This window comes from Gastrolobium bilobum, unplaced genomic scaffold (assembly GCF_033153095.1).
Source record: "Gastrolobium bilobum isolate Gb01-03AN ecotype WA unplaced genomic scaffold, APGP_CSIRO_Gbil_v1 utg1578, whole genome shotgun sequence".
In the NCBI taxonomy this organism is placed as follows: Eukaryota; Viridiplantae; Streptophyta; class Magnoliopsida; order Fabales; family Fabaceae; genus Gastrolobium; species Gastrolobium bilobum.
In genome coordinates, this window is record NW_026899219.1 from 1 (window position 1) to 101,947 (window position 101,947).

At 34.0% G+C, this 101,947-nt stretch overlaps 11 protein-coding genes and 1 pseudogene across 14 annotated transcripts; 4 read left to right on the plus strand and 8 right to left on the minus strand.

Annotated features, from left to right (window-relative positions):
* Positions 1–9,063: 9,063 nt before the first annotated feature.
* LOC133288413 (uncharacterized) lies at positions 9,064–11,438 on the minus strand. Its single transcript, XM_061486167.1, has 2 exons — positions 9,733–11,438; positions 9,064–9,382 (listed from the first exon to the last, which is right to left on the minus strand). Exons 1-2 carry the CDS (start codon positions 11,436–11,438, stop codon positions 9,064–9,066), a joined length of 2,025 nt encoding a protein of 674 aa, XP_061342151.1.
* Positions 11,439–12,223: 785 nt separating this feature from the next.
* Positions 12,224–15,062, plus strand: LOC133288425 (uncharacterized). 2 transcript variants are annotated; one of them, XM_061486177.1, is made up of 4 exons: positions 12,224–12,419; positions 12,559–12,975; positions 14,361–14,441; positions 14,531–15,062. In XM_061486177.1, the coding sequence occupies exons 2-4, from the start codon at positions 12,582–12,584 to the stop codon at positions 14,998–15,000; spliced, it is 945 nt and encodes a 314-aa protein (XP_061342161.1). In that variant the 5' UTR covers positions 12,224–12,419; positions 12,559–12,581; the 3' UTR covers positions 15,001–15,062. The 2 variants fall into 2 exon arrangements, 1 of the variants encoding a protein (XP_061342161.1); XR_009748362.1 differs by having other exon boundaries at positions 14,074–15,062.
* A 1,674-nt stretch (positions 15,063–16,736) lies between these two features.
* LOC133288414 (anamorsin homolog) lies at positions 16,737–26,439 on the minus strand (annotated as a pseudogene).
* A 2,338-nt stretch (positions 26,440–28,777) lies between these two features.
* LOC133288434 (chaperone protein dnaJ 11, chloroplastic-like) lies at positions 28,778–29,375 on the minus strand. The gene has a single exon (XM_061486189.1). The coding sequence runs from the start codon at positions 29,314–29,316 to the stop codon at positions 28,861–28,863; it is 456 nt and encodes a 151-aa protein (XP_061342173.1). The 5' UTR covers positions 29,317–29,375; the 3' UTR covers positions 28,778–28,860.
* A 10,768-nt stretch (positions 29,376–40,143) lies between these two features.
* LOC133288429 (uncharacterized) lies at positions 40,144–41,395 on the minus strand. Its single transcript, XM_061486183.1, has one exon. It carries the CDS (start codon positions 41,307–41,309, stop codon positions 40,356–40,358), a length of 954 nt encoding a protein of 317 aa, XP_061342167.1. The 5' UTR covers positions 41,310–41,395; the 3' UTR covers positions 40,144–40,355.
* Positions 41,396–42,901: 1,506 nt separating this feature from the next.
* On the minus strand, positions 42,902–45,761 carry LOC133288412 (pentatricopeptide repeat-containing protein At2g21090). Its single transcript, XM_061486166.1, has one exon. The coding sequence runs from the start codon at positions 45,480–45,482 to the stop codon at positions 43,662–43,664; it is 1,821 nt and encodes a 606-aa protein (XP_061342150.1). The 5' UTR covers positions 45,483–45,761; the 3' UTR covers positions 42,902–43,661.
* Positions 45,762–49,218: 3,457 nt separating this feature from the next.
* Positions 49,219–49,794, minus strand: LOC133288436 (dirigent protein 23). Its single transcript, XM_061486193.1, has one exon. It carries the CDS (start codon positions 49,792–49,794, stop codon positions 49,219–49,221), a length of 576 nt encoding a protein of 191 aa, XP_061342177.1.
* Positions 49,795–53,594: 3,800 nt separating this feature from the next.
* LOC133288438 (endo-1,4-beta-xylanase 5-like) lies at positions 53,595–59,507 on the plus strand. The gene is made up of 7 exons (XM_061486195.1): positions 53,595–53,634; positions 55,702–55,748; positions 56,140–56,359; positions 56,507–56,670; positions 56,978–57,076; positions 57,878–58,669; positions 59,151–59,507. Exons 1-7 carry the CDS (start codon positions 53,595–53,597, stop codon positions 59,505–59,507), a joined length of 1,719 nt encoding a protein of 572 aa, XP_061342179.1.
* A 5,009-nt stretch (positions 59,508–64,516) lies between these two features.
* LOC133288416 (probable amidase At4g34880) lies at positions 64,517–68,452 on the plus strand. The gene is made up of 5 exons (XM_061486168.1): positions 64,517–65,050; positions 66,455–66,669; positions 66,796–67,038; positions 67,185–67,383; positions 68,099–68,452. Exons 1-5 carry the CDS (start codon positions 64,517–64,519, stop codon positions 68,450–68,452), a joined length of 1,545 nt encoding a protein of 514 aa, XP_061342152.1.
* A 1,414-nt stretch (positions 68,453–69,866) lies between these two features.
* On the minus strand, positions 69,867–72,300 carry LOC133288381 (eukaryotic translation initiation factor 4B3). Its single transcript, XM_061486117.1, has 2 exons — positions 71,168–72,300; positions 69,867–70,191 (listed from the first exon to the last, which is right to left on the minus strand). The coding sequence occupies exons 1-2, from the start codon at positions 72,253–72,255 to the stop codon at positions 70,152–70,154; spliced, it is 1,128 nt and encodes a 375-aa protein (XP_061342101.1). The 5' UTR covers positions 72,256–72,300; the 3' UTR covers positions 69,867–70,151.
* Positions 72,301–73,365: 1,065 nt separating this feature from the next.
* LOC133288369 (probable magnesium transporter NIPA6) lies at positions 73,366–79,283 on the minus strand. 2 transcript variants are annotated; one of them, XR_009748359.1, is made up of 10 exons: positions 79,074–79,283; positions 78,762–78,818; positions 78,328–78,418; positions 78,076–78,236; positions 77,850–77,977; positions 77,606–77,743; positions 75,968–76,060; positions 75,732–75,849; positions 73,728–73,878; positions 73,366–73,609 (listed from the first exon to the last, which is right to left on the minus strand). XR_009748359.1 is itself a non-coding variant. In XM_061486102.1 (9 exons), exons 1-9 carry the CDS (start codon positions 79,195–79,197, stop codon positions 73,784–73,786), a joined length of 1,005 nt encoding a protein of 334 aa, XP_061342086.1. In that variant the 5' UTR covers positions 79,198–79,283; the 3' UTR covers positions 73,366–73,783. The 2 variants fall into 2 exon arrangements, 1 of the variants encoding a protein (XP_061342086.1); XM_061486102.1 differs by having other exon boundaries at positions 73,366–73,878.
* A 9,810-nt stretch (positions 79,284–89,093) lies between these two features.
* LOC133288411 (inactive leucine-rich repeat receptor-like serine/threonine-protein kinase At1g60630) lies at positions 89,094–97,469 on the plus strand. 2 transcript variants are annotated; one of them, XM_061486165.1, is made up of 3 exons: positions 89,094–89,121; positions 92,625–93,932; positions 96,645–97,469. In XM_061486165.1, the coding sequence occupies exons 1-3, from the start codon at positions 89,094–89,096 to the stop codon at positions 97,301–97,303; spliced, it is 1,995 nt and encodes a 664-aa protein (XP_061342149.1). In that variant the 3' UTR covers positions 97,304–97,469. The 2 variants fall into 2 exon arrangements, with proteins under 2 accessions (XP_061342149.1, XP_061342148.1); XM_061486164.1 differs by lacking the exon at positions 89,094–89,121 and having other exon boundaries at positions 92,477–93,932.
* The last annotated feature ends 4,478 nt before the right edge of the window (positions 97,470–101,947 follow it).

The window sequence follows — 101,947 nt, forward strand, 5'->3', positions numbered from 1 at the left end:
GCTTCAACAGTCAGTATTGCTACAGCTGTACTCAAACTTGATCCCCTGGAGAAGTAAAAACAGTCAGATTTTTTTATTCTTGGGCATATAAGTAAAAGAAAACCACAAAAACTATCCATAAAGCGATGATAAATCATCGAATTCACAAGAAACAAAACTAATCCGAAGGATGGCTGTCATTATGTCAAGGAGACTGATAAGTAATAACCATAAAGAAGTCTTGATGAAACGAGACTATCCTCACCTTAATTAAGGTTCTACCAAAACTTTCCTCCTCCTCTTCAATTATGTTCCTAATGTGGACTTCCTGTTGTTTTAGCTCGGTGAAAACATCACCCATCACATTCACCACAACACTTACAAGCCTGGATTCAGAAAAAAATGAGGGGAAAAAATTACAAACAGAATGTATATTCATTAATTTATATATACCAGAAATTGCCTATCAGATGACTCATAATAATGTGAAATTTTTTTAAACAAGTAAATCAACTTTGAAATAACAGGCAAATAATAAAAATATAAAAGTCAAAAGCCTTAATAAATGGGTTAAGGGGTGCAGCCACCAACAGGGTACAACCCTGTCTCTGAAGAACAGGCCTCCCTCGATACATGGGGAAAAAAGACAGCAAACTATGACACTAGAAGTTGAGATTTGTAAATTGTAAAGGGAAAAAAATGTGAATAAATATATTTCCTACAATATCCTACCAGGACGAGACCCATCAGCAATTGCAAATGACAGGGTTCTGATGTGATCTGCAACAACCCTGTATGCCATGTCAACTTTATCTACATCATCTGGTCCGACTTCCCAGAATATGGCCGAGCACCTGTTGCCTGCAAATGGGTTACAGGAAAACAAATTAATTATCAATATAATTATCAAGCAGTTCATAGTCACGAACATTAAATCAGAGTGCTGAACCAAAAAAAAATTTAAAAAAAAAATACAGCAAAACATTATTTCTCAACAAGAGCTCAAACATCCAATCACAGGATTTGAAAAAAGCACGTAGAAATCCACACCATGGCTCATGAAGAGTGTTACACCATGGCTCATGAAGAGTGTTGTACGTCAACTGCATATATAGACAGCTAACAACTCTGAAAGAACAAGTATTCAACAATAGCAAGTAGAATTCATAATTTACTTTATGGAGATTCTCTTAAGGGCCGAAAAAATATACTTAAAGTTAAGGAGTTGTCAAAAGGTATAAAGATATCAGAAGAGGCAACTCGAGGGAATACAAAAGTTAGTTTGTCCAACAGACCTAGATTTAACAAGGTGCACAAACAGGAAAAAAAAAGGAATTTAATCTGGTTCGACCTACAGCGAACTATATGTTTATATTCATGGGAAAAAGCCAGAAAACAGGGGAAAAAAGCACTATGACCAATGAAGATTACACTAGTAACAGCTCCACACTCTACCCAAATTCCAGTCAACATGAAATTCCTCGTTTATTTCAATTTTAATGAACTTGCAAGAGTTATATGTTTAAGCATGTCACTTAAACTTCTTTATGTGAAAAGGTAATTGCTGGTGCGGACAAATTTGAAAATCCTCTCTCCTCTCCCTACCATATGTACAGGCACTCCCTTATAGAAGAGTGATGAGTGACACTATATTACAAGAATTTCAATTCAAATATAAAAAATTCAGGACTAAATATTATTACTGTTCCAAGAACATACAGGAAATATAATTAAACCTAATAATGCCTTTACCAACATACCAGCTGAATAGCATCAAAGATAGGCAAGAAGACATCAGTGTCATAATTGCTCATTTTGTTCTGCAGTATAGAGGTCAATCGTTCCAAACCCAAGCCTGTATCAACATGCTTTGCAGGCAAAGGTTTAAGAGAGCCATCAGCTTCCCTATTGAACTGTTATGAGATAAAGAAACAGAAACATATTAGATACAGATTTCATTGGGATATAAAAAGTTGGCAAGCTGGCTGGATTCTCATACCAATTTATCAAGTACATGAATGGGGAAAAAAAGAAGGGCAGTAAGATACTCAGTAAATCATTGTAATACCTGAATAAAGACAAGGTTCCATATCTCAGTGCAGGTAGGATCATCATTATTAACCAGTGATGCAGCTTCACGGTTACCAATTCTGTCAAAATGTATTTCAGTGCAAGGTCCACAAGGACCAGTATCACCCATCTCCCAGAAATTGTCCTATCCAAAGATATACAGCTAGTTAGAAATAAAGATCAAGTCCAGACAAAATTTACAGTATACTATTAAATACATTTTGCATGTCCTATGATTCTCATAATTAAAAACATTCCATTTGCATTTTTTAAGTGTTTTTTTTTAAGAACAATGAAATGATCCCAGCACTAGCAGCTTAAAAAGACTGTAAATTGACACCACAATTTCATTTATCAATCATTCATAACTACCAGCAGTCACATCCTTATCACAGTATGCAATAAATATGGCATCGAATTGCACAAGTGAACAGCTAAAATGGCTTATATTATTTCCTTATAGGGTAACTAAAATGCCCGTTAAGAATGAAAAATAATTTATTACTAGATAACCAGAACAGAAACAAGCTTTTTGTGCAATAACATTCATCTAGGTATATTTAGGGTCTAGTATCAGTATAAAATGCAACCATCTTTAATACAAATTAAAACAAAGACAGTACACATGGCTTGTAGTTACAATAATCTTGCTGAACATAGAAATTACAAAGTATATTATCAAAATATTACATATACAGTGTGCTATAATATTGGATATATTTTGCAAGTCTAATCAAAATATTCCATTCTACATTTTTAAGAGAAAATATAGAAGCATACTTTACAACCAAAAGGAAGCACACGTCCAGGAGGCAAAAACTTTAGCCATATATCTCTAGCCTCATTATCAGGGGCAAGACCAGACTTCTCATCACCACCAAAATATGTGGCATAAATGCGATCCGATGGTAATTTAAAAACCTGCAGCACAATAAAGAAGTAAATAATGTAAATTTACAAGAGATATAATCATGACTTATATAACTTGAGGAATGAAATAACCATCAACTTCTCACAAGATTTTAGCTGGGGGATCCAAATTGAATTGAACATTCTAATCAATTTTTTCTTTGGATGAAATTATTAATTTATTCACAATTAGCAAGTGAACATGACAATCAATTGGGATTCACAATGTGAAGACTGCTAATGATGATTGACCACTAACAAACTCCCATATCATATTTAGTTACATAAGATTGTTCTTCCTCAAACAAAACCAAATGCAGTTATGGAAGGAATGGAGCAGTTGATGGAGTGGAAATGGTGGTATTAGTGACAGTGATGGTGCAATTACTAAATAAAAAATGTTACTCTTAATGAGGTCTGAACACCAGAAGGGCAACTTGCCACAATATGCCAGATGCCAGTTAAGCACCACAAAAACCTAGTAGCATAGAAGAACCAACCTATATAGCCCAGGAGGGGTAGCTTCAGTCACTTACTAGCTACCTGCTAGTGCTAAGATATCATTCTCTAGCACAAAGCACTTTGCAACGTGATTTAACCAAACTATACCTATGTCCATAACAAAAGGGCTCATAATTCAAGAAGCAAGATAAGAAAATCCAACTGAAAAAAACATACTTTCGTTAGAAGTTCCCATGCCCAGCTAATGGCTTCTTCTTTAAAGTAATCACCAAACGACCAATTACCCAGCATTTCGAAGAAGGTGTGATGGTAGGTATCTTTTCCTACGTCATCAAGATCATTGTGTTTACCACCAGCTCGAATGCACTTTTGGGTATTGCAAGCACGAGATAGTTTGCTCAAGGCAGTGCTAGGATCCGCAGTTCCCAAGAAGATTGGCTTGTACTGGTTCATCCCTGTCACATCACAATGAAACCTTAACAGTGAACGCCACATATGTATTTTCAAATACAAAAACTAAATAACAATATAATATTATTATTACCAATACAAAATATCTATAACAATTTAACTATCCGTCAGTGTTCAGATTCACTTCTCAACTTAAAAAAAACAAAAAACAAATTACACATCTCAAACAAAAACCTATTTCAATTTACACAAATGAAACAGAAATGAAAAATAATTTCAAAAAAAAATTCGTATATTCCATTCATTCAGTGACAAAACAGAGAGGGAATTAAGGATATGAGAAGCATACCAGCGTTAGCAAAGAGAAGGGTTGGATCATTGAAGGGCACGACAGGACTAGACTTCCAGTAAACATGATTCTTATCTTCGAAGAACTTAATGAAAGTGTCTCTGACGCGCTTTGCCGGCCACTCCAAATCGCGTGAGCCATCACCAGGCATGGCGGCGGCGGCGGCGGCGGAGGGTGGAGAGAAGAGAGATATGCGAAGAGGATTTTGAAGCTTAGTAATTGAGAGGTTGCGGCGCCAAGACAGGAGGGTTACAGTTACGAAGAGAAATGAGCAGAGCTCTAACACCTTTCGCACAGAATAGGAAGTCAAAAAGTTAATGATTTTAATGTTTATACTTTATACGCGCGTGAATGTAGATAAAGTTCCTAAAATGATATTAATTTTGGTTGAAAAATTAAAAAATTATAACGAAAAAAGTATTATAATCCTGAAATAAATTATGATTATAAAAATATCTTACTTCCACCTCAAAATGATATCGTTTTGAGCTCAATGTAAATAAATTATTTACGTTCACCGTAGAAAAAGCGAATCCAAAGTTAATAAATTTAAAATAAAGGAAAAAATATTTGTCATTTTAAATAACACAAATTATATCATTTCACTCTCACAAAGAGGTGAGACCCACATTTTTAAATTTTTGTTCACTCTCTCCTTCTTTATCTAACTCTTTCTCTCACTTAAAATGACATAACTTTGAACCTGTTTGGATACTCTTATTTTTAAGTTAAAAAAAAAGAGCTTTAAAAAAGAAGCTAAAAGCTGTTTGGAAATTATATAAAAATTTTAGCTTAAAAATTACTTAAAAACACATATTTCAAGAAAATTATTTCTCTATATTTTTATCTCTCTTCATATTAAAAAAAACACATGATTCAAGAAAAACAGATAAGAGTTTAAAAAAAAACTCCTCCTAAGAGCTTTTAGTTTTCAGTTTTTTTTTTTCATTACAAAAAAAGAATTTTTCGTTATAAGAATTTTTCTCAAAATCTGTTTGGCTTAACTTATACTTATTTATAAGTATTTTGTAGCTAAAAAGAGAGAGAATACAAACATGCACTTTTTTTTTTTGAAAAGCAAACAGGAAACAGAAAAACAAAAAAAGAAACTAGGAACACCTCCTAGACCAAACTACTCCTACATAGTCCCTTTCAAGTTTGTCACGACAACCAGAAGGAGGCGAGTCAAACTCTTGTAAAGACCAATCAAAGGAGTAAGCAAAAGAGGCCATCCAATCGGCAACCCCATTCCCTTCCCTGTGAATATAGGAAATTCTAACCCTCCAATTCCAATCCAGCATATTCCTTATGCGCAAGACCAAGTTAGAGGCTGGATGATGAGAGCTGCACCCTTCTCTTATGAAAAACTGGGCTACTAAGGAATCACCTTCAAGCCAGACAAAACGGAAACCTTTCCTCCATGCAATCTCAAGCCCAAGGAGACAACCCCAAAGTTCTGCTAACAAAACATTACCACAGCCAAGATTTTTACAAAAGCCAACAAGCCACCTTCCACTAGCATTCCTAAATACACCCCCACAAGCAGAAGCTTCTCCATTATTCATACTTGACCCATCCACATTGAGCTTAACCCAAGGGTCCGAAGGAAAAACCCAAGAAACTAATTTCTCTTTATTCGAGTTAGTCTCAAGACCAGCAACTCGAAGCGTGTTTTCTGACCAAGAAAAATCTTCACCATAGACCATAGCAGCTCTAAAAGTGCCATAAGCAGGAACAGAAGATCCCTGAAAAATTTTCTTATTCCTAGCTTGCCAAATGAAACAGGAAATGATACCAAACAGAAGAGGCCATGATGGCAAATTGGACCAATTACGATCCTCAGAGATATTGGACAACACCCATTGCTGAAGATTAAGAGAGAAAAAATCCTCCCAAGCCTCTCGCTTAACTGCAATCTCCCACACTTTTTTTGCTGCAATACAATCTCTAACCGCATGTAAGGAAGTTTCCGTAAAACAATTGCACAGATGACATATATCTGAACCCGCCATGTGCCGTCTGCAACGCCTTTCATTTGTCAAAATTTTATCTCCTAACAACAGCCAAAGGAACGTACGAATCCGTTCAGGTCCATGCCACTGCCAAACGCGATTCCAAGGTAAATTGGTAGATTCCTCGTCACCCCTGGATATGGCCATATAAGCGGACTTCAGCGAAAAACTCCCATCAGATGTCCTTGTCCACAAAATTCGGTCATGACCATTAACATCCGAAGGAGGAAGGATGTTATTAATACGAGCATTGACGTGATCGGGAAGACTATGTTGGAAAGCCCCCCACATCCAACTTCCGGAGGATGAGACAAGATCAGAGACCATTAGCTGATGATTTATCTGAGAGGGATCAGAAATAGCAGCATAGGATGAGAGTGCACCACAACCCGGAACCCACGGGTCATCCCAAAAATGAGTAGAATTTCCATTACCTAGCAAAATTATGGAATGCTGTAATATCACAGGCCAAGACGAAACAATTGCTTTCCAAAGAGAGGAGCTATTCCGAGTAGCAGAAATATTAGGAACCAAATCAGACTGAACTTTATACTTGCTCTTTAAAACTCTAGCCCAAAGCGCGTCTGGATTAGAAAGGATCCCATAACCAATTTTCGTAATAAAAGCCCTGTTAACTTCCTTCATTTTCTTCAGACCCAGCCCTCCATGATCTTTATCCATGCACAACTGATCTCACGCAACCAGATGAGGACGAGTATATGCTCTATTAGAACCCCACAAAAACCTCCTAATATGTTTCTCAATATCATTGCAGATTCCGAGAGGAACAACAGAAACTTGCATTGTGTAGGCTGGAATAGCTGAGAGAACAACTTTCGAAAGTGTAATTCTTCCTGCTAGAGAAAGACTGGTGTGGTTCCAGGCATTAATCCTAGATTGAACTCGATCGAGGATATGACTGAAAGCCGCCCTCCCAACTCTGCGATGATGAAGAGGAATACCCAAATACTTTCCAAGATCCACCGTCCTTGAGAAGCCCAACTCACCACTAAGTTCCTCTGCCAAAATATGATTCACATTGTGGGAGAAGAGAATTTTTGTTTTTTCATGGTTAACCTTTTGCCCAGAAGAAAGACAAAAATCATCTAGCACCTTGGAAATGGTTTGGGCCTGATCAAAGGATGCATCCGCACAAAGAATAAGATCATCCGCAAAAAAGAGGTGAGAAATGGGAGGAGCATTTCTCCTCAACATGATCGGCTTCCAGCACTTTTGCCTAACTGCATGGGAAATGAGATGACCAAGTCGCTCCATACAAAGAATAAATAAATATGGGGACAAAGGGTCACCCTGTCTAAGCCCGCTGGATGGGAAAAACTCCTGAGTTGTAGAACCATTCCAAAGAACATTCATCGAACAAGAAGAAACACACCACATAACAAGATTAATGAGATTTGGGGGGAGTCCCACATCCTGAAGAGTATCTCGGAGAAAGTCCCAGCTAATTCTGTCATAAGCTTTCTCCAGATCCACCTTAATCATCATCCAACCTTTGGCGCCTTTCTTTGACCTCATAGAGTGAATAATTTCCTGAGCAATAATTACATTATCTGTCCCTTGCCTTCCTTTGATGAAACTACACTGGTTAGGCATAACAATTTTATCCATCTGCAATTTCAAACGGTTAGCAATAAGCTTAGTAATAGTCTTATAAATAACATTACAAAGGCTAATAGGCCGGAAATCTTTAAGGGATTGAGGTGAAGTTATCTTCGGGATCAGGCAAATAAGAGTTTGATTAATATCCCGAACTTTTTGGGGATTATTAAACACATCTTTCACCAGATCACAAACAGAGCTTCCTACAGTATCCCATTGAGATTGGAAAAATAGACTATGAGGACCGTCCACCCCTGGAGCTTTGTGAGGTCCCATGGAAAAAACTGTACTCCTAATCTCCTCATTCGAAGGAATGCTACCAATATGAATGTTGTGCTCTTGCACAAGGTGAGGAAAATAGCCTCTAATTGGAAGCCCAGGTCTAGCAGTATTATCCTCTTTAAACAAATTACGATAATACTCCACCGTCATATTCATCAGAATAGAGGGATCACCAATCCAATCACCAGCATCATTTTTCAGAGCATCAATACGATTTCTCCTCCTCCTAGCAGCTGTAGTAGAATGGAAGAATTTCGTATTCCGGTCACCATATTTCAACCAGCTAGCCCTAGACCGCTGAAACCAAGTAAGATCCTCCCGAATATAAATGAGATTCAACTGACGCCAAAGATCTTTCTGCAGAATTTCTAGAGCATGGCAAGGATGGTGACTAAGACTACGGTCAATACCCCTTAGTCTCGCCTGAAGATTATTCTTAAGCTTGGCATCTTCCCTAAAGCACTCCCTATGCCAGTGAGAAGCATTCGATCGAAAAGTTTCACTAGTTGTGCCCCAACCTGTACTCCCATTCCAACACTCCTGCACTAGGCCAGGGAAATCCTCATGAGTGAGCCAGGCTGCCAGAAATCTAAATGGACGGCTCCCTCCAGGATGGTGAGGAGAAGGACCCTCCCAGAGAAGAAGAGGTCTATGATCCGAGCAGTAGCAGGGAAGATGAGTCACAACCCTGTCAGGAAAGGACAATTGCCACTGCTCATTCGCACAAACTCTATCAAGACGTTCCTTCAATCTGCCTCTATGCCAAGTGAAAGTAGGCCCCTGATGACCCAAGTCTTCCAGATTGCAGTTCATAATACAATTTTGGAAATCATAAATACTCCTCCAATCAGGCGGGCCACCTCCCTCCTTTTCTGCTGCATGCAAATAAGAATTGAAATCTCCCAAAATGCACCAAGCCTCCGAGGATTACTGTTGTAACCTTCCTAGAGCATCCCACAGAGACACCCTCTAAAGACGCCGCAGACTGGCATAAACAAAAGTAACAGCTTCCTCCTTCCTCCTATTACGCCAAAAAATTTTTAAATGGATAAACTGACGATGAGACTCTAAAATCCGAATCTGAGCTTCATTATCATTCCATAACACCCACAGGCCACCAGAAAAACCTTGAGGATGAGCCATAACATGCTTTTGAAAGCCAAAGCCTTTCACCACCTTCTGAGCACGGTCAGCTCCGATACGAGTTTCAAGCAAAGCCATAACTTGAATATTAAAACGACGAGACAAGTCCCTAATAAGGGGAGAAAAACCCTTTTTTCCAGCCCCCCTGCAATTCCAAACACACACTCATCAAAAAACCACAAAAAATAATGAGAAAGGATGAAAAACACCCTGTCATTAGACTTTGGGGAGATCAAAACTATCCCGCATCACCGAGGGTACATCAGCAGGTCTCAAACTAGCATTCGAAGCCTCAACATCCTTCGAGCTGGAAAGAGTAACCGGACTCTTGTTGTCATGCGTTATTATGGAAATATCAACCCCATCCTCCCTTTTACCGGAATCTGAGGGAGTTACCACATGTGGAGGAGATGATGTAGAAGAGAGAACAAGAGACTTTCTGCCATTAATGTCCATTGCTGAAATTTTTTTTTTGCCGAGCTCGAAGCAATGAACGGCTTAGCCCTTTGCTTAAAACTCTTTGGGACAATAGATAAGGCAACTGCCTTTTTATTCCTGTTAATTTCATCACGTAACTCTTTCTTTTTTTTTCCATTTTGCGACAAAGTAGAAGACTTGGAAACGGTAGCCTCTTGTGGTCGAGACAAAATCCTTTCTTCTACCTGAGGAATAACAGTACCTTTTTGAACAACTGGCATAAGCTCAGGGCCACTTAGATTTTGATTTGGCATAGAGGGTCCCACCAAATTTGTAACTGTATTTGAGCTAGGGAGAATAGCTGCTGAAAGATGACGTTTATCACGAGGAAAATTCGAAATCTTATTATTTAAACCCTTTTTCAAATCAGCACTAGCGGTTACCTTAGAGGGGCCATGCTTATCATTAATGATTTGAATATTCTCATAATTAACATCATGATTATCATTAACTTCGTCAGAAATAACTGAAAATCTTGATCCAGCCGTTAAAGACTCCACCTTTGAAGCTCCAGAACCGTTATTTTTTGCATTAATCATTGTAGCCGATTTAATTCCCACATGATTATCGGGTTTCTGCTGCTTGATTTTAGCTGGACGTGAAACAGAATGATTTATTCCTTGAGCATTAATTCTCCTTTGGCCAGTTGTAACGGATGACCCCTGATTCCCGGCTGCATTGATTGCGGTAGCATTGATTGCGGCAGCATTGATTGCGGCAGTCTCCATGGTAGCTTTTGCCTTCCTTCCCCGTTGACTCCTTTGGACAATCATCCAAGAACCAAAAGCTTCACCTTCTGCCATCTCACGCCTGACACCATTGTTAACAACCTCTGCACGAACATCCTTTTGGTGAGAATGACTATCGGTTGACACCGAAACCGAAGAACAAGTGTCACGCCTATGCCCATACTTACCACATGCAAAGCAGATCATGTGAAGGCCTTCATACCCTACCGTATAAACCTTATTAATGAGATTGAATTTAGACAAGAAGCCTTTACTGAGATCTACTTCTACGCAAATACGCGCAAACTTGGCCCTTTCCGTAACAACCCCATCACCAGCATCACTTTTACGTATAGAGTTCCTATCAATCTTCAGTGTTTTCCCAAATAGATCACCTATGTTCCGCAAATGTTGGGAGGTATAGAACTCCATAGGTAACCCCGGAATACGGATCCAAACAGCTAATTTTTTAAGGTTGTCCTCGTAAGGATCAAATAATGGCCGCCACCGTTGAACAGAAACATAATGGTCTGCCACAATCCAAGGCCCTTCCTCCAAAACAAAGTTGTAGACATTCAAATCCGCAAAACGAAACAACATATCAATGAACTCATGTGTCCCCGACAGATTCCACATCTTCAAGAGTCTGTTCAGCAGAAACTTTACACCAACCTTTTTTCCCAAGAGCTTGATAATCACAGCTTGCTTCCAAGGCCTGCAACTCTCCTTATATAGCTCTTTTGAAAATCTGTATGTAGGACAGAAAGGATCATCTTGGTCATTTGATTGAACATCCTCCTCCATACCATGAACATCCAACTCCTCAAACCAATCCCTTTCCTCGACGTCATCCGTAACTTTCAGCCCATTCAACTGTAAGAGTGTATCCTTATAAGATATCGGTTTCTTCCCTAACACTTCTTTAGCTTTGTCAGTACTACGCTTCAAGAGATCAACCTCCTCAGCGGATGGTTCACCAATCCCCGAGATCTCCATTTCTACACTACAAAGGCCTGTTTGGTGTGATGTATAAGGCCTGATTGGTGTGATGTATAAGGCCGAATAATATAAGCTTATATTATACGTTATGACTTTTTCAGTTGTTTGGTGTGACCATCGTATAGTATAAACTTATACAGCAGGACCCCTTTATACATCAAAATGATGTATAACTTAATCCGGCCTAGGAGTGGTGGATTAGGCCTAATAAGGGGTTGATGTATTAATATTGCTTACAAGTACAATTCCCAAGAACTAATATATCATTTCAACATTTATATATTAAAATAAATTTTTTTAATATATTAATTTTTAAAATATGGGAAGATATTATCTTATACAATATCATACCAAACGCTGGATAGTATTAAAATTTAATCAGGTCTTATACAATCAGGTCTTATACTATCAGGTCTTATACTATCAGGCCTTATGCTATACGATGCACCAAACATGCCCTTAAATAAAATAAAATGTAAATATGCATAGTAGTTACTCACTTTAAATTAAAAACTTAATTAAAGGAATTTTATCGAAATAAAAAAAGGAAAACAATTTCTGCATCGGTTAACTGAACTAGTTCATTTTACTGAGACCACTAGGGTTAGCCTAGTGGTTGGGTGTGTGTAGTGTAGTGTAGTGGTGTGTGTTTAATTCCGCAAAAAAAAAAAAAAAAAAGTTCATTTTACTGGAAAAAAAAAAAAAAAAAAACTAAACTAAACTAGTTCAGTTTGGAATAATGGATCCGAAACAATGAGTATATAATTTGTAGCCGTCACAAAGCACCGTCGCGAAGCTGAGCAGTTCACGGAGCTGCAACTGAAAGAGTTAACAATGAAGGCCCCTATCCCTCCGTCGAGAGTGGTTGCAATAGCAATAGCAATAGCATCCTTATCTATCGTTCCCTCTTCTTCGTGCCAATTGGCAGATCTCAAATCGGACTCCATCAACACGTGTTACTTCTCGTCACCATTCCCTGTAACACTTTTTTTTTTTTTAACTTATGCTTTTGATTTGGAGAATTTATTTTCACATTCAAGATTCTGTGCTATGCTTTGTTATGCTAGGGACATGATGTTGTGGTTCTAATGTGTTTGATTTCAATTTTGAACCGTAGGGTCTGGCGAGCCTCGCTCTCTTATGAAGCATGTTTCACTCGTGGTTGCTGATAAGCCTCACGAGTTTGGCAATTTAAAACTCATGTTTATTCATAGAAACACAGAGAAGATGCTAGCTGATTCCATAGGTGCTACTGCTACTGATGAAATAACAGTAATTTATTTCCATTATTCTGTATCTTACAAGTACAGAGGAAGACTTAGAGCAAATAATATATTGTCTTCATTGTATCATTATATGTCCCTTGCGCCTGAGGAGTTTCCCCTCAAAGCCCTCAACACTCCTCAAGATTTCACAACATTCCTTGATTCAACTGATGAGGCTCTAGTTCTTGTTGACTTTTGTGGATGGACTCCAAAGTTGCTTGCCGAAAATAAGATGAAAAATGGAACGGTTAATGGTTTCAGCATGCACGGTGAGTCTAAATGTTGCTGCTGGCTTCTGTAAGTGTAGCCTCAATGAATTTGATGTTTACCTACCTTGATCTTATTTAACATTTGCTTATTTCAGAAATAATTTGTATGATATTAGTAATAGTATATGGTATAATGGTAATGTACTAAAAATTTTCACTTTATTATTAGTTAGATATATTTGTAGAGTAGACTTGCCACAATAGTTACTCTTGTCGCCATGTGACTCCCGGATATCACATGTTGACACAGGCGGATTTTATCCCCCCCCTAAAAAAAAATTTGAAGGAATTTTTTTTTTTAAAGAGGGGGTGGGGCGGGCTGGTGTATTTTGGCATGCCACTTGCGGTTGGGAACTTGGGATTCAACATTTACTTGCGTTTGGTACGCGGGATTCTTCGGGATTCCTGGTAAACTGAATTTTTTTAAATTTTGGATATTATCATAAACTGAATGTAAAAATTATATTTTTGAAAATTGAAATTCCCGGACAAATAAAAATTTCTCCTGTACCAAACGCCAGACCGGCTGTTGTATTTTGGCATGCCACTTACTTTTGGAAAACTACAGAAGAAAGCCATCTATTCTTGCTTTCTCATTAGCAGGTGGTATTTGCTGCATAATATGTGCTATAATAGGCAATAGGCTCCAAGGAGTTAAGGTGGTGCTGGCAATGACATCATTTTTTGGTGCTTGACATCTTTTTTATTCTGTATTTTTCATCCCCTGGGTCCTCTGGCAATGTGAAAGCAAAAGCCCCCCCCCCCCCTCTTTACCAATTAATTTTATCAAATTTTATCAATTTGTTGATCTGATTAAATGTTTGCTTATTCCATAAAAAAATGGCTGCTAGATTAATTGGAACTTTGTAGCTAGAATTGCATAGTTAAATGTGTTTCTATTGTCTATTATACATGGCAAATGAGAGTTTGTAAGAGTGGCTGCACGGTCCAAAGAAATTTACGAAGTATATATGTTCGATATAACATTTTTTGTTTTTTAATGTATTTAAAACTTTTTTTAAAAATTCTTTTTGGGAGTCTTGCCCCCTAACCCCATCACTAAATGTGACGCATAAATAATATTTTCTGGATCCGCAGCCCCCCAATAGAAATTCCTGGTTCCGCCATTGCATGTTGAATCAATGAGACAATGGATCTGAGCCTTGTGTGGGTATATAGTAAGCAGCCTTACTTTGGAGCTGATTATATGATTTGAGCCGGTCACCTACAGGTCATGTGGCGACAACACCAACCATTGTGCCGAGGCTTCCTTTCTCTTTTTGTATACTTATGTTATGCGTATATATATTTTTTGGAATGTATTAATTGTCGTAACCCTCAGCAGAAGGTGAGTCACTGTAGGTATGTGGATTTTTTCCTTGTAGGGGATCACCTTGGAATGGGCTTTAGTGGAGGTAATTATAGAATATCAGTATCAAGGGAGAAGACTAACCAGAAGGTGGCTGGTATTATCTAAGTGCATGACAATATGAAATTTTTGACCTTAAATAATAAATTCATCATTTCACCCTTTTCTGTTTCCCCAAATCATCAGAGGATGACATGTGCAAGACTGAACTCAGCTTTGAGAAAGGGTTTTGTGAAGCTCCTTGGCTTGGGGAGTTTACCTCAGTAAAAGGTGGTCCTTTGGAAGGCTCCAAGGACAGGAATCATCATGTTCTTAATTCCTGTTCATTTGAAGAATTTGAGCGTTTCCATTCTTTCTACTTGAAATTCATGACTGCTGCGAAAGAATTCTTTCTGCCTCCGGAACGACATAGATTTGGACTGGTTTCAGATAGGTCCATGCTTTCATCCTTAGGTGTTGGTGATTCTGGTTCATGGTTTGCTGTTCACTACCTTGCTGGATGCTCAAGTTGTTCAAAAATTCTTAAAGAAGAGGATGACTTGAAGTATGTTTCGCAGATGAATAATTATATTGTCAAAGAGGTGAATAAAACCTTTCTAAATTTTGTTTCATGTTCTGCAGTTTATGCCATAATGTTATATTTCTATATGGTATAATGTTCATGTAACATGATACACATATTTCTCATCTTTTATTATTTATTTTTTTGTAAAGTTAACTGAACTCGTTTTTTTTTTTCACACTACTTAAAGTAGCCAAAAGTAATGTACTAAAGTAACTAAGAGTCTCAACGCAAATGATATTAAATTCTTTTAAAGATTTTTTATCTTACAATTGATTACCTGCACTTTAATACATACAGGAAATCTTAAAGATAAAGTGCCTTTTATCGTTTCTCTATTTTGAAATATTATAATTCTCTCTTAAAAAAAATGCATGACTCTCTAATGTATTTAATGTAAATATTATTTAAGACGAATCAGGTGTCCACATCGGAAATAAATCACCTCATATTAAAAAAAATGATATGATTATATGAAAAAATCATAATCACTTCAAGGTGAATCAACGGTTATGATTTTGTAACTACCTATTTTAATATTTTTATTTCTCTTGATTCACCCTTATATGGTTATAATTTCTCACGTGATAATATCATTTTTTTTAACATGAAAGGATTCATATCCAAGATACTTTCTATGATTCGATAAAATAATATCTTCATCATCTTTATTATTCAATCCAAGTTGATATTAACAGTTGGAACTTGGAATGAAGTTGACAATTGCATGAAAAAACATTTGCCCTTAAATATTCATTTACAAAAAAATAATTAAAAAAAATATTCATTTACATTGAAATGACTAAAGTGTAATACATATTAATTTATTTCTTTATTGGTTTATTAATTATTAAACTAATTCGATTAAACCAGCAAAACTACAAGAATGAAAAAAAATTCTTTTATTGAATTTTAAACACAACTGTATATTTAGAAAGCAACCATTAAATTCCCTCCACATACTTAATGATAAGGAGAATATAATATTTCAAAATAAATAATAGAGTAAAGTGATTACCGCATCTCTTAAAAGAGAAATAGTGTAATTAACAAGCTTATATCTCCCCTAAAGATATAAAATTAGTATTATTATTATCTTTATGACAATTGAATTATGATGGCTACACCAGATGGCCTAGTATCTGTAATTCAACTCAATCTATTTAAATTGTAACTGCTCTACATATGTTGATATTAACTCTATCTTAGATTAGTTGAAATTTTTTTAACTACTTCAATGAGAGTTAAATAGTGTGGAAAACTTTTTTTGTGTGTCTATATTAATCATCACAATTAAACACAAGAAATTCGGACAAAATTGTAAACGGTTTAAACATAAGTTTTGAAATTTGAAACCGGTCTATTTGAAATTTAAATTTTAATTAATCAAAACTTATACTGCTATTACATTATTAGGAATCACGATTTCTAATAATCATCACAAGCTCTAGTTTAAGACTTTCTACCCATCATACACAGGCTGCGAGGCATTGTTCCTTTTCCTCCAGAAATAGTTAAGGATTAGCTTAATATTCGAGTACACCATTATTGAAAGCTTGGTTGGATTTGAAATTTATATGTCGGATGACAACAACACTTTGTCTACAAGCTTAAGAAATAGAGAAATGAGGATTTTTTTATCAAAAAATTGAGAGAAAGGCAAAGGTATTACAGCTCCTGAGTAACTTGGATATCTCATCAAGCTTTTCTTAAAATTGCATCAAACAACTAGGACGAATGGTTATGCCAGCATTAACATACTAATAAACATCTCATACTATCTAAACATTCCATTATACCATTCCCATCAACGTATTGCAACTTTATCCATTATATGTCTGCATCAAGGAAGTTACTGGACAGTGCTACCTGCATTAAAATAATGAATGATTTATTTAACAAATGCGAAAGGCCATACCAAAGAAATGACACCAAACATCACAAGAGAGGGAAGGAGAGAAAGTACCTTCTCGCCCAATTTGAAGGGGGGAAGTCCCTTGTAGGGGCAGGTACTGCATCTGAAAGCATCCCCCCTAGTCCACACTGTAGAACAAAAGCAACATAAGCAATATTAGAAATTCTTGTTCCATCCATGATGAATTACTGTTGAAAATTAATGTTCAATATATCTTTGACAATATAACTAAATACAGTAAGATAAAGTAACTTAATTTTTTAAAGGGCAAGATATGAAGATACAATAAAGTTGTGTCTATTACCTAGCAGGAGGATTTCAATAACAACAAAAGTCTTTTTCCCACTAGGTGGGGTTTGGTACCTGGATCTAGAGAACTCATTTAAAAAATAGAAGTTCAGCCTAGCTTCCAAAGCTAAATTGACAGAAATGGCGCTAGTAGGAAATTAGCATTTCTTCCATCCACAAGTTACGCGTAACAAAAAGGGGAAGGATTTCTGTTACAGCACTAGCTTTTTCATCTCATGAAATTTAATTTATCTGAAATTAACTGGAGGAGTGGTTATTTTAATTATCCCATGCTTCTATAACTCATCTGAACTAAAAAAAGGCTATATAACCAAACAATTGTCAAGCTATTAAACTGTGTATACAAATCTAAATTATTAATTATTTTAGAAGTTTGAACTTTCTATCTTAAAATACACAGAAAGCAAAATGATTTTTATTGAACAGCACAGCCAGAGAAAGCATAAACAAACTGGTACATTGCAAAAGCCACAAGCTGATTGAGGATTATCAATCTGCTCAGCTGTCAATCCTAACTTCAATACTTTTTCCTCTTCTTCAGCCCTCCCACAAGTGCAATTTTTGCAGGCTTTTCTCGTGCTTCCTATTTCACAATCACTTACAGCATAAACAAGTTAGCTAATAGCCTGATATCACACAGATTACTAATTGATGACAAACTATAAAAGTACTCTTTACCAGGTGGCAGCTGGGGTTTCTTTAAATCTTCTTCAGTCAAAAGACTATCTTCATCAATCAGATCTGAATCGACATCAATTTGCACTTTAGGAGAACTCTTCACCACCTTCTTTATTGCAAAAGATGAACCAATTTTCCATGAAGGATTTTTAGCTTTGATCTATATGCAACACAAAACATATACATTATTAGAACTTGTAAGATGGTTATAACTAAGTTAATTAAGTGAATAAGAAAAGAATAACTTTAGGTGACTCAAGGCCCATAACTCAGTCATCAGGAAGACAAATTTGCCCGAAGGTAGTGAAGCAAGAAGAAAAGAAGAAAAATCTAGCTGAAATTAATGATCGTGCTAGAAATGAAAAACAATTAACCCGAGAATTGTCAAATACCACTAGAATGGGTATTAAAACTCATGTCAGCCTACTATTCAACTCATCACATGTTTTTTATTGTATTATAAACATGAGAAAATAAAAACTCATCTATGAAATGTTTCTATTGTATTCTATTTTATAATAAACCAAACACGAAAAAACAATTTTAAAAAAATGATTGGAAGAAAATGATGAATAAAAGATGGCAGAGGCAAATACCAGATAATGAAACTCACCCCAGAAGATTTGCCTTCTAAAACTTGTGTTTCGGAAAACCCTACCAATAATAACTTGCTCTCAAGATCAGATATCACCTGCAAGGACAATGAGGAAAAAATCACATCATGTACAACAATATAAATTCACTGAGGCACAATCTAGGTTGTAATTACCTTATCACCTGAGCTCACAGCAGACTGAGATGACTTGTGAATAAAAGTTATCCCACCTACTTTTAACACTGAGAATTTCTCGAATCAGTTGATCCATAAAACAATCAAGAGATTGCCAGATTAAAATGACAAAATCCACCGAAGAAGATTCCACTAGCAACTTACCTAAATGTTACAAGAATATGTGGTAAAAATTGGTTTCTTTGACTACAATAAAATAAAATATCATATACGCACAAAATGGAAAATCATGTGTTTGTAATGGAAATTGAATCTTCAGTCCATGTTCTTCCAACAAACATAAATTTTAAGGTTGACAAATGTTTAAAGGAATGATAGAACTGGATCAGAATGTAAAAAGAAAAAACAGTGTTTGATGACAGAAAATATATGTCTGGATCTGTATCATTGAAATACAAGATCAGATATGAGAGAATGAACATGGTTTTATAAATATTATATTCATAATGACGCAACGAAGATAAACTTTCATGACTATACAACATCTAACAAGTAAAAACAATGCATAACAGCGATCTATATAGTCTCTCTTACCAATATTCCCATATTTTCTAAAGTAAAATAAGGAAAAAAATAAAACATAAATAGTAAAAATATAAGCAAAATTTGATCTTTCAATGCATAATAGAAGCGCCAATCTATACATTTTTCTGAAAAAGACTGGATTATTATATTGGAAGATTCCAAAAATGGCATGCTAAATTTGGAATTTTCCTCAACAGATGAAACATGTTTAAGCTTCGTTTTCCTACTTGAATGAAATACCCATCACAGGCCCACTAAGTATTAAAAATTAGTATCATAAATTATTATGCATGATCATCGATTGGCATTTTACTTTATACAATAATGTTGGACACAAACTCCACGAAAAAGGCAGTTGTGCTGAAAGCATTAATTAAAGCTAAAAATAACATGTATAGGCTATAGAAGCCTAACTTGTATATTAACTCAATTGAATGCAACTTTTGTGAATTACCCGACAACAGCAGCTGATAAAAAGATCCCTCAAGAAGAGAATAATTAAGCATCATTTGCAATAAACATCTTTTTCTTGTGGTAAGTAGAAATTTGAGCAAGAGCAAGATGTAAGCAATAGAAAAATAAAACAATGGTCTTTGCTAGAAATTCATTCTATTTAAAAAAGCAAAGTAACCCTCTAAGACATGTTCTATAGGCAAAACCAGTATAGATTATTAAAAAAATACAAAAAAAATGCAATCAAAGGAGCGGTCGAATTACTTCATGATGATGCAGATTTAATAACCATAGGATGGTATTGTTCAACCCATTCTTTCCCAAGTTCTCTAATTGCATCAAACAATTGACTGACAGGAAGAACTGCTTCATCTGTACATGCCAACACAGTACCATGCGCCTTTGCAGCATCCTACAATATTCAAATATTGTTTAAATTTTTTTGCAAATTATACATCTCCATGGAGGAAAACTTTTAGGATATAAGTGAGAAAGAGGAAAAAGTTGAAAAAACGGAATAATCTGACTCGCAGTTAGAAAATATCAAGTATCCCAAAAACATATAAATTTCAAAGCTGAACAGGAAAACGTCTTCAAAATTATCCATCCAACACGTAAATGATAAAATTATTTTTTTTACAAAAAAATGACCATTCAAACTGATTTCATGTAAATAAATTAGAAATAAAGGCTTTGTGGGAGGGAATAACTGAATAAAATATAGAACTAGGAATCACAGAAGACAAAGGAACCTAAAATTCGAATAATCGTGATCAAGCCCGAAATCTTAAAAAGAATTGAAGCATTGGATTGATTAACAAAAACAAAGAAGAAAAATGTAAAAGGGGAGAAGAATAGGGCACGAACCATTACTATGAGATCTTTAAGTTCAAGCAAAGCCAAAAGCGTAGAATAGAAGCTTCAAGATAGAGCTTTTCAAAGTTGCAGACTCAACACGATGAAACAATTTGAGAATTGAGATACGAAGTTGAAGGATTTAAATAGGGGAAGGGAAATAACACAACACATGCCTAGAGCCACACACGTGCATATCACCCAACAACAACAGCTGATGAAAAGATCCCTCAAGAAGAGAATAATTAAGCATCATTTGCAATAAACATCTTTTTCTTGTGGTAAGTAGAAATTTGAGCAAGAGCAAGATGTAAGCAATAGAAAAATAAAACAATGGTTTTTGTTAGAAATTCATTCTATTTAAAAAGCAAAGTAACCCTGTAAGACATGCTCTATAGGCAAAACCAGTATAGATTATTAAAAAAATACAAAAAAATGCAATCAAAGGAGCGGTAGAATTACTTCGTGGTGATGCAGATGTAATAACCATAGGATCGTATTGTTCAACCCCTTCCTTCCCAAGTTCTCTAATTGCATCAAACACTTGACTGACAGGAAGAACTGCTTCATCTGTACATGCCAACACAGTACCATGCGCCTTTGCAGCATCCTACAATATTCAAATATTGTTTAGAAAATTTTGCAAATTATACATCTCCATGGAGGAAAAATTTTAGCTTATGAGTGAGAAAGAGGAAAAAGTTGAAAAAACGGGATAATTTGACTCGCAGTCAGAAAATATCAAGTATCCCAAAAACATATAAATTTCAAAGTTGAACAGTAAAACGTCTTCAAAATTATCCATCCAACACGTTAATGACAAAATTATTATTTATTTTTTTAAATGAACATTCAATCTTATTTCATGAAAAGCGCAAGTTATAAATAAATTAAAAATAAGGGCTTTGTGGGAGGGAAGAACTGAATAAAATATAGAACTAGGAATCACAGAAGACAAAGGAACCTAAAATTCGAATAATCGTGATCAAGCCCGAAATCTTAAAAAGAATTGAAGCAGTGGATTGATTAACAAAAACAAAGAAGAAAAATGTAAAAAGGGAGAAGAAGAGGGCACGAACCATTAATATGGGATCTTCAAGTTCAAGCAAAGCGAAAAGCGTAGAATAGAAGCTTCGAGATAGAGCTTTTCAAAGTTACAGACTCAACATGATGAAACAATTTGAGAATTGAGATACGAAGTTGAAGGTTTTATATAGGGGAAGGGAAATGACATAGCGCATGCCTAGTGCCACACAAGTGCATATCACCCAACAACAGCAGCTGATAAAAAGATCCCTCAAGAAGAGAATAATTAAACATCATTTGCAATAAACATCTTTCTCTTGTGGTAAGTAGAAATTTGAGCAAGAGCAAGATGTAAGAAATAGAAAAATAAAACAATAGTTTTTGCTAGAAATTCATTCTATTTAAAAAGCAAAGTAACCCTGTAAGACATGTTCTATAGGAAAAACCATTATAAATTATTAAAAAAATACAAAAAAAATGCAATCAAAGGAGCGGTAGAATTACTTCGTGATGATGCAGATGTAATTACCATAGGATCGTATTGTTCAACCCCTTCCTTCCCAAGTTCTCTAATTGCATCAAACACTTGACTGACAGGAAGAAATGCTTCATCTGTACATGCCAACACAGTACCATGCGCCTTTGCAGCAAACACTTGACTGACAGGAAGAACTGTTTCATCTGTACATGCCAACACAGTACCATGCGCCTTTGCAGCATCCTACAATATTCAAATATTTTTTAGAAAATTTTGCAAATTATACATCTCCATGAAGGAAAACTTTTAGCATATGAGTGAGAAAGAGGAAAAAGTTTAAAAAACGGAATAATCTGACACGCAGTCAGAAAATATCAAGTATCCCAAAAACATATAAATTTCAAAGCTGAACAGTAAAACGTCTTCAAAATTATCCATCCAACACGTAAATGACAAAATTATTATTATTTTTTAAAAAATGAACATTCAATCTGATTTCATGTAAAGCTCAAGTTATAAATAAATTAGAAATAAAGGCTTTGTGGGAGGGAAGAACTGAATAAAATATAGAACTAGGAATCACAGAAGACAAAGGAACCTAAAATTCGAATAATCGTGATCAAGCCCGAAATCTTAAAAAGAAATGAAGCAGTGGATTGATTAAAACAACAAAGAAGAAAAATGTAAAAGGGGAGAAGAAGAGGGCACGAACCATTACTATGAGATCTTCAAGTTCAAGCAAAGCCAAAAGCGTAGAATAGAAGCTTCGAGATAGAGCTTTTCAAAGTTGCAGACTCAACACGATGAAACAATTTGAGAATTGATATACGAAGTTGAAGGTTTTAAATAGGGGGAGGGAAATGACACAACACATGCCTAGAGCCACACACATGCATATCTCCCAACAACAGCAGCTGATAAAAAGATCCCTCAAGAAGAGAATAATTAAGCATCATTTGTAATAAACATCTTTTTCTTGTGGTAAGTAGAAATTTGAGCAAGAGCAAGATGTAAGCAATAGAAAAATAAAATAATGGTTTTTGCTAGAAATTCATTCTATTTAAAAAGCAAAGTAACCCTGTAAGACATGTTCTATAGGCAAAACCAGTATAGATTATTAAAAAAATACAAAAAAAAATGCAATCAAAGGAGCGGTAGAATTACTTCGTGATGATGCAGATGTTATAACCATAGGATCGTATTGTTCAACCCCTTCCTTCCCAAGTTCTCTAATTGCATTAAACACTTGACTGACAGGAAGAACTGCTTCATCTGTACATGCCAACACAGTACCATGCGTCTTTGCAACATCCTACAATATTCAAATATTGTTTAGAAAATTTTGCAAATTATACATCTCCATGGAGGAAAACTTTTAGCATAAGTGAGAAAGAGGAAAAAGTTGAAAAAACGGAATAACTTGACTCGCAGTCAGAAAATATCAAGTATCCTAAAAACATATAAATTTCAAAGCTGAACAGTAAAACGTCTTCAAAATTATCCATCCAACACGTAAATGACAAAATTATTTTTTTAAAAAAAAATGAACATTCAATCTGATTTCATGTAAAGCTCAAGTTATTTTTTTTATGCAGCATTGATATGGTTAACAATTACCCATGTAGAAAGTAATGGTATAATAAATGAGTTGTCTGCCACCAATAATTGTCCAAATGTTTTCCCACCACTACAAAGTTTAAAATTCAAAATTCAAATTTAAATGGAATTCGAAATTTAAAATAAATATTTCATTAAGCAATGAGTTATTATTAATTTTAAAATTTCAATGTAGAAAGCAGTGAGATATTAAATGAGTTGTCTGCCACAAAAAATTGTTCACATAATTTTCCATTTTATTTATTTACAAATTTCGATTTTTATTTTGTATTTATTTAATTTAAACTTTTACTAAAGAAGGAAAGTTTTCAAATGACTTGTAGTGTGGACACAAATGTGAGACTTAAGGAGAGAGTGACACATCATCAGACATTCCAACAAATGGGTTTCCCTTTTATATATATAGATAGATAGATTATCTTATTGTTTTTACAAATAGATTATTTATTATTATTTTAATTTTCTTTAACTTTAAAAATCGACGTAACAATGACTTGTTTTTTCATTTGGTAGACAACAATGACTTTAATTGCATATGTTGAAGGCTTACTTTTTCTTTAGTTTTTTTTTTATTTTTATTTTATTTAAACGAAATCATTTTAATAAAAGAAATTTTATTTTTAAAACCTACTTGTTTAAGTGGAATATTATTATTACTATTATTAATGAGCTTAACAATTACCAATGCAAAAAGTAATAGATATTATTATGATTGTTTGCCACTAAAAGATTCTGAACTTTTTTCCCACCTATAAAATTCAAAATTTAAAATTCAAAAATTCTTCAGCTTCCACTAAGCTTCAATACAAAAGAACTTTTTCATTCTTCAATGAGGTTCAATAAATTTTCGCAGAACAATTATCAATGTAGAAAGTAATGGTATAATAAATGAGTTGTCTGCCACCAATAATTGTCCAAATGTTTTTCCACCACTACAAAGTTTAAAATTCAAAATTCAAATTTAAACGAAATTCGAAATTTAAAATAAATATTTCATTAAGCAATGAGTTATTATTAATTTGAAAATTTCAATGTAGAAAGCAGTGGGATATTAAATGAGTTGTCTGCCACAAAAAATTGTTCACATAATTTTTCATTTTATTTATTTACAAATTTTGATTTTATTTAATATTTATTTAATTTAAACTTTTACTAAAGAAGGAAAGTTTTCAAATGACTTGTAGTGTGAACACAAATGTGAGACTTAAGGAGAGTGAGACACATCATCAGACTTTTCAACAAATGGTTTACTTTATATATATGCAAAGAACCTTGGGATTCACCACCCCAAAAGCTAGCTCAAAGGGTGGGAGTGCCCAAGGCCTTATAAAGACCACATTAGTTGCCCACACAATCAATGTGGGACTATATATCTAAACACGCTCCCTCACGCAAGAGCCCTTTGGGCTTGAAGCGTGAAAATTGCACATGCCCAATTTTTTGTTTAACTTTTGTGTTTTTTTTTTAATTCCACTTTAAAGCGGGAGGCAGTGAGGATCGAACTTGTGACCTTGTAGTCACTCAAGCTCTGATACCATGTAAAGAACTTTGGGATACACCACCCCAAAAGCTAACTCAAAGGGTGGGAGTGCCCAAGGCCTTATAAAGGCCACATTAGTTGCCCACACAATCAATGTGAGACTATATATCTCAACAATATATAATAGATAGATATATTATCTTATTATTTTTACAAATGAATTATTTATTATTATCTTAATTTTCTTTAACTTTAAAAATCGACGTAACAATGACTTGTTTTTTCATTTGGTAGAACACAATGACTTTAATTGCATATGTTGAAGGCTGACTTTTTCTTTAGTTTTTTTATTTTTATTTTATTTAAAAGAAATTATTTTAATAAAAGAAATTTTATTTTTAAAACCTATTTGTTTAAGTAAATCAGTTTAATAAAAGAAATTTTATTTTTAAAACCTACTTGTTTAAGTGGAATATTATTATTACTATTATTAATGAGTTTAACAATTACCAATGCAAAAAATAGTAGATATTATTATGATTGTTTGCCACTAAAAGATTCTGAACTTTTTTCCCACTTATAAAATTCAAAATTCAAAAACTCTTCAGCTTCCACTAAGTTTCAATACAAAAGAACTTTTCCATTCTCCAATGAGGTTCAATAAATTTTCGCAGCTTTTAATTTCTGTAACTACCAATAAGGAGATAGTGGGAAATTAATTGTGTTTGCTAAAATTTAATTTTTTAGTCGAGTTTTAATTTAATTTTTAAATTTTAAGGTAATTTTTTTAAAAAAAAATTACTATAACAGGAAACATTTCAAATTCCTTTAGGTGTGAACACAAAGCTGAACAAAGGATACATCATAAAAGTCATACAAAAAATAAAAAAAAATCATTAATTTTTTTGGATATACCAAGGATATTAGTAATTATGTTCGGTGGAGAAAAAAACTAAAAACTAAAAAATAGATAAGAAAATGAAAGAATCTATTATAATATATCCTTTTGGTTATTATGAAGCCACAATTGCATGGTGCATATACAAATAAAAAAAATGGGAAGCTACAAAATCGAAAAACCAAAAGAGGGTAACTCATATCTTCATCTTCCACCTAATATACGCACAAACTGTTCTTCTTCTTCTCAACCCTAATTTCACTGATGATATTGGTTTCATGGTAGATTGATTGTTTTCACCGTTATAAAGCCTTGATATTTTCCTTTTCCACCATTATGCATTTTTTGCTTTTTTCACTGATACACCTGAAACATAAACATAAACATAAAATGAGAAAGAACTATAAAAATCCTATTTCCACATTTTGAGGAGATTGATTATATGCTAAGAAAGTTTGTACTTGATCTACATACCACTCCCACAAAGCACACTTAGGCTTGTGACCCATAGATTCTAACTTTCGAGCAAGGTTAGACCCTTTAGACTGTTTCTTATAAATTCTTCCAAGATGCTAGTCGCTAACCACCTACAACCAATCTATAACGTGAACCATTAAAGGTAGCTCTTTTAGGACTAACAAAACAGCGGGTCAATGAAAATGGATGAAAAAAAGAAGCAAGGAAAGCAAGCCATGCAAAGGGAAATTAAAAATGAGATAGATGCAGTAAATAATGAAGAAGAGGGACCTTGGTTCTCAAAGGGTGTTGTTGAAGCTGTTTCAAGTAATTTTTCAGTCCGATCCCTTCTTTGCTAAAGACCCCATCTTGCTTCCTCTTTGGCTAGAAAGAGGTAACCGGCTCTGTGACTAATGTTCAAGAAAATGAGAAATAGAATGAGAGTGGATGTAGGGAAAGGAAAGAATGGGGTTTGGGTGAAGAGTCAGAGCTGAGAAAGGCGCTGGGAAAAATAAAGATGCCATTTTGGAATTTGGTATTTAAAAGAGTAATTGAGAGAGAGGAGGAACTGAAAAGTTTTTTTTTAGGTAGTATAATTTCAAATATCATTAATAGACTTTTCATCTTCCAATGCAATTTTTAGAAACCTTTCATTTCTCAATACAACAATCAATGATGGTGGGTCATTAATCATCCATTTCGATTTTCATTTTTTATAAAATGTCATTATGACAAATTTTTCTTTTATTTTTTTTTAATATTAAAGCAAGTGTGTGTGAACACACAGTGTAAACACACAATGTGAACACACAGTTTAAGATGAATCAAAATTTGACACGTCAGCGTTTTGGAGGGTTTCAAGTATGAACACAAAGGGGGTTTGCTTTGGTTTTCCTTTATATATATAATAGATAATAGATGGGTTTTATTAATCTCATATTAAAGGAGATAGTTATCTCATGTCATAGAGACAAACTAGTGGGCTCCGCCACCTGAAAAAATAAAAGAAAAGAAAAGAAAAAAGTGACATAGTTATCGAAGGGTGTGTACGAGAGAGAACTTATGTCATGTGACATAAGAATAGTTTTTCCCATAATAGATTACAGTGCGCCATATATTTCTAGTTCATTTCAGCTATTGTTGGGTAAAATCTATTGTACTTGATAATCTAGGTGTAGAGTTTATGAATTAATCATTGCTCTCAACATTCAAATTTTTTTATTTCGATTAAATAAAATTTTAATTCTTATAGTCTTACTCATTTAAGATTTGATCCTTATATTTTTTTAATTTTATTTCTTGAAAAGTAATCTCTTAATTAATAATTATAAGAATTAAATCTTTTATGAAAAAATAAAAATTAATATTTTAAGGAATAGCATTATAAAAATTAAAATTTAAATAAATAAAAAACATGAAAATTAATATTTTAAAAGTAAAATTAAAAAATGAATATCAATAAAAAAGAACAAAATCCCGGAACATAAAGTTTCTCAACTTGCAAAATAGAGAAGATTGATTATACACAATTTTATCTTTATATTTTTATGAAAAAATTATTTTCTAAACTCAAACTCATGACATGACTATTCTATTATTAGAAGTATTTTAGGAAATGGATTGAAATTATTTATCAAAAAAATAAAAATGGATTGAAACTAAAAAAAACATAGAGGCTGGTTTTTAGTGTTACTTAACTAGGCCGCACCCGAATCATTAAAGGTGTCAATAGGTTGGATTGGGCTAGATTTTAGCTTAAATAAGTCAAGTCTGTATAAAATATTTTAGGTTTGGCATAATCTGTTAACATGTGTAAGTCCAAATTATAAGTATGATATGACTTATATTTAAAAAACAAAACCCTAGGCCTAAGCCTGTTTAAGTCTATTAGGCATTCAATAATAAAAAAAAATAAAATAATATTATTTTATTATTCAAATCATTAAAATAATATAGGCTGATTTGTGAACTTATAAGCCCGTCAAAAAAAAAACTATGACATGCTTTTTGAATAGTCTTTTAAGAGGTTCGAGTTTATTCTATTTGACTATTTGTAATAGATCGAGTCGTAGGGCTCTTAAGCTGATTGACCCATTTACACCCCTACAAACCATCACTCCACATGAATTTATATATTTCTAAATTTATAAAATTACTCGTTACACTTATAATTGTCAAATGAATTTTAATAAAAAAAAAAAATTTGTCTCTACTTTTTTTTTTTTTTGTATATTACTTTTTCTCTTTTTAGTATCAGCGAAGATGAATAATTTGAGTAAGATGTGACTATTAATTTAATATTTTGTTATGGAAGGTGAGGAAGTAGTTGTTAGTAATGAAATCAGGTCACATATTTAGAGCCAAAAGGAGCTTCATGAAGTTCCATCTCCATAAGAGGGAAAATAATATGGCTATATTATACAAAAAAAAGGAACAGAAAAGAAAAGAACATGGTTAATATTTTACACGATCAACTACCAACATTGATCCGTTTCCCATTTCCTTCCGGCATGGGAATATGTCCGATATCTTCCTGACATGGAAGTTACAGTAGCTGGTCTTCTGTGTTCATAGATTTCTCTATCATATCGAGCACGCTTATCTGGGTCAGACAAAGTTGAGTATGCTAAATGGATCATCATAAACTGGTTACTTGAGCTTTCCTTCTGATTCATTGCTACAACATCAGGGTGACATGTTCTTGCCAGCTTTCTATAAGCAGACTTAATTTCGATGCAGCTTGCACCCATTGAAATTCCAAGCACCTCATAGAGGGAACTCATCTTTGTTGCACAAGAACAGGGTCCTCTGTTTTCAACTGTGGTATGAATGGCAACAATTTTTCTTGAAAGATAGGAACTTTTTCTACTATTGGAGGATTTGATATTACTGGATAAGAATAAGGGGTTGATTAAGGAGACAGAAAACATATGGTACTTTTTGGGTAGGGAAATTGAAAGTGGATAAGGCTTGGGGTGCAAGAGACTGGTGTGACTGTCTTTATATAGAACAGAAGAGAAGCAGTGTGTACCCAAGTTGTTGTAAAATTGGGTTAATTGTGTGAATGGCAAAATGTGGATGAGGTTTGTAGCTGTCCATGTTGTGAGATGTTGTTTATCCATTTCATTTGATGATGTTCAGTGCTGACTCAGCTTACTATTCAAATGGATAGGCTTGCCATTTTCATTGGGTGGGGTCCTTATTTTCTTTATTCCCACTTCCTGAATGTAGGGGTGAAAAAGGGTAAATTAGTTGCATTTTTTTGAGACATTGAGGTTCTAGGTTCAACCATTTTTTAATTGAAAGATTGAATCTGTAATTTATTGGGGGTCATTCTTTGCTTATCAATATCAACTACCAGTCTTCTTTTCTTTGATGATAAAGTGAGGCGACGACACATTTCAACCGAGAGAGGAAAAGAAAGACATCCATATGAAAATACTTTCGGTTATGGACGCGTACATGTAGCTCATTGAACGACAGGTTCAATAACGCGCAGTTCAAGATCTGAATCAATTATAATTACGGATATTATCTATTAAAGATACTGATCCTAATACGACAGCATAGCGAACAAGCTTGGAATCCTTATCAGAGACACCAAAGGCCCACATCATACTACCTACATATAACCTCTATATACAAGGTAAACCCTAAAGGTATGTTATGCTCTCTCTTACTGTTTTGCTGTCACTGTTCGCACACACCCAATTGGCTAACGCTGTTATTAGTTCATTGTGCACAGTGATCTGCTTGATTCAAAAGTATCTCTTTCATAGATATCTTTAGAGAGGATACTAGATCCAAGATAAACATACCAGTCCATTGAGCTGAACATCTCTGTCCCAATATCATTTTATCTGTCATTTTATTTATTACTTGAACTAATAGTTGTTAAATATTAGATACAGATAATATGATTTTTCTGGTTTCTAAAAATATTATTTTAAAAATATATGCCTTGTATGATTATTGGCTTACAAAGACTTGACCGATAGAGAGAAAAATTAAATCCTTTTCTTAATATTCGAATCGGAGCATTTTCCGGACTCATATTAAAACTATGGGTAATACTTCTCTTATGTTGTATAAGAGAAGTACTATCTCATGCTCAAACAAAAAGTAGGAGAGAGAAAAAAGTTAAAGGTGAGAGAAAAAAAATTTGTGGGACCCATTTGAGAAATGTGAATGTAGGAGATAATATTTTGTTTATGTAACATGAGAAAAGTAATTCCCTAAAACTATTCTCTCAAATCTCAATATTATTTTTTCCATTTTCAGAATTTCAATTCAAAAATTCTAATTAAAAGGAACAAAATTTTTACCACTTGAATCAACAGTAATTGATAAACTTTTTAGGGAGCGTTTGGTTTTATGCTTTTTGAGATCTTTCTAGGTAAATTAAGTTTGATTTTTAGAAAATTAATGTTTGGTTCAACAGCTTTTGATCAAAACTCATCTATGTGAAATGCATGACTTTTTGAGAAAGATAATAATTTGCACTGTTTAGAAACCCGATTTGAAGGTGGTTTTTTGAGAAAACCCGGGTAAAGTACTGTTGACACACTTTTTGTCATATATTTCCCTGATAATATTTTGTCAAACCAAACTACTTTTTTTTAACTTCTCCATCTATTCAACTTTCCCTATGAATACATAATAATTATATTTCTTTAGTATTCTTAAAATTTATCTTCAACCAAACGCAACCTTAATTCTTATCCCATTGATATATCTAATACGATACAATCACATTCAACATCGCCATCAAGCTTGTTTTTCCCTCTCGTCTTATCACATAATGTGGGAAGATTCGTGCCTGAGTAGCATCTTAACTTTGGTTCATTTTGAAAGAAAGGCCATAATAATCAAATCTAATTAAAGTGGGAGATAATAGTGCCAGCACATGCATCGTACGATTTTTACCAACAAGGGGAATCAACAAAAATAAAAATAAAAATAAAAAATGAAAAGTACCCATCGCTTTTATTCTGCTGGGGACCTCTGCGCATGTTCACGGTTCTTAAATGTTGGTAATCTTTTTATACCAAACAAAATGCAATTATTTCTTCCAAGGATGACAACTTGTCATTTTTCTTAGTACATTTTTGGGGTAAAAAAAAACTTTATTTTTATTATGTTACATAACATAAAATCATCTTCCTACACACATAAATTTTATATAGGATCCACTTTAATTTCTTTTTCTTTTTCCTATTCTCTCTCCTCTATCTTCCTTTTGTGAGAGTAGAAAGTTTGTTTTTATATTATGTTATATAACAAAAACATTTCCCAAAAAAAAAAACAAGTTTGCCACCTCTTGCAAAAGTATTTCCAATAAAAGTAATTTTTTTTTCTTTTCACAATCAAGTCCCGTTCACGTTATCAGTGGGGTTATTATTATGGCTCTTTAATCAGATAAGGCTCATTGACATTTAAATATATCAATTTGATATTTAATTGTGATATATTATCATTTAAAGTCTTTCGGGGAACGTTTAGCAGAGGATATATTTTTGTTTTTATTGAAAAAAAAAATGTTTTCAAAAATATGGTGGGAAATTTGTTTTCTGGGATAAGTTACGAAAAGTTATTTGGTAGATTTAAAATTTTTCCGAGAATGTTGGGTTAATTATGTTAATACATGGAAAAATAAAAATAGCATCTATTAGATGGTATTTTCGTTTGGGATTCTGTAAAAAAAAAAAAATTGAAACGATGGAAAAAAAAAATATCATACCAAACGTTGAAATTTTTTTTGCCCCATCCCACTTTCCCAGTATTTCTAAAAAAATCTTCATATCAATAGCCCCTTAGTGCCACGACCTCCCCTAGGAAACTCACTTTTTTTTTCCAGGTGAATGTCGCGACCCTCTCTAGGAAACTCACACGGGTGTGTCAAGTGGCATAATCTCAGTCTTTCACTCATTCCCCGTTCATTAAAATAATAAACACTACTCATTTGGAAGGCCATAACTTTCGACTCGAGTATCCAAATCAGACAAAAAAAATTGTATTTCACATAATTTTTCAAGATTTACACAATGACACCACTTTTGACATATTTCACAATCACAAGAACATTTAACCCCAGAAGCTCCTAAGTTCTTTTTGAACCAACACTATGAGCTGCAAGACGTGTCATCGATCTCTTGGCCTAGTTTTTCCACGGTTTGCCTCTAAGCCAACGATTTTTTCAGCAACAAGATCAGTACTTTAGGGTTTTTCGTAAGAAGAAACGTTGTTATCTGTTGCTGCCTGTTCTCGTTGATGGCCTAGTTTTCAAATCAGTTTTGTTAAGATTTTAATTAATTGAATTTCTGTCTGTTAGAGTTGCAGCAACACTTGTGTGAGACAATAATTAATTCAAAAATTATTTTTGTGAAGAAAAGAAAACGAAGAAAAAGTGGGAGAAAAATGGAGAACCCTAGCAGTAGGGAAAGAAGAAACATAACAAGGATAGACGATAATATGTTGCTCATGCTGGGATTATGCCACTTGGCACAACAATGTGAGTTCCCAAAGGAGGAAACTCGGGAGCTTTTGGATTTAAATGTTGTTGTAATTGTGGTACCATTGTTACAAATTTGAACTATGTTTGTGGGAGATAAAATATGCCAAATGAGGTATTATTGCATAAATCTCAAAAAGTTATGTGAAATAAAAAAATTATCTGATTTGGATATCCAAGTCAAAAGTTATGACATTCCAAATGAGTAATGTTTAGTATTTTAATCAACGGGGAACGAGGAATGAGTGAAAGGCTGGGATTATGCCACTTGGCATATCCGTGTGAGTTTCCCATGGGGTCGCAACACTCACCTGAAAAAAAGAAGTGAGTTCCCCATGGGGGGTCACGACACTAAAAGACTCCATTGATAAATACTGAAAATCGGATACCAAATTGGTACATTAAAATGTCAAAGATCCCCCTTTGATCAAAGACCCTTATTATTATTATTATTATTATTTGTCATGTGAATTGGTAAGGCAGACCTTTAAGCATAACTCACTTGCATGATTAGTCGTACTCGTGCGTAATGCCATTGATTCTACGCCTCAACTTATATAAATATTTTCTCATTAAGAAATATTTTCTCACTACGAAATATTTTCTCACCTTTACGTAACTCCTTCATCCATTGAAGGGGCATTTTGCATACATTGCATTTATGAGTTGTTTTTATGCCAAAATATAGAGTCACTGTGCCCATTACATATTCTTCCTCTCTCGGCCATCTTTGACATGTACATGGTAACTCCCTCAAGAGTTTTGGTCCATATCACTACCTCTAAGAGCATCGCCATAACGATATATTTCACCCTTCAAAGATACAAACCTAAGCTCACCAAACTAACAGATATCACCTTATTTTTAATTTTTTTTCTTTCTAATGCAGGGGGATTTGAAATTGGGATTGGAGTAAAGTGCATGTACATCTCTTGTGCTAGAGTTTTGTAGCATTAGGTATGTTGTTTTGGGTGATGGTCATGTTGGATGTTTGTATTTTTTTTAACACATGTAAATATTTAAATTTATAGTTAATGTTCAATCCAAGAAGGATCATATTTGATGTAGAATCTAATAATTGGGGATATTTATTGTGGAGATAGCCAGGAAGGGTGGTAAAATATTGGGTACAAAAAAATAGGCTAAAAGCCAAAGGGTATGGTATATGCATAGTGACAATGAAAACTAGGATTTCAGAAATGTGTACATGTGGGGTTTAACTCTTTATTTATAACATGGTTTCCTTGGAGATTGGAGAGTTTGAGTATGATTTAAACAATCTAATCAATGAGGCCTATTATCTATGATTAGTATTTCAAATCAAGGTTGGCTTGTGTTGTTAACTTCTTGAGTCTATGAGACCTATTTTGTGATTCCAGAATGATTAGTTTGGTATACTTTAAAATTAGGGGTAAAAAAATAGTGAATCAAATTTATACATAAAATCATATTAAACTTACATCCAATAAATTTGCACCCTAATTTTAAAGATATATCAAACTGACCTGAATATAAGATTTTCTATAATTGCTGTATTATTGCATTATAAAAAGAGGTTTCACTTTAGTCTCATCTAAATGGGTGGGGACACCCCATGGAAACAAACAAAAGAAGAGGTTTCACATTGCTTGATATTACTTTATCCTCATTCTCAAACTAAATATCAATCTGTCAATCTTCTCAAAATTTATATCAATTTGTCATATTTGGCCAATGCTTAACCGACACTTTTTCAAATAAATAGAAAGATTGACCAAACAAAAAATAAATTGATATATAATTTTAAAAATAACATATTGATATATAATTTAGGAGGAAGACAAGGTGGTAAACTAATTTTAAAAGGGGACTTAAGTCTCACTCGTGTTAGTTTCGTTCCAATGCATCATATTGACCCGATTGATGTCAAATATATCAAGTTTTTACTTTGCTTTCTTTTAAGGATAAACATCGTGGCTATTCTTGTTATGAAATATTTAGTTGATCGTTTACTCTTTGATTAATCCAACAACTATTGGGCTAGGCTAGATTACACATAATTGATGTAGAGGATGTTGATGAAGAAAATGCCTACCGAGATAACAAGTTGTTGGCGAGACGGTCTAACAGCCTTGGCGAGATAACTAGGCTGGTACTCCCACGTCTAAACAATTGGAGGAGACTGGGAGGTGTACCTGCAAGGCACTATGACGCTCAAGTCGATTTAATATTCAATATAGTTCTAGTATTCAAGGATAAATGTTTTACTTGGACTGAATGACTCTGTATTTATAATGGGGGATGCCTTGCTTATGTCGCCTTAATATGGCAGTGTTCATTTTCATTGGTGAAGAGTGGTGGCTTTTCACAGGCTATATGATAGGCAACATGCTTAAGGTGGGCTATCCTTTATAGGCTTTGCGGCGAGCTGGTATTGTCATTTAGTCATTGGTTTCATGTGGTGGTCAAGTGGTTATGAGCTACTGATCTCACGGGTCCTATTTGCCTGTGCAGCTGGGCTACTGGTTGTCAGTTTTATTTGGCTAGATATCCACGGTTTCTACACGAGATTTATGCATTTACTTTAAAGCTAAGTCATGATTTTTAGGCCTTTTGGGCCTTTCTTTGGACTGGGCTTTTATCTCGCATGTACAAGGTCAACATCACTCTTATTCTCTCTAAATAGTAAATACATATATGTTTAATTGCCTACAAACACTCCGCAATGGAGCGTATTATGTGGTAGCTTTTGTTTTCCAACTAATGGCAGTACTTTTGCATATTAGCTTTTTAGAGTCTCCAACGTCGAAACATGGTCTTACTTGTGTTTCAAGCTGAGCCCTACTTCTCTTCTCACGGTTTATCTCGTACTTTGAGTGCTTCCTCCTTCGTAACGAAAGACTAGTTAATATCTTTCAGAATCTGAATTAATTTCCATGTGATTTCTACTAAAAATTGTCTTTGTTTTGTACTACGGACAAATATATCTAGTCAAAAAATTAGTAAATTACTCTTGGATCAAATTGCTCTCTCAAATATCTATGAATTAGATATCTTAGAATATGACAGATCACCGTGCACGAATAGTAATGACTTTTGCCAAAAGAGTAATGTGTGTGCACATTGACAACATAATAATAGAAAGGGAAAACATGTCATACCTATATGCTTTACCTCTTATTTATAGGATTTACATGTAGGTATTGGAATGTTGAACCTTTAGTGCCTCCTTTAGAGAGCCTAAGCCTAAGTTTAATGCTGTCGTATCTAGATTAACATTTTAGATTGATATTCTTCTTCTTCTTTTTTGGAGATATTCGAATCGGTTCATCACTTCATGACTAGTCCGATTTGGGGCGGGTCCCGAGATTAAAACTCCAAATTCCTCCCAAAACATTCTTCTTCTTTAATTATATCAGATTCCTTTTTCTATTGTCCATTATTGGACTTTATATTATATGGACCTCTTATACAATTCCATAACAGTCTCATTTTAATATGTTTCATGATCACAAGATCAGTGTGATTCAATCTCGAAAAATGAGTTCCACTTAATTAATAGAGCTACAGATTCTGAGCCAGTGAGTGAGATATTGAATGGATCAAGTTAATTATTTGATATATTATACTTTTGTATATCAGCCCCCTATCAGTTTGTTCTTCTACAAAGCTTTTCAAACCATCCTATTCTTATAGTGTTCTAGTGTGGTTCTCTTCCAGCAATACATAAATGCTCCCAAGTCCCGAGCGTGTACGTTGTTCTTTTTCCTTTATTGTTTTTGGATCCACAATTCCATTTTTTTTCCCCAATGATTAAATTTGCCTTTTTTCAAACATTTTTTCCCCATGGGTATTGATTTCTGAGGTGTTATCATACTCGTTTGTCTTTTGTGCATAAAATCATAGTGTCATACGCAACTCCTTGGCGAGATAATTCGCTCTACGGAATTCATCGAGTATACGTTTTGTCGCACGATTCCAATTTATACTTTTAAAGCATTATTGGCGACAAATCATATCGGTATGAACCTTCTTGGATTGGGACGAAATGTAGTCAATTGCATTATGAGAAGTGAGAACATTATGGATGATAAAGATGATGGGCTGGAAAAAAAATTAATTTATTACTTTTTTTAATAAAAAATTATGAATAAGTAGTCGTTTTGCAAAATATTACTAATCTATATCACCCAAACACGTCCATATAGGACGTGTTCTGATGGAGAGAGACATGCCCATGTGGGGCGTGAGCTACTGAAGGGGACACGCTCAATGTAGGGCGTGAGTGGCATGAAAGAGACACGCCTCTTATGAGGCGTGAGCTGTGATGGTAGACACGCCCAACATAGGCGTGACTAAACTGCAGTCTATTTAAACACTCACCCCCTACACACTCTTCACAACTCTCTCATTGTTATGCTTTTAAACTCTCTGATAGTTTGCACTTGTTTACTGATATTTTGTTTTATCTTTTTAAATTTTGATTTTAAAAATGAGTGTGAATTCTGATACTATGTTGGGCGTGTCTTCCATCACAGCTCACGTCCCATAAGAGGTGTGTCTCTTTCCTGTCACTGACGCCCTACATTGGGCGTGTCCCCTTCAGTAGCTCACGCCCCACATGAGCGTGTCTCTCTCCATCAGAACACGCCCCATGTGGGCGTGTTTGGGTGCTATAGATTCGTAATATTTTACAAAACGACTACTTATTCGTAATTTTTTATTAAAAAAATTTTAAATTAATTTTTTTGCCATGATAGGCTTGCTTTTTAAAATTTTTTGAAAATGTTACCGATGATTAAGAAGGAAATATAAAAAGTTTTAATTATTAAAAAAGTTCAAAGATTGAAATTGTTATATTTTACTTAATAGATAAAATTATTATTAAGAAAATGAGACATAATAATTACTCACAATAAGCAAAAATTTATTCACAAATTTCTTTGTCACTTTATAATTTATACGCGGACATATAAAATTTTATTTATTGGTTTTAAATATTCAATAATAATAAACAACCACTCAATATAAAACGACATTAATTGTTAGCTATTTGAAAGGAGTAAACAAAAAATATCAGTAAAAAATATTAGCCTTTTAGAATTTATTAATGATTGGTCGTAAATTTTTCGTAAGCGTGTGTTTCTAAAGATTTTTTCCTCTAAATAAACTGTGTACGCTCCTTAACAATTTAAGTTTTTTAACTTCCGGTTACCCAAAAAAAACAAAGTTTTTTAACTTCCATAAAATTAAAATTTTCAATATTCCTTACTGTTAATTTCCCTTTTCATTAATTTATATTTTCTTTAGGACTAATGATTGCTTTACGTCTCTTTTCTATATTGAAAATAAATAAATAAAAATTAATTTATGGTGTTGTAACTTGTAAGTTCTTTAGGCCTGTCAATTATTGTATGTTAACAGTTGTAAGAGTATCATTCCCTTTCTCTAATGGCATAACATGACAGCAACGCCATGATCTACCAATTAAGAGCCAAATATATACGATAAAGATTGTTTGTGCATAGGCTGTTTTTGTTGTTTTTTGGGTCTGACTTTTTTATTTTTTTAATACTTACTTATTTGGATGAAACTAATCCTATAAAATATAGTGTCAAGGTTTTTATCACTAACCCCTAATTATTTCATCTAAGAATTACATCAGAGACTTTTTAATCTCATCCCTTGGACAAGTCCTATTAACCAACTATTGGATCTGACTTTTCTGGTAATATAATAAACTTAAATCGCAAGTAAACCCGAAAGACTATAGTTTAATTAATGTGCTACGGTTGTCACTTCTAAAATATAAATAATAACTAAGAAGGTGATTGGACTTGAACTTTGTGATTACTAACTAGTGTCTCCAAGCGATTGGATTGCCTGGATATCTAATGAACATTAACGGTTTGCTTAACTGAGTTGAGTGGGTGAAAATAAAAAAAGGCAGAAAATAGAGGTGGGTAGTGATAAAGTTTTTCTTATATTTTATTTTTAATATTGGAGTTTTTTGGTTGAGAATTTTGGTATGTTTTTGTTATAACAAGCAAGTGTATGCAAAAATCATCTTTTAAAAACCTAACGATCTATAGCTCATCTGAGATTTTATAATTTAGAACTGTGGCAGCTGAATTCGTGTTCTTGAACGTTCATTGTTGTGAATATTCAACCAAAATTAACCAAAGAAGACCTTGATGTGGCGAAAGTATTTGAGCACACTTCTATACGTTTTGCAAGAATTTTGGGAAACATATGTAGTTCCTTTCTGTCTGGTAATTATTATTCTTTGCGTTGTAACTGTAATTTCCTCTTGTGTCATCCTAGTTCTTCCAACGTTCTTGTAAAGAACTAATTCAACCCCAAAACTTAAAGTTTTGAGTTGAAATGGTTCTTTACATGGTATCAGAGTTTCAGTGATCATGAGATCACGAGTTCGATCCTCATCGCCCCCCACTTTCAGGTGAAATTAAGAAAAGCACAAGGCAAACCAAAAAATGAGACCAATAATGGACTTGTGTCATATCCACGCTTCACGCCTAAGGGCTCTTGCGTGAGGGAGTGTGTTAGAGAATATAATATAAATCATTAAAAAGACCCTCACTCAACACCTTAAGGTTGTTTTGAGTTGAGGTGGTTCTTTACAGTTTTAAACAAGGCAGGCATGAACCATGAAAACGAAATGAATGCAAGGATAAATTTAAAACAATTGAATATTCACAAATATGATTATTAGCACACAAAATAAATTCCACAAATGTATAAAACATCGTTACATTCTGCTCTTAAGTTTTGACATATATCACAAACAAAACAAAAAAGAGAGGAAGGATCCTCCTACTTCCACTAATCAGTGAATATAACTTTTCCTGTATTGGTATGGCTCATATATATAGTTATATAAAATTATTAACTTAGCTTCATTCAAGTTGTTAGGTTGAATTGATTTTTTACATAATATATATCAGAACCTCATATCACTGGTTCGATTCTTACCATCTCTCATTTAATTAATAATTAATTCAATATTGTGGAGTTTCTTAGCACGGATAGGTGGGGGATATGCATTGTCCACCCTTCAAACCTAATAGGCTCTTGTGTGTGAAGGGCCGTCTATTAATGTAACCTCATCCAACAATTTGAATTTTTTTGGGTTTAATTGATTCTTTGATGTTGTATTCATAGCCAAGTCATCATTTAACAATGAACTAAAACATAATATACTTTTTACTAAAAAAAAAAACATAATATACAATTTCACTAGTATAGATCAGAAATCTCAGCAGCTGCATCAAGAATGACAATACAACACAAACCATTGTTTATTTCCATATCAGAATTTTCAATCAAATCTATAGCAACAAAAAACAAATCTAGGAGCTGAAACCATCAACCGTGATCCAGATTAACAAAACAGACATAAACCGTCAACAAGAAGAAAAAGAAAAACCGAATTGAGCTATGAACATATTAGAGAATTTTTCAGGCTTGACCCTGAACCCTTGCATGGGTGAGTCCAACGCATGCATCAACGAAATCCTGGTCTATAAAATCCGTAGAAAAAACCTGAAGTCTATCAGCGAACCCTTTGGAGAAGCACTGATTAATGAAGAGCCTCGCATAGCCATGAATGCGTTCCGTTACAGGTTTAACACACAGAACTGGGTTATCAGGCACAGGAGTAACGGTGTTTTCAACCCTGTAGAAGTATTTTCTTGACGTAACAGGTTGTTGCTCGCTCAGAAACTTCATATTGCTATCAAACTTGGTTGATGGCAAATCTGTGTTGATCCAATTATCCTTCAGATACCCTCCACTCCATAAAGGGCTTCCTGCATTAGGCTGTGGTGATTTGCTTGGTTTCCAAACGCATATAACTCTCTTTGGTAGAACCTCTGCAATGGTCTTTTCAAAAACACCATCATCTTGTGGAACAAGGTATTCACCTAGTTGATCCTCTAGGTACTTGTCGAATTCAGGTGGGTCATCGTGTCCAAACTCAGTTCTAACCTCAAGGATAATGATCTCAGAGTCAGTTTCTGACAAGAACTTCTTAACATCTTTGATGACAACGTCCATGCTATATGTTAGGAGAATTCCATGGCATACCCTACGATCCTCCTGCACACGAATGTCAATCACACGTGTGCCACTCACAAGTTGATTATATATAGATAAGGATTGGCATTGAGCAAATGGACGAGTTATGAATGGGATGCCAATCTTGTTGGTTGCAGAATCATGGGTTCCAGGCCAAACAATGTTATTGATCTTAACACTCTCTGGGTTGAGTTCAGACATCCAGTTTTTCCTGTCTTGGGGATGGTAATCAGAGCCAGGGTAGGTTACCCCAGTGCTTTTAAGATCAGAGAGAGTTTTCTCCTGTGTAAGGAGTGTCTTTCTTTTCTCAACCTGTGTTGAGACCACAGAACCCATCTTCTTCACCTTCAAAGATGAGGAGAGGGACAACAAGAAGAAGAAGAAGAAGGATTCCTAGTTCTTCTTCCTCTTCTTTGACTCTGCCTTTTCTTGTTGCAGCTGGAGTTAGGTGTTGCAGATAATGGCTTTGTTGATGGGATTTAATACAGGGAAATATAAGAATCATGTTGCAGGAATGACACTGTTCATTCCTGCAACAAGGATACAGCTTCGTATCCTAAGGATACGGCGTCATATCCTGACTTTGGTCTGACTTTTTTTTTTAAGCGTGGGACCTACACTTAATTTGTGTGTAGGAAAGTGCTCTTATCATGTCAAATGACAAAAAGGGAACCCTTTAATATAATAAAACATGGTATTGTCAAAATTGTTTTTTTTTTAAAAAAAAAAATTGATTGGAGTAGACGTGCTGAATTTGACAAAGGATGAGAAATATGAAATGATTCTTGTGTTTTCTTCACTTAAGTTTGTTTTTGGTTTTCTTGAAGGATTTTGGTTTAAGATTAGGATTAGGATTAGGAAGGACTCCTCTATTAGCCTGTTGTCTTGTACGTCTTGGGAACCTTCGCTCTAATTATTGGTTAGGAGTTATAATCGAGGTATGTCATTGGTTGGCCCACTTGTATGGCTGTCCAAGCCTTCCTCACTCTCTTTTTTTGTTTTTGTTTAGTCGCTTAGCTTTCTTGTTAGTTGTGAACTTGTTATTATAATCACCGTATTTTAAATGATCGCGTGTCAATCTAACATAAAATCCTAAAGTATCAAAATATTTCTGTCAACTTCTTTGTGTTCTTCTTTATTTTTAAAATAAACGTATGACCATTTCCATCTTTTGATTTGTTATTAATATATCTCCTTGACACTTTGACAGCCGGATTCATATGTGATTGTGAGAAGATAATAAGGAACAAATGAATTAGACCTTATTCAATTACACACATGGAAGGTAATAGATAATAAAATAATGCGTAAAGAACTTGATGCTTTTTCTTTGATTATGTTGAATATTATTGCAGAAAAATGTTAGCTCACAAGAAAAATTTATTAAGTTACTCAATGAAGAAAATATTTCTCTCTATTGACATGATACGAGGATTCATGATCCACATGTTATATAATATATAGATATATAGATATATAGATTTGATGCTAGTGAGCTCTTATTCCTATCAAGGGGAAATTTTTTCTTTATTAGGGAATCAAATTCTCAGAATATGATGAGTAAAGATAAGTTACAAAAAGGTATTTTTGGTAGTCAAAAAATTTACTTAAAAAATTAAATTATTTTTACTAATGTTATGTTTGGTTGATATGAAATATTAATGGAAATGTGTTATGAAATTACGAAATAACTCATATATAATGTTAAAATATTGAAACACAGTCAGCAAATATCTTAGCACTCCATTAAGTTAGAATATTGAATTTCGTGAAATATTGTCCACAGTCAGAAAACGTAAATAACAAATGTTAAAATATTGTCCACAATTTTTTTTTCCATTGCCCAGTTCAAAACGAAATACATGCCAAAAATAATGTACCGGTATTTTTTAACTTAAAAGACATATCAAACATGATAAACATATTTCACCTATCCCACTCTCCCAACATTCCTATCAGATTCTCCGTGCCAAACACCTCCTAACGGATTCCAATTCAAATACCAGAGCCTTGCATAAACCATCAAACTGTCAAAACTATGGTACCAGTTTGCTAGCATAGATCGGTTCACCGTTCCCTAACTGATACAACATGAAGCACTTTGGAGAATGAGTAGTGAGTGAGATCCCAAACAAGGATGATTCTGTGTGATCTAGAACAACATGATCATGTCCATTAGGAATCCCTGCAGTCATTTGCATCCCAACGTCCTGCAATATCCACCTATCACTGTATCCGTGATCATGTCCATTAGGAACTCGGTTTTTGTAATTCGCAAATAGCATTTCCATTTTCCATCGTCAAGACCCTACGGCCAACATTCCAAGTCATAGTAAGGAAAGAGAAGTGCTTCCAAAAAATATGAAGAGAGATCATTGATACGGGAAAATTTTTCTTATTTTATTCCGTTGGTGAAATATACAAACAAAATAATGGGTATAAAAAAAAAGGAAGCAAGAAATCTTTCAGGAAAATCAATTGTCTGTTCTTCCCCGAATCCCACTTCTAATTCCTCCTCAGTTTTTCTGGAGGTAACATCTTATAAATATACCAGCGTGGAAGTTCAACTCTGCAGAATCTATATCAATAAAAAGAAAGCAAAAAAGAAAGATAAAAATAACTCCGAAAATGAAATATATTCCTGCTCTCTACAAAAAATGATCTACTGGAAAAATATTTCTCTAACTTTCACATTTCAGAGTTGGGTAATGGGACATTGTCCTCCATCTGGTTACTTAAGTGCCCCAGAGCTGAGTACATTGTTTTCTTCGGAAGGTGTGACCCATCTGATACAGTGAAAGCATGAACCTTATTTTCAATTTCAATCCAACTAATGGCTCGATCTTGACTCCCACGCCTTTCATCCATAATATGTCTTACTTTCTCAACCAATCCCCATTTCCCAAGTGCGGCATATATACTTGAAAGTAATACATAGGCAGCAGAGGATTGAGGCTGTAATTTAATAAGGAAAGCAGCTACTTCTCTTCCAAGTTCTATATTTCCATGCTTTCTACATACACCAAGCGAAGAATTCCAAACATGGTCACCTGGTTTACAAGTCGTCAGCTGCAGATCCTTCACTGATTCAATACAACATGCAACTTGACCCAAAAGATCAAATAAGCATGCATAGTGTTCTTGGTCTGGGACAACACCATGTTTGCTAGTCATGGAATTGAAAAACTGAAGTCCTTCCTGCACAAGCCCTGAATGACTACAAGCATTTAGAATGACAACAAAAGTGGCCCTATTTGGTTTCACTCCTGATTTTATCATATCATTTAGCATCATAGTTGCTTCTATACCATTGCCATATTGAGCCAGTGCCGATACCATGGTGTTCCACAACACTACATCTTGCTTATTTCCACTGAAATTAAAGACTCGCCATGCCATTTCCATGCTTCCACATTTTGAATACATGTCAACAATAGCACTAACAACAATAGTGTTAGGTCTGATATTATTTCGCACCAAAAAAGAATGTATTTGTTTACCATGCTTCAATGAAGCAATAGTGGCACAAGCAGAGAGACAACTACTGAATGTAAATTGATCAGGTCTAACTTGATACTTGATCATCTTTCTAAACACTCCAAGTGCTTCATGACCCAGACCATTTCTAGCATAACCACAAATCAAAGATGTCCATGAATAGGAATTTTTTTGAGGCATCTGACTAAAGACTTCAGCAGCTAATTCCATGTTCCCCCATATGGCATAACCCGAAACTAATGCCGTCCACGCAGGAATATCCTTCAAGGACATGTCATCAAAAAATCTCCTTGCATCTTCCATCTTTCCACACTTTGCATAAGCATCAACAATTGAGGTGGATATAACCACATTGGATGAAAATCCTACAACTAAAACCTGCGCATGTATCTGCCTACAAAGTTCAAAATCTCTTAATTTTACACAAACAATCAAGACACTGGAAAAGCTAAACTCATTATATCCTATAGACAATCTCCTCAACTGTCCATAAAACCACAAAGCCTGACCAAACCTCCCACTGTGTGCATAGCCAACAACCATCGTATTCCACGATACGTAATCCTTGTCAGGCATTTGAGAGAACAATCTCCTAGCTTGCTTCATCATCCCCAATTTAACATACCCAGAAAGCATATTGTTCCAAGAGTACAAATTTCTAACCTCCATTTTGTCGAACACCTTGCGTGCCTGAACGTAATCGCCGCACCTGAAGTACATACAAATCAAATGGTTGGCTAGAAAAGTGGTGGGTCGTTTGAAACCGGTGAGCTTCAAATGGAGGTGAACCAACTTGCCCTCTTTGTAAGACCTTGTGTTCGAGCACTGGCGCAAGAGAGAAGCGAGAACACGTGAGGGTAAGCGAATGCCCTTGGGGTGCAACAGGTCCAGAGAAGAAACGGTTTCGGAGAGGCTGTCATGGGAAGAGAGGACGAACTTAACGATGCACAGTTTGGTGGATTTGAAACGCTTGAGGATTCGGAATGAGAGAGATGGCATTGACATTGGCATTGCAGAGAAAGACCAAGTGAATGTGAAGTGTGTAACTGTAATCTGAACTTCATCATCTATGTCTGTGATGGTGAATTGGAATTGGTCGGAAACTGGAATGGGGGATTCGTTAAGGCAGCTCCGACCACCATGGACGGTGGATCTTGGCGGAAAAGAAAAGTCAAAACCACTCACTGCGCCATAGGCATCTGAAACTTAAACCCATATGGGCCTGTTTTCCACCGCGTTTGCCTTTCTTTTTTAGTTTTTTTTAGTATTGCAAAGGGGCAAAAGCCCAAAGGAAAAGATTACAGGGGATGAGGATCCGAATCAAGAATCGGACCCAGCTCAAACGGAGCTTCAGGAAGCAAAACAAATTCTTCAGCAGAGGCAATAGCAAAACAAAGGACCCACCGCTTTTGCCCTTTGCTTGATTAAATTATAAAATGTTCCTCTGCTTATTAAAATAAATAAATAAATAAATAAAATATTTCTATACAATAAAATTGTCTTTAAAAGAAGTGTGTAAGAAAAATTTTACTGTATTAAAAGTATGACGTACTTTGAATTAATGTTAAATATCTTATTTGTTATTATAAAATTATTTTGGATGAATCTTATCAAAGTTTAGCTTTGTACAATTGCATGAATAATATAAAGGTCTATTGATGCAATGAAATTAAATAACAAATAAAATAAATTACGTAAATATAGTTGGGTTTTAAGTTTGAGGAGGGATATTCTTACTACCAAATTTTTTTACTACCAACTCACTACCTATCTAATCACTATTGGATCAACATTTTCTCTTTTTTCAAAAATTTTTTAGCATTCTCTCTCTTTGATTCAATGATGATTAGATAGGTAGTAAGTTAGTAGTAGAAAATTTTGGTAGTAAGAATATCCCCCCTCTTTAAGTTTTATCCATATATAAATTGATTAAAGTTTCTGTTACCGAGTCGTATGAGAGGCTCGTATTCTAGAAGGTCAAAGAAAAGATAATAAAAAGATAAAGTTATACAAACAAAAGGAAAGAATCCTTGATTGATGCCAATCCTAATACGACAACTATGAATCTGGACATGGGCCTCCAGAAGAGCCCTCCAAGGTCTAGAACTCCAACACCCACATGTAAATTTTATAAATAAAAGGTAAAGCCTACAAGTATAGACATTCTCTCTGATATTGTTATGTTGTCATTGTGCACACACATCACCCCTCTGGCACACGCCATTATTATTAGTGCACAGTAATCTGCTATCCTTAAATCTATGTAATTAATAGATACCTGAGAGAGTCCTTAGATCAAAGATAAATTCACCAGTCATTGATTAGACATCTCTGTTCAAGAAACAGAACATTAGCGTCGTCTGTGGAAAAGGTAAACTCCTACCCCCACGACCAACATGGTGAACACAAGAAGCAACAACTACCAATAATTACCACTGTTGCCTATGTCGCCTTTGGCAATCCAATCCTGATGGAGCAGCCACGGGACAAACCGGAGTTCGGCAATGAACTTGGATTTGATCACAATCATGTCCACGTCAGCGATGCTGTCTCCGACACTGCCTCCATGCTAACACCCTACTCACCGGCACAGGTGGCAGTTCAGCCACCTCCAACGACAGACGTAGATACCCGGATTAATCAGACCGCTCTCAACACGACCCTATAGGGGATAGAGGAGATGGGAAATCACAACAAGCTCCAGAGGTAGTTGGACGCTCAGAGAATCCGAGATCTAGAAGAACTCTAACTCCATAGGGGTAACCTGGAACCAATAGCTGACTGGATCCGAGGTGACCCCAACAGAAGAAGAAATGGAGTTCGAAATGAGGATCACGGTAGGAACAGAGATACTAGGGGAAGAATTGAAAATTAAGAATGTAACAAAAGTCGTGGCGGAAATGTCGACCGAGGTAAAGAGGACAGCATAATAAGGAATAATGACGAAAATCGGGATGAAACTGATCTTACCCGCGGTATAGCTGAGCGCAATCGAGATGCTCAAAATCACTGCCGTGGTGAAGGAGGATACAAAAGGAAATACAATAGGGGCAATACAATAACAGCCCATTCACGGACAAAATTATGAATGCCCCATTATAATCAGAAGACTGGAACTTGGCACACCTGCCGAAGTACGATGGGAGTCAGGATCCTCATGTCTACATTGATGATTTTGACAAGGATATGTGTACAAAAGGAATTGATGAGCCAGTCATCTCCCACAAATTCGCTACAAATTTAGCGGTAGCCACGCTGACATGGTTCTCGAGCCTCCCTCCGAACTCAATTTGATCGTTTGAAGAGTTTGGAAATAAATTCCTTCTAAACTTTGCTACAAGCAAAAAGTATCCCAAGTCGGAATTCACTTTGGGCACAATCAAGCAGCAGCCTGGAGAAATACTACAAAAATATTTAAACCATTTTAAAGATGCATCCTAATAAGTTCCTGAACTGCAAGAGAATGTACACGTACACTTGGTGGTAGCTGGGCTGGATGGCTCATCCAGACTAGCAAAATCTATTTACAAGGACCCAATCAGAACACTAGAAGAATTTAGAGCCAGTCAAAGAAATACTTGGAGCTGGAGCAGATAGAGCTAGCTAATGCTACAATAAGAGAAGCAAGAGGTTGGAGTCTGCGAAGAAGGAGCCCGGCCAGGAGGGAAAGAGATCGACCAGGAAATAGAAAACAGACCAAGTAAAAGCTCAGATGACCAACCTCGAAGGGGAAGATACTAGAATTATACCCCACTGAATGTATCACGGTCGTAAGTTTGGAGGGAAGTAGCACTTACTGAGATGAAAAAAATAGAAAGATCGAGATGAAGCTTTAATAGTGCTAAGGTGGACCGTTCTCGATACTATGCGTTCCACGACGGTCCAGGTCACACGTTTGATGTGTGTTAGGACCTCCGAGATACGATAGAGAAGCACATTAGTGAAGGAAAGTTGCGCCAGTACCTGATCAAGACCCAAGGATGGAAGAACGGAAAGAGAAAACAAAGGGGCCGTGGTAAGAGTCAAAGCCTGACAAAAGATAAGAATAAGAAAGATGACGAAGGCAAGAAAATAGAATCCAATAGTGATGAGATATCTTATGTTTATTTACAAAATTGATGGATATTATAATTTTAGCTTTATTTTTTTTGTTAAATTATTGAATATTAAATATAATATATATTACATAAATTAAAAATATTATGTAATATCAAAACATATCCTAACGTGTCAAAATTTAGTATATTTTAGAATTAACGTGTCGAAGTATCGTATCGTGTTGTATCTCGTGTCTCATGTCAGTTTTGGATAAACGACAATATACATAACAATATGCGTGTTTTGTTAATTTGCTAAATATTTTGCTCCTCCTCCTCCTCCACTTTTGATCATTTTCACACTGACCAAGCACACATTTATATTATATTTATTTGACGAGACAAAAAAAAATTACATAAAAGAGGCCACGAGATAACATTATAACAATAGTCCATGCGTAATAAAGGTTGGAAAAGAAGAAAAGAGAAAAAAAATTACCTAACAAGAAAAAAGTAATAAGGGATTTATTGATGGATCAAACCGAATGTGCTAGTGCAAAAAGAAAACCTAACAATATCACAAGAAGGTGCTACAGCGATAACTACATATGCATATATAATAAGAAATATTGAACAAATATAATTTGTTTAAATTTTTATAATCTTATTAAATGATTTATTAGAAAGAAAAGTAAGAGAGTAACGTAAATTTAATGAACGAGGGTGACGTTGTAGCCAACAATAGCATCACCGGTGGTGGGATCGAACCAATAAGTCTTGGCGATGGCATAGCCACGTGCCATGCGGAAGAGGCCAGTACCACCCACAATGGGCATCTCACGGACCGGGTTCATTGCGGAGTTCTTTCCGACAATAACAAAGGAGCTTCCATTGTATGGGCCGTCTGTGAAGGAGTAGCTCATGGACATGAGAAGCCCAACCTCCTGCTGACAGGCCGACCCATACATCCCCTGGGCCCGGCCCACTATCTTCGACTTCGGGTCATGAGTCTCTGTCAACGGGTCATCCGCCATCATGATTGCCCCGAATAAGGTGGGAAATGACTTGTTTTTGTCGACGGGTTGAGCCACCCGAACAGCACTTGGGTTTTGCCCACTCAGCGTGTCATGGAAATAGAACTGCAGGTTCGTCACCGTCTCCTTATTCTCTGCTTTAACACTTGAACCCCAATTCTCTGCTTTGAATTTGATGCTTTGAGTTAATGGCATAGCAGCACCCATTACACTTATTGTAAGTATCATCACCACCACATTTTGCTTAGACATCTTCAATCTTTGTCTGATGATCTCTTTCTTTCTCAGAAGATCAGGGTTGTGGTTTTGCATTTGCAATGTAATACTTGTTTATATATAATTAGGTTACTTCTTATAAGATGTTTGGTATAAGCACATGGAGATTTTGTTACCCCAACAAAAATTCAAAGGTCGTTTAACAACATTACACAAACAATGATTTATTTTTTTTGTTTTTTTCAATGTCGATGGGGTCCACTCGTGCATGTTAGCTTGATTTCTTTCATTAGAGGGGGGTATCTATGGTCGGTTAGCTGCTCTAGCGACCAGACAAAAGTAGATTAAAAAGGTCGTTTTCAATGTTGTCCTGGTACAGCTACAAGAATTTCTCCATCTTGCCGAAAGCGGAATAAGTTATTCCGGGAAAATCTAACACTTTTTTTTTTTTTTTTTTTTGAAATATTTCAATTGTTTCGCAACTAATCCGATTCGTACCGGATTCAGATTAAGGTTTTAAATCATTTTCAAAAGATGATACCGGAAAGATTCGAACACATACTCTCACTCCACCTGCTTAGTTTTCATGCGCCAACTGAGTTACCACCATTTGGTATTTTTTTTTTTCTTTCTTTGTAAGTCATTTCACATAAGGGCATGTGTTTCATTTATTAATTTGGAAGCACCTAGTTACCTTTCTCTAGAAATAATGTCGGTGCCAATGTGCTGACAAAGAAATCATTTGGTTAGCCATGCTATTTGTTTAGAAAATTCCCCGACTAAGAATCAGGTGTTCATTGAATCGTTGCCAATAAACCATGCCAATTACTTCATTAGCTTATGGATCGGGATCTAAAATCTCAATGATTGTTGTTGAACGCACTGGGCATAAAAATGTTACGAACCTTGAGAGGGTGTTTATCTGAAATATTAATTTATAAAATAAGAGCTCAAAGTCCATATGAATCACGCATCCCGCATTATAATTTTATATTTTTCAATAGAGACTTCAACTCTTGTACCTTACAATTCCATCATTACACAATCCCTCTATAGCTGATTTAATACTTCAGAATGTAAACCAAGCACCACTCCAGTAGTATTAGTATTGATATTACTGTTGGTGTTTATTTTTGGTCGTCTATACTATGGTGCTAGTCCTTGCTATCACAAAATCATCTCATAAGATACAATGCACAGATATTTTGAAATATTACCAGTAATGTTTTGTATTTTTTTTGGTAATCAGTAATGTTTTGTATTTATATTTTAAACTTAAACATATTGAAATATAATTGATAAGGAAACTGTGATCTATTACGCATATTCCACGGAATTTCAAATATGTTAGTAGTTTGAGGTAATCAGGAACCATGAAGGATGTTGATAGAGGAGAAATTTTTTTTTATCTAAAAATCACAATTACTGAAAATATGATAGAAAAATAAGATTTATGAGAATGTGATTAAAAAGTTATTTCATAGGTCAAAATTTTACTTGAAATATTGGGTGAAATTTACCGAGTCTATATTTGATTGATTATAAATATTACTGAGAATTTAGTGCGATATTATAAATATATCTCTACTTTGATATTTTCTTGAACCACTTTGGTAGGGTTATTTTTGTCACATTTTTAAAAAATGCAATGTCTTATCACCTTTTTTCTTCAACCACTTTCCTAGCAATCCAACAATATCACTGGGTGATATTTAAATAGTAACTTTTTTTATACATAAAATGAATTACCAACTATTTCACTTTAGTGAATAAATTTTTTGAAAAATAATACCAAATATGTTCATCTTAAAAATCCATCCTCACTTTCTTGGTATCCAAAAACAAAACTCCTACCAAACACTCTTTAGGGGGTGTTTGGTAGAGGAGAATTTTTTTTACTAGTTAATTGAATTACTGGAAAAATTGTAAAAAAGTGAGTTTGCTGGTAAAGTTGGAAAAAAGTTATTTGGTTGGACAAAATATTACCGGATAAATTAATTAAAGTTTCGTAAATCTATATTGTTTTTTATCCATTTCCCATTCATCTAAGAATACCACATTAGAAGTGACATTTTTCCTTTGTATTTGTCACCAATTTTTGCTCACAATTGATAAATGATGGACATTCAAGTTTGCTTGCTAAATTTTTAAAAAACTTCAATCAAACGTGAAGAAGACAAAATGCTATTTACAATTGCATAAGTATTTCAAGAGAATCCTTGAACCAAACACTCCCTTAAAGGATTCCAAATGGCATGCATTTTGTGGCTGTGATATGATATGGATGTTGCAGGATGGCTTTTAACAGCCTCCAAAGAGTAACATGATATGAAAGTCATAATACATAAAATATATATAATTTAATAAAAATTAAAATTAAAATACATAATTAAAAATATAAAAATTTTAAAAGCTAAAACAAATAATTAATAACATAATAAAATATTATTATTTATATAATTTTTCCTAATATTTCCATGTGCATCGATGGAACAGTTAAAATGAAGAAAATAAAAAAATGAAATGCTGCTAGAAAAATTAAAAGTATCCGTAAATAAGTGTCATATATATATATATATATATATATATATATATATATATATATATATATATCCTTTTAAAGGATGACTATTTTAGTTAAAATTAGTATTTTTTATTTAAAATTTAAATAAAAAAATTCATTTTCTTCCAAATAATTTTCATTTTGAATCTATTTTTTTTATTTAAAAGAATACAATTCTATATCTTTTAAAAAGACAGAGACGAAACACTGTCTATGTATATTTTAGTAATTTGAAATAGCCATATTTCCTAATTGGGTTGCAAATATCAATGAACCACTCCAGCAAACAATTATGCAGAGAGAAACAAAGAGAAAATGATAAAGGTATAATTAAGGAGAATCCAACACCTAGCTAGCCAAATGATTTATGCCCTATTTTGGGTAACAAATTGTTTAAGCAAATCGCTGTTGATGATGTTATATGATCGTCATCAGTAGCCTGTATATTTTAACAGATCAATTTTAGCTGCTCATATAAGATGAAGATACTATAATGCCAGTAATGAAAATTAGAAAAAGAAAAGAAAAGAAAAAGAATTGTTGACCAATCGTAATGGGCATGCAAAGGCAAAGAAATAGGGAATCCAGTCAATAAAGTGGGGAAGCTAACGGTGTGAGCATGGCCTCATTCAGTTGAAAGGCACCTTGTGATCATGTGCTTATGCACGGGGAAGATTTTCTACTAATTTAACTTGGTCCATGATAATCAAGCTTATCTATATATATATTCCTGAATCCTCAACAATTAAGGACAGGGAGCTCATTAGCTTAGTTTTTCCATTTGAATTTCATCAAAAAAAGGAAGAACAAAGTTTAATGTTATTTCGGTATTATTGTCAGCGATTTTAAGAGGTTTAGTTAATGCAAATAGTGGTTAATAATTTGTAAGAAGTCATAGGTACTTTCCAAACTTTATTTTTTTCAAATAAAAAATTATTATGTTTGCCAAAAATTATGATGCGTTTTATAGTATGAGATATAAATTATAGTAGTCATGAAATTGAATAGTTTATATTGCCAATTAAAGGCAGCAATTTATGCCTTAATTATCTCACACATATTTTATGCTTATAAAAACGATGGTTTGCTTAGATTTATCATGAGATCACTCCTCTCTAGTGTCATCCTCGAGAGCAACCAATCCCCTAGCAAGTAAAGATCTCCCTCCCATATTTTTAGGTTCTCTTCTTCTCCCTGAATCAACAACTGAGACAAGTATATATCAAGAGAACTAGTTGACACAGCTTTGCAACTTGAAAACTAGAAAATAAAAATGCGTCTCGTCCTTCTGTTATGTGTCATCATTTTCGCAGGTTTGTTTTCTTGTCTATGTACATGTCTCCTATATATTGACAGTTTTACCATGGATTATCATTTCTCAGTATATATACGCCAACAAAATACTTGTTAGCTAGACGATATATTTCCATTTTGTATGCATTCATTCTTGGTTTTTCTTTTCTTTCAAGCACAACAACATTTTTTGTATTTGAAATGAATTCGTCAAGCTAGCTTCAATTTTATTATTTTAATGCTCTCATGTGACAAGAAGTTATATGAGATTATCTTAATGCTTCAAATACAAAATAAGGTTCTCCTATCATTATTAATTTATATTTAAATAACTGAAGTTTCAGGGGGGAGGGAATGAAACTCTCTTGCATTACTTCATGTCACGTAAGACTTGGCAGAAACACCAATTGCCACGATCGTATTATTTTATTATTATTTCTTGCATTGATTTCAGTTCCTTAAAATTGTTATCCAGATAAATGTATATAAATTTATATTCTATACTCAAAATTCTTTCATAATAACTTCAATTTTTATGTTGTCTAGCAAAATTCATATTTATCCAAAATTATATCGAGCAACAAATGTGTGAACTAGTTAGTGAAACAAGGTATTGGCATGGAAGAGGATATCGTCATCTTCAACAAGTCTCCTCCTCAAATGGTCAGTTTATTGGATGAACATTTACTTGATTTTCATGACTATAGAACCCTTATCTTTGTAATTTATTTTTTCGGGCTTAGGACCTCCCTAATTCTGAAAAAAATATCCATAGGGTCATTATTAGAAAATAAAATTAATATCTTTTCAAATTTCAAATTAGCTATTTCTCCTTATCTTTTATGCTTTCAAATTTCAATCCAACTTACTTAACACTTTCACTTTTCATTTCAATTTCACCATTCTTAAGTTTAAATGTGTTTTTTTTTATGACTGATATGTGTATATGTGACTTGTTCAAAAAGAAAATGGTGCACTACAACTTAGAGATTTTGCATTTGGTTGTTCTTAAAAATTATGTCGTTTCGCTTTAATTTTTTTTTTTAAAAATATGTATGATCCTATCGGGTTAACAAAAATCAAACAAGTTTTGTCAAAAAATCGACCAAGTCAAACTAATTCTTTTTTTTTGGAGGTTACAAGGAATTGAACACAACACCCTACACTACACACACTCCTAACACACACACCCCACACCACTAGGCTAACCCTAATGGTGCCAAGTCAAACTAATTCTCACTGAGTCAGTTGCATAGTCAAACCATTGACTAACTCAAACCAATTAAGTCATCATTCATTGATTTTCGGGTCAACCGGAGTTTAATAAAACTACCTATAATAGAATGAGTACATATCTTTTAACATTGAATCCTACTTAATTGCAATAAATTGCGATAAAGATGGTTTGCTTTTCTAGCAGGCATTGTTGTTGGGCTGGCTATAACTCTCTCTATATATATATATATGTGTGTGAAAAATAATTCTTCAACCACCCCCTTATAACTATATACTCTAGAGAGTATATAATTATAATAGTGAAGTTATTTTTTCTCTCTTTCCACCTAAGCCAACAAGTTTCTGGATAGAAAAAAGAAAAATAACTTCAATATTGCATAACTATAAAAGGTGGCTGAAGATAAGCTTATTTCAAATGGCTACAAAAATATTATTCCATCTATATATATGTATATATTGGCAATAAATGTGTACATTGATTGACATATGTATAAAAAAGAAAAAGAAAAAAAATACCATTAATCATTCAATTTTATTACTCTAAAAGTTCAGCAAAAATAAGTTAACAATTTATGGGAAAGCGATTGAGGAGGGGAAGAAGTGATTGCGCATGTGATACGGAAAAACATTATATATTTTTATGAGAAAACAGGTTGAGAATAAATATTTGACAATACATAAAATATAAAGGCGTTTTATGAACATTAAAAAAAATTCAATTTCACGCAATTACCAAAGCCTTACAACATTATATCTGGTTTCATCTTGTAGTTTTATTGTTTTAGTTTCTTACGATGTTATTGATGAATGTCAGAATATACAGAACTAATATATCTCATTTGGCACCACAGGTTTTGAAGCTGAAGCATTATCCTATGATTACACTGCAAGCATTGAAGTAAGCTCTCCCTGAGAGATTTATTTTTTAAATGGTTATATATATATATATATATATATATATATATATATATATATATATATATATAGGTAAGATCCTTTAACATCAGTGTCAAATTTAAAGTTTGTCACCTCATCTGAGAGCCGTTGGATAAAAAAAGATCAACGACTCTCTAATTTGTAAGCATGTGACACCATTGATCTTTTTTGATCTAACGGCTCTCAGACAAGGTGTCAAACTTTAAATTTGACACTTGTGTCAAATGATCCTACCTCATATTTATATATATATATATATATATATATATATATATATATATATATATATATTAGTATTTAATATTACTGAAAATTTCACTCTAATCTTTGGTGTTGCATGTTTTCAAACTCAGTGTTTGGAATACCCACAGAAGCCTCAGTACAATGGAGGAATCATCCAAAACCCAGAACTTAATAATGATCTAAAAGGGTGGACTCCATATGGGGGTGCAATAATAGAGTATAGAGAATCATTAGGCAACAAATATGTTGTAGCTCATAGCAGAAATCAAGCAAATGATAGTGTCTCCCAGAAGATTTTCCTGCAAAAGGATGAGCATTATACTTTATCAGGTAATTTTTGTACTCAACTATATATCATAATTTCTGCATAGTTCTTCTCACCTAGGGTTATTATTACATTATATATGCAGAAGAAATATCAATAACTCTTCTGCTTTGTTCTTCATATATATATGGTCATGGGTTGAAATTATGCAGCTTGGATACAAGTGAGTGAGGGAAATGTTCAAGTAAATGCAATTGTCAAAACAACTAAAGGATTAAAACTTGCTGGTGCCATTGTTGCTGAGTCTAATTGCTGGTCTATGCTTAAAGGAGGTCTCACAGCAGATACATCAGGAGCAGCTGAGCTCTATTTTGAGGTACAACATATTGTATTTATGTATTAGGGAAATCATTGTCTCATCTTACATAAAATAACTATCTCATGTTGTTCTCACATCAAAAGTTGTGCTATCATTTTTGATTTTTTGTTTTTTTTTAATAGATAATGAACTTCACCATATCATGTGTCTATAGTAGGAGATAACTATCTCCTACAACATGAGAAAATAAAATTCCTATCTACTATTGATCAAATAGGAAGAAAGTGAGATCTTTACTGAATGAAAGTTATTCTTTATTAATTTCCCAATTGTTCTAATCTCTTCAAAATGTTGAACTCTGTAGAGCAATAACACTTCTGTAGATATTTGGATCGACAGTATTTCCTTACAACCATTCACAGAAAAGCAATGGAGATCTCATCAAGATCAAAGCATTGAGAAGGTAAACATTAGTATAGTTTTCCACTACATATCAGTGTTATTAAAATCGGTTGGCCCGAAAACCGGGATGATTCAAGCAATAGATTGGATAAATCATTGATCTAGTATTAATGCGGTAGCGGTTGGGACTCAAAATTGTGTCATGAGAAAGACAAATATAACAACTTACCATTAGACTACATTTAGTCATTTGGTTAATATGTACTATTTAATATATTTATTTAGATGTTGATTAATATGCATCATTTAATATAATTTTCATATAATTATGTCAAAAGTTTTCATATAATTATGTCAAAAGTTGCAATTAGTGGGGATCGAATCCTTGCCATGGAGATATAAATCATAGTACTTAGCAATAGGTTATATTGGGTTGTTGGTTAAATTGCACCATTTAAAATATTTATTATATAATTGAGTATAAAATATAAATTTATATACATTTATTCAGGTCATGCAGTTCAATTAGTGACCCACTGACTCAGTACCCTGACCGAGTCAACGACCAGTTTAAATTTAATAACATTGCTACATACATTGACCTTCAAGCAATCGTCAAATAATTTAATGACGGCAAAGGTGGAAGGCATGGCATCATGAATCTCACTGACATTGGGAACTTTCGTAGAGATGTGTGTTCAGCTTGACAAATTTTTGAATTTAAGAAAATTCCCAAATTTTCTACAAAATCTATAAAATTGAATATTTGCTAAGTATATTTTATTTTTGAACGTTTGTAATATGATGTATGAAAAAAAAAAAAAAGGTTAAATGTATAACATGTTTATTTCTGACTTGGCAGGCACGGAAGAGGAAGGTGTTAGTTCAAGTAGTTGATGATGAAGGAAATCCTTTACCAAATGCAAGTATATCTATTATACACAAGAAGTCAAGCTTTCCATTTGGAAGTGCCATCAACCATTACATCCTGAACAACAGTGCATATCAAAATTGGTTCACCTCAAGGTTCACAGTCACCACATTTGAAAATGAAATGAAGTGGTACAGCACCGAATATATGCAAGGCAAGGAGAACTACTCGGTTGCCGATGCCATGCTACAGTTTGCAAAGCAACACAACATTGCTGTTCGAGGTCACAATGTATTTTGGGATGATCCTAGTTACCAACAAAGTTGGGTTACTTCACTCTCACTAGACCAGCTCAAATCAGCAGTCCAAAGGAGGGTGAATTCCATTGTGTCAAGATACAAGGGTCAACTTATTGCTTGGGATGTTGTTAATGAAAATCTGCACTTTTCATTCTTCGAAAGTAAACTTGGACAAAAATTTTCAGCCAGGATGTTAAAAAAGGTTCACAATATTGATAGGAAAACCACTTTATTCTTGAATGATTATAATACCATTGAGGATAGCACAGACGGTTTATCATCCCCAGCAAAGTACATCCAGAAACTCAGAGAGATACAAAGCTATGCTGGGCATCGAAGATTGCCAATTGGAATTGGGGTTGAGTCCCATTTCCCTAATTCTCCTCCTAATCTGCCTTACATGAGAGCTTCCATTGATACCCTTGCAGCTACTGGTTTACCAATTTGGATTACAGAACTTGATGTTGAATCCCAGCCTAATCAGGTAAAGTTCAATAACAACAAAACCAAGTTATTTTAATTTTCAAAATTCTTATTTCTCATGCAACAATTTGAGGTTGCTGGAAGAACATATGCTACTTTGTTGATAAGGTTCTTATTGCTTATGCTGAGGTCTGCCTTGGGCTGTAAACTTCAGCTGGCTTTACTAGCTGAACTTAAACACGGAGATTGTTATATTTATAAATTTTTTATTTATAAACTCTTACAAACTACACACTGTGTACTCCTGGGAGAACACTAGGTTACACTATGTTTTCTTGGTAATTTATAAGAGTTTGTAAAAAAAATTTGTAACCAGAACCTTCCCCCTTAAATATAGAGATTTTCTTTTACGCAAAAAAAAAAAAGATATCTCCAATACTAAAAAAAAAAGAAGAAAAATATCTCTGCATCAAATTGTGATTTCAATATTTTACTCATTTATGCATTTAATTTGTTAAAGTTTTGCGATCATGTTTGTGCAGGCAGAGTACTTGGAGCAGGTTCTTAGGGAAGCATACTCACACCCGCACGTTCAGGGCATTGTACTGTGGACAGCATGGTCACCACAAGGTTGCTATAGGATGTGCTTAGTGGATAACAATTTCAAGAACTTGCCTACAGGGGATGTTGTGGACAAGCTGCTTAGTGAATGGGGGTTAAAAAAATTATTAGGGACGACAGACCAAAATGGGTTCCTTGAGGCCTCCCTTTTTCATGGCCACTACGAAATGGAAATCAGTCACCCTTTCAAGAAGAACTATACTTTCACTCAGAACCTACAAGTGATTCTAACGGATGAGTTCAACAAAACAAATCAATTTATACAACTTTCTTTATAGTTATTGCTCCTGCATATTAGGCTTAAGGTTTATAATAAAAACTTTTTGGCGGGCCATTGCATATTGATCTTTCTATCGTTGCTTGTTTGTTGTCTTAGAGTGTTCGCGATCTACAATGAATCAATTTTGAAGCAAAAATTATTAAATTCAATCCGTTTGGCTTGATCATTTGATCGTCCCTTTAATTTGGATTTTTTTTTTTTTAAATCTGATCCAATCCATTCCAATTTTATTCGGCTTGGATTGGATTTTTTTTTTTTTTTTTTTGTAATGCCTAAAATTTCAATCATACAAATCACTAGCTATATCAAAATAAAGTCATTCAAAGTTACAAGCCACTTGAAAATTCAAGTCTTAAAAATAAAATAAGTCTTAAAACTCATGAAGAGTTAAAATAGATCAATAGACAAAAAAAATATTAAAATAACAAGATTAAAAAATAACATCCAAGATTCCAAGTATATAAAATAACAAGATTTCAAGTCACCATCTTTCTCTTCCATATGTTGTAGTCTTCAAAACAACTAGCAAGACAACAACTTTCACTAAAATAAGAGATTAACATAGGGTTCAAACAACAACAAATTTAAAATAAATACACGAACAATTGAAATTAAAAAATAGCAACTTACATCATCAACTTTTAATCAGAATCTGCATCAGAATCATCATCAACTTCTGTATTTGAAGAAATATCTAAAATAATTATAATAAAATAGTTAGTAAAGTCATTAGCGAAATTTCGAAAATAATAAATACATAATACATTGGATATGTTTGGATTGGATCGGTTTTCACCAACCAAATAAAAAATTAATCCAATCCAATTAAAATATGTGAGGTTTTTTTTTTCGATTATCGATTTTTTGGTTCGGTTGTCGTTGTTTGAATCGACTTGGATCGGTTGATGAATACCCCTAACTCTTATTACCTATAGCTTCGTGTTGTTTACTGCAATCAGTTCAATTATTGCTCTCTATGTTCATACATTTTGATTAACAATCTCAATCAATATTGTAAAACCCGGCCCAGTCATTGACTCAGTCGAGAGGTCATGAGTCATTGAGACAACATTATTGGTCCTCTCACCTAACCTCGAGACAACATTACAGTCTTGAGAAAAATAAACAAAAAAACTTGAAAGCCTCCACCTTGCTGCAGCCTAGCGAGCTTCCAAGGAAAGGGAGGGTTCAGGGAGAAAGCGTTTCTCAGAAGCAACCAAGAGGTAGCCGTGTGGATTACTGTTAGAGGGAGTCATCCACTTTGACACCTTCAAGTGAAAAAGGTATAAATTTTAAACCCTACATGTTTAACGGGCAGATCCTAAAACATGAGGCGCATAGATTGTCTATGCTTCCGCATCAAAGACCATTTTTTTTGTTTTTACCCTCATGTAGGCGCATCAAGGTGGGACCTTTGTGCAGTTAATTTTGACTTTCACAGTGGATTACTGGTTCAACCGCTTAAAGCGGATAAATAAATATAAATTCATATTTTATACTTAGAATTTTAAAAAATCATAATTGAACTTAACATAATGATAATATATTATTATGTGCAACATAAAAAAATTTAATAGTTATAATTTAATAACTCTATATGTCGTAATTATGTTCATATATTTATATCTCATTTTAAAAGTAAACAGTATGATATATATTTATATCTCATTGTAAAAGTAATTTTTTTTTAACATAATCATTGGCAAATCAAATCATGGAAGACAACTGAAATAGAAGAAAGTACATGTGAAAAATCAAGCAACCCTTTATGGCTCATTAGATTAGATTTCGTTATTGACCACGATTTTGTTCTGAATCAAAGAGTCCTTGCAATGCGCCATTGCTCCTTGGATTGCGCTTTGCAATCCCTCCATGGACGAAGTGTCACCATTGTACATAGCTCCGGCGCCCCCCCCCGAGAAAGAACACTAGAATGGTTTTCATTGTCCAATCAACTTCTCTCTAGAGGATACTCACACAATCGACTGTTAGAAACTTATTGTGAATGATTTTCTTAGGTTCATATAGATGAGGAAACCCTACAGGTTCTTAGAGTGTTTGGTTCAAGTTTTTGGAGAGGATTACCGGTAATCCTTCTTTGGTAAATGTAATTACCACGTTTGGTAGAAGGAATAAATTACGATTCCCGGATATCCAAGGATTACCGGTAATTTGATTTATAAAGAAAAGTCACTATTCAGATTACCAAAAATAATATGGTAATTCGGAATACCAATCAGAATACCAAGTGAAAGGAAAGCACAACAATAAATTTTGAGACAAAAATACCCCAATACACATAAAAATCTAGACCCAATCTATCAATTACAAAAGTAAAAATAGTTTGGGGTTATTTTTGTAAAATAACCTCATATTCCAAGTCATATTTCGTTCTAAACCAAATATGGAATCAGTAATTTTTACCCAATATTTCCGGTAATATTTTGGCGAACCAAACACATCTTTCGTAAGATTCCAAGTAAACTCAATTTCTACTGAATTCTCATTAATCATGATTCCCGGTCACCAAAAAATTTCTCTTGTACCAAACACACCCCTAGTATTCTTCTAAAGTCTTCTTCAATAATAAGTTGGTTGAGCATTTATTGTGGTAGTAAAAAATAAAGCCATGCACCCATAACTAAAATACGTGCTTAGCCTCCAAACATTAAAAGAGAAACACACCCAAACAAAAGCCGCCCATTTACTCCAGCTGGGCTTACCCAAGCAAGCAAAAAAAGCCGGCCTTTGAGTCTAGCTTAAGATAAATTCATCACAGCTATTTGAAACTTGGGCCACATAAACCTTCAAAATTGTTCTTCATTTGGACCGGAAAAATAAAAATTGTTTTGATTTTGTTTACATCTTAAAGCAAATACTTGCATTTTTTTAAGAAAATTCCCCGACTAAGAATCAGGTGTTCATTGAATCGTTGACAATAAACCATACCAATTACTTCATTAGCTTATGGATCGGATCTAAAATCTCAGTGATTATTGTTGAACGCACTGGGAATAAAAATATTATGAACCTTTGGAGGGTGCTCACCAAAAAAATTAAATTATACGATAAGAGAGCTCCAAGTTCATAAAAATATTATACCAGAAATTTATGTTTTCCATGTGAAACTCCAACTCTCGTACCTTACAATTCCATCGTTACACTTTCCCTTCATAGCTAGCTGCCTTAATACTTCAGAATGTAAACCAAGCACCACTCCACTAGTATCAGTATTAGTATTACTGTTGGTGTTTATTTTTGGTCGTCTATACTATAGTGCTAGTCCTTGCTATCACAAAATCATCTCATAAGATACACTGCACAGATATTTGAAATATTACCGGTAATGTTTTGTATTTATATTTTAAACTTTTATACTTATACATATTGAAATATAATTGATAAGGCAACTGTGATCCATTAAGCATATTCCATGGAATTTCAAATATGTAAGTAGTAGTTTAAGGTAATCAGACACCAAAGGTACTATGGTAACTTAGTCAAAGCCATTAGCACTCTCAATAAGTTATGGCTCACTTCCCTTTAAACCCGTAGAAAGGATTCCAAGTGGCATTTGGAATGCTGGATAGCTTCCAATAGCCTCCAAACAGTAACTTGATATGAAAGTCATAATACATCAAATATATATAATTTAATAAAATTAAAATACATAATTAAAAATATCAAAATTTTAAAAGTTAAATCAAATAATTAATAACATAATAAAATATTATTATTGAGGGGTTTACATTTCTGCCGTTGCTGTACGTGCAATAATCAAATACTTGCCATATATATACTTGAAAGCATTAAATGCAGGAAATCATAACCATACAAAGGATGAAGGCATTAAATGTGAGAAATCATAACCATACACATGTCGTTGCTGTACGTAAAGCGATTACAGAAATGATTTTATCTATTATTGAACTAAGTATCCTAATATTTCCATATGCACTGGTGGAACAGTTAAAATAAAATAAAAAAATGAAATGGGACTAGCTAGAAATATTAAAAGTATCCGTAAATTAAGATACTATAATGTCAGCTACGGGTGTAAATATGTTAGGTTAAGTTAAACTTTGGCTTAAATAGCCTAGGCCTATGTAAAATACTTTAGGCCTGACTGAACTGTTAGAATTGTGTAAGTCTAAATTATAAGTCTGACCTGACTTATATTTAAAAAAACAAAAGGCTTAGCCTAAATATTTTAGCATGTTTAAATCTTTTAAATATTCAATAATTAACAAAATAATTAAAATAATATTATTTTATTATTAAAAATTATTAAAATGATAATTTTATTTATTTTATTTAAAATAAATAATATGATATAGGTCGTATGTACGTTTACAAGCCCGAGATGTAAAAAAAAAATCTACAACCTACTTTTAAAATAATTTTTTTTATTGGTACAGGAAAAATTTTTATTTGTCCGGGAATCTCAATTTTCAAAAATATGATTTTTACATTCAGTTTACGATAATATTCGAAAATTTAAAATTTAGAAAAATTCAGTTTCCCGAGAATCCGGCCAAATGCCGCGGACCAAACGCCCCCCTAAAAGTTTAAACCTGTAGGCTAATTCTGAAGGCTAGGCCGTAAGCCTCCTAGGACTCGTCCATTTACACCGGGGCCTAATGCCAATAACAAAAATTAAAAAGAAAATTGTTGACCAGTCGTAATGGGGTAGCAAAGGTAATGAAATAGGGAATCGATCCAGTCAATAAAGGAGGGAAGGGAGAGATGTGAGCATGGCCTGCAGATTAAAACAATTGCTGCACACAAGAATATTTCTGCTTATAGTTATATTCTAACATCATTGAGGGAACCAAGTGCAATATTTTTTTTGCAGTTGCTACATGGGGAAGATTCTCTATAGTAATTTAAATTGGACGTCCATGATAACCAAGCTTATAAATATTCGTGAATCCTCAACAATTAAGGACAGGAAGCTCATCAGCTTAGTTTTTTTTTTTTTCTTCCATTTGAATAATTTCATCAAAAATGGGAAGAACAAAGTACTTTAATGTTTCTTTTGTATTATTGTCAGTGGTTTTAAGTGGTTTAGTTAATGCAATTGAGTTGAATACCACATTGATCAAGGAGGCCACAATAGATGACATCCAAAGGGCCTTTACCCGAAAACACCTCACGTCCAGGCAATTGGTTCAATATTACTTGCACAGGATCCACGCCCTCAATCCCATACTTGCCGCTGTACTGGAACTCAATCCTGATGCGCTTCATCAAGCGGATCATGCTGATCGTGAGAGGAAACGATATTCACATCACAGCCGTCCATGTCTGCATGGGATCCCTGTGCTTCTTAAGGACTCCATCGCCACCAATGATAAGCTCAACACTACCGCAGGGTCCTATGCCTTGCTTGGTTCACACGTTCCACGTGATGCTCACGTGGTTGCTAGGCTCAGACACGCTGGTGCTATCATTCTCGGCAAAGCTAGTCTCACTGAGTGGTACGGACTGCGCTCTTCCACTATGCCAAGTAATTGGTGCGCCAGAGGTGGACACGCCGTTGTTAGTACCTCACTCTCTCACTCACTTGACTTCCAATATTTTCTATACATTTAAAAATTAAATCAAAACAATTATTGTTATATATATATATATATATATTAAAAAAAATGTTATATTTACAAAAATTTTGTTTATAAACTCTTACAAACTACACTGTCTGACCGGTAAGACACTTTTACGTGAAGTCTTACCGGTCATACATAGTGTAATTTGTAAGTTTGTAAAAAAAATTTGTTAATATAACCTTTCTCTTTTAAAAATTGTATAGTTATCTATCTATCTTATATCAAATAATGGTAATTTAGTTGACATATAGGAGCTTGAGCAAAATGTGAGAACATGTGTTCGATCTTCCTCATGAGAAGAGTTTAAAACATTAATCATGAACCCGTCCCGAACAGGAATGCCTCACCGTAGAGAATACATGTAGTTTATCCAAAAAAAACATCTATATATCTTGTTAATTTCATTTTAATAACGGTTTAATTTACGATAAAGAATCGTTTCACCTAAAAGTTTAAAGTTGGTAAATAAAGAATATCAATAGTTTTATATTATATCTATATAACACATCTCTTCAAGTAAGAGATCTTTGAATTTAAAATGTGGATATTGCACATGCTTTTTCTTTTCTTTTCTACCTTGTGCACTCATCAAGGAAGCACAGACACTCCAAAAAACAGGAAGTGTCGTGTCCGACACGTTCCGACACAGTGTTTGACAAGCAGTCAACATTTCCGACACGTTGACTATTTCAATACGCGAATTTAACTGTGTCCGACACGTTCTGACACAGTCAAATGGCATTTTGGTAAAAAAAAAAAAATTTAATTATTTTTTTAAAAAATTAAAATATATTAATAAAGCTTCCACCTGATCATATTAATTTTTTTTTTTATTCTTTTTTCCCGTAAGTAGATAAGAGATCATCTCAGCATCATTATTGTTAATTCCTATTACGCTCTTGTTGTATCTCCTTCTCTTTGATCTCTCTATAATATGATTTGATCTCTCTATCTGATATTATCTCTCTCTCATCCCAGTTCCTATTTTTTTATTAAAGCTTCCACCTTTATAAGGTGTTGATGGATATTATTAATTTAGTTTTATTTTTTGTTAAATTATTAAATATTAAATGAAATATACGCTATATAAATTAAAAATATTATTTAATATTAAAATGTGTCCCAACGTATCGAAATCTATATTTTTTTAAGATTGACATGTCGGAGTGTCGTGTCGTGTCACGTGTCGTATACATAGGCTCTTATGACCAATTAGTCACGTCAGCTATGATACCGTAATAAAATAATCAATTCACCTAAAAGTTTGAGATATTAAATGAAAGTCTATAAATAATTTTATATTATATCTTTGTGACAATTTACCTATCTTCGCGAGCAGAATCCTTATGCGAAGTCGGTAATTTCGTGCGGGTCAAGCTTTGGATCGGCCATTTCAGTTGCAACTAACATGGTTACAGTTTCTTTGGGGACTGAGACAGATGGCTCCATGATATGCCCAGCTGATCAGAACTCAGTAGTGGGAATCAAACCCACTGTTGGACTCACCAGCAGAGCTGGTGTCGTACCAATTTCACCTCGTCAAGATACAATTGGGTAATAAGTTGTTTGTTTTGCCTTCACAACATGCAACACCAACCTCCTTTTAACTTACTGTAATAGATTATATATATATTAATGTTGTACGTAAATTTTAAATCTCGATGGGTATTTTTTCCTTAGGCCAATATGCAGGACAGTTTCTGATGCTGTTCATGTGCTCGATGTGATTGTTGGGTTTGACCCAAATGACCATAATGCTACAGCATCGGCAGCAAAGTTTATACCTAGAAGGGGTTATAAGCACTTCCTAAAAAAAAAAGGGCTCAAAGGAAAGAAACTTGGTGTTGTGAGGAATCCATTTTTGAAGTCTTACAATGGATCCAATGCCATTTCCATATTTGAGGATCATCTCAAAGTGTTCAGGTAAAAATAGAATTCACAACACACAAGCTTACCAAATGCTTTACAATAAACCGGGTAAACCCGCTATATGTATATATGGTCACAAATATAAAAAAAGTTATCAACTTTTATATTAACACAGGTTGTATGGTTTTTGTGAATTGAAGGCAGAGAGGTGCAATAGTAGTAGACAATTTGGAAATAGCGAATATAAGCATCATTCTCGACCCTTTCCAAAGTGGGGAAGCAGTAGCACTATTGAGAGAGTTTAAGGTTTCCATCAACGATTATCTGCAGCATCTCGTTTCCTCTCCAGTGAGGTCCCTGGCTGATATTATTGAATTCAACATTAACAACCCTGTTTCAGTAAGTATATATATATATATATATACAGAGTTTATCATCTATCATTTAACATACTCACAAAAAGTTTCCTACACACAAAATATTTTGTGGGGTCCGCAGCAAAAAACAACAACTTCGGCACGCAAAACAAATCTCTATAACATAACACAATCAATAGGGGTGTCAAAACGAAAACGGGTCGACACAACACGAATTCGACACGATACGAATTCGACACGATACGAATTCGACACGACACGAATACATCAACACTAACACGACACGAATTTTTATTCGTGTCAAAATCTTCAACACTGACACGACACGAATTTTTTGCAGGTTGACACAACATGACACGAATAACACGCAAAATAGAGGTCAAAAAGGTAATTGACAAAAAAATTTAAAAAAATGGATCGATATTAAAAAAATTAAAAAATAATAAAAAAAATTTTAAAAAAAATTTAAAATAATACGGGTCAACACGAACACGAATACATCAACACGAACACGATACGAATTTTTTTACGGGTCAATCCGAACACGAATTTTCGTGTCGTGTCGCGGGTCGACCCGCGTGTCAAAACCTATATTGACACCCTTAACAATCACTTTTCATACAACATAACTTTTATAAAACCTATATATATAATATCATTTTTAGAACAGAACCAATTGCTCGCTTTGATTTGACTGTAATGAACAATGTTTTTGGCGTTTGTTGTTTGTGTTGTAGGAAAAGACAAATAAGTACGGGCAGGCTTCTTTTATTATATCGGAACAGACCACAGGCATTGGACAGAAGGAAATAATGGCAGTGCAGATGATGAAGCAATTATCACATAATGGGTTTGAGAAGCTAATGAAGGAGAATCAATTGGATGCGTTGGTGACTTTAGGCCCTGAGGCTTCTGGGATTCTCGCAATTGGAGGCTATCCTGCAATCACTGTCCCAGCTGGCTATGATAGCAAAGGTGTACCATTTGGGATCCTTTTTGGGGGATTAAAGGGAACCGAACCTAAACTCATTGAGATTGCTTATGCCTTTGAGCAAGCTACAATGGCAAGGAAACCTCCCCCTCACTTTTGAAGAAAGAATACTTGCACTGAAGGATTGTTGATGAAGAAAATTAAAGAAGAATACTTGTAATAAAGGATTGTTGATGATTTTATAATTTAATGAATAAAAGTGCAGTATTGTCGATGGTTTTATATTTTAATGAACAAAAGTGCAATATCACATCTTGATGTCATTATCCAATGCATCAGATAGAGTGGTTCGTATTGCCTTACAGAGTGTTCATCAACTGATCCAAACCGATTCAAACTGCGCTGACCGAACCGAAAACGGAATAAACCGAAAATCGAAAAACGAAAAACCAAAAAAAAAAACCGCAAATTTTAATTGGATTGGATCGGTTTTCGGATGGGTTGATGAAAACCGATCCAATATATTAATTCTCTTCTACTTACTTGGGTTTTTTCCTAATTATAACCCAAAAATTTCTAAACCCAATACCTATTAACCTATCAACTAAACCCAAGAAAAAAAACCTAGTCACATCTCTTCAATAATATTTCAAAAAAAAAAAACTATATTATCGTCTATTGATACTTCATATCTCATTGCCAAAAAAAAAGCCTACATTATCGTCTATTGATGCTTTTGTATTTCAAAAAATAAATAAATTTACAAATCAATATATACAAAAGATGTTATTTGTACAATAATCATGAAACAAATTTTAAGATTTTCAAAAAATCGAAAACCGATCCAATCCAAACCGAAAAAAATTGGATTGGATCGAATCGGATTTGAAAAAAAATCCAAACCGAATGGATAATTACATGAACAAACCGAAGTGATTGGATCAGATGATTTTTGCTTCCAAAACCGATCCAATCCAGACCGCGAACACCCCTATTCCCTTTTCTCTTTCTTGATAAAAACTGAAATTTCAAATCTTTATTATAAGATTGCAAATAGAATTGATTCTCAGGATTCCATAAGGCGCCTTTGGTGTCTATATATATATTCTCTTACCTACTATTGGATGGGCTTAAGGGATAATGTATAAGAGTAGCTTATCAATGATGACTAGCTCTTTTTTAAGGGCTTTTCAATCAGGCTAGCTATGACTCGAATATCTACTTTTATATATATAACATGCGCTAATGACTTTAATTCTTTCTATGTGCAGGTTGTTCTATATGGAGAATTTGACATAAAGATGTTAAACGTAATACAGTACTAATTTCATAACTTCCGATTGAACTCTTTTTGCGAAAAGAAATTTGGATAATAAACTGGAAGAAACTGGAAGGTTCTCTGCAAATGGGCTATGATCAATCAAATTCAATTCAGGATTTCTGCGTACCGGATAATCACCTTAGAATCCATTATGCCGGTGGCATCTCTTAAGGGCCGGCGAAAGCCTTTGTTCTGAGCTACCATACAAATATTATTGAGTTGAACATGAATACCGTTCGAAACTAGAAGGGGATAAAAAACATTAATAATAAAATCGACGGTTCATCATCAAGCTAATATAGATTATAAATGGTGAAAATTAAAACAAAAATGACACGGCAACATTTAACTACAAACATAGCCATAAAATCTTGAGACTGACTGAGCTACCACCATACCTACCAAAATTGTCTTTAAACATGAAAAGATAAATAGAGACAAAACTTCAATAGGAAACAAAAAATAAGTTCTTAATAGTCAATGTTCCTTTCAACTCTCTTATCGATCAATCAGCAGGTACAAAATGATTGACATTTCTTCAGTTTTCATCAACGTGTTCCTCCTCCACTTTCTCAGCACTGCATTCCAAAGTAAACAGGTCAACACCATTATAAATAGGCCTAAATAAGCAATAACAATTCAAGTCACAAACAGAAACTCCAGCGCCACATTTGATTATTCTTAATCCATTCATATGTTGACATTTCAAGCTTAATTAAGGTCGAGTCCACCACTCACATATTTATCATTACTTAAAAGGCTGAAATAATAAATATGTAAATTAGTAGTAAACTCACCCTTAATTAAGACTAATATGTAAAAATATAAATAGGGGGAGCACATTCCTACATGGCACTAGAGGAGCATGTAATAATTTCAACTTGCATATAGCCAGGATCTTCCAACAATCAAGTATCATGCTGCCTAAATGACTCAAAAGCCTTATAACATTCTTGTCCACCAGGAGGAGAAAGCACCACTATGTACTTACAAAACATATCGGCATCACGAATACAACAAGGTCAGTAACCAAGAAATGTTCACAAACCTAGGGGTAACAAGGAAGGCAATCATGCAAAATAAAATGTAGCATAAACCTATGCTAAGTTTACAATAACACAGGTAGAGTAGATAAGAAACTTTTCAAAAACACACAAAATTTAGTATGCTAAATTAGTCGAAGATACAACTGACCAATGGGAAATAACATCGCACAGGAGCAGGTCATAAGCATCTTATTTGTATCAGATAAGTAGCATACACACAAATAAAATTAGAACACAATTTTTTCGCAAACTGCAAATTAACATCACAACATACGAATTAACAGTTTTAAGCCCTTTGTTCTTTTTACTTTCCGACTCTGGTATCAGCTAGGCCGACAGTGTTCTAACAGAGAATCAAAAAGAGCCTAAATAACCTAATTGTACCCAGAAACGCCCCAAGCTTCTAACTAGTATAAAGGATGTACGAAGTAAGTAAGAAAACCAATCAAGAACAAATAACACAGGGAACAACTACCATGTTGGTTTGGTATTCTTATTGCTGACAAACCTTTTTGGGCGATCATCATCAGATTCTGCCTTCCTCCAACTCCTCTCAGTGCGATATTCTGGCAAACTAGGACGTCCATTGTCAGAACCAAAACCCCTCTTCCCAGACCCATCAACAGTTTCCTTAATCTTCATGGTCTCAAGCTGCTCATCAATCTTTTTCCAATCTTGCCCTTTCTCAGCCAAAACCTGCTCCCTTGGCCTTGCCTCTCCGAATGGATTTGGGCCCTTAGGCTTTGCTACATTCCCAGAAGCAACTCCTTCTGTGCTTTCATTACTCACCGACAGTGCCCGAGGTTGCAAAACAAGCCTAGGCCTTACACCACCAGTCTCACCTCTTTCACTGCCACCGTTGAATTCACCCTTCTTCTTGTTCCAGTTATCAGAATCTGCACCGCCGCTGGAACCAAACCCAACCTTCCTCTCTCTTTCAAAACCACCACCACCATTGGAAACAAATCTCCTTCCCTCCGATGGCACAAAGTTCTTATTGGAAACCCAACTATCAGATTCATCAGCTCGCGACTGTGAATCGAAAAAAACCCCTCTTTCCCTTTCCCTCCTCTCAAACCCGTTCCCAACGGTCGATTTCTTCGCAGCAGCCCAATTATCAGTTTCATCAGCTCGCGAGGGTGCCATCTCGCGATTCGAATCCCTATCCCTAGAACCAAACGAACCGTTCCTCCTGGGCTCATCAGAAACCCTAGATGAACCCCATCTGGAATTGGAAGACTCGTCGCCGCCAGAATTCCTGTTGGACCGGTCACCGTAGGACTTGAAGCCACCGCCGAGTCGATTCCGATCGCGGTCGAGTTCCTCGGCAGTTCGCTGGCGCGGACCGGTGGGCAGCGAGTAGAGATCTTGATGGGTCACGGGCTCAACGGGTTTGGCGGTGAACTCAGCCAAAGAGAGGGTCTGGGGTTTCTTCTTCTTGGGCTTGGTGGCAGCGGCGACGGCGAGGGAAGGAAAGTCGGCGAGTGGCTTGGTGTCATCGATGTGGTTCTTCTGTTGAAGGAGTTCCTCTTCGTGTTCCTCGGAATCCAGTGCCCATGCTCCCGGTTTAGACCAAGCAGATACAGTAGCCGCCATTCTCTCTTTTCCTCTTTCTGTTTCTCACACCACACAACAATTGCTTAGCGTTTTTTGGCAGCAAAACAACGGACACGCGCCCATTAAAAAGAGAGACCAGAACTTGATGAACGGTTCTGATTTAATTTTGTATCATTAATTACTTTTTTAATGATAATTAACTATTAAATATATCATTCTTAAATAAACACTTTAAAATCCAATCTTGATGGTACAAAGAATCTTCTAAAAAAATCTTATAAATTTATTAAATCTTTTTAAATTTCGTAAGATTTTTTAACTCAATTTCTTTTTTATTGAATCCTAATCCAATATACACCTTACACTAATAAAAATTCATTTAACAATAACTTTTTTATATCAGTAAATGTATTTATGATTTTGAATTCAATTTTGGTTTTGAACAAACAATAGGCTTAAAAAAAGGATAAAAAATGTTTTCTTTTTTCCATAAGTTTCGTTTACAATGATAATTTTAGATATACAATTTATTTTTTGAACAAATATATGATTTATTGATAATATAAAATTCTTAATCCGTATAATATATCATAATTAAATTCGTAATTGAACAGCTTAATCCCCCCCTTTCCTAGATAAATTTCGGGAACAATAGGAAGGGATGTAGACGATAGAGATGACGTTTCTCACCCACATTCATTGACACGTTATCCCTAATGGATATTCCAAAAGGTATATTCTGATCAACATTGTGACAGAGAGTCCGCTTCGAATCGAAGCAAGAATTTAAAGAAATTATATACAACCCACAACCAGCGAGGACAGAACAAGGTTTATTATTAAAGATAGATGCCATGCACAAGAAGGATAAGCTCGCCACCACTAGGTGCTTCGGTGCGAACAACTGTGCACGTAGCAGCATCTTCAACCATCATTTTCATTAGGTCATCTTCATTTGCTTAGTGCTCTTAAGTCTAACAAAAGATCATGATAAAAATTAATAATAGATAACAAAGGAATATACTACAAACCAATCCACATTTTCTAAAGAATATCAGAAGAAAAAATATCTTCCAACATTTTTAACGGAAGCCGACGAATAAATATTTACCAAATTCGAGAAAAGAAACGATAAGATCTTATAATTAAATGAGAAAATTCGGACTGAACAATATAAACAATTGCTAACTTTCAACCAAAAATATAAAAAGAAAAATTATAATGGCTACCACGGACAGTAGAACGTACCATGAGATCACTCCAAAAATCTCAGTTGTTGCACTGAGACAGCGATCCCATTTCAGTTAGAAAAATGATTCAGCCCTCAGAATAACCATTAGCGTATCTCAAGCGTTTTGTGATGTCTCCGGTGAACAGTTGTATGCACAATTGCCTGCTGAGAAATGTTCAGAAAACTATAGCACCACTGGATGCTTGAATTTAAGCTCAAGAATCACAGACAAGCAATCCACACTACTAATGCACCGCATCATGACCATGGGCATGCTCACATCATATAATTGTTGCTGATATAACATGTTCTCTCACGTCTACTTCGAACGAAAAGTCAATGTTCAAGATAATCCGAACCATGTATAAGGATCAGGTGTTCATCATCAAGGCCCTTTATTGAATCCTCGCCAATAAACCATGTCAAGGTCCCTGCATCAAATAGAGAAGATACCATCACCTCATCAGATTTAATTCCTATTAGAGAAGCCAGTCAGGGTTGTAAGACAGTATATAACTGCATTACCAAACAAATGGATGTAGATACAATGTATGTTTTGATGATTACAAAGTGGCAACAACAAAAAGAGAAGAGTATTAATCGAGAGCAAAAAGCATCAACTATATGTGAATATTGAAAATGTATGATGTAGCCACACGAGAAGAGTAATGACATATCAAAGTAACAAGATTATTGGATCAAGAACAACAAGAAATAATTAGAAGAGCAACACCAAGATCAAAGACAACAAACCATAGACAACATCTAAGAGAAGCTCAATATCAACCATTGTGAAAAATGATCAAAATCAACAAAGTGTCAAGCTTTGTCATATCCAACAAGTCAAAGCATCAAGCTCAAGCAAAAATCCAAGACACAAGACATGAAGCTAAGTCTAAAATTATAGTTAGAAGATATCTTTAGGACTAAGAATATATGTGAGGGTATATGATAGATTGCATTGCATGAGCTCAAAGTTTTTCTCAAAGTAAACGTGTTTTTCGAATTGTATAATCATAACCTTTATACACTTGAAAGAAATTTGAAAAACCCATGGAAAAGATCCTTGACATATTTTATAACTTCAAAACATATTTATCAAGTCAAGATCTTTCACAAAAAGTGGTTGGAAGCAAGCTAGAACACATTTGAACTTAAAATTTATTGCATAATTTCGCTGCTTCCTTCCATACAATTTTTCGTATACAAGATGATGGATTTGGATCTTGTGTTCTTCATAGAAGTTGTAGATCTTTCTTTTATCTTTCCAACGAGACCAATATCACATCAATCCAACAAGAATAACTCGAGTTATGCCCAAAATACGAAACAATGTTATTGCTGTCGAATTTCCAACCTTCCAACAGGTTGGGAATCGATTCCCTGCATATGGGAATCGATTCCCCAACTAGGAAATCGATTACCACCATGTGGGAATCAATTCCCTCTTCCTAGAAAGGTTGGGAATCGATTCCCTAAGTATGGGAATCGATTCCCCCTGCGACAGAAAGCTTATAACGACTATAAACATATTCTTATGACCCTAAAACGTTAAGATCACTATTCCTACACATCTTAAGGATGATTTGAGAACTTCTACACTATCATTTACATATTCTTTCATATCTTTCAAAAGATCAAACATATTTGAGCTCATATCTTGAAAATTCATATACTCATAGTGCTTCAAGTTGTATATCCACACTTTGAGAGTGTATATTCATTTCCAAATATTTCCCTCCCTGTATTCTTGAGGTGAAAGGGTTGTGAAATCCATTGCTTGAGAGGTAGCCAAATACCTAAGTAAATTTGGAGTGAATTGTAAGGTTGTCAAGTACCCGTAAACTTGGAGATTGTAAGGTATCCAAGAACCCGAAGTCTTGGAAGATTGTAAAGGTTTGTCAAGCACCCGTGAAGCTTGACCATTAGTGAAAGAGTTAATCGAGCGACTTCAGTCTGGACGTAGGTCACAAGTGATGGTGACCGACTAGGATATATCGTGTTTGCAATTGTCTAAACTCTAAACTCTTTATTTCTAGCACTTTAATTGCTTCTTTGATATCTTGTATGTCCTAGTATAAGTTCTATAATTGTAATATATTATATATTATGGATTGTCTGAATGTATTGATTAGCTTTCCACATATCAAAGTTTGCTTGAAATGCTTATTTAGAAACTAGAAGGGGGCTTTGCAATACTCAATTCACCCCCCTCTTGAGTATGGAAGCCACATTCCTAACAATGGGGCTTGCATCTGATTGAAAGTAACATGTTTTTCTGTACCTTGCATATTAGATTCTTCCTGTTCTCTAGTCGCATGCAATATGATTGTTCCTGAAAGAACGATGATGAATCCACATATCTCAGAGGCTATGCTGCTGACATCCTGACCAGACCAATCCTGCATGGGAAATCAATGAAAGCAAATAAATCAAGCTTGTCATAGCCTAGGATTGAACAAAAAGACAAGTTTGAAATATCACGAAAGGAATCCAAGAAATATGAATCTATTTTCATACCTTAAACATTATTGCACTGGCAATAATAGTAAGAGTTGTGAACATTACATAATATACAGGAGACACGATTGTTGCATTGAATGTATCCAGTGCCTAAAAGATAGATTAGTGGAATAAGCTCAAGATTTGTTAAAAGAACAAAAGGATTTATAGATTTAATAGATGGATGATAAGAAAATTGATATTAGTGGGAACCCAAAGATGCAGATAGATCAGTTGAGAAAACATTACTAGAATTCTGTTCATCTGTTTGCAACTAGTATGAAAATAATAGAACTTTGGATCAAGTGTATGGATGGAAAAAACTCCCATGACTAAAGATAATTACTTCCACGTAGGACATAGCCGTTCACATGATTCATTTTACACATCTGTGTATTAATTTCAATGGGTCATGTTCTCAAGATTCTTATCCAATTCAAAAGTTTCAATTATTTTCCAGCACAAAGATGTGAAAATTCAGAATGCTTAATCAAATGTCAACTATATCCATGCTTCCCTATCAAGTCAGTGCTTCACTTTGCAAACTCAATAACTTCACACCATAGCTGCAATGAAATCAATGTTGAAATTCTTATAGAATTCAAATGTTATGAATAAGAAGTTGGGTGTAAAGAGATGTGTCTTTTCACTGGTGAACACTTGAACAGACATAACTTTTCACTGCCAAACAGGCATGACTCTTTACCGCCGATAGGCACCATTCATCGTGATGAGTCATGGTTTATAAATAAGGAAGGGAATCAGAATAAAGAGATTTTTTTTCTAATTTCTCTCCCATACCGAAACTCTCGCAAAAAAAAATGTTTTGAAATCTTTTGCATTCATTCTGTGCGATTAACCAATGTTCTTTGTATCCGCCAGTGTTGTTTCTTCTAGTTGTGCCACCATCGAAACAAAGGTAACCCGTTATATTCTGGGAGGCATTTGTCCACGAACCTTAGGCACCGTTGAGGGGGACAAATTGCCTTAAAGACACAATATTCAATACTAGGCTCAGGTTTGATTTTCTACAATTTTTTATGCCTTGCATATTGCATTCTGATTTTCTGTGATTGCGTGCAATTTTGGGATTTTTGATATTTTCATAACCAACAACACAGATTTACACTACCACCAATAACAATCAACAAATCAGATCGGGTCTTTTTTTTGTTACCTATTATTGCTGACCAGCTCCTGGCTGGAAATTGCAACAACTTTTATAGTTATGCATAAAGGATTGGGGAAGGGCTTCTCACTTGCAAGCTATCACTTTAAGACAACTGAGCTTTATCTTTATTCTTGACTAATCTAATTTAAAAAGCTCTGCTCTTTTTCTCTAGTTATTAAAACCAGAAGACTAGCCCTTTGGCTTCCTTTTGATCGGTTCTCCTGTTTTCCTAAAAAAAAACAAAAGCCAAAATTGAAGAGGGTTTGCCCCATTTAACTATACTAGAATAAGAAACCATAAATCATGCATCAAATTCAAGGCCAAACTGGCAATTTTTTCCTTTAATACTTTAATAAACACTAGTTTATAGTTTCAGTTATAAGTTGCACAATTTGATAACCGCCCCCCATATGGGTTCGAAAGTGCCTAATTAAACTGGTCTGGATAATTAAAAAGAAAACTGAATTTGATAACTCTGCACTCACCTTGTTAAGGTAATTCAACTGTGTAATGACACATATTACGGCTACTGTAAGAAAAAACCAAGACTGAGGATAACCTATTTGACTTATTCCATCAAGTGTAAGCTTTATTGCAATTCCAACGGCCTTTATGCTCACAACCTGCATAATGTCACAAATTTAATATTGGACAGACTAGTATACAGTAAAATGCATTATAATATCAATATGAAACTTCCATCTACGTGATTGGCACAAATATAATTACCGTAAGTGAGCCCATTAATGAACAAATTCCCAAGTAAACCAGCATATTAGTCTGTCCATAGAGAGACTCAAAGTGTAAAATCAAGGCCAAAACTGCTGAAACTGTTGCTGCTGCATAAATTAGAAATGCTGTCGAAAAAAGAGAGTAAAGAATTGGGAACATCATTTAATAGACGAGATAGAAATTTAATTTTAAGAGTAAAATACAACATGGGATGAAATCCAACCTGGTTGAGTGGCAAGATCCCATATTTCTTGGACAGAATTTGGAGTATACTCTTGTGGTGCATGGATGACAATAACAATTGATCCCACAATGCAGGATACACATCCCAAAACCCCCATCTTCCGAAGCCGTTCCTTCAACAAGAAGTGAGCCAAAACAGAACTAGCAATATATACTGTATATGTTAGATCCACCATAAAATCACATTATTCACCAGAACTTTTAACATTATTAATAAAGCACAAGCATGTACCTGACAATAATACTAAGTGCCCCAAGGGGAGTAACAAGAACTGCCGGAGCATAAATATAAGCTACAAAGTTTGCAATCTCCCCAATAATCACTGCAAGCAAGTAGTTTCAAGATTTATGCGAGTCAACATCTTCAACATCAATATCACATTTATCCCAAACAAGTTGGGGTCTCCATGACCATGAGTCCATATAATAAGGGAAAAGTATCTCTGCTTCTACGGCAGAATAAAGTTGTCTAACGCAGACTCATCTTCGTTAGAATACGCATGCGGATCCTGATTTTGTTAGGGCATGATCCACATGTGTATCCTGGCGAAGATGTGTCTGCATTAGATAACCTTATCTACGGTACTAGAGATCCGAGGGACCCATAAAATAAAATACATAAATATATTTGAGTATCATTCCAAAATTCAAACCTACTAAACTTACTTGTGACCATGCCAGCCCACCAAAGTGGCTCTAGCAGATAAGTATAACCGCCAACTCCTGCAAATTTCAAAAAATAAAACTAAACATAAGCAATAATGACAAAGCAAACGGCGATGAGGTCCAATGAAAGGTTACAGTCATAAATCACCTAAAAAAGTAACAGTAGTTATCTTATGGATCTGATCTAAAATACTACCTCAATCTCAATGATTATTGTTAAAACGCATTTGGAACAAAAACAAAATGAAATTATTATGATTGAAGATTCAGTTATCGGCGATGAGGAAACATAAAATTCGATTGAAAATTGACCTGCACGAGTACCGCGTACAGCTGCACGCTTAAGACCCTTCTTCTTCAAGATGAAGCTTGAACCAACGAATGCACTTGAAGACACAGCCAGTATCAACCCCTTCCAATTCTCCGAAACCCCCATCTCTATCTCTTTCACTCCAATTGTTACCTATCGATGACGGCGTCGTTTTCCCGCCAAAAAAAGAGAGAAAGAAAGAAAGAAAGATCGATTCCTTCTCTCTGCAACGAACGCCCTTGAATCTAAATCTGATGATGATCAGTTAACTTGATATTGCAAAGCAAAACCCTTAATTATGATTATTTATTAGTCCTTGACTTGTCAGAAGTTTCCGCATTTAACCAGCGGGGATGATCTTGTGCTTCGCGAGAAATCTGCACGGATATGCCACTCCCAATAACAAAATGCTATTTCGTACCTAATATATTTTGCAACCTCCAAAACAATACGAATCTAGATCTTAGCTTAAAAAGAAAATTATAAAAATTCATAATTTAAATAAAAGATATTATATTTACGTAAACTTATCAAGCTTCTAATATAAAAAAAAAGCATCGTTTATTTTCAACGACTTGAAACGAAGATATGAGCCTAGATTACCGCCATTTATACAATATTCAAGGTTGGGAAAATACATACGTTACGGTGTTTGCCGTGTAAATATTTGAAGGAAGCTTCGCCGTGTCTCCCCTCCCAAGTGCATGAGAGTGGTATACACGTACAAGCTTAGTATTAACTCAAACAAAAATTTTATTTATTTATTTATTTATTTTTCGCTTTGATTTGAAGCTTGAACATGTGAATAACAAACTAAACAAGTTCCCATTCACGAAGCTATACCCGAAGCAAGCAAGATTTGATTTTGGGCCAAGCCTGCAAAATATCAAGACCAACAACGACGGGTGGTCCTCGTACATGGTATTAGGATACAGCAAAATCGTCAAATCCAGGCCCGAAAGTTAAAAAGATGAATTTACTAAATTTTTAAAATGTAAGAAAATACTTTTTGTTGATAATTATTTCAGTAAATATATGATTAATTTTTAAACGTATCATGATAGTATTCTTTTATTTATTCAATTTCTGATAATATCGGACATCACAGGAGTCCTTATCTAATTGTTCATAAATAAAAGTACAAATTAATATACTTATATATATTTTTAACAAAATATTATTATTTATCTTCATTATTTTATTAAAAATATATATTTTGATTAATTTAATATTTATATTATTTCATTTCTTGAAATTAGCTGATATTTAGATTTAAATTAAATGTCGAAATGCAACGGTTCAAAAATAAAATGTCAAATTCTTATCATTGATAGGTTCAATTTACCACATATCATGCACATAGGTTTCGCTCTGAACATTGACGGGTCCAAGATCCGTCGTCCTAAAATGTGATATTTTTGCATTTTTATTTTTGAACCGTGACCTTTTAACAATTAAAATGTCGAAATATGACATTTTGGTTCTTGTCCCTTGGCTTGGTTGATCACTTTATACGTCAAAATGAAGTATAGAGGTTAAAATTCAAAATTACCAAAAAATGAATCAAAAATTGAATAAATCAAATATATATATATATATATATATATGGTACGAGATCTTTTGACATCTGTGTCAAATTTCAAAATTTGACACCAAATCTTCATATTTGATTCTCATCAATCAACGATTATCAATTATTGAGAATTAATAATTAATTAATATATTTGATTCAAATAAATGATAACCGTTGATTTCACCCCAAATCTAAAATTAATATATATATATATAGGGAGGATACTTTGACACAAGTGACAAATTTGAAATTTGACACCTCATCTGAGAGTCGTTAGATAAAAAAAAATCAATAGTGTCACTTGCTTACAAATCAGAGTCGTTGATATTTTTTGATCTAACGACTCTCAGATGAGGTGTCAAATTTCAAATTTGACACTGGTGTCAAAGGATCTTACCTTATATATATATATATATATGGCTTATCATTTCTCAAGCTGGCGGAGATAAATTTATCTCCAGCTACTGAATCATAATCGTACAAAGATGGATCAATGGTGACAAATGAAGAGTGAGAAAAGAGAAATCATAACTATTCAAAGGTGAATCAATAAATAAAAGGAAATAAATAATCAAAACGACGTAGTTTTAGAGTGGCCGGAGATAAACTTATCTCAAACAGCTTGAGAAATATTTTTCTCACATATATATATATAGGGATAGAATCATTTGGGATCGGTGTCAAATTTTAAACTTTGACACCAAATCCTAACATTGATTTCCGTCAATCAACCGTAATCATTTATTAGGAATCAAACTTTTTCGCCAATCAACGGTTATCATTTATTGAGAATCAAACTTATTAATTAATATTCATTCCCAATAAATGATTACCGTGGATTGGCGATAATCAACAGATAAGATTTGTTGTAAAAATTTAAAATTTGATACCGGTATCAAAGGACCCTGCCCCATATATATATATAAGGAAAAACATTTCTTCTACAACTTGAGATAAGTTTATCTCCGGCCACCAAAAAACTACGTCGTTTAGTTTATTTATTTCCTTATATTAATTGATTCACTTTTGAATGTTATAATTCTATTTTTCTCTGTCTTCCTATATCACCCTTGATCCATCTTTGTACGGTTATGATTTAGTAGCCGGAGATAAAATTATCTCAAGCAGCTGGAGAAATGATAAGTCCATATATATATATGGTTTTAATGTTTCTAAAGTGAATGTAGATAAGTTATCTACATTTGCTCCTAAAATGATGTCGGTTTGGATTGAAAAATTAAAAAGTTATAATGAACAAGACTATTATAACCCTGAAATAAATTATAATTACAAAAATACCTTTATTTCTGCCTCAAAATGACGTCATTCTGAACTCAATGTAGATAAGTTATCTACGTTGACAGTAGAAAAAGCGAACCCTATATATGTATATATATATATATATGTATATATATATACATGTGTATATATATATATATATATATATATATATATATATATATATATATATATATATATGAGTTCACTTTTTTTACAGTTACTGCAGATAAGTTATCTGTAGTAAACCCAATACGACGTCATTTTGGACGCAAATCATGGTGTTTTTGTAATTTTATTTTATTTCAGAGTTATTATAGTCTTTATAATTATAATTTTTTAATATTTCAATCCCAAAACGACGTCATTTTGGGAGTAAATACAGATAACATATTTGTAGTAACTGCAGAAATATTTCTCTCTCTGTATATATATATGTGTGTGTATTTATAGATACAATATATTTTTGTTTATTATAAACTTGCACATCGTATACTAAATTGAACCTACTTTTTTATTCAAAATTTGTATATATATATTATTTGAAATTTTGAATTGATAATTAAGTTGAAATTATATTTAAAGTTTAATTTTTATATTATTTAATTAAACTTGTATTTAATATGCTTTGATAAATTAATCTAGACTTGTATTTCATATATTTAATTTGATGAAATTAAGTTTTCACATCTGATAAATGTATATACTAAAAATTTTAACCAACATATATTTTTTTCAAACCAGTATAAATTAATTTGGACTAAGTTTACATTTCAAACCAGACTTATTAAATGATTTTATATAAAAAAAATTTGATCAAATTAAATCGATTGCCTTCTTCTTTGCAAATTTATTTAAGGGACAGATTATGTTTACAAATTTTTTTATTTACAAACTCTTATAAATTACACTATCTTCTTCCAAGAAAACACTAATCACACTATCTTCTTCCGTGAGAACATAGTGCAATTTGCATAAATTTATAAACGGATCATTTCTCTTTATTTAATCTAATATTAACCACTCCATAACACATATGGAGAAAGAAGTTTCACATTCACTTTCTCTCTTGTTATTTGTCAAATTATGGTCTTTTTGTCCTGTAAAGCTAATCTCAACAACTTATTGTATATATATAAAAAAATAATCAACTCATATATTTTATTGTGTTTAGATTAAAAAATAAAAATAAACTCACATGTTTGCTTATATGGAGCATGCAGAGTACAAAAAGAAAATATAGACTTACAGTGCATGAGATTGAGGATGGTATACACGTTCCTATTAACTTAAGCAATATTTCTTAATTTGTTTGTTTATTTTTATTTTAGTTTATTATTTTTTGCTTCAAAGCATAAAGAATAAGTCAATATCAAACTGAACATGTTCAAGCCATTAGGGAGGTTACTGGATTATAGGTTCCAACCTCCAATAAATCGAACATATTCCCATTCAAGAAGCTACTCTTGAACCAAGCAAAATTTAAATTTGGGCCCACAAATTCTTATGACCAACAACGAGGGGTAGTCCTCGTACATGTTAGCTACAATAAAATCGTCAAATTCAGGCCCGAAAATTAAAAACACGAATTTAATAAAGAGTTTTATAAGAGTTATGTTGTAGAAAAAGTGATTGTATAATGTTATAGAGATTCATTTTACGTGCCATAATTTATTTATTTTGCTTTAAAAAATGTGGGCCCCACGAAATGTTGTGTGTGTAAGAAAATTTTTCTGATCATGTTAAAGGACAAACTAAAACCCCTTTAATAAAAGGTCTCTATCAATCATTTTTTTTTTGCTGAATATTATTTCAATAAATATATAATTAGTTTTTATATTCAATTTCATAGTATATTTTTCATAACTTAAATAATTTTTTTTAATTTCGTACATCACATGAGTACTTATCTACTTATTTATAAATAAAAGTATAAATTAATATATTTGTAATATTTTTTAATAATATAATATTATTTATGTAAATAATCAATTAAATTCAAAAGCTTAAGTTATTAGGTGAAAATCATATATTAATAATTTTACATTATATTATTTTAATAATTTATTTTAACTTTTATAATAAAATTATTTATATTTATTAAATTAATATTTTCATTTTATCTCACTTCATTAAATTAGCTGATATTAGATTACTAAATTAATGAAATCAATATTAACTTTTGGGTAAGAATACTAATTTTATAGCATAAGTTCATGGGCATACGAGATAAAAATTATTTCCTACACACATAAAAGCAGTGTTTAAAAATCTGGTCCAACCATTGATCCGATCGAGGTCAGAGGTCACGGGTTCAACCAGGGTATCACGAGGTCACTATGCTGACCCAATTTTATATATTAAAAAAATATAAAATATATACATCCTATTGAAAATATTAAAAAATAAATCGCCAATCATCAAAGATTCAAAATATACTTAACATAATTCACCAATTACAATTACAAGTCAATATTACACAACCTAATTAAAGTATCAAGATACCAAAGTACAAAACTCATATTTTAATGATACCAAAGTATCAAGATACCACAAGTCTAGGTTGCTGGGAGAGAAGAGAGAGATTATATTTATGTTTGCATGCATTTTTATTTTTATTTTTTAATAAAACGACATTATTTCATGAAATTTTCTTTAAAAAAAAATATATGCAGTGACCCTCTTTGACCCCTCTGACCCGGGAGTCACTAAAACCCGGTCGGATTTTGGGGGTCGGAGGGATCGATGTGCATATAGGGTCCAACTTGTGACCCCAACCCCCCAAAGGAGAGGGGTCAGGGTTGACCCGGGTCAACCGGGGGGCGGGGTGAGGTTTTAAAACACTGCATAAAAGTATGTAGAGTTCATATTTTTTATTTCTTTCTCTTTTCCTCACATAGCCCCACATACTTTTATATGTGTGTAGAAAATAAATTTATCTCCTGCAATATAAAAAATATTAATCCTTAAGTTCATATATGGAATTTATTAATTTTAGAGAGTAACATTTTTTTATGTTAAAGCTTTAGCATAAAGCTGCCGAAAAAAAATATAACTTTTAAAATTAAACTAATATAAACACACAGTAAGTCTATTATTCCTTGAAAAGGGGAAGAAAATGAGGAACATCTTTTAAATTCTTAGCACTCTTTTTATAAATATTTCGAAATTCTCTCAATTATGAAAGATTTTAAGGGGCCAAATAAAAGGAAAGAAAATTATTAATTAATTTCACATTCCTTTTTAATCTATTTTGTTTTATTAGCTAGGAGTGTTAAAATGAATTGAATCGAATTTGATATGTTAATCCAAATAAATCAGCAATAAAATTTAGGTTCGATCAATAAAATTTAAAAAAGAAAAATAATTTTGACCTAAGTTGACTTGGTTCAATTTTCATCCGACTTGACTCTAAAGGTTATAAATAGTTATTATAATTATTAAATTTTTTTATGGTTATTTGAATGCTATTTTGAAACAAATACTCGTCTGTTTTAATTAATAATTAATCTGAACCTTTTCATACAAATTAGTTTAAGTTTTTAATATAAATAAGTTATTTAAAATTAACATTCTTATATTATAATTGTATAAATAAATAAAAATCACATCGAACAGCATATCAAAATATTTTTTCTTAAATAATATTGAGAAAACTATTTTTCAAAAAATACAAAAAAATTCACAATAAGTTATGTTCTATACGTTAATATATCACGCGTATAAAATATCATTTCATGTATATTTTATATGACTTCATATGAAATAAAAGAAATATTTTTCTTATGTTGTAAAAAAATTATTATTTCATGTTGAAGAAATAAAATTATAAGTAAAATTCATAGATAAGAGGAGAGAAAAAAAAGTGATGAGACTCATCTCTCTTTTATATGTGTAAAAAAATTATTTCTCTCATGTAAATGAGATAAATATAACCCATGAAATAATATTTTCAATATAAAAAAATTGAACATCGTCACGTGATAATATATGAGAAAGATGTTTTACCTTCACTCTTAAGGTAGTGTTTGGTTGAAGGTTTATTTTAGGATTGATGGGAAAGTGTAAGTGGATATTGGAAAATACCACGTTTGGTTCAGGTTTTTTCAAGAAATACCAGACAAATAAGATAGATGGGAAAATGACTTTTGTGTTGATTTTTGGATGAAATTCACTGTTACAGAATACCACTTGAGATGTGGTATTGTGAGATGACTGGGGAAGTGAAAAAACAGGTGCAAAGTTTCTCCTGAACATAGATTTTGCATATTTAAATAAATTTCCCTGGTAATATTTGGGTCAACCAAATAACTTTTTTTATATTTTCCTATCAAACTCACTTTCCAACCATTTTACTATCAATTACATTTCCTTAGTAAAAAAAATTTCTCCCGAACCAAACACTACATAATTGTACCTCTGGCGTTACTATCAATTGCTTTCGGCATGTCTTCACGTTGTTTTAGTGAGAGAAAATAATGCAATAGTGAACGTAAGAGAATCACGACAATAAGGTAGTGTTTGGTTGGAGACAAATTTTATAATAGTAGGAAAATGTAAATACTAGGGATTCGGAGAAAAAGTGAGTTAGATAGGAAAGTTTTAAAAAAGTTGTTTGGTTGGGCAAAATTTTACCAGGAAAATTAAATGAAATTTCTAAATGTGTGTTTGGTTGAAGATAAAATATTGATGAAAAAACTTAACGAAATACAAAAATATCCTTATAAAAACATGCTACCAAAGAAGCAGTTCAAGATATACAAAGCGCCGAAGAAACCGTATGTAGTTGCAATATTAGACATGTGGTTTTTCGAAACTGCATCGTGAGAGAAGTCTGGTTATAATAGCGCCATTTGCAAAACAAAATGGACAAGTGTCCCATCAGGTAAATATGTAGTAGATTGCATTATAAATAAACATAGTTCAATGCATGAATCAAGACAATACATTCCTACAATATTAAGACCAGATCAAGCACAATCACAAATCGGATGAACATCTCATCATTTCATCTCCATTCTACATTTCATAATCACTACCACAAGCAAAACAAAACGATGGTGTGTGGCCACATCCAAAAATTGTGTTTGCAACAATGAACAGAACATAGAAACAGAGAATGAGCCTAACGACAAAGAATCATCTTGCCGGAAGCGTGTTACGAAGACAGTCACAGTATAACAAGAACTCTTGTTTCACCGTTGTCTGTACATGACCAAAAGTGTACAATCTGGAAACGACCAACTTCTACGACGGAGGGGTAAAGTTGTCTTCCATTTCATCCCATTTTTCACTTACCCGCTTTTTCACAACAAAACCACCTTCAGAGCCGGATTCATCAACAGTGATTATTGCTGACTTTTACTTGTTTTCATGGAATGCTAGGCAACCTTCATTGATGGGCAAATGAGATGAAATACCTGAAACAAACGGACAACGATGATGCCCACATCCACTTCGCCAGGGAAATCTTGAGTTGTCCCCAACCAAACGCTACCTAAGTGAAGGAGTGAAAAAAAGTAGAGATTAAAGAAAGAGTGCATAAATAATGCAATCATCTGGATCAATCAGTAAATAACATAATTAAAAAAAAAACTATAAATAATACTTTTTTATTATAAAAAACATATTTACTGCAGGAGTCAATAACCATTAATATTGCCCAAGATTTTTTTATGCCATTTTCTATAACCCCTTCTTGTCTTCAACCATCTGCAGTTACAATTGACCATCCATTCATGATGTTTAAAATTTGAATTGAAAATTTTAAATGTGGCATATCAACATGCTAAAACCCATACCAGTTTACATAGGCTTTTTTCCCCTTATAAAGTTTTTTAAAAAAAAAAAAAATAAAGTATATTCAAATCCTTTAAAAGGTCTAGATTTTTTTAATTAGAAGGTGCCATCTCATCTCACTGCTAGGCACCATGTAAATGACATTTTGTACGTGTTGCATAATAACATGTACAAAACAACTTAATTTTGCAAAAATTTTAAATATTTTTTAAAAAAGTTGCCATAAATCAACCCAACACACTACTTTGGTGTCAATGAGGGGTTAGGAAAAGTGTTCACCCCTCTCAATTCATCAAACTTTTGACTTAGTCTAAAAAAATAGTGTAACATAAATTTGTCTTAAGTGGCGGAGTCACATTGAGGTTAGGCACTAGTTCGTTTTCAAATTTTTTAGAATTTGACATGGGTGAATGTCGCGAGACAGTTCGGTACATATTCGGTGTGAGTGTTATAGCATTGAGAAATTAAAATTTGATAGATGTGCAAAACAGATAAAAGGATAGTAGAGATTAAAATTTTTGGGGGTGGATTTTTGGCATAGTCTAACATTTTTTGTTGCTGTTTGTCTCACTTCATCATTATTATTCCTCGTGTGCGAAAAAACTTAAGAGAAAATTCTTCAAATCTGATTACATATTGAACAATTACTGTGTTACCCAATCTAAGTTAGTGTGAATTTTGAAATATTCGCCTCCTCTCACAAAATTTTATAACTCTGACATTTATCTAACCCCAGTTTGCACTTTTAACTCTACATGAAAGCACACCAAATATTCATTTGAAATCAAGGTAATAGGGTCGTTAAATAAAATCAATTAAAAAAAGCGAATGTTAAAAGATCCGAAGTTCTCAAAAAGATTAAGGACTTGTGGTAATTATGGTCGCTTTTCTTAAACTATGTACAGTGATGAATTAATTGAACGTGGTTTAAAATCTTTGTCGTAATAATAGGTATTTCATTTATTACAAACACTAAAAAATAGCATTAATGATAGTATTAATTACAAGAAAGGTTTAAATATGCATAAAATATAAAAAATTATAAAATTTCATTAATTATAGTGTTGAATATACGTACAATCAATGACAGTGTTAAATATAGTTGTGGAAATAAGTAATTAGCACTGAATTAGTGGTTAATGATTTGTAAGAAGTCATAGGTACTTTTCGAACTTTATTTTTTTTTTAATAAAAAACTCTTATGTTAATTTGCCAAAATTATGATGTTGATAGTATGAGAAATAAATTCTAGGAGTGATTAATCCAACACCAATTGGGCTGGGTCTAATCACATACGGTTGAAGGTAGAAAATGTTGATGGAGAGAAGGAAAGGTATTATGCTGTTGCCGAGATGCTTGGGGTCCAGGTGAGATGAGGTTGTGTGTTGCAAGATGTCTGGAAAGTACTTTAGCTTTTCTGGGTTGGATGAGAGCGACTGGAGTATATCTGCAAAAGCACTCCAATGCTCAAGTCAGTATTTTACTCAAGTAAGTTCAAGTATTCAAATAGAGATATCATACCTGGACATGCTTCTGCATTCATAGTGTTTGAGCGTTGTGTTTACCATCGTCCTTCATAAGGCGATGTCTAGTTTGATTCCTTAGTGGATGTTCAAATCAGCAATCCAGAGGAGGGTGAATTCCATTGTGTCAAGATACAAGGGTCAACTTATTGCTTGGGATGTTGTTAATGAAAATTTGCACTTCTCAGTCTTTGAAAGTAAACTTGGACAAAAATTTTCAGCTAGGATGTTCAGAAAGGTTCACAATATTGATAGGCAAACCACTTTATTCATGAATGATTATAATACCATTGAGGATAGTAGAGACGATTTATCATCCCCAGCAAAGTACATCCAGAAGCTCAGAGAGATACAAAGCTATGTTGGGCATCAAAGATTGCCAATTGGAATTAGGGTTGAGTCCCATTTACCTAATTCTCCTCCTAATCTGCCTTACATGAGAGCTTCCATTGATACCCTTGCAGCTACTGGTTTACCAATTTGGATTACAGAACTAGATGTTGCATCCCAGCCTAATCAGGTAAAATTCAATACCAACAAAACCAAGTTATTTTCATGTCAAAATTCTTATTTCTCATGCAACAATTTGATATGCTACTTTGTTGATAAGGTTCTTATTGCTTATACTGAGGTCAGCCTTGGGCTGTAAACATAGAGATATTTCTTTTAGGCAAAAAGAAATATAGCTCTGCATCAAAATGTGATTTCAATATTTTACTCTTTTTTGCATTTAATTTGTTAAAGTTTTGCAATCATGTTTGTGCAGGCAGAGTACTTCGAGCAGGTTCTTAGGGAAGCATACTCACATCCACAGGTTCAGGGCATTGTAATGTGGACAGCATGGTCACCACAAGGTTGCTATAAGATGTGCTTAGTAGATAACAATTTCAAGAACTTGCCTACAGGGGATGTTGTGGACAAGCTACTTAGTGAATGGGGGTTAAAAATATTATCAGGGAGAACAGATCAAAACGGGTTCCTTGAGGCCTCCCTTTTTCATGGCCACTACAAAATGGAAATCAGTCACCCTTTCAATAAGAACTATACTTTCACTCGTAACCTCCAAGTGATTCCAACGGATGAGTTCAACAAAACAAATCAATTTATTCAACTTTTTATTTAGTTATTGCTTCTGCATATTAGGCTTATGGTTTATAATAAAAACTTTTTTGGCGGGCCATTGCATATTGATCTTTCTATCATTGCTTGTTTGTTGTCTTACTCTTTTACCTTTTAGCTTCGTGTTGCTTACTGCAATTAGTTCAATTATTGCTCTCTACGTTCGTACATTCTGATTAACAATCTCAATACATAGGCAAGTAACAGTGAGTGCCATGTACTAGTAATAATTAAAAAAATTCAATGAGAACAATTTTTTTAATATTTTATAAATTTATAACACTGTACGATCATTAATAATGAAGTTCTTTTTACCATCTTCTTAGATCTAAATCAGCTTAAGCTTAAATGAGCTTAGGCGTATGTACTTTAAAAGAAGAACTTATATGGCTAAGTGTGGAATAGGTCCGTCCAGCATCATAATAGGAATTTGGGCTGTCACAATCTTAAAACAAATGTATTTTAAGATTATGATTTACGAAAACCACACAAATGTTACGGCAATTAAGTTTCACACATGACCGGAAAACCAGAGCAAGGTTTTAATAGGACCTATATTTTCGGCAACTGTCTGTGGTCAACCAAACACAGCCAGCCACAAAACCATGACCTTCGCAGTTCACATCATTCTTTTTCTCAATTTCCTAATCTAATATGTTAATTTTCAGAGCAAACAAATTCATTTATATTAGGGTTTTGTATCTATAATTTAACATGACCACAACAACTTTCCTACACACACAACATTTTGTGGGACCCACAATTTTTGAAACCAAAAAAAAAAAAAAAAACTCTGGCACGCAAAACGAATCTCTATAACATAACACAATCACTTTTCCTACAACATAACTCTTATTAAACCCTTTATATTATGTACAGGGGAAAAAAAAGAAAAGAAACACAATCTGATTATGATAGCTGGCAAGAGTCAATGGTACTGATACACGAGCTCAACTAAACACCACTCTACTTTTGTTTAACACATTCAATTCCCATTTAATTACAACACGTAGCAGGTCTTTTTTTTTTTTTTCTCTCTGACATCTTTACTTTTTGTGAAATCCCATTTATTACCCTACTCTTTTGCCTTGAATTCGTTCACCAATTTCCTGAGAGAGAAGGCCTTCGGTAGAGGAAGAAAAGGGGCATGTTCTTTTCTGTCCTCTCTCTCTCTCTCTCTCTCTCTCTCTATGATCAGACACGCACATAATACAGCTAGATGGAGCACAGAAACTCCTTCTCTCTCTCAAATTATTACTACAAGACCATTCAGAGTACAGATGGATCCTCGATTATAGAGGTTTAGCAGCTGGAATCTGCACTCCCACTACGGGTGTTACTGCCACACCACAACTATTGTCATTTTGATATAACAATCCAATTTCATTGACCAAATTTCGAAGAAGAAATAGGAAGAAAAGTTCAAAACTTTTTGACCCTACCTCAGTCTTCATCATTCCATTAGGTAGGTAAATTGCCGTATTGCAATGATTCTTATCAAGAGTATTGGATCCCACTTCAGCGAAGTTTTTAAAAGTGCTAAAATCTATGTGTATGAGCAAACCCCAAGAAAATGAGTATAAAATTACATGCATGGGTTTTGTTTATTCCACAATATATTAAAATAATGTACTTAATTTTGTTTGCTTGCATAGTTGTTTACCTTCGTTTGATAATGCTGCAGTTTAGGAATATAGAAATCATAGAGAGAAGAAAAGAATGGTTATTCCTCGTCTGCGGAGACTGGGATGATTTCACGTGAAACTTCTGCCATAGTGTCCGTGAGTCTTGCAAGCCTTACAGGAAGAGTTTCGAGAAACGAAGCCAACCACTTTAACCACAGTAAGTGTCTTCACTTTGATGGATTCCCAGTGCTCAACAATAGGGGTTCTGCTTCTGCACACTGCCATGGTTTTGTTCAACTCCATTCTCAGTAACTGAACTCTCTCTCCATTTGCTTGGGTCTCTCTGGCATAACAATGGGCATGGCTATGCATGTTTCAAGCACAATGGTAGATCTGAAGAGTGAAGACTTAAAAGTGAGTTAGAAGAGCACCAGCTAAGAAAATCAGAGGTTTTTCAGTAAATTTAAGTTGGTTAGTGAACACTCATTTTGAATTAAAGAATTCCACAAATTAGAATCTTCCACGCGCAATGGCTCTTATGAAGATCTGATTTGCAATTGCAATTGCAACACTCTGATTACTTTGGTCCCTTTTTCATTCCTAATATGGAGAGATTCTCTGTATTTGTTACTACCTCTGTGTTCTGTCTCCTTCTCCTGATGTCCCAACCTGCTTCATCAGAAGATGATTCCAAAGCACTTCTTGCGCTCAAATCCTCCATTGATGTTCTCAACAAGCTTCCATGGCGAGGAGGAAGCGATGTTTGCACATGGTTAGGAGTCAAAGATTGCTTCAACGGAAGGGTTAGAAAGCTAGTTCTCGAAAGCTCAAACTTAACCGGTGCTCTGGAATCGAAGATCTTGAACCGTTTGGATCAACTTCGAGTACTCAGCTTCAAAGGAAACTCACTCTCTGGTCAAATCCCTGACCTCTCTGCCTTGGTTAATCTCAAATCCATATACCTCAACGACAACAACTTCTCCGGCAAATTCCCCGCCTCTGTTTCCCTCCTTCATCGTGTCAAGGTCATCGTTTTATCCGGGAACAGAATCTCCGGCGACATTCCTCCGTCGGTGCTCAAGCTCCGGCGACTCTACATTCTCTACTTGCAAGACAACTTGTTCACGGGACCTATCCCCGGTTTCAATCAAACCGGCCTAAGGTACCTGAATGTCTCCAACAACCAACTCTCCGGCGAGATCCCGGTGACTCCGGCATTGATCCGATTCAATGCGTCGTCGTTTTCGGGAAACCCTGGGCTCTGCGGCGAACAGATCCACCGGACATGCAACTTGTTGCCGCCGCCGCCGTCGATAAGCCCAAGTTATCCCATGAAACAACCAGGAGGGAACACGACATCATCGAACCGCACGAAACTGATTAAGATAATTGGAGGGAGTGTCGGTGGGGTTGTTTTGGTTCTAATATGCTTGCTTCTTCTGCTGTTGGCGAATCGCAGGAACCGTAGGAAAAGGGTGGGTTCTGGATCGAGGACTAAATGCGGTGACGTGGCAGAAGAAGGGGAGGATCATGCAATAGCAATTGTGGAAGGAGGCGATGGCAGAGGCGGTAATAACGAGGGGAAACAAGGGGGTTTTGCATGGGAAAGTGAGGGTCTAGGGAAGTTGGTGTTCTGCGGAACAGGGGATCGGGAGATGAGTTATGGTTTGGAGGATTTGCTGAAGGCTTCGGCTGAGACTTTGGGGAGGGGTATTATGGGAAGTACGTATAAGGCAGTGATGGAGTCAGGGTTCATAGTTACTGTGAAGAGATTAAAAGATGCAAGGTACCCTGGGTTGGATGAGTTTAGGGCACACATTGAGATCCTTGGGAGGCTTAGGCACCCTAACTTGGTCCCACTTAGGGCTTATTTCCAGGCTAAGGAGGAACGTCTTCTTGTTTATGATTACTTTCCAAATGGCAGCCTCTTTTCTCTAATTCACGGTATGTATGTCTTCTCTCTTCTTAATTTTCATTAATTATCACTCATATCCTTAATGTATCATTATTTGATTTGCCTGAAAAAAAAAAGAGTGTAGTATTTGTTCCTCTTAAAAATTTAGAATTCACAAAATTTTAAAAAGAATTTAAAGAAACTAAATTATAAAAAATGCCTGCTCAATTGTAATTAAGAATACTGTACAATTTTAAAATAAACATGTTAGTTTAGTATACAAAGCAAGTATATTTTTGTGTGAAAGGAAGGGGTATAAATCATATAACTATTATTATAGGTATGTCGTTTTGAGCATGCAAAGGGGGCTGAGAGTGACCTAAAAGTTTATTATCTTTTGGTAATGGGGCCTCATGTGATATCCAAGTATATCTATGCACTAAATCTTTCCCTCTCGCAAAGATTTGGTTAAATAAGGACAAAAGGTGTTACTTTCCCTGTCCAAGTGTTTAATGTAATTCTGACTTTATAAAGATGTGTGCTCTCAATTTGACAACTCAATTATGACTGTGACCCCATGTTTAGTGTGTAGTCCCACTCAACCATTGAAAAGTAAAAAAGGGTTGAATGAGTTTGTGCTTTAGTGGGCTACCATGCGCTTCTACAGTGATCTAATCGGTACTTCCATCGGGGTCAAATTAAGGGAAATATTTAATATGCTTCAAGATCACCTAATGATTTGGTATTCTTTCTCACAACACTAATTTTTTCTTTTTCTTTTTATTTCTATTATTTTTCTTCTTTTTCAATTTTACCCTTCCATTTACACTAAAGGACCACCTAAAAAATGGTGATCCCGCACCACATTAAATTCTCTCCAAATTAAGCCATATATATTTACTTTTATTATGTTCGAAATTTCATAATTCATTTGAAATTCTCGGGACAATGACCATATTGTCACTTTTTAGGCAAAATTTTACCTGATTGCCATTTCTGAAAAAAAATTTGCCAAAATGCCACGCCTGAATCCCGCTGGTCTGACAAGCGGGAATGGACTGGACACGTGTCAGCTTCTGAATGGTCAACCATTCTCGCTGGACTGCCCAGCTAGAATGACAGAATGCTGACACGTGGCAAAAGCATAGGCATTCTCTGGATGTCTGTACTTTTGCCACGTGTCAGCATTCTGTCATTCTAGCTGGGCAGCCCAGCGAGAATGGTTGACCATTCAGAAGCTGACACGTGTCCAGTCCATTCCCGCTTGTCAGACCAGCGGGATTCAGGCGTGGCATTTTGGCAAATTTTTTTTCAGAAGTGGCAATCAGGTAAATTTTTATTAAAGGAGTGGCAATATGGTCAATGTCCCGAAATTCTCTCACTCTCTCTTCCCTAATAGTTCATCACTTTTTGCTGCACCCTGGCAACGGATTCATAAATGCTAGAATTGCAATTTGTAGGGATCATTGCGGTTATTGCTTTTTAATGTTTTTATTCAAAACTATTGTATTTAAAACAAAAAAACCATGTCACAGTTGAATATTTTTATTAAGGTAGCTGAAATGTTTAGTCCAAAAATAAAGGTTTAGTTTATCCATTGGTTTTGAGCATGATAAATTCAATTTCTTTGTCCTGTAGTCGTCCCTTCTAAAATTTAGTAACCAACCCCGCGAGCTCCCTTCTAGAATCCCTAGTCCTTTATGGGAATTCTTTCCGGTCTCCAGAGTAAAGATTCAGGACAAATGTTGGGTTGGATACACAACAGTGTGTTTCCACAGTTTAAATTCAAAAGCTGTTATATAATAGATAAGTGTTATCATCGCTTGATACTGCAATCCAATTATATAATAGAAAAGGTGAATGTTTGTGGGAAAAGCATAAGCACTATTCTTAATTAGGGAATAGCACCCTTTTCAATTTCTAAGGGACGAGATGATATGCTTTCATGCAGAGCATTCAACAAATCAAGAAATCGGGCCTTTTTTTTTTTTTGAAATTAACTTAACCCTAATTATCTCTTTTAAGGTGAGTTGACTCCTCCTGTATTTTTATAAGTTTCGACTCTTTGAGTTGGTTATAAGACTAATCTCAGGAATGCAGAGTAGGTTAATGATGAAGATATTTAAACTTCTCTCAAAGGTGGTATATGGAGATCAAATCCAGGCACTTTCCTTTTTTCATTTACTCAGCTCCCTTGCTACCAATTGAGCTATTATATAGTCAGGCCTTCTTTTTCTCTTAGAAATAAGGGTGGAATCATAACATCCCAAGAACATAAAGTAATCAATTATTCCAATTGCCAAGATCCTCATGTCACGTGTATTTTTGCTGGCTTGAAACTATTGTTCTTCTCTTCACACGTACTGTGCAGTTTTATTTTCCATATTAAATCCTCGTGAACTTTTAGTCTTCATGCAAGCTGGTGATAATATTTTAGTCTTCATCCATGTGATAATGTGTTTTGAGTTACCTTGATAAATATGTGAGTGAGACTTGCATATCTGCTGCATTTAGTTCTACTGTTTTTAATTATTTTTGAACAAGTGATATTTTCATGATGTGATTGAAATTGTTATTTGTATATGTTATTTGATCCTGTTGGAAGAATCAGAATTTTAAATCAAGATAGCATTCCAAGGATACCATATGTGCTAATACGCAATGAATGAAGTTAATAACAACACTTTTATCATTTCATTTGCTGAGAAGTAAATTGAAAATTTCTGCCTCTTAACATTTCTATTGTCATGACTGTAATGCAGGATCAAAAACATCTGGCGGGGGAAAGCCTCTTCACTGGACATCCTGCCTTAAAATTGCGGAAGATCTAGCAACTGGCATGCTCTATATCCACCAGAACCCAGGCTTGACTCATGGAAACCTTAAATCTTCAAATGTGTTGTTGGGTTCTGACTTTGAATCCTGTCTTACTGATTATGGTCTCACTATGTTCCTTAATCCTGACTCATTGGAAGAGACAAGTGCCACTTCTTTATTCTATAGAGCACCTGAATGCCGCAGCTTTCATAGGTCACAAACTCAACCAGCTGATGTATACAGCTTTGGGGTACTTATCCTTGAACTTTTAACTGGCAAAACACCCTTCCAAGACCTTGTTCAGGCACATGGCTCAGATATACCAAAGTGGGTTCGGTCAGTGCGTGAAGAAGAGACAGAGTCAGGGGATGATCCTTCCTCAGGAAATGAAGCATCAGAAGAGAAGCTTCAGGCTCTTTTGAACATTGCAATGGCATGTGTTTCACTAGTACCGGAGAATAGGCCTACAATGAAGGAAGTTTTAAAAATGATAAGAGATGCAAGAGGGGAAGCTCATGTCTCATCTAATAGTAGTGATCATTCACCTGGTAGATGGTCAGATACTGTTCAAGGCTTTCCAAGGGAAGAACACCTGAGCATATGATTGGTAACTTTTTGACTGGTCAATAGTCACAACTATATATGCATTTTGATTTTTCATGAATTGGTTATTTATTATTCCACGCATAACTAGGTGATACGAAACTCATGCTGTAAAGGCCTAGATTCTTGATCTCTTGTCTTGTGAGTATATGCAGTTTAGAGGTAATTCGCGGATTCAATTGTAGAGTCATCAAAGATTCAGCTTGCAAAAGATTTGGAGGATAATCCTTTTAGCTTTTGGATGATTACTTCCTCCTTCTTCTTCTTTCCCTAATATACCTTAAAAACTATTGTTTGATGATGACTAAATGCAATTTCGTTAATTGGGTGACTCTGAATTTATTACAGGGTAAGGTGTGTGTCATTTTAAGAGAGAGATAAAGGAGGAGAGAGAGTTGACAAAAAAAATAAAGGTGTGGGTCCCACCTCTTTGTGAGAGTGAAATAATATAAGTTGTATCATTTAAATAAACACTTTTCCCTTTATTATAATTCACAACTTAGTCACGAGATATTGCCACATTTGAAAGGTGGAAGAACTGTAAACAAAAACAAAAACAGTAAAAAATAATAATAAATAAAAATTGATGCAAGAATAACGGAAGGAAAGGCTCAAGTAAATGGAGAGTGTACATAATTGTAAATCGTCTACTAAAATTTTCCTCTCTCTTTTTTTCCATTTATTTATTTTATTTCAACTCCTACCTCATTCTAGACTCTCAAAACCAGTTTGCTATCAAGGGCATGGATATGAATTCTTCTTTTGTAACTGATCTCTTTACACGCTTATTTTGTCCCCTTTAGTTAATTTATTTTTGGGAAATAAACATTTTCTGTTGTAGGAGATGTTTTCTCTTATGCAGACAAACACTTGTGGGTCCCGTTGTATTTTTTTAAAAAATAAAATAAATGACATGGTTTTTAACATCTCACAACATGAGAAGAACTTTTTCTAACCGCAGGAGAAAGTTTAAGGGATTTATATTTCTGTGCAGAAATATTTTCTGAGAAAACATTTCTCTCTCTCAAATCTTCTTTATGCGAAAGATAGAATGTTTATGTCGCAAAAATATAAATCCCAAAGTTTAAACCCTTTATTTTTACTGAAATTAACAATAATTGAGAGGTTGAATCCAAAAAATCATTTTAAGAGAATTGGCCCTACCATAAAGTGTATATGTTCTCGCTTTAACAAAATTATTTTCATAGAGAATATATGTGATTTATAAATAAATAAATTGAGTTAAAACCCCGACAAATAAATAAAAACTTTCGAAAGGTGTATCAGACGAAGAGGCACACTAGAATCGGTGACCCCAAACAATAATTATCTACTACCTGAAAGAACAGAAATTAAGACCATGAATCTTTGTTTATCACTGAGTAAATGTACATAAAGGAAAAATAAAATTTCTGTTTTTTCTTACTATATGCAATATCAAAATGTGTTAACAAAAGTACAAACTATATAAAAACACAATGCACCATTCAATTTGTGTACTGACAATTTTTGCATTACAGGACTCAGATTTAAAATCAAATCAATGGTTAGCTTTTACTATTTTGTTCTTTCTAAGTAGCGCAATGTGTAGGAATTTTTTTTCTGCATGAAAAGATGGTAGAAAGGTATAGGGAAATAACAAATTCTGTTTTTCTGTATCTTATATAATGCTAGAAGAGACGTAATAACGACAAAGCAACGAGTTTGGTCTAACCAAAAAAAAATAAAAAAATCATTTAATTATCTGTTTGGTCGATAGAAATAATTTAATTTTGTGTTTTAGGCTATTGATGGTTGATACCTTGGGGGTTCACCAATCTCTAACCAGAAGAATTAATTAAATCAGAATTGATCATAATCCGTTCTTTATCGTAGTCTATTAATCGCAGGTTGGTATAACAGGTCAATGATATTAAACAATGCCAATTACGCTATTCAAAATTAATCACAGTTGATTACGAGTTTGAATCAAGTAATCTTGTATTTTGCAATGAATGATATACACTTAATCCCACTTATCATATGCAACAAACCTAACTTTTTTTTGTTTTTGTTTTGTTAACCTAACTTTATTTATTATCAAAGTGTTTAAAATATTAATATAAAATAATTGATACGTGAGTGTATTAGTAATTTTAAAAGTCCTTTGTTTAAAACTGAAAAAAAAAAATAGACAAAATATTACTAAGATTCAATTCAAATTATTAATAAAATTAGAAAATAATAAAAGAATAAAAATTATAATTTTTTCAATGTAAATAAAAATTATATTATAAAATGATAGAATAAATTTAAATGACACTTTTTTGATTGTTTCTATTTAAACAATTTACATTAAAATGTTAAACTATATAAGGAAACTGGCATACATAATACATGTTACCACTCTTTCTCCGGTGACGGGCCATAAAATTATATAGGGTTTTATTTTTCTCATGTTGAATGAGAATTATCTCATGCAACACACAAAAAAGTGAGTGGGACCTACTTTTTTTTTTTCTCTCTCTCTCTTTTAATGGGTCCCACCCACTTTTTGTGTGTTGCATGAGACAATTTGTCTCATGCAATATAAGAAAAATAAAACCCAATTATATAACGGGGGAAGAAAATTTATATTGCTATTATGAAAAGGTAATGTTAGTTTTGGTTGGATGATCGCGCTAAGAATATAAAAATATCTATTAATGATATACAAAAAAAAAATACCTATTAAGAAGAATTTAATAAAATTACAGAATTTTTTGCCAATTTTTTGGTTTGAATGTCAATTTTTTTGTTTTCGGTGACATTAGTCCAATACATTCTCTATTTCAATGAAGAACTAGCCTAAAGAACCTATATTTTGTTTGTAAGATCAATTTTTTATTGTTTACCTTCATGTCTTCTGGTGTTATAATTGCACTTTCTTTGATTTTTTTAGAATTTTATTTTCTCCCTTAGCTGTTATTTAGTGGAAGACACAGTAAATTAATTAATGTGTTATTTATTTTTAACATTTGGTCCCAACTAATAATTGATAATTATTACTGACCTTTTTTGTTTGCCAACAAAGTCAAAACTTAAATACTCTTTCTCCTGAGTTCTGACATGACAATATGTACAAATTTTTAATGATTATAAAAAATTTTAGATAATCTATTAATATAACATCAAATTCTAGACAAATTTGACAGGTAGAGTAAATATGCATTACTAACTGAACTTTTCTTTGTATACAAGCCAACTTTCCACATTGATTGAGGAGGGTAGCAGACCAAGAACAAAATCTGCCATATATACTGGCAGGTTGAATTTTTATATAAATAACATCGCTTGTATTTCACTTTTTAAAAGCACTTTCAAAATTTTACTTTTTTAGACCATGTTGTATATCATATTGTAGAACATATTTTCATATTTTAGAGAGGGCGCGGGCCCACCTTAACCCCCCATGTAGGTCTGCCTCTGTCTTTCTCCACGTATATAAATTAGTGAGATAAGTGTTTATCATTTAAAAAAATACAATTTTATATTATTTTAAATAAAACAATGTTATTTTAGCACATAATTATTGATTTTTTATAGTTCTTTTCTTTCTAATTTTATAGATAAAAGAGAATATACAAAATTATCAAATTTACATCAAAACAATATCATTTTATATGAAATGACATTATCATTTTTAAAATTAAAAACGTTTTTTCATAAACTCAAACCAAAGCCACCGGTTATGCTGCAAAGTTAAAATCAACTTGTATCAACCAAGGAATAAAGAACATTGTGATTGTGCACCTAAACAAAGTGGCAGAAGCAGAACCTCCCTCTCCAAAGTCCAAAGCAAAGATGAACGTTGACGCGACTATCAAGGAGAGTAGCGTGGTTGGGTTGGTGTGCAGAGATGATGTTAACACGTTGTAATAAAGATGTTCGCAGACGTTAGGGACCCCAGTTCTTTTGGTGTCAATCGCCACGAGTGAGGGCACCGTTGCCGAATGTACCATTAAACATCCACTCTTTCGAAGGAAGGTGACACCTGTTACATTATTACATCATTTCTCTATACTCCGAAGCAACCCCAATGCTTTCCGACATTTTTTTGGTTCAAATTAAATATTAACACCATTATATGTTAGTATATTATCACAAGAGAAGAGAAATATGACATGTCAAGGTGATATTAGAGATTCCTTCTATAAAATTGTCATGAATTTTTTTTGTTTTAACTTTCCATTCAAAGGTTAATATCCATAAAGGAAGATTTTTTTTGGAGTTACCCAACCCTAATTATTTCTTTGAGACGAGTTGGCTCCCCCGGTATTCCCACGAGCTTCGACTCTTTGAGCCGGTTATGGGACTAATCCGGAGTGCGGGGGAACAGTGATGGCTAAAGGTTCAGCCCCCTCCCCAAGAATGCATTCAACGGGAATCGAACACATATCCAACCCCACTAACTCAGCACCAAGGTACCAACTGAGCTGCACCCATTGGATTATTAAGAAAGATGAATATATATATATATATATTTATATCTTATCTATCACTTTCCAATGTTATTATTATACTCGAGTCTCAAGTAACGTTTATTATTTTTCTCTTCTCTTGAAATTTTGATTTAATGGTATTGAAGATTGATAGGTAAACTAGGCATAAAAAAAGATAGATAAAA

What these genes read in the sequence shown, in the direction of transcription:
- LOC133288436 (XM_061486193.1), bottom strand. Translation starts at nt 49,794, where the DNA reads ATGTCTAAGCAAAATGTGGTGGTGATGATACTTACAATAAGTGTAATG.
- LOC133288416 (XM_061486168.1), top strand. Translation starts at nt 64,517, where the DNA reads ATGGGAAGAACAAAGTACTTTAATGTTTCTTTTGTATTATTGTCAGTG. An exon ending in CCAGAGGTGGACACGCCGTT is followed by an intron (nt 65,051 to 66,454) that starts GTTAGTACCTCA and finishes CTTCGCGAGCAG; the next exon opens with AATCCTTATGCGAAGTCGGT. An exon ending in ACATTAACAACCCTGTTTCA is followed by an intron (nt 67,384 to 68,098) that starts GTAAGTATATAT and finishes TTTGTGTTGTAG; the next exon opens with GAAAAGACAAATAAGTACGG.
- LOC133288425 (XM_061486177.1), top strand. Translation starts at nt 12,582, where the DNA reads ATGAAGCATGTTTCACTCGTGGTTGCTGATAAGCCTCACGAGTTTGGC. An exon ending in TAATGGTTTCAGCATGCACG is followed by an intron (nt 12,976 to 14,360) that starts GTGAGTCTAAAT and finishes TTTTCCTTGTAG; the next exon opens with GGGATCACCTTGGAATGGGC. An exon ending in GACTAACCAGAAGGTGGCTG is followed by an intron (nt 14,442 to 14,530) that starts GTATTATCTAAG and finishes CCAAATCATCAG; the next exon opens with AGGATGACATGTGCAAGACT.
- LOC133288429 (XM_061486183.1), bottom strand. Translation starts at nt 41,309, where the DNA reads ATGGGTTCTGTGGTCTCAACACAGGTTGAGAAAAGAAAGACACTCCTT.
- LOC133288438 (XM_061486195.1), top strand. Translation starts at nt 53,595, where the DNA reads ATGCGTCTCGTCCTTCTGTTATGTGTCATCATTTTCGCAG. An exon ending in AAGATCAAAGCATTGAGAAG is followed by an intron (nt 57,077 to 57,877) that starts GTAAACATTAGT and finishes CTGACTTGGCAG; the next exon opens with GCACGGAAGAGGAAGGTGTT. An exon ending in TTGAATCCCAGCCTAATCAG is followed by an intron (nt 58,670 to 59,150) that starts GTAAAGTTCAAT and finishes ATGTTTGTGCAG; the next exon opens with GCAGAGTACTTGGAGCAGGT.
- LOC133288411 (XM_061486164.1), top strand. Translation starts at nt 92,594, where the DNA reads ATGGAGAGATTCTCTGTATTTGTTACTACCTCTGTGTTCTGTCTCCTT. An exon ending in CCTCTTTTCTCTAATTCACG is followed by an intron (nt 93,933 to 96,644) that starts GTATGTATGTCT and finishes ACTGTAATGCAG; the next exon opens with GATCAAAAACATCTGGCGGG.
- LOC133288434 (XM_061486189.1), bottom strand. Translation starts at nt 29,316, where the DNA reads ATGTTTTCTGTCTCCTTAATCAACCCCTTATTCTTATCCAGTAATATC.
- LOC133288381 (XM_061486117.1), bottom strand. Translation starts at nt 72,255, where the DNA reads ATGGCGGCTACTGTATCTGCTTGGTCTAAACCGGGAGCATGGGCACTG. An exon ending in GATGATGATCGCCCAAAAAG is followed by an intron (nt 70,192 to 71,167) that starts GTTTGTCAGCAA and finishes TTTGGAATGCAG; the next exon opens with TGCTGAGAAAGTGGAGGAGG.
- LOC133288413 (XM_061486167.1), bottom strand. Translation starts at nt 11,438, where the DNA reads ATGGAGATCTCGGGGATTGGTGAACCATCCGCTGAGGAGGTTGATCTC. An exon ending in TTTAAGCAAAGGGCTAAGCC is followed by an intron (nt 9,383 to 9,732) that starts GTTCATTGCTTC and finishes TTGGAATTGCAG; the next exon opens with GGGGGCTGGAAAAAAGGGTT.
- LOC133288369 (XM_061486102.1), bottom strand. Translation starts at nt 79,197, where the DNA reads ATGGGGGTTTCGGAGAATTGGAAGGGGTTGATACTGGCTGTGTCTTCA. An exon ending in GTGGGCTGGCATGGTCACAA is followed by an intron (nt 78,419 to 78,761) that starts GTAAGTTTAGTA and finishes ACTTGCTTGCAG; the next exon opens with TGATTATTGGGGAGATTGCA. An exon ending in CCAGTGCAATAATGTTTAAG is followed by an intron (nt 75,850 to 75,967) that starts GTATGAAAATAG and finishes TTTCCCATGCAG; the next exon opens with GATTGGTCTGGTCAGGATGT.
- LOC133288412 (XM_061486166.1), bottom strand. Translation starts at nt 45,482, where the DNA reads ATGCCAATGTCAATGCCATCTCTCTCATTCCGAATCCTCAAGCGTTTC.